Here is a 144179-nt window from a genome sequence, read left to right as displayed (position 1 = left end):
CATCACTTTGCTGACAAAGGTACATATAGTCAAAGCTATGGTTTTTCCAATAGTCATGTACAGATATGAGAGATGAACCATAAGGAAGGCTGAATGCCTAAGAATTGACGTTTTTAAATTGTGGTGCTGGATGAGACTCTTGAGAGTCCTTTGGAGAGCAAGAAGATCTAACCAGTCAATCCTAAAGGAAATAAACCCTGAATATTCATTGGAAAGAATGATGCTGAAGCTGAAGCTGCAATACTTTGGCCACTTGATGCGAAGGGCCAACTTATTGGAAAAGACCCTGATGCTTGGAAAGACTGGGGGCAGAAGGAGAAGAGGGCAACAGAGGGTGGGATGGTTGGATGGCATCATCAACTCAATGGACATGAGTTTGAGCAAACTCCAGGAGATAGTGAAGGAAAGAAAAACCTGGCGTGTTGCAGTCCATGGAGTCGCAAAGAGTCAGACACAACTGAGCAACTGAACAACAACATAAGGCTTATACAGCCCTTGGTTTTAAATTCAAGTTTCAAGTATTACCTGAAAATTAAACCCCCCAGATTGAAATGAATAGAGATGTGCTCAGCAGCACACAGGAAAGGGAGAGAACAAACACGAACTCTTAAACAGGCATTTTAGGTCATTGAGTTTGGAGCAATGATAGATAATCAATTTAAATGTTCTTTCTTTTTCATTTTTTTTTCTTTTCTATTACTTGTCTTCCAAGTATTCTAGATCCTTTTTGAAATTTGTCATAGCCACATAACCTTTTGTAACATATTTTGAAGAAATGAGCATGGAAGATATATTGCTACTTCAGAGCAAAGCATATGGAAATCACTGAAGGAATATGTAGCAAGGTGTTGGGGAGGAGAGAGAGAATTAGAGAAAAGACCTAGAAAAGCTATTCCGAATAAAATGGGCAACGGCAAATAAGATATATTGATACTTTTCACGAAGGGTTTGAAAATTTTGAGAGAGACTAGATATAATTTGCATGAGTATTTAAGCACACATAGTTCTTAGAATAATGTTTGACTCATAGGCAATACCTATGTATGTGTTGACAGTTATCAATATTATTATTGCTATTATTATTTTTACTCCTGCAGTCACATAGAATGGTGAATTTGAGCTTTTGCTTTTTTTTTTTTTTAATATTTAGGAAGAGAGGTATCCCACAAAATCAGAAAACATATAGGTTTCACATATTCTTCACTATCACAGCTTCCCCCTAGCAAGCTACCAAACTCTCTATTTAAACATATTAAAAATATGTATCTCAATTGGAAATACAATTATTTAAGAAAAATCACCAAGGTTAGAGCTGTAATCATAATTTTAACCATCATGAGATCTGTGCCTTATTGAAATAACTTCATAAATAAATAAATCAGTTCTCAAAACCTTGATTTCTGTTTCATAGGCCTATTACAAAAGTTAGATTAAATTCATAAAATCATTTCTATCCATTTATTCATTAAAAAGTAATTATTTTATGGAGGTGTTACTCTAGGTACAGGAGATAAAGTTATGAAAAAGATAGACATTGTCTGCCCCTGTGGAGTTTTCATTCTTATGTTTAGGAGATAGAGAATAAATAACTAAGCATAACATAAATAATGCAATTACAAACTGTAGCAATGCTAAGAAGAAAATAAACAAATATAGTTGATAAAGACTGTCACAGAAGGTGTCTCTGAGGAGGTGCCATTTGAGCTGGGACTTAAATCAGGAGTAAATGCTATCCAGGGAGGTAAATAGAAAGCACAAAGTCTCTGAATGTGGGACACATTCAACATATTGAAAATCAACACAGAAATAAATATGGCTGAAATGAAGTGAGTACCAAAAGAGATTAGATGGGAGATGTAGGTAGAAGTTAGAGCATATATGAGTCTTGTATAGAGTTTGGCATTTATTCTAAGTTTAAAGGGAGCCATTGAGGACTTTCTGTGACAGTGGTAAGTGACATATATTCTTTTCTTTTTAATAATCACTGGTTTCTATGAGGATAATGCATTGTCAAGAAGCACAGAAGCAAGGAACCTGGTTAGGAGTCTAGTACTAACCTATGGTGGGCTAGCATTAGAGACAGAGAAACGTAAAGAGATATTCTGGAAGTAAAACCAGCAGGGATATAAGGGTTGTCTGTGAAAGATGAGAAAAAGGAAATAAACGGGCTCTAATTTTTTTTTTTTTTTAATGTAACAGTCTCAGTGGGTGATGGTGTCATTTACAAAGGTGGATAAACATATGGAAGGAACATGCTTTATTTTATGTAGTTCCTTTTAATGAGGATTTCTGGTTTTGAAGACATAGATTATGCTTGTGATGCTATACTTCAGAGAGAAGATGCCCATGACACCCTGGAAGGTCTCGATAAAGAATCCACCTGCCAATGCAGGAGACACAGGTTGGATCCCTGGGTCTGGAAGATCCCCAGGAGGAAGAAATGTCCACCTACTCTAGAATTCTTGATGAAAAATCCCGAGGATGGAAGACACTACTGAACACACACAGTAAACTGCTAATATCCTAAATATACAATTAGATGAGATTGACTGAGGGATATATAGAAAGCAGTGATTCAAACTGAGCACCAGAACATTCCAAAATTAGGCAAGAACCACAGAAAGGGAGAGGGACAAAGAAATAGAGAAGGAATATCTGGTTTAAAAAAAAAAAAAAAAGAATGATAAATTTGTCTCACATCAAAAACCAGAAAACAAAAGTGTATTTAGAAAGTTAGTACAAGATAAATGAAAAGAAAATGCAATGTAGAGATTAAAAGGACAGACTGCAACCCAAGTTACTGGACTCTAATCCAATCTCCACCAAACAAATTCATGGTCATGAGAAAGTTACCTGTTCTCTTTGTGATACTCAATTTCTTCTTCAGTAAAAGGTGATTACAGTCTCATTATCCTCAAAGTGTTTTGTATTAAATTAACTAATATATTTAGAGCTGTTAGAACATGTTTGGTACATAGGAAGTTCGATATAAGAGTATGTTCCTAAGCGGAGATGGGGGGAATACTATTTTAAATATTCCTGAAAAGTTGAGTAAGAGGTAAATCTATTAAATTGATTATTGTTTTGTCAATAAAGTAGTTGCTGTTGCATAAATGAGGTGATATTAGTTGAATAGTAAGGATGCACATCAGATGGGAGTGGGCTAAAGAGTGATTAAAAAGGAGATCCAACCAGTCCATCCTAAAGAAGATCAGTCCTGGATATTCATTGGAAGGACTGATGAACCTGAAACTAATACTTTGGCAACCTCATACGAAGAGTTGACTCATTGGAAAAGACCCTGATGCTGGGAGGGATTGGGGGCAGGAGGAGAAGGGGACGACAGAGGATGAGATGGCTGGATGGCATCACCGACTCGATGGACATGAGTTTGAGTAAACTCCGGGAGTAGGTGATGGACAGGGAGGCCTGACATGCTAAGGTTCATAGGGTCGTAAAGAGTCAGACATGACTAAGCAGCTGAACTGAACTGAACTGAAAGAGTGATTAAGAGATTATCAATTGAAGAAGCTATACATAGATAATTCTGTTGAAGGTGTGTGAGTATGTATGTGTAGAAATAAACAACTGGAGGGCGGCTGAAAAAGGGTTTAGAGATAGGATTAAGGAGAATTTTTGTTAGGTGGTAGACATGAAAACAAATTGTGAATTCTGGAGTAAAGTCTTGAAGAAGGAAACAAAATGCCCATTATAAATAGCAGACCACTGGTAAAGGAGACCTAGTTTTCTCATCAAAATATTTTATTATCATTAATCACCAAAACATCGTGGACAATGTCAGTATACTTCTCAGTGTGAACACAAGAACTGAATGCATGCCATCTCAAGTTGAATTGGAAGCAATAAACCTGCATCCATAGCTGAATTCTTTGAGTAGGTCTAGTTTGTGTGGATGCATGCTAAGTCACTTCAGTAATGTCTGACTCTTTGCAGTCCTGTGGACTGTAGCCTGCCAGGCTCCTCTGTCCATGCGGATTCTCCAGGCAAGAATACTGGAGTGGGTTGCCATGTCCTCCCCCAGGGATCTTCCTGAACAAGGGACAGAACCTACATGTCTGCATGTCCTCCAATGACAGGCAGGTTCTTTACCACTAGCTCTAGTTTAGGCCTGAATAATAGATCACAGATAATGGTGCCTGACTCCTGTTCCATTGCTCATTTACATAATCTCCAATGGCTAATGTTAAGCTGACCAAGAGTCTAATGCTCCTACTTAGAGAACATGCAGAAAAAAAATAAAATAAAAAACAATAGTTGCCTTTATTAACAGTTCAGGAAGAGACCTTTGCACACTTTTGACTTCCCAGGTATGACCTAAATCAAATCTCTTATAATTATGTAGTGGAAGTGACAAATAGATTTAAGGGACTAGATCTGATAAACAGAATGCCTGATGAACTATGGACAGAGGTTCATGACATTTTACAGGAGACAGGGATCAAGATAACCCCCAAGTAAAACAAATGCAAAAAAGCAAAATGGCTGTCTGAGGAGGTCTTATAAATAGTTGTGAAATGAAGAGAAACAAAAAACAAAGAGAGAAAAAGAAAGATATACCCATTTGAATGCAGAATTCCAAAGAAAAGAAAGGAGAGATAAGAAAGCCTTCCTCAGTGATCAAAGAAAACAATAGAGGAAAACAATAGAATGGGAAAGACTAGAGATCGCTTCAAGAAAATTAGAGATACCAAGGGAACATTTTATGCAAAGATGGGCTCAATAAAGGACAGAAATGGTATGGACCTAACAGAAGCAGAAGATATTAAGAAGAGGTGGCAAGAATACACAGATGAACTGTACAAAAAAAGATCTTCATGACCCAGATAATTATGATGGTGTGATCACTCACCTAGGGCCAGATATCCTGGAATGTGAAGCCAAGTGGGCGTTAGGAAGCATCACTATGAACAAAGCTAGTAGAGGTGATGGAATTCCAGTTCATCTATTTCAAATCCTAAAAGATGATGCTACACTCAATATGTCAGCAAATTTGGAAAGCTCAGCAGTGGCCACAGTTCTGGAAAAGGTCAGTTTTCATTTCAATCCCAAAGAAAGGCAATGCCAAAGAATGCTCATAATCTCACATGCTAGTAAAGTAATGCTCAAAATTTTCCAAGTCAGGCTTCAGCAATACATGAACCGTGAACTTCCAGATGTTCAAGCTGGTTTTAGGAAAGGCAGAGGAACCAGAGATCAAATTGCCAACATCTGCTGGATCGTTGAAAAAGCAAGAGAGTTCCAGGAAAGTGTCTACTTCTGCTTTATTGACTATACTGAAGCCTTTGTGTGGATCACAATAAACTGGAAAATTCTGAAAGAGATGGGAATACCAGACCACCTGACCTGCCTCTTGAGAAATCTGTATGCAGGTCAGGAAGCAACAGTTCAAACTGGACATGGAACAACAGACTGGTTTCAAATATGAAAAGGAGTATGTCAAGGCTGTATATTGTCAGTGTGCTTATTTAACTTATATGCAGAGTACATCATGAGAAATGCTGGGCTGGATGAAGCACAAGCTGGAATCAAGAGTGCTGGGAAAAATATTAATAACTTCAGATATGCAGATGACACCACCCTTATGGCAGAAAGTTAAGAAGAATTAAAGAGTCTCTTGATGAAAGTGAAAGTAGAGAGTGAAAAAGTTGGCTTAAAGCTCAACATTCAGAAAACTAAGATCATGGCATCTAGTCCCATCACTTCATGGCAAATAGATGGGGAAACAGTGGAAACAGTAGCAGACTTTATTTTTTTGGACTCCAAATCTCTGCAGATGGTGATTGCAGCCATGAAATTAAAAGATGCTTGTTCCTTGAAAGGAAAGTTTTGACCAACCTAAAGAGCATATTAAAAAGCAGAGACATTATTTTGCCAACTAAGGTCCATCTAGTCAAGGCTATGGTATTTCCAGTAGTCATGTATGGATGTAAGATTTGGACTATAAAGAAAGCTGAGCACTGAAGAATTGATGTTTTGGAACCATGGTGTTGAAGAAGACTCTTGAGAGTGCCTTGGACTTCAAGGAGATCCAACCAGTCCATCCTAAAGGAGATCAGTCCTAAGTCTTCATTGGAAGGACTGATTTTCAAGCTGAAAGTTCAATGCTTTGGCCAGCTGATGCGAAGAGCTGACTCATTTGAAAAGACCCTGGTGTTGGGAAAGATAGAAGGCAGGAGAAGAAGGGGATGACAGAGGATGAGTTGGCTGGATGGCATCACTGACTTAATGGACATGAGGAGGCCTGGTGTGCTGTGGTCCATGGGGTCACAAAAGAGTCGGACACGACTGAGTGATTGAACTGAACTGAACTGACTGCTAACCTTTTTGGTCCTTTCTTCCAGTGGTTATAGGCCATATCACCATACTATGTATTTATTCTATGCCAGTTATAGTTTACCAGGAATTTTCTCCCTTGACTGCAAATCTTTACACACTTGAATTTTGTTTGTTGTTCTTAAACAGTATTTTTTTCTTTCTTTTATTAATTTCTTTCCTTTTTTTATGCTATCGTGCTTGCTGTTTCAGTCTCCTAATGAGGTTATATTTATTATGCTCTCCTTGAGCATACATTTTCTATGGACTTCCAAGAAGAGGTACCAGATCATGTATTATGGTTTTGTGGTCAAAATCTTCCTGTATCAGAGAAGATGTTTCTCTCCTCTCGATTATGTTTGCATTTGTGCTCTCAAATTTGTGCTCTCATATTCAATTATGCATTGAATATGAAGATCCTGGCTTCTCTGTCAAATGGAAGGAAAATTGCACATCCAGTTTTAAGGGAATCTCTTACAGTAGGAAAAAAAATGTCCTTTAATAATTCTTCCTATTTTTCTCATTTTTATATGTTCTGATGGATATATACACACACACACACACACACACACACACACACACACACACACATATATATGGCTTCCCAAAATAGCGGTAAAGAACTTGCCTGCCAATGCAGGTGATTTAAGAGACATTAGTTTGATACCTGGCTTGGTAGATCCCCTGGAGAAGGGCATGGCAACCCACTCCTGTACTTTTGCCTGGAGAATCCCATGGACAGAGGAGCCTGGTGGGTTAAGGTCTATAGGGTCTCACAGAGTTGGACATGTCTGAAGCGACTTTGCATGCATGCATAGATATAGATATGGATACAGATGATATATATATATAAGGGAATCTGGTGTGCTTTCAAGGCCTGACCAGAAAATGCTTATCATCTTTTTGCTGAGTATGCAATGGATTGTTTTATCTCCTGTCTCTTCTGCCATGTTCTGGTTTATCCTTCTTGTAAGAGGAATAATGGTGACTGGAGATGGACATAGGCTTAACATTAAACTTTAAAATTCCAGTCTCTGCCTAGTGATTCACATCTGTTCCATTGAAAGGTCAAAGCGCAATCACTATAAAATGAAATGCTCCAAAATACACTAAATACATATTTCAAATAGTATACAAATTGTGTGAAAGATACTCAGCCTATTTCTGGGTCATGTTTATACTCTTTCAAAGGCAACTTAAGTCTTATGTTTTTATATTTATAAGTTGTGATCATTTCTGACATGTAATGCAATGATCTTCCCAAGGAACACCTGTCAGAATTATTGAACAGGTCTTTACTGGTTTCTCAGCAAAGGGCTTTTTTAAATATGTAAGGCTGGCTGTGGTACAATCCCAAGACTGGAAGTTTATTCAGGTAATGAAACACAATACCTCAAAAAGCTCCTTAGATACTTAATGAGAGGAAAGGAAAATAGTATTTTAAATCATTTCTCTGGAAGGGAGGGGAGATAGAAATATGAAAAATCACCTGATGATTCCATTTTTCTAAGGATCCTGCCAAAGGTACTTTGTCTTATCTTCTGAATATTCCTGCAAAGCTTCTTCTTATTATTACAAGATAATGATTTACATGGAAAAAAAATCATTCAAGCACATTTGCTCATTACTGCTTCTTCCTGCCCTCTCTTAACTCTTGCTAAAGGAACTGTGAGGTTAGAGGACAGCACACTTTTATTTTAGCTCTCAGGAGTTAACAGAATAAGGACAGGATGATGGGGTAGATCAGCCTCCCAATTCTGAGAACTAGAGTCAATTCTTCCCTGAAAAACTTTAGAGAACATGAGTGCTTCATCAGGAATTCTTCAGACAAGACCTCCCTGTCCCAGACACAAAGCTCTGTCCATGTGACTGAGTCCTTTTGATTGAAGCAAAGCAGTTCTCTTTAGGGGGCTTTTATAATGAATGTCTTATCACTAAGAGACAGATTGGCAACTGGGAGATTTGGGTACACTTTTCTTCAGATCTAAGAGGCACATTACTTATATTTTTCCATATGCAAAAATCCAATGTACCAATATAAAGGGATTTAAGAATACACTAATCTAATAACCTCAGTTAGCTTTGCTATTTTCTTTTATGTGTAAGCATGATCAATCTATATAAATCTGAAACAGCTGATTTTATAACAAAAAAGTAGAAATTCTAAGTGACAATAAAAATTTCTTCTATAGTGTACTTATTGGCCAATTTCTCATTATCATTTGTAATAAAAATAATAAATATCAGGTGTTTTGAATTGTCAAATGTTGACTTTATGAAACAACCACAAAAACAAAAATGTTAACAAAGCAAACCTGTGAGCCTACTGGCAATCTTAGTATGGTCTTGAACTAAGAGGGATGAAGCAGAGACATTACTTTGTCAACAAAGGTCCATCTAGTCAAAGCTATGGTTTTTCCAGTGGTCATGTATGGATGTGAGAGTTGGACTATAAAGAAAGCTGAGTGCAGAAGAATTGATGCTTTTGAACTGTGGTATTGGAGAAGACTCTTGAAAGTCCCTTGGACTGCAAGCAGATCCAACCAGTCCATCCTAAAGGAGATCAGTCCCGGGTGTTCATTGGAAGGACTGATGTTGAAGCTGAAACTCCAATACTTTGGCCACCTGATGTGAAGAACTGACTTATTTGAAAAGACCCTGATGCTGGGAAAGATTGAGGGCAGGAGGAGAAGGGGACGACAGAGGATGAGATGGTTGGATGGCATCACCGAATGGAGATGGGTTTGGGTAGACTCTGGCAGTTGGTGATGGACAGGGAGGCCTGGTGTGCTGCGGTTCATGGGGCTGCAAAGAGTCAGACATGACTGAGCAACTGAACTGAAGAGGGGAGAGGGAGCATGCAATATAGGTTTTAGGGTCTGGTTTTACGTAGAGGTTAGATCAGGCTTGAGAAGATTAGTGGATAAGAGTAAGGAGTAGTGGACAGAATAAGGCAGGATTTGTAAGTGAGTCTTGAAGAGTAAATGGATTTTAATACTAGTTATTGTTCTGGGAAGGGGATATTTACTGTAATAAGAGTAAATTGATTTGTGTGGTGTTCAAATAAATGGATTTTTGAAAAGTTCCTGAAACAAGCAATTCATTTTATTCCCATTAGTAGAACTATCCCATAATTTCTATATAGGTCAGTATTATAACGTGACTGAGTGGTGTCTTCTCAAATTCTACATTTATACTGCTTAAAAAAATGCAAATAAGCAAAAAGTAAATAAATACTTAAATACATGATCAACAGTGATAATATATATTTTATCTTTTCTAGCCTAGCTAAACAATCTCGCTAATGAATAGTCAAAAGTAGAAGGAAAATGCAATTTTTATTACAATTTAGACTTAGCTAATATTGAGGGAAAGAATAAAATCTATATTATATTATTTCCCACACCTCTACAAACCCATATTTTTCATTAGAAAAATGTAGATAATATATTTGCTAATGGTTCAGGCTTTTGAGGTTGTATACATTCCAATTATACTCATTTAGTGATGCTTTGGCTTACAGGACTACAAGATAGTAAGCAAGACTCTGATAATTTCAGAAAATACTTTAATGGCATTGAGAGTTTTATAATTCTTTCCCATTATTGCACTATAAGTGTTGAAGCAGCGTAGATTCTGACACCCTAAATATGCCTCTTTGGCATAAGGTTTATCTTGATCAAATTATTTATAAGAAAGAGCAGACACAGGAGAAGCTTTGAAAATCAAGTAGAAGTTATCCTTTTGTAAGAGAAAATTACATTTATAATGGAAATATCCATTTGCAACGATTTCTCCCTGGTACCAGGAAGAGGAGGATGACTAAATCTCTAGAAACTCTTATTAATGTAGAAAGCAAAAACCTAAATCTGCACAACAACCTTATCCTTTTTACTAAGATTTTCCTGAAAACCTTCCATAATTGGCTTCCTATCATCCAGGATCTTCTTTTGCTTTTAGCTGGTAATGAACTTTAAGTAGATGGCTTGGGCCATTTTGGGGGGCCGTACTCAATTTTCCTGGGTATCCCACATGTTATTAAACTTTTGTTTGTTCTTCTCTTGTTAATCTGTCTTTTTTATTACAGGGGGTTTCTCAGCCACGAACATAGAAAGGTAGAGGGTATTTTGTTTTGTTTTGTTTTTAATTATACAGTATTTGTTTTAATTATATAGTATTGTCAAATATTAACAAGTGTTTACTCTTGGAAATTTATTAAAATTCTGAATCTGGGGCTAAGGATTTAGACATTGAAACAGGAGGGAAGTGGGTAGAGCACAACTTTTAAAAGGGTGACATGGCCATATGACATGACAAAAAATAGTTAGAACCAACTAGGTCCAAGATGGTGGAAGATTCAACTTTCAGTGGACTTGAGCCTCATTATACACTAATTGTAATATATTAGAATGAGTCAAGTGACACACCTACCAGTGCCATGATACCTCTGAGGTTGATCATCAAAGACCAAAAAGTGGGTGGTGGCCCAATTCCTAGAAATCACCACACCTTCCCTGAAATAATTGGAATAATCCTCTTACTCATTAGCCTACGAAATTACCAGCTCATTAATCTAACCATGCCATATCTAGGGGCTCTCTCACATTCCGTCTGTGGACTGTGTTTCTCTTAAAATAAATCTACTTCTTACCTTTCACTTTGTCTCTCACTGAATTCTTTCTGCAATGAGACATCATGGACCCCAAATTCACTAGGAACATTATTTCCTTGATTTCCCCTTCCAAGACATAGTTGAGGACTGCGCACCCATGGAAATCATGTGGTCAGATAACTTTTCATTTGACCCCCAGAACAAACATGCCAATACCTTTAATTTAAAATATGGAGTCTATTAAATATTAAGAATAGCAGCGTGGAATCTCAAGACTTAAAGGCAATGCCAAATATCAACTTCATAATAGGATTGTAGATTCTCCAGGATGAAGGTTGGGGAACTGAGAAGCAGAAAGGAGGCAGATATTGCCTTTTTCAGCATATACACACTAATTGAAAAATTCCTTCACTTAACAGATATTTATTGAGCATCTATTGTATGATAAACATCATTCTATTCAAGAGCTTACAGTAGGCTGCAAAATAAGCTAATTGCCTGTTCTTGGTGCTTATACCATAATTGAGTCATAGAGAAAAATAATCAGATTACTACATAAAATCACAGATGACAATTAATGCTATAGAGCAAAGAAAAATGAAAGAAAGATTGAAGGCAAGAAGATGAATAGAATGAAACCAAAGGAAATGTATTTTATTATTCTGTGTATCTTATTTCTGTATTTCTTCTCCTATAAGTTCTAATTAGATGGATTATTCCTCCTGAATTAACTCACTAGTAGTCTAAGTCTGTGGATCTTATTTTCCTTAGTTGTGTCAGTTCACTTTATGTTTTGGGAAATTTCCTAACCTGTTTTTCCAATTTTCCTTTCATCATTGTTTGTCAGATTTTTAAATAGTAATGACTTCTTTTCAATTTGTGATCACGTCTTTTTCTCTTCAGTCTTCTACTGTTTTAAGACTGTAATATCTTCTCAAATATTTCCTGAGAATGTAAATTATATGCATTAATGACAACATATTTTAAGTTGTGCTTTCTGAATTATTACTGTTTCCATGGCACCAAAGGTTTCATTTGTTTATTTTAATCCTGATATATTTTCTCTTTTGTCCAAAAGAATCATTATTGTTAATTAGTATTTATGGACAAAATACTCAGTTGATTTAAACATTTGGATTTTGAAGTAGGTAGAATAATCGTTTCTGAAAAATGTTCATGTACTAATCCATGGAACCTTGAATAAGTGATATCACATAGCAAAGGGAAACTAGAATAACAAATACAATTAAGATTGCTAATCAACTGAGTTTCTAACAGAGTTAATCCTGTATTATCTGGTTGGTCAAATGTAATTACAAGGGTCCTTTCAAGTAGAAAACGGAGGCTGAAAGGTGTATCAGAGTGTTGCAGTGTGAGAAAAACTCCATTGACCACTGATGACTTTAAAAATGGAAGGCATTCATAAGCCCTGGAATGCAGGTGGCCTCTAAAAGTCAGAAAAACAACAATAATAAAATAAGAATCAAATTCTCCTCTAGAGCCTCCAGAAGAAATGCAGCCTGTTAACATCTTGATTTTAGATCATCAGTACATTTTGGACTTCTGACCTCTAGAATTGTGTTGTGGTTTAGTCGCTAAGTCGTGTCTGACGCTTGTGATCCAGTGGAGAGCAACCTGTCAGGCGCCTCTGTCCATGGGATTCTCAGGGCAAGAATACTGGAGTGGGTTGGCATTTTCTTCTCCAAGGGATATTCGTGACCCAGGGATCCAGGGATCCTGACCCAGGGACCAGAATTATATGATAATAATAAAGTTGTGTTATTGTAATCCACCAAGCAATACAGCACTCCACTGGATTTTCTTTCTGTGTTTTCTCTACTGATCTGTACATCTTTTATTTAAAGAGTATTATATAATTGTCAGTATTAATTTTCAGATCCAAGCAGGAGGAAGGTAGACCAAAATGTGAGTGATTTTATTCTCAGAAGCTTAAATCTTTACTAGAAATTGTTGCCTGATCAAGATAGATCATTCAATTTTTAGAGTATATTGCTTATTTTAAACTGATGGTGAATGCTGCTATTGCAATTACAGAAGTGAAAATAGGGTAGTCAAAGGTCATTTGGTATGAATATTCTGTAGAGGCTGGCTGACAGAAACTTTTGTTTAATCTTTGATATATTTCATCTGTTTGTTGTTTTCAGGAGTCACCAAAATTTCCAATATTCTGATCTCCCAACATCCAATTTATATCTTTAAGTTTTTGTTCCTGTGTTTACAATTTTACTATTATCCAATGGGATTTAAAGTGGAGAAGTCATATCTAAACTCATATGCCTAACCATCCAACTTGAAGTAGAAACCAAATTTAGTTCTTATATGCTTTCCCTAGAAGTCACCATTACTAGAATGAAAACTAATAGTTGGCTGCAAGAGCTCAAAAGTTGTTAGAGCCTTTTGGATCAGATACTATTCAATGCTCAGGAAATAAGATGAAATAGTTCTCTATGTTCATCAGTCTAAAGAAATTTCATTTATTACAGAATGTTAGCTTCAGAGGAACAGTTGTGTCTAAGTAGTTGGCCATAAAATTCAGGGCTGAGAAAGCTGGTTTTGCTTCTCTTTCTCTAGAAACACAGAATGACACAAGGTCTCTAACGTTATAATCTCTCTATATGTGCAGTACCTCTGGACTGCAGATTTCTCTGGGTTGACAACTTTGTAGTCCCAATTCCTTCCATATTCTTGTAGATTTTATAGCATTTATCTCACAACAGGATTTACACATCTTCAAATTACAAACGCCACACCATCAGACTTCCCAATGACCGAACTAGTTTGTCTTCTATTATTCTGTTTTTTGTTATGATACTTAACCCTTCACAAAAAGAAGTGGTAATTCTCTTAAAGCATCACTAGTTAGCTGACTTCATCATACCACCAATAACTAATCAGTAGGTTTGGGGTACATATATATAAACATTCATAAAAATCACCAATAAAACCTTGGCTTCTCCTAATAGAGGAGACTAATCCTTATGCTTGTGAATAATATATTTAAATTTTAATGATGACAGAAAAAGGACATTTCTCTTGAAAGAAGGCCCATTCCTGATTTTGTGTATGCAAACAGAATCTTATTTGGATTTGGTTAATCATTGCACTAACTGACATGCAGATTTAAAACTTTATTTTTCTTGTTTCCACCATTTTTGTGGACTCTGATTAATATATACACTTGCCTTAGGAAAGTATTTTCCAAAGGCAAATTTATCTCCCTGAAGTCCATAAAGTCAAATTATAGAATGAATTCATCCAAGTGCCTTGGGACTTCTGAAATAAATCATTCCCATGAACACATCTACCTGACTTGATCATACTTGACAAAAAGAAAAAAAAATATCTCATATACTCAAATGAGTATAAATAATTATAAGCAGCTAAGATTCACCCTCAAAATTAACCAGCAGCTTGGTCAATTCAAGCATTCAAGGAGCCCAATTCTAGATTTTCAACCATGTAAAAACCTGACAGATGTGTCTGCCTGCCTGTCAGAGATGAACCTGAAATGTCAGAACAATACTTAAGAGATATGCCTTACATGGTGGGAAAGGAGTGCATTGCTATTCAAACCAGTTGATATTAATAAAATAACAGATGTGCTAATTTCTACAGAAAGTGACATTATTAATTAGTCTTTTAAATCAGAACACTTTAAATGCAAAAATGTACGTGCATCTTTCCTACAAAAGTTTTGCTGAATGGAATATCATTATTTAATGACTCTAACATCTGCTGAAGGTATAAACAATATGTTAGAAGCTAATTTTGGAATAGTGAAGAGTGAGCGATCATTGTATACAAAAAAAGAAAAAGTCTAATTTCTAAAGGAATACTAATTGGCTAAGCAGCTAATGAAGGGTACCTGACTGGCAGCAGCAAGGAAGGGTGTCCCTGCTGATCGGACTTAAGTCTAGTAACAGAGTTATCTCTTCCATCAGGAACCTCTAAAACGAAAAAAGGAAAAGAAAAGAAAATCCTCTGATAAGACAGGCCAGTGCCAATTGCTTATTTAGGTGGTTCTACCCATCCTTTGGGCTCAGACTGAGAGCACAGATGCAAGTTGACAAGCAAGAGTTTTTGCAAGTTGGTGTCTGTTAGTTGCTCAGTTGTGTCTGATTCTTTATGGCCCCATGAGCTGTAGTCTGCCAGGCTCCTCGGTCCAGGGAATTCTCCAGACAAGAATACTGGAGTGGATAGCCATTCTCTTCTTCAGGGCATCTTCCTGACCCAGGGATTGAACCTAGGTCTCCTGCATTGGAGGCAGATGCTTTACTATCTGAGCCATGCAGAAAGCCTGAAGAACTACTATTAGTTGGTGTTTTAATGTATCCAGCTACAGTGTTATTGAGACCATTGTTACTGATTTGGAGTAGGTGATTCTAAGAAGCTGGAGATAGAAAACAGAGTGTATGTGTGATATGTAAATAGGATGGAGAGAAAGAGAGAGAGAGAGAATGTTGAATAAAAGAAGATCCTGAAAAATGGTAGGGCCAAGAGAACTTTGAAATATATTCAAGGATATAAAGAAGATTTTCAAGACATGCTGTTTCTTGGAGACAAATCAATCAACTCCATGACATAAGCAAAACACTCTCTGATACAAATCATAGCAGGCTCCTCTATGACCCACCTCCCAGAATAATGGAAATAAAAGTAAAAATAAAGAAATGGGACCTAATTAAACTTAAAAGCTTTTGCATAATGAAGGAAACTATAAGCAAAGTGAAAAGACAGCCTTCAGAGTAGGAGAAAATAATAGCACATGAAATAACTGACAGAGAATTAATCTCAAAAATATACAAGCAACTCCTGCAGCTCAACTCCAAAAAAATAAGCGACCCAATCAAAAAATAGGCCAAAGAACTAAACAGACATTTCTCCAAAGAAGACATACAGAAAAAAGAAGAAGACATACAGATGGTTAACAAACACATGAAAAGATGCTCCACATCACTCATTATCAGAGAAATGCAAAACAAAACCACAATGAGGTACCATTACATGCTGGTCAGAATGACTGCTGTCCAAAAGTCTACAAACAATAAATGTTGGAGAGGGTGAGAAGAAAAAGGAACCCTCTTACACTGTTGGTGGGAATGCAAACTGGTATAGCCACTGTGGAGAACAGTGTGGAGATTCCTTAAAAAACTGGAAGTAGAACTGCCAAACGCCCCAGCAATCCCACTGCCTATGGTTTGCCTATGGGTCTTATGTTAATATACATAAGGAAAGCTTCTCAAAGAAGTTTTCCTATAATAAAAACAAGTGCCCCAAGATGACTTCCTTTTCCCATCTATAAAAGTGGTTCCTAATTTTTTTTCAAATAATGAAATGCTATTATATGTTCAAATTGTATCAAGAACATTAAAATGGAGTCAATATAACCTATCATCATCTCTTTCTTTGCTCCCAAATTTGCTTTAAATAGGTAACTACATACATAATAAAAATTAAGCAAGTAACAGCTTACAAAGTTTTGTAACATGGGTTCCCAGCTCAGTAACCCGTCTTCCTTCTGAACTGATGTGCTAAGTCACTTTAGTTATGTCAAACTTTTTGCAACCATATGGACCATAGCCCATCAGGATTCTCTGTCCATGGGATTCTTCAGACAAGAATACAGAAGTGGGTTTCCATGCTCTCCTCCAAGGGATCTTCCCCACCCAGGGATCAAATGCAAACCTCTTAAGTCTCCTGCACTGGCAGTCGAGTTCTTTACCACTATTGCCATCTGGGAAGCCCTCTGGATTGATATTTGTGCTCTAACATAGGGCTCCAATCAGTCAATTAATCATAATAAACAGGATTTTTAAAAATCACTGAAGATATATGTAAATATCAATAAAATTATGGTTAAGGGTTCTTGCTACAATTTCCTTACCATTAATACTAAAGTTTTATTTTTGAGTAGAGAATGGGCTATACTTGCCATCCTTATAAAGTCATACCCAAGGACATTGCAGTGCCATTCACTATGGCCAAAAAAGTGAAAGCAGTCCAAATGTCAGTCAACAAATAAATGGAAGAAAACAATTTTGGTGTATATATATATATATATATATATATATATATATATATATACACACAATAGAATATTATTTCGCAGTAGCAAAGAATGGAGTATTGTTGTATGCTACAGTGTGAATGAACCTCAATAATGTGATTCTTATTAAAAAGAGTCAAACAGGGAAGGTCATATATTGTATGACTTCTTTCTATTGAGTTGTCCAAAAAGTTAATTCATTTCCATAAGATGCTATGGAAAGCTAACCCAATACATGAACTATCCAGAACAGGTAAATCCATAGACACAGAAAAGAGATTGATAGTTGCAAGGGGCTGGAGAAATGGGAGAATGTGGAGCAACTGTTTCATAACTGTGGGGTTTCATTTTGCAGGGATGGAAAGATTTTTGAACTAAACATAGGTTTTATTTGCAGAACACTGTGAATGCACTAAATGTCACTGAATTGTGTATATTAAAATGCTTAAATTTTTTTATGTGTATTTTGCATCAATTTTAAAAATGAAGACCAAGAAGAAGAAAAAGAAAACATACTCACATAGGATATTTCTTTTTCAAGGTGCCTGATTCTCAAAAACCAGATAACTTAAAACAGCAAGAAAAACTGAGTGTTTTAGGTTTCCTTTTTTTCAACTGGGAGAATTACAAATCTGAGACTCTATTTGGGCCAAGAAGGCTGAGCATATCTTGATCCTCACAGTGGATCCCATAATTAAAAAAAAAAAAACAAACAAAAAAAAAAACTCTATTCTAACAAATCCAGGTGTTTTAAAATTACTTATCAAATGTTCTTCAGTTTCATGTCCTATGGACCATGACCTCCTATGTCTAATTCCATTTCACCCATTATTGTCTAAAAAACTCAAATTGTTATTTTTAAATCAAAATTAATGATCATTTTATATCAATGAATTTATTTACTAGATTTTTAATAAATGTCTTATGAGCTGATTCTGAAATAGTTAACAAAACAGAGTTCACGCTCTCCCAGTTTTCATTTTACACTAGAGGAAACAGAAAATAAACACCATAGAAGTAAATCAGTTATTTTCAGAAAATGATCTGTGTTATGAAGATATTAAAACTTGATAATAGAAGAGAGAATGTGCGGCAGAAAACATTAAATAAGGGGTGTAGCCAAGTTTCTCTGTGGAAATAGTATCTGAACAGTGATGCAGAGAGCTCAAAGAATTCTATATTCAGGCTCAAAGGTCCATGGGAAGAGCACTTCCAAGTGTTGTGATTCAAGAACAAACTTGGCAAGTCTCAGGAATAAAACGGGGCCAGAATGACTTGAAGTTGATGTGAAAAAATACTGTAGAAGACAAGGAGAGTAAAAGAAGCCCAATCTTACAGGACAGAGTTAGAAGAGTTGAACTAAATCTGAAGTGGGGATTGGAAATTCTTTCCATGGAAACTGGGGATAGGGCTGGGAAATAATCACTAAACCTCACTCTTGAGAGTTCCTTGGACTGCAAAGAGATCAAACTAGTCAATTTTAAAGGAAATCAACCCTGAATACTCATTGGAAGGACTGATGCTGAAGCTGAAGCTTTGATACTTTGGCCACCTGATGCAAACAGCCAATTCACTGGAAAAAGTCCTGATACTGGGAAAGACTGAAGGGAGAAAATGAAGAGGGTGACAGAGGATGAGATTGTTGGACGACATCACTGATTCAACTGACATGAACTTGGGCAAACTCTGAGACATGGTGAGGGACAGGGAAGCTTGGCAGGCTACAGTCCATGGGTTCACAAAGATTTGGGCATGACTTGGTGACTAACAACAACAAATGCATAGAAATTAGCAACAAATCCATTTGTTTCATACCAATTGTGTAAAAAGGAACATGATTATCTACAAATAGATACAAATATTTTTATGTGAAAACGTAAAAATGGTCTTGAAGAATACAATCAAACTCATACTAATATCTCCCTCTGAAAATGTAAAGAGGTAAGCTTTGACAAAAAAAATATTAATTTTATTGCACACCATTTTATTTTTTAGTAAAAAATAGGCAAGAAACTAATCTACTAAAATACTATTAATATTGCTTCTTGAGGATGGAATTTGAATAATTTTTATTGTTTGCAATTATCCAAATTTTTATAAAAATGACATTCTATTCAACTTATCAGTTTAGGTTTTGTCAGGAAAATGGAAAACTGAATTTCAGGCAGGAAGAAGTTTAATTCAGGGTTTTGTGGCTTACACTTTCACAGGTTCTTTGGAGATGCTGGGGAGCATACATCTGGTAAAGCCACCAATCTCAGGAAATCTGGCAGTTGCAGAAATCACATGAAATCATTTCTTGTATCACTAAAGTAAGTGAATCATGGGAGAATTTTCCAGAGCCACTGGAAAACCAGGCATCAGCCATTTACAGCATCACCTGCCAGACAATGATAGAGACGCTACAGTGGCTTCTATTTCATCACTATTGTCCAGATCTCACAGGAGACTGTCTCCTTGACAGATTCTACAACTGACCTCTATTAGCAAGAGATTCTGGGAAATGTAGTTTCCAGACTTCTATCCCCCACAAAACAGGAAGAAAAGCAGAGAAGGAACTTTTCATGTTCAAACACAAGTCACCAAGTACAAAAAATAAAAACAAACCAAAACAAACAAATGAAACAGTATCCATCATGACATACCATCCTTTTTTTTTTTTTTTTTTTTTTTTTTTACAGAGAGGAAAGAGTAAAAGCACATATACAGTGCCTTCAGAAAAGAGTTTGAGACCACTTTGAAACATGTGTTTCAGCTGGAATGAACAAAATTCTGATATTATATATTCTGATTCTTTTCATTAAAAAGCAAAATCTTGGGAAAATGTATACATGGATGCTAAGAATAATAGCATCCAAATTTATTGATTATTTATCATGTTGTAGGCATCTGAATGTCACTTTCATTAATCCTCAGGCAACCCTATAAGAGGAATGTTATTACACTCATTTTTTAGATGAGAAATATGAGTTAGAAAATGAATATGATACTTGCTCCAAATAACCTGTCTAGCCACAGTAAATATTGAAATGAGACTTCAATTCAGTCTGATTCTTAATCAAGCTCTCACATCCACTCCACCATACCAAATTGCTACTTGGTTTAAAAGTATTAATTTGCAGTATACCATTAAAATTGAGAACTAAACTGAAAAACCATCTGATGGTCAACAGATGATCAACACCAAAATCAGATTGATTATATTCTTTGCAGCCAAATGTGGAGAAGCTCTATACAGTCAACAAAAACAAGACCGGGAGCTGCCTGTGGCTCAGATCATGAACTTCATATTGCCAAATTCAGACTTAAATTGGAGAAAGTAGGGAAAACCACTAGACCATTCAGGTATGACCTAAATCAAATACTTTATTATTATACAGTGGAAATGACAAATAGATTTAAGGGACTAGATCTGATAGAGTGACTGATGAACTATAATGGAGGTTCATGACATTGTACAGGAGACAGGGACCATCCCCAAGAAAAAGACATGCAAAAAAGCAAATGGCTGTCTGAGGAAGATTTACAAATAGTTTTGAAAAGAAGAGAAGCAAAAAACAAAGGAGAAAAGAAAAGGTATATCCATGTGAATGCAGAGTTCCAAAGAATAGCAAGGAGAGATAAGAAAGCCTTCCTCATCGATCAATGCAAAGAAATAGAGGAAAACAGTAGAATGGGAAAGACTAGAGATCTCTTCAAGAAAATTAGAGATACCAAGGGAATATTTCAGGCAAAGATGGGCTCAATAAAGGACAGAAATGGTATGGACCTAACAGAAGCAGAAGATATTAAGAAGAGGTGGCAAGAAAACACAGAAGAACTGTATAAAAAAGATCTTCACAACCCAGATAATCACGATGGTGCAATGACTCACCTATAGCCAGATATCCTGGAATGTGAAGTCAAGTGGGCCTTAGGAAGCATTGCTGTGAACAAAGCTAGTGGAGGTGATGGAATTCCAGTTGAGCTACTTCAAATCCTAAAATATGATGCTATGAGAGTGCTGCAGTCAATATGCCAGCATATTTGAAAAACTCAGCAGTGGCCACAGGACTGGAAAAGGTCAGTTTTCATTCCAATCCCAAACAAAGGCAATGCCAAAGAATGTTCAAACTGCTGTACAATTGCACTCATCTCACACGCTAGCAAAGTAATATTCAATATTGTCCAAGCTAGGCTTCAACAATACGTGAAAAATCAACTTCCAGATGTTCAAGCTGGTTTTAGAAAAGGCAGAGTAACCAGAGATGAAATTGCCAGCATCTGTTGGATCAAAGAAAAAGCAAGAGAGACCCAGAAAAATATCTACTTCTGCTTTATTGACTATGCTAGAGACTTTGACTGTGTATATCACAATAAACTGGAAAATTGTTCAAGAGATGGGAGTACCAGACCACTTGACTTGCCTCTTGAGAAATCTGTATGCAGGTCAGGAAGGAACTGTTAGAACTGGACATAGAACTGGACTGGTTCCAAATAGGAAAAGGAGTACATCAAAGCTGTATATTGTCATCCTGATTATTTAACTTATATGCAGAGTACTTCATGAGAAATGCTGGGCTTGGATGAAGCATAAGATGGAATCAAGATTGCTGGAAGAAATATCAATAACCTCAGATATGTAGATAACACCATCTTTAGGGCAGAAAGCGAAGAGGAACTAAAGAGGCTCTTGATGAAAGTGAAAGTGGAGAGTCAAAAAGTTGACTTAAAACGTTGCTGCTGCTAAGTTGCTTCAGTCGTGTCCAACTCCGTGTGACCCCATAAACGGCAGCCCACCAGGCTCTGCCATCCCTGGGATTCTCCAGGCAAGAACACTGGAGTGGGTTGCCATTTCCTTCTCCAATGCATGAAAGTGAAAAGTGAAAGTGAAGTCTCTCAGTCATGTCTGACTCTTAGCGACCCCATGGACTGCAGCCCACCAGGCTCCTCCATCCGTGGGACTTTCCAGGCAACAGTACTGGAGTGGGGTGCCACTGCCTTCTCTGGGCTTAAAGCTCTACATTCAGAAAACCAAGATCACGGCATCTGGTCCCATCACTTTATGGCAAATAGATGGGAAAACAGTGGAAATGGGGCAGACTTCATTTTCTGGGGCTCCAAAATCACTGCAGATGGGCACTGCAGCCATGAAATTAAAAGACCCTTGCTCCTTGGAGGAAAATTTATGACCAACTAGACAACATATTAAAAAGCAGAGACATTACTTTGCCAACAAAGTTCCCTCTAGTCAAAGCTATTGTTTTTCCAGTAGTCATGTATGGATGTGAGAGTTGGACTATAAAGAAAGTTGAGCTCTGAAGAATTGATGCATTTGAACTGTGGTGTTGGAGAAGATTCTTGAGAGTCTTTGGACTGCAAGGAGATCCAACCAGTCCATCCTAAAGGAAATCAGTCCTGAATATTCATTGGAAGGAAGCTGAAACCAATACTCTGGACACCTGATGTGAAGAACTGACTCATTTGAAAAGACCCTGATCCTGGGAAAGACTGAAGGTAGGAAGAGAATGGGACGACAGAGGGTGAGATGGTTGGATGACATCATCAACTAGATGGACATGAGTTTGAGCAAGCTCTGAGTGTTGGTGATGGCCAGGGAGGCCAGGCGTGCTGCAGTCCATGGTGTTGCAGAGTTGGACAAGAATGAGTGACTGAACTGAACTGAAACTGAAAAACAAAAACAGCAAAAATCCAAACAAATGAAAGAAAACAACTTAAATTTCCATCAGCAGCTGAATGGATACAGAAGATGTGATACATATATACAATGGAATATCGCCCAGCCATAAAAAGGAATGAATTTGAGTCAGTTTTATTGAGGTGGATGAACCTAGAGCCTCTCATATAGAGTGAAGTAAGTCAGAAAGGGAAAAGCCATGATTATATATTAATACATATGTATATATGTGTATATATATATATATATATGTATATATAGATATGGAATCTAGGTGCTTCTTTCACCCAATGTCTCAGACTGAAAAGAATCTGCAATGTAGGAGACTTGGGTTGGACCACTGGGTCAGGAAGATCCCCTGGAGAAGGGAATTTCTATCCACTCCAGGATTCTTGCCTGGAGAATGCCATGGGCAGAGGAGCCTGAGGTGCTACAGTCACAAAGAGTCACTAACACCTTCACTTCCATGGAATCCAGAAAGTGATGCTGATAAACCTAGTAGAGAACGGGCTTGTGGACACAGCAGGGGAAAGTTGGGGGGGATGAATTGAGAAAGTAGCACTGACGTGTTTACGATATCATGTGTAAAATAGACAGCTAGTGGGAAGTTGCTATGTAACACAGGGACCCCAGTCTGGGACTCTGTGATGACCTGAGTGGTGGGATTGGGGGAGAAAAGGGAAGCTCAAAAGGAATGGGATAAATAGATAAAATTATGACTGATTCACTTTGTTACAGGTAGAAACCAACACAGCATTGTAAAGCAATTTTCCACCAATTAAATTTTTTTTTAAAGCTGCAAAGCAAGCAGTAGCAGACTGATAGATGAAAATAAACTGGATGAAACACAAAAATAAAGCTTTTAGTCACAGTAGTGTAAATAAAACCAGTGAAAAATAATTGGAATTGTTTTTGTATATATGTGCCTGCTCAGTCAAGTAGTTGTGTCTGACTCTTTGTAGCCCACCAGTCTCCTCTGTCCCTGGTATTTCCCAGGCAAGAATACTGGAGCAGGTTGCCATTTCCTACTCCACAGGATCTTCCCAGGCCAGGGACTAACTCACGTCTTTTGTATCTCCTGCATAGGCAGGTGGGTTCTTTACCACTGCACCACCAGGGGAGCCCTTTGTATCTGTGTGTGTGTGTGTGTGTGTGTTAGTCGCTCAGTTGTATCCTGCTCTATGTGATGGCATGGACTGTAGCCCACCAGGCTCCTCTGTCCTTGGGATTCTCCAGGCAAGAATGCTGGAGGGGTTGCCATTCCCTTCTCCAAAGGATCTTCCCAACCCAAGGATTGAATCCGGGTCTCCTGAATGGCAGAAGGTCTCTAGCATTGCAGGCAGGTTCTTTAGCAATTGAGCCATCAGGGAATTATATGTGTCTTGTATGTATATCATTGCTAAAAACTGCTTGTCCAAGAACTCTCCATTGTCTCATTCAATCCTCACAGCAACTCTGTGTATTAGTTTCATAGGGCTGCTATAATAGAGTACTACAATCTGAGTGATTGCAGCAGAATTTTATTTTCACAGCTCTATAGGCTAAGTTATGCCCTCTTGAGGCTATAGAGAAGAGTACACTCTTTGCCTCTTATTGCTCTGGTAGTTGCCCTCATTCCTTGGTTCATGGTCCCATCACTCCAGTCTCTGCCTCGGTATTCGTATTGCCACTTCCTCTTTTATGTGAATCAAATCTCTCTTTTCCACACTCTTATATGGACATTTGTCATTTTACTTAGTGCCAACTCAGTTAATTCAGAATGATCTCATCTCAAGAGTCTTACTTTAATTACATCTGCAGAGACTCTTTTACCAGATAAGGTAATGTTCAAAGGTACTAGAAATTAGATTGTGGACATATATTTTGGAAGATAACCATTTGGCTTTCTGGAAGGGAGGCATCATTTTCACTATTTTATCAAGGATGAAACTCATGCATTTTGTGGCTGCCTTAATAAAAGATTTCACAGCTCTTCTGTGTCAAAATCAGTTTTAAAGTCTACCTTTGTCAAACGTCATGAAATACCCATTATACTGGCTGTTTCTCAAGTACCTTTATTTCAAAGTAGTCAATATTCCAAAGTAGTATATTTTGGGATTATACATTCTAATCCCTAAGCCACAATACAAAATTATTATTTTACTAAACAGAAGAAAGCTTAGGAGGTATTGTTTACTTCATTCACTTGAGTAAATAAGAATTTTAGTATTATTTGTATGTTTCTTCTTTGACTATGTATCCTCTGAAATTTTACAATGCTGAGGGATTCTTTTCTGGTGCAATTCACGTTTAAGTGCTTATTTCCAAAACACTGATATTCAAAGGAGTCATTCTGGAAGAATGATTTTGTCTTTGTTTAAAAGTCTTTCATCAACAATTTTGGCTTAATGGATAGAAAAATATATGAACTGGAAAAAAAAGTAAAAAAGGAGCAGGGGAAGAAAGCCCTGGTTAACAGTGGTCAGAAAATTAATGCTCGTCATGCGATGAGTATGTAAATGCAATCAGCAAAGCCAAACTGGATGATGGGCACAGAAATATTATACTGTGTAATGAACAAAGCAAAGCATTACTCTTGCCACTTTAAAAATACTCCACCTTTCCCCCAGGACTTTAGGATATAAAGAAGCTTCCCAGAGTTGACAGAAACCTACCCTATTCTTGCCCCTACCCTCTCCTTTCCTAGAAACGTGTTTCCATTTACAAATAATATACCAGGTATAATAAACCTTGTGTACATGTGTACAAACATGCATGTGTACAAATACAATTATTTTCCCCTATAATAAACTTTGGAGAAGGAAAATGGCAACCCACCCCAGTAATCTTGCTTGGAGAATTCTACGGACAGAAGAGCCTGGTAGGCATTGCAAAGAGTCAGGCATGGCTGAGCAACTATCACTCACTCATAATAAAGCTTAATTTCTATTTTAAGCCCCGATTCCAGCAGGATTTGAAAATCTAGGTTTGATCAATTCAAACACAATGATTTGGGAGTTGTTCCTCTTGACTCATCCTGACTTTCATTCTAAAGCTTGTTTGGGAGCTATTTGATTGCTAGAGCATTAGACAGGGAGATACTTACTTGGCCCTCAGTCACTGCCACCTCTCCATAATGAAATAAGTACCGTCTCTTTAATAAACATTTGTCCATCCACTGAGACAACCTAAGTTCCATCTGCCCTTTAATCACTGATATACAGCTACATCTTTGACCACAGGCCTCTCAGCTCTGGCTCTCTCTCAAGCACAGCTTTTCTTGACCATTCAGATAACACATCAATGGTTTTCCACCCCACTGGAGTTCGGGGAACGCTGACATGTCACAGGCCCGTTGCCTGTGTATCTAATGTGGCCATCTCTCTTTTCCTGCTCCTATACCGTGCTGAGAATGCAGCGCTCTGTGAGGCTGGTATCTCCCTGGTTCTCCCCAGTGCCCCCTGCTCTTCCAGCCTCCAAACATACATGGGGTTTTTACCATCTCTCTCTTTTTTAAAAATTAATTTATTTATTTTACTTGGAGGCTAATTACTTTACAATGTTGTAGTGGTTTTTGCCAAACATTGACATGAATCAGCCACGGGCACACATGTGTTACCATCTCTCTTAATGTCTTACTCTTATCTTGGTTGGAAGGCAGGGCACAGGGTGCATACTCCCATTCTTCTTACTCCTCCAGTTAGCCTAAAAAATGTTTATTTAACATGGGTCAGACAGTTTTTGATACCTGTTATGAAAGGCAAAAATAAAATGTCCCAAATCCTGTAGGATTTAAGAAAGTGATTCAAATTTGTGCATCTCAAATTATTTTTCTGCTAAAAATGATTGTCCTGCCATTACTTTCAAAATTTTACTTAAAAACTCCCACATCTATGGTGATGGTTCCAAAGATACATACATTTGTCAAAACTCATTGGATGATGCATTTACACTTCAATACAATTAATTTTTAAGAGACAATAAAAACTAAAAATTTAGTTAAAATTAATCTCTATTTATTTGTTATTTTTTCTCAGGCAATTAGTAGAGAATATCCTTACCACTGCCTTATTTCTGGAATGTACTATTTGAGATAAGAGGATGTAAGAGAAGGAAAATATTCAAATAATATCATATGCAATCATATTAATAACAATAATAATAATAATGAGATGAAAACTAACACTCTTAGGTTCCCACTGTGTGTCAGAAAATAGTTTCTATCAAACTTTACTATAAGTCTACCAAATGGCTATATGATTAGTTGGGCTTAGAAGATTAAGAGAAGTATGTAAGATCATTACACTTTTTTGTGCTGAGGAGTGATTTAAAAGCAGACAGACAGGGACTTCTCAGGAGATCCAGTGATTAAGACTTTGACCTCCAATGTAGGGGGTGCTGGTTCGATCCCTGATTGGGGAGATACTATCCTACATGCTCTGTGGCCAAAAAGCCAACACATAAAACAAGCAATATTGTAACAAATTCAATAAAGACTTTAAAATGATTCATGTCAAAAATATTTAAGAGAAAACTAAAGTAGTCTAACTTACGAGTCTTCACTCTCAACCACTACCCTATGCTGTATTTAAAGCTAATTTTTCTGGTCAAAGCTACAATGATAATGCAAATAATAATAACAATGATAAAAAATATGATGATACTGATAATTTTTAATGTTGATGTCCTCATTCTTGGTGTCTAATGTGTATTTTACCCATATATTGCTCACAAAAGTCTTCTGACAATGTGATTGTTATTATTTCAATATTAAAAATGAGAAAATTGAGGCTCAGAGAAGATAAAATAACATGCCAGAAATCATACAGCTGAAGAGTATTATGAGTTAGAAATCTAATTTGTAATCTAAACTCTGATGTTAAGATATGCTTGACATCAGAGTTCACTCAACCACTTTGATTTAATTCTCTCAATAGCTTGTTTTTCTCTATCTTTTTAAAATAAGCACATTATATCCATTGTTACCCTGCTTGAGTCCCCATACTGAGTAATTTGACAATATTCCATTATTGTTATTCATTTTCCATCATTAACTAAATAATAAATGTCACTGCTTTTTCCAGAAAAGTACATGCTGTCATCTTGTAAAAAGATGGGAACCGAGAAAATGGGGGAAAAAATAGAACTCACCTCTTTTTGAACTCTGGTTTGTATCAATGTATTCAACGCCATGTGCATGTTCAGCTATCCATCTCTTTTATTCCTATCTCTCACTATCAATAGAGCTGTTCAACGTATGTATTACTGAGTGTGTTGTATTAAGATGATACGTGAAGATAGGAGAAGTAAGTAGAGAAAAGTGATCACTTTTATAGCTCCCTTTTGTTCCTTCTTACTATCAGTTGAAGAGTAATGCTTTATAACTATTCCCTGAATCCACAAATGCACATAAACTCACAAGCATTTGTTTACAAATCTCCCATGGGTTCTTAGTACTTAGTGTGAAAATACACTGCTCTACAAATTCATGAGTCTTAAGGAAAAAGGGAAGTGTGAAGCTTATGGAAAAACTGCAATCATGCTATTCAAACCTTTGCAGGGAATCCATGCTGACAGCAAAGAAGTGTTGGTCAGTAATTGAGGGTCATAAAGATGTCAGGTGAGCAGGAATCAACAACTGGATCTTTAGGTTGACATATATATCTGGGACTAAAATTAAGAAGCCCTTGAAAGTAGAATAAACAAAAAAAAGGAAAGCTTGAGAAGCCCAAGTTGAGCCTGAGTGATCTTCAGGCAGGCATGAAACTAGAGGCAATGGCAAACCCTCATTTAAAAGTTTTATTTTCCGAGTTATTTTCTTCAATACTGCTTAACACTGTAATTTTAGTAGCCACTGGACTGAGACAAAGATGATTTCAGCAGCTCAGTGTAAACTGAACATGTTTTAGCAACTCCCATGAAAAGTCACTGCATTCTAAATGACATGTTGCCACATACGGCATCAGAGAAAAAAATAGTTATGCTTTAGGAAGAGAAACATGCTCACCCAAGAATATTTAGTATTTACATATTATTGGAAAGATCTTTATAGCCTCAAGGTTAAGCTCATTTTATCCTTCCAATAGTTTTCTAAAAATTTGTAACCCTGAAAACGTTTCAACAATTTAACTTTGCTTCAAAATGTGAAAGCCTACAGGGATAAGTGTTTTTTCCAGGTGTTGCTATTAGTATAAAAATATATCAAGTATGTAAAGGACATATGTTCACATGTTTAAATTATTTATTTTATGAAAGTTTTATATATGAAAAGCAAATTCTATTCCAGAATGCAAGTTTTATATATGAAAAGCAAATTCTATTCCAGGACCCAAGTGAAGCAGTGGTTTGAAAAGGTGAATTAATTGATAAACTCAAATTAAAGGCTTATTAGAGTTGACAAACTTTTTTTTTTACTTTATCAGGCTGTAGCATTTGTAATAAAACTATTAAGATACAGTAGCTTTAAGAGTAACCAGGAGAAGTGGTTAGAGGAGTCTGAGAAATAGTGAGAAGTGGATACTTCCTATTTCCATGAAGAAGCCAACCTTTGACTATCCAGTAGGCCCATGGAGCAGCTAGGATATATGGTTAGAAATTTAGGTGAAACTGTATAAGTGCAGTATTTTTGCAATTACCCCCCCAAACCATCAGATTCACCAGGGCATACTATACGCCATTGCACAGGTGTATGTCAGCGATAAAAAAATACAGATAACATGACTCACCTAGGTTATGGAACATTAAACTTATGGATCCCTAGAGGCCATGGAGACAACTTTATTGCTCTCTTGTAAGATTTTCTTTACTTATACTTTTGTTTCAGAATGGGAAAAAATAGTGAAAGTGGACAGTCAAACACAATGGTGTCAGGTCTGTGGAATTCCCATATCTCTTTTAAGCCTTTATAAATAACAAAATAATATGGATAGTTCTCAAATAAAAATAGCACTTCAGTAATATGCAAGGGAGGGAATAGAAATATATGACCCTATCAAATTACTATCTGAAATTTAAGAGGCATTGTCTTCTCCATGGAATCACCTTAAGTCATCTAATGAAGAAACTATAGCAAATGGCATCTGGTTACCACAGCAACATATTTTATCTTACATAGAGTTAGACAATTGCTTTTTCCTTTCTTTTCCATTTCCTTTGCTTTGCTTTAATAGGATAAGAGCCTCTCTAATAAGTGCAGTTTTGCAATTTCATTCTCCCGGTTTATCATTTTGCTTCATTATAATGAATAAATTTGAAATAGGATATATATACCAATAATGGAATATGTTCATACTTAATTACTTGGTGGCATTATGTTTGAAGACATAATGCTGCTGACAAATATAGTGGTTTCCTGTTTCATGAGGTAATTAATAGTGTTGATTATTGTTCTATAAGTTTTCTCCTTTCTCAGACATAATTCCTTAAGTAAATTAGATGTTAAAATGCATTTGGACTTAACAGATACCCAATAATAAAGCATTATCAAGGATTTAATGATACAAAAATAGCTCTGGGAAAAAATAGTACTCTGATGCAAACAGTTGCTATGGTGATAACTTGAAATTACTGTGATTTTTCAAAAAATATATTTGAAGAACATGTGAATTTACTAACATTAAAAAAAAATCTAGACCACACTAGATTAAAAAAACAAACAGATTTATTTTTCCAAATTTTCATGTTTGTGTTTCATATCAACCATTTGGATTTTGACTTCTGGAAAAGTTTACTTACACATATGAAAACCATATCAAAGATACAAATGATTCATATATTGCTTGGGGGACTGGACTAAATTAACTTCATATTATGACTGAAACCAAGGCTCTATGATATATAAACATATAATTGTATTGATGTAATTACATAATTTAATAAATCACAAGCAGGAAAGTTACAGTGTCAAAATCAGGATTAATCATTAGAGAAATTATAAAACATAGTTAAAAATCTAATCAAAAGACTTAATGTCAAAAATACAGTAGAAATTCAAATTAGTTACATGAGAAATGCTCTAATCATGCCATTTACTAATCCTCATTCCATAATATATTTTGAATCCCTGCAATATGTAAGTTTTTAGTAATATTTCTCTTCACTGTGTAACATTTAAAACAGTAGATGATTTATTATCTAAACCTAATGGATTAGTTATACCTGAGGGGATACAAATCCTAGTGTTAAGAAGCAAGCATTACTTGTAAAGAATAATAATAGACAACGGATGACTTTCAAAATGCAAGGCAATGCTTCCTAAATCAAACAGAACCTGTTGGAAAAGGTCATCTAAGAATACTGCTTTAAATAGAGGAATGATTCATTGACTATGTCAAATGGGTTAAGTTAAAATAAGGCCATGGATGTGTTCTCATATTCTGGCACTTAAAAGGTTCTGTTTATTAGCAATTTTAAAGACTCAACAGATGAAAGAAGACTCTACTGCTACACTCTTTGACATTTATTTATACACTAGCCTGTTTCCATTTTCACTAACAGATTGAGCTCAAATAATCTTGAATTACTAGTGACTGGTTCATGTACAGACACACAGACATGTAGTTTAGCTAATCTTTTAACTAATAAAGTTATTTGGTTAACATTTTCTTACTCTTTAACACTTACCTATCACATTCTTGTTGACTAATTCATTTGATATTTATTGCAATTCTGTAAAGTATCCTAATTTCAATTTTACAGATTGAGGCAAAGAGGCAAAGCAGTTAAGTGTCTGAACCAAGGTAACCAAGGACTCAAACTCAAGTGTGTTTTTTTTTTCTTTATTTTTATTAATTGGAGGCTAATTACTTTACAATATTGTAGCAGTTTTTGCCATACACTGACATGAATCACGGAGAAGGCAATGGCACCCCACTCCAGTATTCTTGCCTGGAAAATCCCGTGGGCAGAGGAGCCTGGTGGGCTGCAGTCCATGGAGTTGCTAAGAGTCAGACACGACTGAGTGACTTCACTTTCATTTTTCACTTTCATGCACTGGAGAAGGAAATGGCAACCCACTCCAGTATTCTTGCGTGGAGAATCTCAGGGACGGGGGAGCCTGGTGGGCTGCCATCTATGGGGTCGCACAGAGTTGGACACGACTGAAGTGACTTAGCAGCAGCAGACATGAATCAGTCATGGATTTACCTGTGGTTCAGGATGGGGAACACATGTGAAACACATGTAAAACTTAAGTCTTTTGATTAGAGACTACACACACTTTTTTTTTTCTTCATGTCACATAGTTTCATATACTATAGTTTACAATTTGAACTCTAAAATGGGGAGGAGGTTTGCTTTAAATTTACATGTAAAATCCATTGACTACATAAAATGATCTGAAAGAATTGGTGAAACAGGTCTTGAAGGAACCTGGGCAGATACATTTTCCCAGTAAAAGAACTAACAAATGGAAAACCCTGGGAAGCCAAGGGAAATACAGCCCTATGAAATAAGCTACTCCTGAGTATTCGGAGAGTGAAACAGACAGGTAATTGTGGGGGAGGCAGGTTTTGGAGAAGCTTAGAGGCCATGTATTTAAGTTTAATCTAAGTGACGTTAAAAGACAACAGGGTATTTTGAGCAGAAGTCATCTGGCACATTTTAAAAGATTCACTCTGGCTGCTGTGTTCAAGAAATTAAACAAATGATTCAATTGAGTGATGTAGAGGAATGAACCTTGGTGCTAGTGGTGGAGGTTGTGAAAAGGATCTGGAATCTAAATGTGTCATAAAAGAGACGACAACATTTTTTGATTCATAAAATGTAAGATACATGAGTAAAAGAAGCATCAGGAAAAAGTCCAAGATATCTGGCCTGCGAAAATATAAACACATATTGGCTATTTACTGAGACAAAAAACAGGTCAGGAGAAGCAGATTGTGATGGAAACGAGGGCTTAGTTTTAAACATGTTAAGTGTGAAACACAGATTATATATCAAAGTGGACAGTTGAGCAGACAGCCAGATATATGGATCTGAAGCTCAGCAAACGAGTAAGAATTGGAAAAATAAATTTGGATTTGTCAGCATATTGATGGCATATAAAACTATGAGACTAGATGAAATCACCAAGGAAATAAGTTTGATTAAAAAATGAGAAAAAAGAGTTCAAGAATTCACCCTTATAGAGATTTGGGAGATGATAATGTACAAGCAGAGGGCGGAGGAGTCTGAAGTGTTACAATCCATGGGGTCGCAAAGAGCCAGACATGACTTAGTGGCTGAATAATAACAACAGAGTGCAAGAAAAGGTTAGTGATGGGGAGATGCCATTCACAGAGAATCTTGGGTAATGTATTGCCTTGGAAATATAGTGAAAACTGTTTCATGTGAGGAATGACTGACTACATCAAACATTAGTGATAGATTAAGGAGGGGAAGAATTGACAACTGATCATTGGACTGACCTTCAAAGCCATCACTGGAGACCTAGAAAACAGCAGTTTGGTTGGAGAGTGGGGATTGAAATCTGACTGAGTGGCTTCAAAAAAGTTTTCTCCATTGTATATTCCTTGCCTTCTTTGTCAAAGATAAGGTGTCCATAGGTGTGTGGATTTACCTCTGAGCTTTCTATTTTGTTCCATTCATCTATTTCTGTCTTGGTGTCAGTACCATACTGTCTTGATGACTGTAGCTTTGTAGTATAGTCTGAAGTCAAGCAGGTTGATTCTTCTAGTTCCATTCTTCTTTCTCAAGATTGCTTTGGCTATTCGAGATTTTTTGTATTTCCATACAAATTGTGAAATTATTTGTTCTAGTTCTCTGAAAAATACCATTGGTAGCTTGATAGGGATTGCATTGAATCTATAGATTGCTTCAGGTAGTATACTCATTTTCACTATATTGATTCTTCTGATCCATGAGCACAGTATATTTCTCCATCTATTTGTGTCCTCTTTGATTTCTTTCACCAGTGTTTTATAGTTTTCTATATATAGGTCTTTTGCTTCTTTAGCTAGATTTATTCCTAAGTATTTTATTCTTTTCGTTGCAATGGCAAATGGAATTGTTTCCTTAATTTCTCTTTCTGTTTTCTCATTGTTAGTGTATAGGAATGCAAGGGATTTCTGTGTTAATTTTATGTCCTGCAACTTTACTATATTCATTGAATAACTCTAGTAATTTTCTGGTGGAGTCTTTAGGGTTTTCTATGTAGAGGATCATGTCATCTGCAAACAGTGAAAGTTTTACTTCTTCTTTTCCAATCTGGATTCCTTTTATTTCTTTTCCTGCTATGATTGCTGTGGCCAAAACTTCCAAAACTATATTGAATAGTAGTGGTGAGAGTGGGCACCCTTGTCTTGTTCCTGACCTTAGGGAAAATGCTTTCAATTTTTCACCATTGAGGATAATGTTTGCTGAGGGTTTGTCATATATAGCTTTTATTATGTTGAGGTATGGTCCTTCTATTCCTGCTTTTTGGATGGTTTTTATCATAAATGGATGTTGAATTTTGTCAAAGACTTTCTCTGCATCTATTGAGATAATCTTATGGTTTTTATTTTTCAATCTGTTAATGTGGTGTATTACATTGATTGATTTGCAGATATTGAAGAATCCTTGCATCTCTGGGATAAAGCCCACTTAATCATGATGTATGATCTTTTTAATATGTTATTGGATTCTGTTTGCTAGAGAAAAGACAATCTCTTTAACAAGTGGTGCTGGGAAAACTGGTCAACTACTTTTAAAAGAATGAAACTAGAACACTTTCTAACACTATACACAAAAATAAACTCAAAATGGATTAAAAATCTAAACATAAGACCAGAAACTATAAAACTCCTAGAGGAAAACATAGCCAAAACACTCTTTGACATAAACCACAGCAGGATCCTCTATGACCCACCTCCCAGAATATTGGAAATAAAGCAAAAATAAACAAATTGGACCTAATGAAACTTAAAAGCTTCTGCACAACAAAGGAAACTATAAGCAAAGTGAAAAGACGGCCTTCAGAATGGGAGAAAATAATAGCAATTGAAGTAACAGACAAAAAAATTAATCTCAAAAATATACAGGCAACTTCTGCAGCTCAATTCTGGAAAAATAGAAGACCCAATCCAAACGTGGGCCAGAGAACTAAACAGACATTTCTCGAAAGAAGACATAAGGATGGCTAACAAACACATGAAAAGATGCCCAACATCACTCATTATCAGAGAAATGCAAATCAAAACCACAATGAGGTACCATTACACACCAGTCAGAATGGCTGCTTTCCAAAAGTCTACAAGCAATAAATGCTGGAGAGGGTGTGGAGAAAAGGGAACCCTCTTACACTGTTGGTGGGAATGCAAACTAGTACAGCCACTATGGAGAACAGTGTGGAGATTCCTTAAAAAACTGGAAATAGAACTGCCATATGACCCAGCAATCCCGCTGCTGGGCATACACACTGAGGAAACCAGAATTGAAAGAGACACATGTACCCCAATGTTCATCGCAGCACTGTTTATAATAGCCAGGACATGGAAGCAACCTAGATGCCCATCAGCAGACGAATGGATAAGAAAGCTGTGGTACATATACAGAATGGAATATTACTCATCCATTAAAAATAATACATTTGAATCAGTTCTAATGAGGTGGATGAAATTGGAGCCTATTATACAGAGTGAAGTAAGGCAAAAAGAAAAATACCGATACAGTATACTAATGCATATATATGGAATTTAGAAAGATGGTAATGATAACCCTGTATGTGAGACAGCAAGAGAGACACAGATGTAAAGAACATACTTTTGGACTCTGTGGGTGAGGGCGAGGGTGGAATGATATGGGAGAATGGCATTGAAACATGTATATTATTATATATGAAATAGATCACCAGTCCAGGCTGTATGCATGATACAGAATGCTCAGCGCTGGTGCACTGGGATGACCCAGAGGGATGGGATGGGGAGGGAGATGGGAGGGGCGTTCAGGATGTGGAACACATGTACATCCATGGTGGATTCAAGCCAATGTATGGCAACACCAATACAATGTTATAAAGTAAAATAAATAAATAAATTTAAAAATAAATAAATAAAGAGTGAGAGTACAGAAATTTTGAGACAACATATGTAGACAATGTTTTTGAGTTTTGCTCTAAAACAAAGGGGTTAAAGGGGATTGATGGTGATGATACAAGTAAAAAAGAAAAAATCAAGAGGATTTATAGACATTATAATCCAGTTGACTGTATTTGTATGACCATCAGAAAGATTGCATTGAGTAAGAAAATTGATGATGCAGAACAGAGAGAGGAATTAGTAATGCAACACTTTCTACCATAAGGGTTTCACTATGATACAACCTTACCAAATTACTACACATAGTTTCCAAATATACAGCTTTTTTCACATTTTAATATTTCTTTCTCTCAAGGCATTTTTCCCATTTTATTCTTGCTCACCTGGTAAACACATATCCATCTTTCAAGACTTCTACTAATAAGCATACTCTTCCTTTTGTGAGTCAAGGGTATCTTCAACATGTTCAATAATTTTCTGTGTATACCTGTCAATAGTACTTAAACACTTTACTGCATTGTTTCAGTACTTGTCTCCCTCTCTGAGACATATAAGCTCTCTCGAGAGAATCTTCTCCATCTGAGTTTTCTCCCTGATCCAGCAACTAAGATTAAGCATAATAGTTACATAATAAATATACTTTGATTAGATGAATTGAGATAGGAAACTATGCATTGATTATTAGATAAAATTCTTAAACCTCATAAAACATATAATCATGATAAATAAATATTTACCCACTAAATTGTTACAAGATTGAGACATATTTTTTATATAATAGGGGTAAATTTTTAGTTGCATATTTTTAAGCAAGACATAGAAATTTAGTGTGTGCATGATTTTATTAGTACATAGATACCAGATAAATTTGTACTATTTACTGGTATTTCAAGTCCAATTTTACCTTATCTTGCCATTTATGCCTTTATTAACTTATATGCAGAGTACATCATGAGAAACACTGGACTGGATGAAGCACAAGCTGGAATCAAGATTGCCAGGGGAAATATCAATAACCTCAGATATGCAGATAACACCACCCTTATGGTAGAAAGCAAGCAGGAACTAAAAAGACTCTTGATGAAAGTGAAAGAGTGAAAAAGTTGGCTTAAAGCTTAACATTCAGAAAACTAAGATCATAGCATCTGGTCCCATCACCTCATGGGAAATAAATGGGGAGACAGTGGAAACAGTGCCAGACTTTATTTTGGCGGGCTCCAAAATGACTGCAGATGGTGACTTCAGCCATGAAATTAGAAGACACTTACTCCTTGGAAGGAAAGTTATGACAAACCTGGATAGTATATGAAAAAGCAGAGAGATTACTTTGCCAACAAAGCTCTGTCTGGTCAAGACTATGGTTTTTCCAGTGGTCATGTATGAATGTGAGAGTTGGACTGTGAAGAAAGCAGAGTGCCAAAAAATTGATGCTTTTGAACTGTGGTGTTAGAGAAGACTCTTGAGAGTCCCTTGGACTGCAAGGAGACCCAACCAGTCCATCCTAAAGGAGATCAGTCCTGGGTATTCATTGGAAGGACTGATACTAAAGCTGAAGCTCCAATACTTTGGCCACCTCATGCAAAGAGTTGACTCATTGGAAAAGACCCTGATGCTGGGAAGGATTGGGGGCAGGAGGAGAAGGGGACGACAGAGGATGAGATGGTTGGATGGCATCACCAACTCAATGGGCATGGGTTTGGGTAGACTCCGGGAGTTGGTGATGGACAGGGAGGCCTGGCATGCTGTGGTTCATGGGGTCGCAAAGAGTCGGACACGACTGAGCTACTGAACTGAACTGAACTGAAACCATCCTTAGACTACAGTGATTTTTTTCTCCTCCAAACTTGGCAAGTACTTATTGTCTGTATTACTCACTTGACAATTAATCATGTACTGCCTTGTGATCTTTCTTATAATGTTATATTAAATAAATTGAATTAGTTGTTTCATTTAGCATTTTGCATGGTTGTTCTATGTACCCTAAACCAATTATGGTATCATAGAGAATTTAAGTTTGCAAATCCTGTTAGCATATGCTTATTGAATGCCTAGGCTGTGCCAAGAATCCCTCCAGGTATTGAGATAAATGTTATAAAAACAAACAAACAAACAAGCTTTTCCAAGACTTACATCCAACAGGGGAAATTAATGTAATAATTCATTAATATACATAGCAAATACTAAGAAAATCCAGAGAACTCATCCAAGGAAATCTCACAGAAAAGGTAGGATATGATTTTTATCTTAAAGGGCAAAATTTTTTTTTTTTCAGTTGAAGAATGGAAAGAGGACCATTCTTGGCCAAGAGAACAGAACATACAATATTTGTGGATGTTTGAGTAACTAAAAATATATCAATATTACTACAGCAATGTAACATTAAGCTGATTTTAACTCTCCCATTTAAATTAGGTTCAATTTATCAATCCTTCACCACCACCACGCCCCTACTTTCACCGTGATACACACACAAAACAGAAAAATGCAGAGTTCATTAAACTAGTTTGAAAGAAATGCTTTACCTGTTACATAATTCCTGAAAGACTTTCTCTCACTCAGCTAAAATCATCATACTAGCATATTAAAAATCTGATATTAAAGGATTTAACTTATAGAGGTCTCCTTAGTCTTGAGAAAAGAACACCTATTCTTAGCTGTAGTAAAGAAGAAATAATATATGAAATAGAGTAAAAGAATCAGAAAACCCCCACTCCATTTTCAGACCTAAGGCAACTGATTGAGAAGAAACAGAGTAAGTAGAAGTTGTCAAAATTTAACTATTCATTTCTTCTCTCTGAGCATTTATTTGGAGGATATGGATAATTACACTGGCTAGTTAAGAACTTTCAGGCAAGACAGGGTAGAAGTTAGGGTTTGAGGATAGAGGTGGTTAGCTTCTGTGACTTAGGAATGAATTATGAGACCATCAGACTGCATAGCTAACTTGGCCAGGATCTGGAAGCCTGTAGACCCTCAATGGTCCAGATGACATAGGAAGAGAGAGCTAGGAAGACCTAACTAGACAAGAGAAATTAGATGACAAGTCAGCCCAGCCAATAGGGCAAGGAACGCACAGGTGGACATGGAATCAAGCCTCAGAGAGCCCCAGGATATGAAGGCATTATGCCAAGAATGCTGACTCTTCAATGATTGAGAAAAAATATAAGCCTTTTTCTTCATGCACTTCACAGACGTACCCTATAATTGGGGAAGGGAATGGATGGGTGACTTTGAGTGAGGCTGAGAATGTGTATCACAAAGACTGGAGACTCCTGAATTCAGACAAAGGTTTAAATAGGATTAGGTGTGAGGTTGGATTCTGTAGCTGTTTTTCTTGCTAATCAAACTGTTGAAACTTGGGGGAAAAATAAAATTAATATTAATATATGTACACACACACATATCTGTTTAACTTACAGTGGAAATTAATGTATCCTCTTACTCTAACTGGAATCTGCACTTTTAGATCATTTAAATTCAAGGGTTGAATAGAGTCTGAGAAAGTAAAGTAGCAACTGCAGAGCAACACCTTATTAAATTATGAAAAGGAAGAAATAGGGTAACGTAAAGGGGAAAGAAGACAAAGGACACGTTAGTTGTCTGCTCATTCGATTGTTTATTTGGGAGGCTGAGAATATCTGTAGATTTAAAGGACAAGAGTCAGGACCTAGATGGAAGCAACCTAGATGCCCATCAGCAGACGAATGGATAAGGAAGCTGTGGTACATATACACCATGGAATATTACTCAGCCATTAAAAAGAATTCATTTGAATAAGTTCTAATAAGATGGATGAAACCGGAGCTCATTATACAGAGTGAAGTAAGCCAGAAAGATAAAGACCAATACAGTATACTAATGCATATATATGGAATTTAGAAAGATGGTAACGATAACCCTATATGCAAAACAGAAAAAGAGACACAGATGTACAGAACAGAATTTTGGACTCTGTGAGAGAAGACGAGGGTGGGATGTTTTGAAAGAACAGCATCGAAACATGTATATTATCTAGGGTGAAACAGATCACCAGCCCAGGCTGGATGCATGAGACAAGTGCTCGGGCCTGGTGCACTGGGAAGACCCAGAGAAATTGGGTGGAGAGGGAGGTGGGAGGGGGGATTGGGATGGGGAATACATGTTAATCCATGGCTGATTCATGTCAATGTATGACAAAAACCACTACAATATTGTGAAGTAATTAGCCTCCAACTAATAAAAATAAATGAAGAAAAAAAATAAAAAAAAATAAAGGACAAGAGTCAGTGAAGAGAGACTGGCAATAGAAGAGAATCACTTGAAAATTTTACAGAACATAGTAGCTAATACCTAACATTTGTTGAGTGGTTACTAAATGTCAGCAAGTGAAGAGTTTATGTACAGTAACTCATGTAACCTTTACATCAGAGGTTGAGGTAGCACCCGCAATATCTACATTTTACAGAATAGAAAACAACTGAAGTACAAAGAGAAAAAGAATGGAAAGATTGGATATTTCTGACATATTTTTTATTATCACTCATACAACATAGCCAGTTCTGGCACTATATATATATATATATATATCCCTACTATATTACCAATTGATAGTTCCATATGTCACGGGCACATGGGAACAACACTGACCAACAGAGGTTGACTCCTGATGGCAGTTTCCCAGCTGTTCTATGACATCATTAGTGTGGATATAATACTGGGCTTTAATGTATTAAGGAATTTTATGTTATTACATTAAATGGCATTGTTGTGAGTTGAGTTCTCTCGGAGATAAGAATGTAGGATGTTTATTAGGTTGTGTCCTTAGGATGGTCTTGTAGAGGAGAGGAAAAGGAAGAGATAAAAGTCAAGCTGTGATGTAAATGTAATGACAGCATTGGCTCAATGGACAGGAATGTTAGAATGACCTTTCCGAGTTGCCCCAATTGGGTCAAGAGGGGTAAGACTTTATACTCCTGCATCATTCAGTCCCTGGATCCAGATACTGTGTGAACCTGTGTAAGAGGCTAACAGTCAAGTGCTTACAGCATGCGCTGCAACAGGGGCAACCAACCCTTCACTGAAGGCTCAACTGGGCAGCACTTTACAGTGCCCACCACAGGCATTCGGGGCTTCCCTGGTGGCTCAGATGGTAAGGAATCTGCTGGGATACAGGAGACTCAGGCTCAACCCTGCGTCGGGAAGGTCCCCAGAGAAGGGAATGTCTACCCACTCCAGTGTTCTTGCCTGGAGAATTCCATGGACAGAGGAGCCTGGCGAGCTACAGTCCATGGGGTCACAAACAGTTGGCTATAACCAAGCAACTAGCACACAGGCATTTATGGGACTGAATCATAAGAATTTACCTTTTCTGTATATCAAAAGATACCAGAATATTGGCAACTTCATATCACTCAGATTAACATATTTCATTTCTGTCAATTTTGTGTTATGGTAAAAATAGAAAGGTATTCTGTAGTTATTTGTAGTATGAAAAGTGTATTTGAGTAGATTAAGTATATTTTTAAATGGTCACATAAAGATTCTCAGTGAGAGGCTAACTGCCTATTAAAAATATCAAACTAGTACAGACTCTACAGAAGAGAGAATTTTATATTAATACATTAAATGTTATTACTGCAGGTAGGCTTGTTCATATTTATTAATATGTTAATATGTTCCTTTTTCACATTTGTTCTTGTCCAGCACCTAGTCCTGGAAATTCACAGAGCAAGGGCTCCATACATATTAATTTACAAACTCATCACCTCAATTTTTGTTTATGTTTTATTCTCTCAGAAAATTTCAATTATACAGTACAACATTATCAGCTGTAGCTACCATGTTTTTCATTAGAGTCTCAGACCTTATTCATCTTAAAGTTGAAAGTTTGTACCATTTAATCAACCTGTTCCTGCTTCTCCCACCCTCAGTCCCTGAAAGCTCTTTTCTACTCTGTTTTTATGAGATTTTCTTGTGTTCTTTCTTTTTTAAGATTCCACGTATAAGTTATACCATGCAATATTTGCCTTACTCTGACTTCTTTCACTTAGCATAATGCCCTCAAGGGCCATCCATTTTGTTGAAAATGGCAGGATCTCCTTCTATCTCTTGGCTGGAAATGTTTTATAATATACCAATGACATGAACTGTTGAGGAATACATGTCTGGAAACAAAAAAGCCTTATCACTTTTCATGGAAGTGTTTTTCTGTCTGTCAGTTTGCTAACACGAGCAGAATTACTAGTTTTTGCTGTTTTAATATGTTTTTATTAACTGTTCTTTGTCATTCTGGTGGTCATTTCATCTTCCACATGGTTTGTTCCACAAGGATGGTTCTTGAAGTTGAATTGTACCTGGTATTTTTTTGTATGGAGCATAATGTTAATTTTCCCTTCAAATGGAAAAGAAAAAAAAAAAAAAAAACCCTTTGACTGAAAAAAAAAAATTGTTGCACCTGAAAAAGCAGTGAAATATTTTCATTCATGTCTTACTCAGTTTAGAGTGCTATACCAAAAAATACCATAGACCAGGGGAGCTTAAAAAACAAAAATTAATTCTCACAGCTCTAGAGGTCAGAAAGTCCAAAATCAAGGCACTGGCAAATTTGTGTCTGGTGAAGACCAGATTCCTGGCCCACTGATGGCCATCTCACTGTGCCCCCACATGAAGGAAACAGTGAGAGAATTCTTTAAGGTCTCTTTATAATGAGTGTTAACCTCTTTAGTGAGGGCTGCCCTCTTGACCCAATCCTGTCCCAAGAGTTTCACTTCTGAATACCATCACACTGAGGAATAGGTTTTAATACATGAATTTTAAGGTACACAAACATTTGATATATGGTAATTTTTAAACAGATATGCTGAAAAAACATCTTATTAGCATGGCCCTCAGAATAAACACTCACCTATTCCCCTGTTGTACTCCAATGCTGTAGTATGTGGGCTTTTCCAGAAATAAGAAGTGCACTTTTGACTTGACCAAAAAATTAAAAGTATCTTAACAAAAGCATTCATTTTTTGAAATAATTTGCACAACCTACTTCTTGCCACTCATTATTCTTACCAACTGATTTTTTGTTGTTGTTGTTATTCCTTTGGGTTAACAGAAATCTTCTCATAGCATTTGCTTTAAAACAGAATTACAGTAAGTCAAAATATATACATGCCATATTCAGGCACAAAATACGAAATATGCTATATCCTCTGTAATCTAAAATATCAGGTAAAAATTAATAAATATAAATGCATTTGTGATTGTTATTGTAGCTGTCATTTTCAGTTGTCAGATGCAACTGAGTTCTGCAATGGTATAATACCCTATCCCGACATCCCAGCATAAGATGTATACTACACCAAGAAATTGATGCTCATTGGAATGAGGGAGAAATAAATATAATGGTAAGATCCAAGCTGGATGATGAATACACTTAAACAATTTTGCTTTGTTTGAATTTAATTGGTTTTAATTATACTCTGCTTTGCTTTATTGATCAGTGGTTCTTTGAAGTCATACTTGAAAAGAGAATTCTGAATTATTCTTTCAAGAGTATTCTGATGCATGTATCAACCTCAGTGAATTTAAACTCTTCTCTCTCTTAGAATAATAAATGTCCCACTACATTGGAAATTCCATTAAATTACATATTAAATGTATACTATAACTAACTGAATTCATCATGGTGTCTGAGTTTTGTGGGTATCAAATAGCAAAATGAATCAAAGGTTATTGAACAAAAGTGATATTTTTCAAAGTCTTTCCAGATACTTTCTGATTTCTTTTTGTGCCCAATTCTCACTTCAAGTTCTGATATAAGCACTTTATAGTTAGTCGCCTTGTTGAAAGTTTTTTGTCTTGGGACCTATTGTTCTTAAGTTCATACTTTGTTTTTAAAGATACACAATTTTATACTGTCAGTAGCCAGAGAGTTAGAGCCTTTGCGATGACTTTGGACTAAGACAGTGTAAGCCTTGTAATCTCTGACAAGGTGCCTCCATTGTCTAAGCCTCCAGAGTGAAGGAAGCCGTCTCTTAGTCGTTCATTCCAAGAGCTATTACATGACAGTCCATTTAATGAAAGATCACATTCCCTTCTGCAGCCTAATTAGGTCACAGGTATTAAAGCTGTACAGAGTAACATATGAAAAACTAAATTACCCTTTTAGTTGGTCCATTGATAGTGTCTTAATCATTGTTATATAATATACATTTTGTAAGTTTGGGAAGGACACAAAAAACATGTTCATGACAGAATATTTAGGAAATACAGAAAACTAAAATTGAAATTTTTCTTTATTAAATATAAGTCACCTTTTAGTGATAACATCTATAAATTATTTGCATAGGTCTTATTTATTAATAAGCAAAGTTAAACAAAAATATCAATTATAATCATATATTTTGATTCTTTTATTTTTACCTAGTACATAAAGAATATTTTCCTATGTCATTGAACAGTCTCATACAACATAATATTTAATAGCTACACAGTATTAAATGACATGGTTTTATGATAACTTTTTAAATCTTCTATAGGCATACATTACTTTGTTCCAAATTTTTCAATATTTTAAAATTTCTGTAGTCAAATTCCTATGGAGAAATCTTTCTATCTTTGTAATTATTTCTTTAGAATGAATTCCAAACAGATGTTTTCCTGAGATAATGTATAGTGAATTCTTTTAAAAAGTCCAATGCATTTTACTAAACTGTCTTTTAAAAGTGTATTTCTCCCAATATATACTCTCATTAGAAAAAAATTGAGGGTACCAAGTACTCAAAACCTTCACAGTGCTATCTGAAATTTTAAAATTCACAAATTCTTAATAGAAAATGTTATCTGGACTTTTAAGGGCTGTTTCTGACAGAGGAAGTACTGGAAACTCCTATATCATCACCTTGCTGATGTCACTTGGCAGAGAATTCTTAAGTGTTTCAACCATTTTAGGTTCAGGAAACTTATAGTTAGATTCCAGATTGTAGTAGTCCAAGTAACATTGTATAAGAAAAAATGACTTAGCTGTTTAATTTGCAGATTATATGTATTTGGTTATTATTATTGTTATAATTATCATTTTACTTCTCTAAAATGATATACCTGCCACAGGGTGATTGAGGTGTTTTCTTAATGTGTACTTGTTGATATAATGCTCTGTGCATAGCAGAATGCCTAGGGAAACATTGTATTTTATTGGTTGACTCAACTACATCGGTGCAGAAAATAAATCTTTCACAATAAGGGATGTTTATTTGTCCCATCTACAGAGAGTAGAACCAAAAGGATAAACATTAGAATCACTTTCATGGACATCCTAGAAAAGTGGGCAATACATTGAGTAAGTCCTTATAAAAGCTTTTTGAAATTCATTCCTTTATGATAAATATGTTTTCAAACTATGTACTACATCTGATAGATATATCTCTACTGTATCTGATAGTACTATATCAGTACTCTATCTGATATATACATAGTACTGCATCTGATAGCCAATCACAAAGGAAATCAGTCCCGAATATTTATTGGAAGGACTGATGCTGAAGCTCCAATACTTTGGCCACTTGGTGTGAAGAACTGACTCCTTGGAAAAGACCCTGATGCTGGGAAAGATTGAAGGCAGGAGGAGAAGGGGACGACAGAGAATGAGATGGTTTGAAGGCATCACCAATTCAAAGGACATGAGTTTGAATAAGCTCTGGGAGCTGGTGATGGACAGGGAAGCCTGGAATGCTACAGTTCATGGGTCACAAAGAGTCAGACATGACTGACTAACTGAACTGAACTGATATCGATAAAACTATATCCTAATAGACGATAGTATTAAATTAGAATAATACCCAGACTTATTTACTAGATGAGATATGATTTGTTAAAAATATCTAGAATGCCTAAATGTATAATTCACTTTGTCAAATCTCTATGAATTTCTGAATAGTAAACTCTCTAAATCAAATATGTAGATAAATAATATATATTGATACAAATTATTTCTATTATTAATTTATTTATTTATAGTAATGGAATTGCATTGGTCAAAAGTAGACAGCAAAGATGGGATATTATTAGTTAGGACAATAAAAATGAATAAAACATATTTTATGTAGAACCATAATGTGGTCATATGAAGAATGCTGAAAGCATCTTCAGCACGGTAATTCATAAAATCATTATGATGTATGCACAGATTTATGAGGACAAAAAACAATGATGGAAAGGATATAAAGATGATTTGTGACATTCAAAGAGAAAACACAAAGAAACAACAATAACAAAACCTTAAAAATTAATCAAATAGAGTCATGGAGAGAGGCAAGAACTAAAGAAAGGAGATAAAAAGAAATTTAAAAAAGAGAGAAACAAAAAAGCTGGATCTTTCTCTGTTTAGAATGATAATGACAGATACGTGATGACAGAGATTTCAAAGACCATGAAAATCTTATCAAGGGTGAAAATGACATCGCACCTAATCTTATAATAAAACTAGAATCCATGACGTGTTTAAGTCCAATAAAATATTTCCTGACATAGTTAATAAAATATTCATAAAGATATTTATTCTAAAAGAAATCCAGACATTGAAATGAGAATGCTAGACATCTCTTCAATACCTCTTCAATATATCAGCAAAGTTCAGATTAAAACCACTGCATGGGTTGCTATGAGAAATGAATAGGTTTTGATAACATTCTAATCCATGATATTGTTGGATATGTATTTTTCCATGTGTCATTTTGTGTTTTTGTCAGAGAAGAACACAGAAGTGAATTTTGTGTCCAACCCAGAACTCAGGATGTTCTCACAGAAGCAAATCATTCATTTGTTGTCACTTGATTGCTACTTTGACCAAAATTATGAATAAAAAATAGATAAGACTAAGTATTTTTTTCTGTGCAAATTAAATTACCTCTTTAGCAAGACTGTGAAAAGAAATAAGGTTTATTAAATTTTAATAAAAAAGTCTAACCCAGGTATTTTCAAAACCTGTATGTGTGTGTGTATGTGAGAGAGAGAGAGAGAGAGAGAGAGAATTAGGATTATACAGAACAGAAAATATACTCTTGCTCTTAGACTTGTTCATTCATTCCAGACTTTGCATTACAAAAATTAACCTCTATCAGTCAGGGTTCAATCAAAGAAAGAGAACTACTATAATTATTATGGAATGAGAGATTTATTGTAGGACTATTAAGATCCATAATTGTTGAAGAAACTTCAATAATAGGAGGCTAGAAGCTGGGGGGATCAGAGAAAAGTCTTTAAATATCCTTCCTTAAGCACTGCTACAAGCAGGCAAGCGTGTCTCAGCAACAGTTGGTAATCAGTTGCCATAGAGGGCCTCAGGAGAGAGCTGGTGGAGATGTCTTTGGACCATTTTCCCTCTTTGCCTGATAGTGATCCTGTGGTTGCAGATGTCCAGAAGAATACTAGTTGGCCATACCCTAGCCATAGAGTAAAGAGGAGTGAGAATAAGCTGGAATTAGCCTAACTTCTTCATCAATTTCCCATTCATTGTAGTAATCTGATATGCCTGATGGCTCTGCTGCTCTTCTACTTTGGACAAATATCCCAACAATTTCTCATTTGGACAACTCTATGTGAAACCATTCAGAACAGATGGTTCTAGAAAACTTATTTCCAGCTCACCCAAGTAGACACAATGCAAAACTGTCATAGAACATCATATGATAATTTGCTTTCTCATTTGCTCACTAGTTTTCTTTTCTTTTTCTTTTCACTTTTCCTTAAAAATTAAAAAAAAAACACAACTACTTATTCATAAATTTCTAAATATGTCCCTATGCTGGGTTCCTGAGCTTCTCTGGTGGCTCAGAGAGTAAAGAATCTGCCTGTAATGCAGGAGACCTGGGCTCATTCCCTGGGTTGGGAAGATCCTGTGGAGGATGGAACGGCTACCCACTCCAGCATTCTTGCCAGGAGAATTCCATGGACAGAGGACCCTGGCAGGCTACAGTCCGTGCGGTCACAAAGTCAGACATGACTTAGTGACTTTCACTTTCACGCTGAGTGCTAAGGTACAATGAATTGTAAGTCTTATATAAAGATAGTCTCTGACACTGTATAACAGTGTATGATTTCATAGTTCACTTATTTGTGTCAAATCACCAGAATGGTTTGCACCGCGTGTAACAAGCCTACTAAAAGAATGGAATCAAGGGTCACCTGTTTAAATACCTCCAGGGCCCAAGAGTATAACAAAAAATGAGTCTTGGCCTAATGTGCAAAGGAGTAGAAGGGTTTGTAGGAACTCAAGAGTCTCCCTAAGCCTTCCAAGTATAAAACGTCACTTCTAAAATCTGCAAAGGTATAGAATGAATTGTTTGTGTTTGTGTGTGTGTGTGCGCGCTAAAGAAAAAGAGGCAAAGATCAGCAAATAAGACATGCTTCCTTGGACAGCATGGCTAAATTTATCCATGGAAGGAATTAAAAAGTGCTGCAAAGTACACATTGTCTTGCTAGGACCATCATGACTACGAACCCATCAGGAGGGTATTTCTACAGTGCTGTAGGAAACCCTCCTTATGTACTTTTAAAATATTTGATCGTAAGTTAAATCAAATTAGCAAACTTAGGCTGGGAAAGTACAACACACTTAATTATCCTGACTTGACTGAAAAAAATCATTAACTTTGCCCATTGCCAAAAGTGGTATTTCCTCTGCCATATGTTGACACATCAAACTGGAATACAGATCTCTGTTTTTTTCTTGTACATTTACTTTCTTTCTGCTGAGTGATCAGGCCCTCCCCAGTCTAAACAAAGAGCAATACCATAGCTTCTAAATATGCAGAACAGTTGATGGAAACAAAAATAATTTCAAAATCTGCGACCCTCAGAAAAATAACCAAGGAGAAAGAAAAAAGATTCTAGTTTTTTTGTTTACTATGAAAGGTTACTGAGTTAGGAAAAACTATTGGGATCCAAATAGGGAAGTCTGGTGCCTCTTACTTATTCCACAGGGCCTTGACAAGATCTGATTCATATTCTATTGAATTGGCCTTTTGAGGCCTACTGAAAAACCATGAAAGCAAGAATGACTGCATCACAAATGGTCTTTCACTTATTCCCATCTCTGTTCTCCCCTGAGACTGTCTTCATTATGAGAATGTCAAATGCACCAGCCTCAGGTTCTTGCTTCTTCTTTATTTCACGGTATTCACTTTGACTACTTCATTCCCTCTACCTGGAGTCTCAAAGAGCATTTTCTACACAACAGTCTGTTCCTTTTCTCACATTGAAATGACTTAAGAAATTTATTGGTTTCATCAAGTGCTTGTGAAGGAAATCTTGATACTGATGTCATTTGTCCATCAGAATCCAAAACCATCTTCCAACAACTTAAATAGACACATACAAAGATAACATATATAGATAGGTAGGTAGATAGATAGATACAGATAATATCAGGATGACGGTTTCTGAAGTGCTGTGGTCAATTAATATTTACAAGTGAAATTAAGTTTGGACTCCTAACTGAATTATCGCCCTGTTTTGAAAAAAATATTCTTAAAAGTTAACTTGATTTGAGATAAATGCTATTTTTATAATTTTAGGGGGTAATGAATTTTGTTACTGTTAACAAATTATGTATACCCATTAAAAAATCAAATTACGCATGTAAACACAAAAATGAAAATTTACAAAATCCCGTCATTAATAACCGTTATTGACATTTGGTGAACAATGTCCCAAACACTTGTCTATGCCTGTGTACATGTACACAAACAGTACAGTGAGGTATTTATATTTTTAAAAATTAGCACCCATAATTAGTTTTACTTAAATTTAACCAAATGCAAAAAACCACATGGAACAGAAGATATATGCCTTACTGAATCCAGAAAAAAATCTTTCTTCACAATGCACATGGTTTTTTAGAAAGCTCTCCAAAAGATAAGGAAAAATATCTTGACTTCTTCAGGAGGTTGGATACCTTACAGTATAACTTTATGGTGTATATTGACTATGTACTATTGAAATATGATACCCATATTGTTCCTATTGATTTATTATATTTTATTATGTCATTTTGTATTGACTATATCATTATTACAGTTCATTAGACCAACATTGTTTGAGAATTTGTTTAACTTGTTGCATAAATCACTTGTGTCTTTCTCTGGCTTTTTACCACAATTTCCATTTTCTAATCTCATCATGTTTAATACATTTTCATCATTGGCTATATTAATCATGTTTAATACATTTTCATCATTGGCTATATTCCATCACCAGGTAATTTTTCAGAAGAAAAACACATGGATGTGTTAGTCCCCAAGATATTACAAACTTTATATTTCTATTGCACTTAAAGTTTAAGACCCCAAATTGCCTGTACACAAGCCCATTGAATCACACTCTCTTTAGAATTTCCATCTTTTATTTTATCTTCTGGCCTCAGAGAAACTTGAGGAACATCCAAATCCATGCTATCCATCCAAAACAATTCATAAGTTTTTTTTTTTCTGCATGCACTGTTAAATAATGTTTTCCTTCAAATTTTATTAGTTTTACCAGTATATATCTTGATATGATTGTTTTCACAAATTTCTCCTAGAATACAATTGCTGCTTTTAACTTAACATATAAGTTTTTATGTTAGAAAAGTCTTATTTTATATTTAACAGTTTCTCTCTTTCTCATTTTGGTATTATTTTCTCTTTCTTAGTTACAATGTTTATGTGAATGGAAAATCTCCTTTGTCCCCAAGTAGCATCCTCCTGATCTTATCAGTTGTATATTACTGTTCTTTTCAATTTTATGTAATATATTGTTTTTACGCTGCATATATCATACACATATCTATACATATTCAACTGTTTCTGAGTTTGCTTTTTCACCTCTCATCTCCTTTCATTGGCTTCTAGTCTCTTCCCAAATTTTTATAAATGTTTAGCTCTTTTGGAACACAGCTCATGCTGTCTATAATTTTTGAGACTATGGATAACATTAGGGGATGTGTGCTTCTCACTCATTTTTTGCTCATGCTTTTCTCACTTAACTGATACTCCAGATTTTATTTGTACAGATTTATATTTTACTCATGGGATTCACACTGGTTCCTTTATATTTGCTAATATTCTTATAAAGGACCAGCTGCCTCCTAAGGAATAATATAGGGAGTGGTAAGCATCAGTACAAAGTCTTTACTACTTGGATTTATTGTCTCAAACACCCTCTTATCCAATATATTATTTTCTTCACCCCAGGGAAAAGAGCTTATTTCCCTTAGCTTTTCCTGTTCAAGATTTCAGTTCCATTATTGCAAAGCCTTTCATGTTTCCGAATCTATGGATTTTGATGTGGTACTTACAGCCTTCTCTTCCTTTGCACTTCACTTCAGCTTCTATAGTAACCCTCAGCCAAGACACTTGGCCATCTACAACAGAAATATCTTGTTTATATGTCTTCTCTCTCATCTTACACCTGACATTCTGTGGTATTGAACAGTGTCTCTACGGGGACAATTTCCTACTTTCATAGTGGCTTCTCCACACTGTTAGGTCACCTGCTTTAAATCAAAGCATCATTAACTATGCTTTTCAGGATGGTGACACTTACTTTGCAGGAAATCCGTACGCTGCCGGCCATCCGAGGTGGCATGTGTAAGCTCTCAGCATGCCCCCTTGTTACAGGCATCACAGTATTTGACATTTCAAGGTTACTGGCTTAGGGCTATGGCATTTCCCTTGCTTTGTCAATTTCTCTCTGTCTCTCAATCTTTTTCTTATTTATTATTTATTGTGGCAATCAAAGACACCAGGGGAGTTAAGAAGTCCCTCCATGATCATTAACGGAAAATTACCCTAAATATTTTCAAATAGAAGACTGTAACTTAATACATAAAAACTTACAAAACAAAAACTTCTAATTCAATTTAATTCAGTCCATCTTTACTGGAACCCCTGTGTTTCAGCCACCAGAGAGAGAAAGCTACATTAAGGAATGAAATAAAAGGAAGGGCAGGTTTTACTAGTGACAGGGACAGTGGCCTGGAAAAAGCAGAAAAGTTACAGAAAAGATATTAATATTATAGCACATAGTGGCAAAACCAGTAGTGTCTACTTTTTGCTATATTAAAGGATTTATTGCCATGTATATCTCCAGGGAACACTTTGCTTGATAGGACCCAGCTAACATAAGGCGTTGTTATGAGGTAAGAGGAAAACAGCCTGGGCAGAGTGAAAAAGAGAGATGATAACCTTCTGTCCGAGACTGCCATATAGGATAATTACCAGCTATTTCCAAACTTGGAGGCTCATTATGAACAATTCCTCCTCATAAGTACGAAGCCATATATACATCATCACAGAACGGAGTAAGTCATAAAGGGTTGCAAGTAATAAAAACTAATCAATGCTGATCAAGTACTTTTAATATATAAGGCTCCGTTCAAAGAACTTAATTTATGTAATTCTCACACCAGCCTCGTGAGAGGGCAACACTTCTGTGGTCATGATTTTACAAATGAGGGAATCGAGACAGAGAATACAATCGACTGCAAAAGGACATTGAGTGAAAAAACAGCAAAGCGGAGATTTAAACCCAATGCTGACTAACCCCAAAGCCTTTCAATTCAGTAACCATGTTAGGCAATTTCATCACAGTTTTCCATGGTTTAGAGAAACTATCCCTTAAGTCCAGCTAGCTCCCTTTGTAGTAGGCACAATTACTTTGCAGGAAATGTAAAGTACTAAGTAAATAACTTCCATTCTTAACTATACCCTAAAAATTACAGTCATGTCTGATTCTTTGTGACCCTCTGGACTGTAGCTCTTCTGTCTATGGATTCTCCAGGCAAGAATACTGGAGTGGGTTGCCATGCCCTCCTCCAGGGGATCTTCCCAACCCAGGGGTCAAACCAGCATCTCTTAATGTCTCCTGCATTGGCAGGTGGGTTCTTAACCCCTAGTGCCACATGGGAAGCCGAAAATGTCAATGCAAAGAGTTTAAAAAAGTAGAAGTTCAAACACTTTATGAAGAGGAAGTGAATATTCAATTAGTCAGCAGAACTATATGTGCATCAAACCAGTACTGATGATAGTATTTGAGTTTTATATGTAGGAGAAACACAAGAATAACAAGAGGTGAAAGCTCTGTTTTCTAAACTGAGGATGGTTGGCAGGATCATATCCCCTCTGTGTTTCCTTTGAATGTTATTCTTGTCTTTCCAATAAGACTTCGAACATATCTCAGTATTACTTTTTTAGATCAGCTTGGGTTGGAGATTGTGTCGTCTTCTAGTATCTAACACAATGTCCTGAATATAATAGAAAGTCAATGAATATTGTTGAAAAATAGTGAGTGAATAAATGAATGAATGAAATAAATGCTTCCTGATAGAAATATTTAAAAAAATCAAACTTCTATGGCAGATTGTGTTTATCAATAAAGCAACTGTAGTGCAGTCTCACAAGTTCTTCTATAACCATGTCATGCCTTTCACAAGACACAGCGTTTGGGTAACTTCCCCTTGGACAAGGGCAGGTCTTTATGACTGTGTTGACAAAGAGATTATGGTGAACATAATAAATGTGACTTCTGAAGTTATTTCATAAAAGGAGTTACAGTGTCTACCTTTCTCATGGCATGCTCATCTTTGAAATCTAGCCACCATACTGTAAGGAAGTTTAGGCTACTTGAAAAGATTATACGTAAATATTCAACACCTGCTTAGGTCCCAAAGAACAATCACCATTAGCTGCCAGACATTAGAATAAGAAGCCTTCAAGAGAACACCAACAATAGATGTTTTTTGACAGACACTGCATAAGAGATCCTGAGAGAAAACTACTTAATTGAAAGCAAATCCCTCAATTCTTAAGAAATAATGAGTTAAGGACGCTGATATAATCACATCACCTGATGGATTTTTTCCTTTTTTGCATACAACCCTTACCTCTACATTAGGGATTTGAATAACTCTTCCTATTATTTTATTTTATGAGTGTCTAGGTTGTGTCTTATTCTTCAATGAAGCCAATATGACATCTGTATCATAGCAGAAGTTAATAAATATTGATGAATATAAGTAAGGAATGAATATATGAATTAATAAAAATGAAAGCTTCTTTAAGAGAAAAAAGTGTTTGGCAGGTTATATTTTCTAAAAATTTACTGTAGCAATTTTGGGATAGTTAGGCAGAAATAAGTAATTGGTGCATCCTCTTATTAGTCTCAATTTGTAATAGACCTTAAATTCTTTTGTAAGAATCTTTTTTTTTTTTTTTTTTTTGGTTTTACCAAAGGGTTTATTAAGAAAAAACAAACAGAAATCAACAGCAAGGTAACAGAATTTACTTCTCAACTTGTCACTTCTTAGTTATGAAAATTTGGAATTTACTTTACCTCTAAAGACAATAATTTCATGACTTAGAAAACTTAAAAAATTACCTGAATTACTGTTTACCCTCAAATATTTCTGTGTACTCCAGGTCAAGTTTATTAGATAGATAGATAGATGATACAGAGATATATAATTACTTGCCAACATTTAAATTTAGATTTCACACAGATACCTAGTTGCCTGGTTTCATTTTTAGTAAATGAGAAGAATTTTTTCCTGTGGCACACATCTGCTATTTCTTAAAGGTTCTTATAACCAGCCCCTTAAATTTATACCTCCCTGTCTATGTGGGCATATGAGTTTATGACCATGGTTCTACATCATTAAAGCCATATTAGACATATTTTTATTCTACTGGGAAAGTTCTCCTCCACAGCTGCTATAAGAAAACCTTACTTTTCTTTAAGTTGTTGTCCTCAGATTTGATTAAAATTACCAAATGTGGCTTTCAGTTAATTCAGTTATTCATTTAGTAAAAACTTTTAAAAATATTACATTACGTAGTCTACAGAGTATTAGGACATCACCCTGCAAATATTAGTTTGCTCCCCAAATGCAAAGTCATTTTTTGGTAATTCAAATAGGACAAAACTCTCACACACAAGACTGTTGTTTCTTCTTGCTTAGGACTGATAAAGATAGAAATGAGAATCGAGCGATGTCCAATAGAATGCTCAGTAATGATGGAAATAGGCTATATTTGTGTAATTCAATATGGCAACTTTCAACCACATGTGGCTACTGCAATTAAGGGCATAAATTTTAACTTAAGTTCAATTAAGTTCAATTTAATTTCTTAGAGTCACATGTGGCCAGAGGCCCTAAAGTTGCACAACACATCTACACTTTATTGACTTTTCTATGAACTTACATTAAAAAAAAAGCAAATCCACAATGATGCCATTGCCAGTCTCAGGGTTCTTTTAGGGTCTGAACAAAGTGTCATAGACAGAACATTGATTAAAAGAGATAATACAATCATAGACAAAAAAGTATTGGGCACTGGATGATCATCCAGCGGAAAACAGGATAACAAAATCAACAATTCATTGAGTAAAACAGTCTTTCCTGCCTCATAGAGAGAATGAGAGAATGTTAAAAGACATTCATAAAGAAAGGACTCACTGCCTGATGTATATAGAATCCAATAGTAAAGCAGAGGCTTTTGGAAAAGAAAGAGCTTGTTAGCAAGGTCCACTACCAAGGAGTCAGGGGTCAGGGCTCAAATCTGTCTCTTTGATTTAGGATTGGGTCAAATTTGTCTGAATTAGAGGAATACAAGTTGGTATGTGGAAGTCCTGGCAGGACAGACTTGAATTGGAAGGACTTAAAACCAGGCCACTTATGGTAAGGTATGAAAAAGGGTGTTAACACTGGATATTTCTGGATAATGTACCCCTCACTTCAACAGAAGTTTTGAGTTCCAGTCATGTCTTTGGTTTTGCTGTGGGACAGACAATTTGATTCTGGCATTAGTTCAAGTCAAAGTTTCCTCTTCTGTGGATGCTCCAGTTAACCGCCTTGCAGTTCTTGCTCACTGCCCCTGCAAGGTAACTTGGACATCTGTTGTTAATAAGATAGGACCAGTCTGAGCTAGTCTATGATGGAACTAGTCTAAGCCTGTCTTGATCTCATCTCCTTTAGTCTTATTTTCTAGGTGAGAAAACTGAGCCCTGGCAGACATGGTTTGACCAAGATTACAACATTAAAGCTAAACTTTATCTATTTATTAATGCATTCCAACTGTGTACATAGCACTTTTAAGTTGATATTTTGGGTATCATAATCATTTGGGCTACTTCACAAAAATTAAAAAAAAAATATGGGTGTCTGATCCTTAATAAGCAATGCTATCCTATACATCCTTTTTTATTAGAAAAATAATCTAAGAGATTTAGAGATATGGACAACTCTGTCAAAGGCTAACTTCTCAGGTAAAGGCAGCTTTCAAAACACACTTAAACAGAATCCCAGTGATGCTGTTACCGTGGAGACAGCAAGCACTGGGAGAAGGCTTTAAGAGGAGGGTGCAGAAGAGACACTCAGAGCCCTGTTTTACATGCAGAACCATCATTTGATTCTATTTTATGCAGCACTGCTGCAATTTCTGATCATACAAGTGCAAAATGGTAACAGTCTCGACAACAGCTCTGTACAAAAAGGTCAGGGAGCTTTTGACTATGCTTCTTTCCTTTTTCTTTTTCTCAATCAGAGGCTACAGAAGAGTAGGAAAGGTTTCCCCTTGGGTAGCCACAGAAAATACTTTCAGCACAAAGGTGTGTTGATTTTAATCAGTTCTGATACAGGTAGTTCCAGTGTTAACCCCAAGACCCTATTACAATCGTGACTGGCATAATAAAACTATGGACATGTTTTTATATTTGTTAATTTAATCAAATCAAAGAAATTGGGAAAGAAGGAACACTGATAACAGATACTTCGGTGTTTGTAATGAACATTATCTGTAAACACAATTCACTCAATAAATATTTGTTAAGAACTTTTTAAAAATAGAGGCAGAACACTGTTAGAGGAACTACGGAAGATATAAAGACATTTCCCACTTTGCTCTGAATTTTTTTCTGACAATATCAATTTATGCACAGTCTGACTACTCCAGACTGTGAGTCCTATTTGGAAATGATGACACTGATGACTTCATCTTTGTAAGCAAGGGCCTGGCACAACATCTGACACGGGGGAATCACTCAGCAAGCGTTTCTCAAATGGAAGATCACTGAGATACCTATTTTCAAGGTATTTACTATCTTGGCAAGTAATCTCTAACTGCGATTTTATCACACTTGATGATTTTTAAGTGAGCTGCCTTTGAAAAACGTATGAGTGAATGAATGAGCAAAATCATCATTCAACTTATTCATGGATCCATTCATTTATTTACTGCCTAAACTTGAAAGCTGTGTGTTCAAAAAACTCATTTTGGTTTCCTTGATGTTCAACCAAAGTTGGCAACGTAAAACCTCTCTTGTAAAGAAAATGCAAATAAATGGTAGCTCTAACAGAAGAAGTGAGACAAAGCCTAGGTTTTGAAATGCACAGCACCAAGAAAATGGCACTTGACTCATTTTTTTATTTCTTGCCCTGGGAAAGAATAGGAAGCTTAAATTTAGGTCTCCCAGGGCAACCAGGATATGAATTAACTCAGTACCACCTACTCAAGCTAATCTCTGCCATCAGAATCACGATGGCTTCTATGTAAGGATAGTGCAATAAAAAGAAGATGGCTCTGAGGCACGGTTATAATCTGCTTTATAATTTGAAAACCTCATTTTAAAAAGTAAATTTAACTCCTGACTTGACTATTGCAGAAACTGACATCTTCTGGGGATAAGAAAAAAAAAAAAAAAAAAACCCTCATCCTCACATAGTAGTACTTCTTCATCTTGATTCTAAAAGAAACACACCTGCAAAGGAGACACTGGTATATTTTGGTTACAAAAGATCTTTAAACTTCTAATCTGATTTGTTGGTACACATCAAGTATTTGAAAAATAACTGCATTTTGAGACCCTGTAGATAATCTCCTTTCAAACTCTTTCAAAAGTTTCTATCATGCAGTGTGAATTTGGTTATGAAAAATGCTGTTTTGAATCAAACAAAATACATTTCTATATAATTGTAGCTCATTATGGTACTTCAATTAAAATGCCAATGCTGGAAATATTTATTGATTTATGTGTGTTTGTTTGTAATAAATTTTATTTGTTCATTTTTTAATTATAACTCTGAAGAATTTCATTAGACATTGGTGTTTAAATTTATTTTTTAGAAAGACCAGAAGACATTTTCCTTTGAGTGATTGAAGTATAAACTCTGACTGTTTTTTTTTTTTTTTTTTTTGTTTTCTTTTTTTTGTAAAACAAGTGTCTGACTTCAGCTTTGATTGCAGAGGCATCCTTTTCAAAGAGATATCCCCTTCAAAGACTGCTATCTGGGATAAACAGGTAGCAGCTTCCCTGGTGGCTCAGATGGTAAAGAACCTGCCTGCTAACGCTGGAGACACAAGAGATGCAGGTTTGATCCTGCTAGTGCGAGAGATGGAAGAGAGGCAGGTTTGATCCCTGGGTGGGGAAGATCCCCTGGAAAAGGAAATAGCAACTCACTCCAATATTCTTGCCTGGAAAATTCCATGCACAGATGAGCAACGAAGACAAATAAGGAGCCAGGCCACCTCCCCCTAATGAGGTGCCTTTGTTTTAGAGATCTAGTTTGATTGGTTGGTTCCAATAAGTGATCATTTGGGCTACTTATTTTCTTTTTTCCCCCTCTTCCTCTGCTTAAATTCCTGCTCTTCTGTTTTCAATTCACCAATAAAGAGTGAGCTCCCAAAACCCTAGCCACCCAATAAAAGCAAGAACCCCGGGTCCTGGTTCTCTTGCTTCCTCTACCTGTGACCTTGGTGTGTTTTCTCAGAGTGCTGAGTCATTTCCAGGTCTCTTAAACAATATGACATTTTGTTTTTTTCAGTTTCCTGATGTTTATTGTGACAGTGTCCTGCAATCATAATAAAATAATAAAACCAGCCACAAGGGCTGATTCAACCACAACATTGGTTATTGAGATTCTGAGACCAGCATGAAAAAGTGAAACATTATGAAGGAAGCTAGAGTTTCAATTTCCCATGATCCACTTTCCTTTTCTTCTCTGCCTCCCTGCTTCCCCTTGGATGTGAAATGAGGTTGATAGATAGGTATTTAAGTAAAAATGAAGGATTCATGTTGTTGTTGTTTAGTAGCCAAGTCGGGTCCAACTCTTTGCGATCCCATGGACTGTAGCCCTCCAGGCTCTTCTGTCCATGGCATTTTCCAGGCAAGAGTACTGGAGTGGGTTGCCATTTCCTTCTCCAGGGGATCTTCCCGAGACAGGGATGGAACCCCGGTCTCCTGCATTGCAGGCAGACTCTTTACTGTATAAGACACTAGGAAGCCCTTCTGCCAATATTGATTTAAAAAAAAGGCTATTATTATTATTTTTCTAATTTTGGTTAAAATGTCAGGCATTATTTTGTAAATTATCTTGAATATTCCTGCCTATAGTTTTTACCCATTTTTTAAATAATAGTTTTCAATTTTTTTCTACTTAATGGCAAGTGTTCTTTATATAGTCTGGATATAATTTTGTTACCAATTATATATGTTGTAAAAAGTTTCTTGTGTGATATTGTCTGATTTAACTTTGTTTATAATGGCTTTTGTTATATTTAGAAGTCTGATGTTAATTTTATGAGATATTTAATAGCTTTAATTTTTGTGATTTTTTAAAATGTCTTATTTAATCAAAGTGATACAATGAGCCTGATATTTTTATCTAATAATTAAGAAGAGTTGTTTTGGTTTACATATTTGTGTTTCATTCAACTGGAATTAATGTTCTTGTTAGTGTGGAGTAAGGAAATTAATTTAATTTTTCCATGTGATTAACCATTTGTCCTAACATCATATCATTAAACACTTCATCTTTTCCTAGTTGATTGGAAATGTCCACACCTACTCTTTATTTTTCTTAGATTTTCCTGAAAAACAATAGAGGGTCCTTCCATCTTTTTCTATTGCCCAGTTTAGCAATCCCTCAGGTTTCAACATGAACTGTATCTCTTTCAGGAAAACTTCCTTAAATATCCACCAAACTGCTCTTTTCCATCTTTAAACTGTTTTAGAGTTTGACCCAATATTGATTACTTCAATATTATAATCAATATCGATTATTGATTTTCCATCCTATGTGAATATAAACACAAAGCATTTAACATAGAGGAGGATGTGTAGTAAGTCTTCTTGAAGAAGGTATCTTTGAGGTGAAAATACAAGGACATGTAAAACATGTTTCAGGCTAAAGGAATAGCATCTTCTGACACTATGTTTATATATTTAACAATATGAAAAAGTTCTTGAGTGAACGGGAAAACATTTAAAATTTCAAATACCTCCGTCACATTATCCTTAACAACTATTTAATGGATGCTTGCTAACTGATGTTCTAAATAAAGCAGTCATTTCACATAACATTGTTCAGTTCAGTTCAGTTCAGTCGATCAGTGTGTCCAACTCTTTGCGACCCCATGAACTGCAGCATACCAGGCCTCCCTGTCCATCACCAACTCCCAGAGTCCACCCCAAATCCATGTCCATTGAGTTGGTGATGCCATCCAACCATCTCATTCTCTGTTGTCCCCTTCTCCTCCTGCCCTCAGTCTTTCCCAGCATCAGGGTCTTTTCCAATCAGTCAGCTCTTCGCATCAGGTGGCCAAAGCATTGGAGTTTCAGCTTCAACATCAGTCTTTCCAGTGAACACCCAGGACTGATCTCCTTTAGGATGGACTGGCTGGATCTCCTTGCAGTCTAAGGGACTCTCAAGAGTCTTCTCCAACACCACAGTTCAACAGCATCAATTCTTCGGCACTCAGCTTTCTTTATAGTCCAACTCTCACATCCATACACAACCACTGGAAAAACAACGGCCTTGACTAGACAGACCTTTGTTGACAAAGTAATGTCTCTGCTTTTTAATATGTTGTCTAGGTTGGTCATAACTTTCCTTCCAAGGAGTAAGCATCTTTTAATTTCATGGCTGCAATCACCATTTCCAGCGATTTTGGAGCCCAGAAAAATAAAGTCAGCCACTGTTTCCACTGTTTCCCCATCTATTTGCCATGAAGTGATGGAACCAGATGCCATGATCTTAGTTTTCTGAATACTGAGCTTGAAGCCAAATTTTTCACTCTCTTCTTTCACTTTCATCAAGAGACTCTTTAGTTCTTCTTTGCTTTCTGCCCTAAGGGTGGTGTCATCTGCATATCTGAGGTTATTGATATTTCTCCCAGTAATCTTGATTCCAGCTTGTGCTTCTTCCAGGCCAGTGTTTCTCATGATGTACTCTGCATATAAGTTAAATAAGCAGGGTAACAATATACAGCCTTGATGTGCTACTTTACCTATGTGGAACCAGTCTGTTTTTAAGGTCACAGTTCATCAAAGTACAACATCCTATATATATATATATATATATATATATATATATATATAATATTTATTATATGAATTAATTTATTATAATAGTGTTATAACTTTATTATAATATTATATATATTATACAATAAATAAATAAATTTTGTGTATATATAATACATAAATACAAAATAAATTTTGTATATTTATATACACAAAATTTGTGTATATATATATATATATATATATATATATATATACATACACATACATATATATACTTAAATCCCTTTATATCAACTGGGTAATTGGACTTTGGCTAAACAGAAATCAGAACTTACTTTATTAAGCAAAAAATAAGTATTTTGTATGTTTGTTAATCGAAAGGCTTTTAATCAGCTGCATCCTCAGATTTAAAGCAGTATACACATATCTCTACTACATGGCAGTTGATATTTACTAAGCTTTCTTTCCTTTCAACTCACAAAAGTACTAGTTAAAGTCATCTTCTCAGGAAACATCACAATTCAGGATGCTGCAGAAGTAAAACAGTTTAAATCATTTACATCTCATGTTCTTTACCCAGTGTACCAGTTTTGACAAGAGATGCCAAATAGACATTTCAGTAAACCTTACCTGTTTCAACTGCAGAATGCATTTATATGAAAGTTCCACCAGTAACTGGATAGGAAGAAAGTAAGACAGTGTCTGGTGAGAGAAACAGAAAAAAAATTAAATGGAGAATTCAAAAGTAGAACTATTTAAATTTAAGCTTCTAATTGAAGACATAGCTACTGTAAAATTTGGAAATAACAATAACTAATAAATAATGTTCTTTTATTGAGTCTCTAAGAAAGAAATGTTACTTTTTTCTTATTATTTAATGTTTCAAAAAGTATATTTAACTGGGAAAACAGCATGATTAACTTAAATGATAAAACTGTGCTCCATTACCAAAAAGAAAGAACATATATCCTCCCAACCAATATAATTCATTCATCAGCCAGGTGAATGGGTGTGCAGGAACCTACAGTCTACCTTATGTCTGCTTTACCTAAACAGACACTGGGACAAAATCACATTCCTTACTCTAGAAATATTAGAAGTCTGATTTTCAGACACAATTTTTTTCCTTAAAAAAAAAACTATAGATATTTAAATCTAGATGTGTTCTCAAGACATGTACCATTTTGGACCTCAAAATTTTGAATCCATTGCAAAGATATAACAAAACACTATTTGTCATTTTAAAGATACATAAATGTGTCTGTGATTATGGGTGTTTTCATGGTGGTTATTACAATGGTCGTTATTTCTTAAAATTTGTCCTTGGGTAACAACCTCCAGAAATGCAACATCTCATTTTCATAAGGGAATGAAGGGACAGAGAGCACATAGCTACTTTTACTGCAAACCATCACCATTAGAACAAAGGAGCATGGACTAACACCATAAATCAAAAAACAGTAATGGAACAGGAATGCACAGCCTGGAAGGTTAAAAGCAATTAGTAAATAACAAAGGTGGCTTTGAGGCTATGAAGCTCACTTTTTGGCTCAGCTGGGTAATATCTGTCACAGCGCCCTAGTCACGCTTTCAGCTAGAGATATTTATAGGCTGTAACACTGGCTGTAATGCTGAGAATTCTCTTTGTGGTGCACTTGCATGTGCACTGATTAAAGAAAAGAAACATCTCCAAACAAAGACAAACCATAATCATTGCTATCTTTCAGTAATTCAAGAGCAAAAACTGCCTTATACATGGATATATTCTCCATGTCTATTGTAATATCTGGATAGAGTATATCCTCAAACACTATCTGCTAAATTAATAGACCAGTGAGATAAGAGCAAGCAAGTGAACAAATAACCACGTAGTACTCCACAGTCATTAGTCAAAATTGTATAACAGTCCCTCAACAACTTTAGATCTGCTCATTGGTTTATCTCATCACTCTCCATTTATCTCCTCGAGTAACTGAGTAGCAGTTCCTTAAGTACCTCAGCTCAGTTCAGTTCAGTCGCTCAGTCGTGTCCGACTCTTTGCGACCCCATGGACTGCAGCACGCCAGGCTTCCCTGTCCATCACCCTGTTTCTATTCTGTATATAAGTTTATTTGCATCTTATTTTTAGATTCCACATATAAATGATATCACATGATATTTATCTTTCTCTGTCTGACCACACTTAGTATGATAATCTCTATGTCTATCTACATTACTACAAATGGAATTACATCATTCTTTTTATTGAGGAATACACTTTGTGTTGAGTAACATACTTTTGTTGAACAATATTCCATTGTGGAGTGTATCATATATATATATGTATATATATATACATATATACTTTTTTTCCCTCACATCTTATTTATCCATTCATCTGCTGATGGGCATTCAGGTTTTCTCCATGTTTTGGCTATGGTAAATAAAGCTGTTATAAATATAAGGGTACATGTATCTTTTCCAATTGTAATTTTGTGTGGATGTGTGCCCAGAAATAGGATCACTGGATAGTATGATATATCTATTTTTAATTTTTTATGGAACCTGCATACTGTTCTCCATAGTGACTGCACCAATTTACATCCCCACCAAGTGTAGGAAGTTTCCCTTTTCTTCACGCTCTCCAGCATTTGTTACTTTTATTTTTCTAGAAGTGAAGTCAAGTGGGCCTTAGGAAGCATCACTAGGAACAAAGCTAGTGGAGGTGATGGAATTCCAGTTGAGCTATTTCAAATCCTTAAAGATGATGTTGTTAAAGTGCTGTACTCAACATGCCAGCAAATTTGGAAAACTCAACAGTGGTCACAGGACTGGAAAAGAGTAGTTTTCATTCCAATCCCAAAGAAAGACAATGCCAAAGAATGCTCAAACTACTGCACAATTGCACTCATCTCACATGCTAGCAAAGTAATGCTCAAAATTCTCAAAGGCAGGCTTCAACAATATGTGAACTGTGAACTTCCAGATGTTCAAGCTGGTTTTAGAAAAGGCAGAGGAACTAGAGATCAAATTGCCAACATCTGTTGGATCATCAAAAAAGCAAGTTCAGTTCAGTTCAGTTCAGTTCAGTTGTTCAGTCGTGTCTGACTCTTTGCGACCCCATGAATCGCAGCACGCCAAGCCACCCTGTCCATCACCAACTCCCGGAGTTTACTCAAACCAATGTCCATTGAGTCAGTGATGCCATCCAACCATCTCATCCTCTGTTGTCCCCTTCTCCTCCTGCCCTCAATCTTTCCCAGCATCAGGGTCTTTTCCATGAGTCAACTCTTTGCATGAGATGGCCAAAGTATTGGAGTTTCAGCTTCAACATCAGTCCTTCCAATGAACACCCAGGACTGATCCCCTTTAGGATGGACTGGGTGGATTTCCCTGCAGTCCAAGGGACTCTCAAGAGTCTTCTCCAACACCACAGTTCAAAAGCATCAATTCTTCAGTGCTCAGCTTGCTTTATAGTCCAACTCTCATACCCATACATGACCACTGGAAAAACCATAGCCTTGACTAGATGGACCTTTGTTGGCAAAGTAATGTCTCTGCTTTTTAATATGCTATCTAGGTTGGTCATAACTTTCCTTCCAAGGAGTAAGCGTCTTTTAATTTCATGGCTGCAATCACCACCTGCACTGATTTTGGAGCCCAGAAAGATAAACTCAGCCACTCTTTCCCCATCTATTTGCCATGAAGTGATGGGACCAGATGCCATGATCTTAGTTTTCTGAATGTTGAGCTTTAAGCAAACTTTTTCACTCTCCTCTTTCATTTTCATCAAGAGGTTCTTTAGTTCTTCTTCACTTTCTGCCATAAGGGTGGTGTCATCTGCCATCATCCGCTGGATCATCAAAAAAGCAAGAGAGTTCCAGAAAAACATCTATTTCTGCTTTACTGACTATGCCAAAGCCTTTGACTGTGTGGATCACAGTAAACTGTGGAAAATTCTGAAAGAGATGGGAATACCAGACCACCTGACCTGCCTCTTGAGAAACCTGTATGCAGGTCAGGAAGCAATAGTTACAACTGGACATGGAACAACAGACTGATTCCAAATAGGAAAAGGAGTACGTCAAGGCTGTATATTGTCACCATGCTCATTTAACTTACATGCAGAGTACATCATGAGAAACGCTGGGCTGGAGGAAGCACAAGCTGGAATCAAGATTACTGGGAGAAATATCAATATCCTCAGATATACAGATGACACCACCCTTATGGCAGAAAGTGAAGAAGAACTAAAGAGTCTCTTGATGAAAATGAAAGAGGAGAGTCAAAAAGTTGGCTTAAAACAACACTCAGAAAACTAAGATCATAGCATCCGGTCCCATCATTTCTTGGAAAATAAATGGGGAAAGAGTGACAGATTTTATCTTTTGGGGCTCCAAAATCATTGCACCTGCTAGTCCCGAACTCCTAATCCAACCCTTCCCTGTCACCTTCCCCTTGGCAACCACAAGTCTGTTCTTTATGTCTGTGAGTCCATTTCTGTTTCATAGATAAGTTCATTTGTATCTTATTTTAGAGTCCATATATAAGTGTTATCATATTCTATTTGTGTTTCTCTTTCTGGCTTACTTCACTTAGTATGATAATCTCTAGGTTGGTCCATCTAGCTACAAATGGAATTGTTTAATTCCTTTTTATGTCTGTCATATTCCATAAGTGTTACAGAAAAAACTGAATGAAATTTTTGCCCATCTGTGTGTGTGTGTGTGTGTGTGTGTACACACACATATATACTACACACACATATATACATATATATATATATATATATTTCACATCTTTATACATTCATCTGACAATGGACATTTAGGTTTACTCCTATCTTGGCTATCATGAATTGTGCTGCTTTGAACACAGGATGCATGTATCTTTTTGAATTATAGCTTTTGCATATACATGCCCAGGAGTGGAATTACTAGATTATATAACAACTCTATTTTTAGTTTTTTGAGGTACCTCTAAACTGTTCTCCATAGTGGCTGTACCAATTTACATTCCTACCAATAGTGTAGGAGGGTTCCCTTTTCTCCATAGCCCTTCAGCATTTGTTATTTATAGACTTTTTAAAGAAGGCTACTCTGGCCAGTGTGAGGTGGTACCTCACTGTATCTTTGATTTGCATTTCTCTAATAATTAACTGGTAGTTCAGTGGTAAAGGATCTGCCTGCCAATGTAGGCGATGAGACTTCAGTCCCTGGGTCAGGAAGACCCCTTAGAGAAGGAAATGGCTACCAACTCCAGTATTCTTGCCTGGAAAACCCATAGACAGAGGAGTCTGGCAGGCTACGGCCCAGGGGATTGTAAAATAATTAGACACGACTTAATGACTGAACAACAACAATAGTAATTAAAGACATTGAGCATCTTTTCACGTGTCTGTTGGTTATCTTATGTCTTTCTTGGAGAAATACCTGTTTAGATCTTCTACCCATTTTTTGATTGGGTTGTTTTTTGTTATTGAGTTGCTTTTAAAAATAAATACATTTGGGGCTTTAAAAGTAACATACAAGTTTACGAAAACATTCTTACCAGACACACACTTGTTTAAGACTATATTTCTACTGTCCAGTTAATTAATCAAAATACATCTGTGAAGTACAATTTTATTTTCTTTGCTCTTTCAGATGCATGACTTTCAGGGAGTTACATGAGAACCAAGAAAAACACTAAATAAATAAATGAAGAGTAAAACCATGGTCACAATGACATTTAGTAAGTAAATAAATGTGAAATTCGAAATTCATTAGCACCCATACAGCATAATAGGAACTCCCTTTTGTCTCCCCTGGTAAAGAACCTGTCTGCCAATGCAGGAGATTCGGGTTCAATCTGTGGGTCAGGAAGATCCCCTGGAGAAGGGAATGGCAACCCACTCCAGTATTCTTGCCTAGAAAATTCCATGGACAGAGAAACCTGGTGGGCTACAGTCAATGGGGTTGCAAAGAGTCAGACACGACTGGGTGACTAACACTTTCACTGACCTAATATCCTATACATCAGGAACTAAAAATTGCCCTTAGGAAAAAAAGTTGATTAAATGCATTTATTCTTAACATATTAAAAACAACAACAACAAAAACAAACACCACCAAATACAGTTCAAAGCATTATTCTGTCAAGAGATATTTGAATTGTCATAAACACAAAATATTCATTCAAACAGAGTATTTCTAGCAGGGGTTGGAGGCAATCGGTAAAGAGAACTTGGGTGGTAAGATGGGATCTGACTCATTTCAATTCATCTGCAGGTTGTTTTGTTTTCCAGGAAAGTCAGCCATGAGCCAGTCCTGTGGCCAACACTGCCTCCACTCACCATTTAAAGCCCAATGCTTTCTCCAAAGAACCTACCTTAACCTCCTAGAGACAATGTGTGCTATTGGACTGATTTATGTCTGTCAAAAAGATACATTTAAGTCCTACTCCCCACCCAGAAACTCAGAATGTGACCTTATCTTGAAATAATATCATTACAAATAAGAGTTAAGCTTAGCTAAGTACATACTAGAGTAAGGTAGTTCCTTATTTCAATGTGATTGCTGTCTTTATATGAAGACAGATGATGTTGTAAAGGCAGATACACCAGGAGAATGCCTTGTGAAGACAGAGTTTGGAATGAAGCATCTATAAAGCCAGGGAACATCTGGGACTCCCAGAAGCTGGCAGAGGCAGAGGAAGCATCCTCTCTGGAGGGAACCCGATGCTGCCAAAACCTTGGTTTCAGATGACTAGCTTCCAGAATTCTACAAAAATAAATTTCTGTTGTTTTAAATCACCGAGTTTGTGGTCTTTGTTATGGTAGAAATCACAACTAGTGATTTCTTTTTGCTTTCCCTCTGTATTTTTTTATTTCTCTTCTTTTCTTTTTCTCTATTTATTTATTTATTTGTATATTTAGCCAGCATCTACATAGGCTGCTCACAAGGACAAGGAGAGGAACCATGCGAAAACAGTCTCTTTTTCTTTTTACATTAAAATATCGAGAAAACTGTTCCAAGTCATATCCCCTCATCGGTCTTCAACTACATGCTAGATTTTTAGAAACATTTACAGGGTTGTAGCTTTAAAATTCTTTGAAGGAGTATACAGTTCTCTAGTCAAATGAATTATTACATGGCTTCTCAAAATGTGCAAGAGATCTTAAAACTGCATTTGTCATTTTAATTCAAGTGTGTGTGTGTGTGTGTGTGTGTGTGTGTGTGTGTGTATGTGCACATGTGGTCACTCATGTCCAGCTCTTTGTGACCCCATGGACTGTAGCCCACAAAGCTCCTCTATGCATGGGGTTATCTGGTCAAGAATACTGCAGTGGGTTGCCATTTCCTTCTCCAGGGGATCTTCACAATCCCAGGAATCAAACTTGCTTCCCTTGCATCTCCTGCATTGGCAGGCAGATGCTTTACCATATGTAGGAAGGGGCCCCGAGCCATTTAGTGCAGCCTCTCATTATGATCAATCCCTACCCTAGATGGCACCCATGTAACACCACTGTCACAAGTATTTTTTTAGAATAATATTTTTAATAATCAATCAATATGGAGGTAAGAATATCTTAAGAAAATTTTAGTAAGGAAGAGAAAAATCAAAATAATACAGTTGTTATTACTAGTCAGTGAATATATCTACAGATCAAAACATTAAGAATAACATGGCTGTTCCAACTTGTATAACTTGACAAGGAGGAAAAAAAATTCTCAGCCTTAAGTATTTAGCCATCTGGTATAACAGTTAATCTTTCTGCTGTGTAGACAGGGCAAGTCTAAGTCATAGATTTATGACTAAACAGAGAGGCTGATATTTGTGGCGTGCTAAAAATATCAGCAGACCACAGGTTCAAACTCAGTCCTTCAGCAGTAACACACTATTCTTCCATTTTGCTGAATAAATCACTGAGGCTGTGACTCATAATATGTAACATGACCACAATCAATAGTGAGATACCAAGATTTAGAGCTGAGTTGGAAGTACACACATTGCCAGGAGCTGAACTCTAACCACGCGTGAAGAATAGGAATCTTTGTCTTGCATTATTTGCTTCCATGTCTCCTTTAATCAGCATTTTGTCAGGGTTGAATCTCTCTTAACCGTGCTGGGTATGATGGACCCAGAGAAGAGAGGAACAATGGCTCCTTGGAGCCATCAACAGGAAACACTTATTGGGTGTAGATGTAAATGTCGCAACAGGTGGTGGACACAATATGTGTGTGGCCAGAGCACCTGAACAACTGACCAACTGTATGTTCTCCTCATAGCACAGAGCTTCGTTTCACCTTTAATCTCTGAGGACGGGCATCATGTTCAGAGTGTTTCACCTCTGTGATGCTATAGCAGCCAGCACTTCCTCCTCTCGCCCCGTACTTTCACATTCTATATAAAGTTATGCTCACATGGCACTGAAATAGACATTTTTATGTTCTACAAAAATACCACTGCAAAATGGCAAAAATGCTATAACTTGAAATAGATTATCTTCTAAGATTAACTCTGCCTAAAGAACAGATTTTCCCCACATATCCATTCTGAAATCTTTGAGTCCTAGAAAAACTGCCACTAATTCCCCACTCTTCTGTGATCTTTGCTGTACCCTCAATTATCCTCTTTAGGAAAGATGTTGACCACAAGAATGCAAAGAAAATCACTTCCTACCTCCGTGAACTTGGGCTATTGACCTAACCTCTCTAAATTGTGATTCCTTACACTTAAAATAGGAAAAACATTCTTTAAAGTTATTTTCACATTTATTTTGCTTTCTAAGTTTCTCCCTCTAAGATAAATTTCATGACAACAGGAACTTTAAAAATGACAATGGAATCATCTTGTACATACTATTATGTCAGTTGATTTTACATACACACAGAGCTTTTCAAGTCAGGGAAATTGATCTATCAATAACAAAAAAATTTTAACACATTTCTGTCTGATTTTCTTTTGGTGCATTCCATAACTTTTAGTATGCTGTTTATATTTTCATCCTTCCCAAATTATTTGCTAATTTCCCTGTGATTCTTCTCACTCATTTACTACTTATGAATGTGTTGCTTGATTTCCACATATTTGAATATCTCACTGTATATTTTTTCTGTATTGATTTCTAATTTCATGCCATTGTGGTTAGACAGCATAATACAGAAAGCAAAATCTACCAGAACTAACTGGAGAAACAGACAATTCCATAATAATCATTGAACCTCAGTGCTTCACTTTCAATCAAAAATAGAACAATTAGACAGAAGATCAGCAAGAAAATAGAAAATTTGAACAATATTATAAAAGAACTACATTTTTTTTTACTGAAGTATAGTTTATTTATGATGTTATGTTAGTTTCAGATATATAGCAAAGTGGTTCAGTTATATATATATATATATATATATATTCCTTTTCAGTTTCATTTCCACTATGGGTTATTACAAAATATTGAGTATAGTTCCCTGTGTTATATACTAAGTCCTTCTTGGTTATCTATTTTATATATAGTAGTGTGTATAAACAAAGTAGTCTTAACAGATAGCTGTAGACTATTCCATCCCAGAAGAGTACACAGTAGAATATACATATTTCTCAGTGTACAGAAAACTTTCTACAGATTACACTATAAGTGAGACCATAAAACAAGTCATTTGAAATAACTGAAATCAAGTGAAAGAATAATTCTTAAGGGGCAAGGTCACTGGAAGAGTGAAGTGCTTTTTTTTTTTTTTGCTCTTCTTTCTGAGGTGTTTTTTTTTTTTTTTTTCATTTATTTTTATTAGTTGGAGGCTAATTACTTTACATCATTGCAGTAGTTTTTGTCATACATTGAAATGAATTAGCCATGGATTTACATGTATTCCCCATCCCAGTCCCCCCTCCCACCTCCCTCTCCACCCGATCCCTCTGGGTCTTCCCAGTGCACGCTACTTAAAGTTAACATTAACTGAACATTTACTATACATTATCACTGCATGAGACACTGGAAAAAAGATGATTAAGACATCTGCAAACCAAAGGGACCTAACATCCTAGTGGGGAGGATCAACAGAGAAACAATGAACTGTAACACCTCCTGCTAGTTCTATGAAAAACATCACTGCTCTGGAAGCTGATAGCCAAAATTGGCAAACTACTAGGTAGGGCAGACCAAACTGGCAAGGAGAGAGATGAAAAGGATCAGACATGATTGACAGAGAAAGTGAAAGTTGTGGAGCTGTGAATATCTCAAGAAGAATGTGTTTTCTAACAGGAGAAAAGAGAAAGGGACACAGAAAATAAAATCTCAAAGAGTTTTGGGGGATGGGGGTGAATGAACCTGTGAAGTAGTTTGAAAGGTCTTTTATAGCATTCTCCAGATTCCAGCCTTGATTTATTCATAAAGGTTTCTAATAAAGAAAAAAAATCATCAGGCTTAAACTAGTGGAAAAGGCAAAACATGCTTACACATTTATTAATCTGATGTTGTTAGGGTCTGACACTCACCAGGAACACTGAGCAGCTTGAATTCCAGGGCATATATCATGTATTCAATTTGATTGAGCATGGTGTAATTCTGTCATGAATAATTAAACTATGTCCTCAGCCTATGGAAATGAGTAACAGTGAGCATTTCAAGGGGATTCTTTGCCATTTTCAGCGACTAAAGATACACTGATGATGATTATCAAGTGAGTTGTCACATTTCAAAATTACTCATGGACATGTTCCTAATTACCTGTCTTAGTGTGCGGCAAACAACAGCTTTACTAAATTAGTAATGCTCAGCATGATTTAACAACTAGTCTTGACATCTAATTCCCTTATAACATGTGGATGAGATTTTTTTTTTTATCTTAAAACCAATGGCAGTCCACAACCCAAGCACTTAATTCACCAGCAACAGTCTTCTACATGAGCCTGTTGGCGATAAAGTGATAAAGTTGACTCCCTTATGAAAAAGTCTATTCTAAAATGTCTTGGGAAAAATGTGGCATGCCATTTTTTTCTGTAATTCTGAATAGAGGCTTCAGCTGTGTAAATGTTAGAAAAAGAGATGTCCCTTTCACTCAGTGAAGAATTGCAATTACTATCTTTATATTAGCTGACAAATCACCTTCCCAAACGCTCAATTTTCAGATAAAAAGTAAAATCACAAAGTAAAAAACAGTTTCCTTTAGTAGGAAGGAAAAACTAGGAGGCCTTAGAGGAAAAAAAAAAAATTCCTAGTTTGGGTTAGTTTTCTGGACAAAATGGGCTATAATAGAAAAGGACTGACTTTCTGGTCTTCTGAGCAAGCATGGTCTCCTCTTTAGAATTTAGCCTCTGACCCCAGCCCTATAATGTGCCTTTCATATTCTAGATTCTTCATCTTTAAAACAGGGGATGATATTATATAAGTAACCATTTTACTGTCAGAATTAAATAATATTATATGAAAAGGTTGTAAATGTTCAAGTGCTCTAATAGTAATATTTTGGTAATTAGGTTAACAACTCAGAAATATCAAATAAGACTATTTTCAAAGATTCAATGTGTATGGAATGTTTCTGAGTAAAAGCAGTCTTGGTTCCACAAAATCAAGCACTACACAGTATAATATAAAATACAACATAGACAAGATATAGATAAATAGATAATAGATAAGTTACATTATGAGGTTATTCTAAGATTAAACATGGCTTTATAAATGTGTCTCATGTCTGTTTATCACTTTTTCTACTATATATCAATATATACATATTTACTTGACTATATTGAATATTTAGCTCTAGCTCTGGTTCTATTATTAATTATCTTACGCCAGAGGAAAAACACACATATGTGCACATAAACACACACACAAATTATGTTCTCCAAACCTCACTGTTACATTTACAAAATATGAGATTTTTGACTAAATGTTCTCTAAGACTTTTGGACACAGTAGCTTTCTTTGATTTTATTTTCATCACCATCTCTTACCCTACCTCTTTTCAAAACCTCTGTTCAAATACCTAAGTGAAAGTGAAAGTGAAAGTGAAGCAGCTCAGTCCTGTCTGACTCTTTGCTACTCTGTAGGCTATAGCCCACCAGGCTCCTCCCTCCATGGGATTCTCCAGGCAAGAATACTGGAGTGGATTGCCATTTCCTCCTCCAGGGGATCTTCCCAACCCAGGGATCGAAACTCAGGTCCTTAAAGAACATTATATTTGTTAGAGTTCAAGTACTTATGGGACATTACTTACAAATGAACTCAGTAACTACAGTAAAATTTTCTGAAAAACATTAAAATTAATAGGAGAATTAAGATTGTAAAGGTAGTATATATCAACATTTTATGGATGTATTTTCTATTTTCAAAATCCCCAGTTATTTAAACTCTGCAAACTCAAATATAGGAGCTGTCTTGAAATGAGGCATTGCAATGAATAAAGCTGAAAACACAGAGTTTTAAAATTTTCTGGAAGATACCTTTTCTGGCAAAGCAGATCCTGCTTATGACTCTTCTGGCAGTGTTTATCATGATATTTGTCAGTGGGGCTACACTGGAGCTACTACGAACAGAGATGCAGCAAAGCACTGTGTTTTTGCCAATCTTAAATTTTAAATAGCGCCAAGTGTAAGACAGTGGTGCTATGATGGAGAGACTCCAAATCAGTATCACTCTATGGATGATGCTGAGCTCAGGAAGTGAATGACACATGATGAACATGTCTCAGCATTTATTCTGCTATGATGTGGGTCGTTCAGGCAGTCTGTTATGTGCAAGGGCAGGTATCACCTATTTTATCATCAGAATTAGCTTCTTTCTTTACTCTCTCAACACAGATATTGAGCACAAGAATACTGATGAATTTCATATGCCCCTCATAATGTGAGGGGAAGAGAAACATTAAGTTGGTGTAATTTCTTCTTTCTCCTCTTCAAGGCTGTAATGCAGGGAAAGAAAAGATACCTAGAGTAGCTGTTCTCAGTAGGATACAGGAAGTTCTGGATGGTGTTCAGGACCTATCATAGTTTGAGGGAAAATATTAAATATATGTAAAGTCTTACTTTATTTTGAATATTTTAATAATATATTAGTATGTAATATATTTATGTAAGTATTGAAATAGACATCAAATATATAAAAAGGTACTTGGCATCACTAATCATCAGGCAATGCAAATTGAAACCATAATAAAATATCACCTCACACTTGTTAGAATGGCTTTCAACAAAAAGACAAACGCAAGCGTTTGTGAGGATGTAGAAAAGGGAACTTTCATGTACTGCTGGAATGTACATTAGTACAATCACAATGGAAAACAATATGGAAAACTGTATGGAATTTCCTCAGAAAAATAAAAAGTGTATAATGCCAGAGACTGGGAGGTAAGGTAAATGGGCAGATGTTGGTCAAAGAGCCCAAACTTCCAATTATGAGATGAATCGAGTTTTGGCAATTTAATGTACAACATGGTGACTATAATTAATAATACTATATCACATACTTGAAAATTGCTAACAGAGTACATCACATGTGTTCTCATTACATAAACACATATATAAAAGATAACTGTGAGGTTACAGATGTGTTCATTTGACTGTTAAAATCATACAATATGTATTAATACATATATCAAATCATCATGTTGTACCCTTTAGATACATAAAATTTTATTTGTCAATTACACTTCAATAAAGTTGGGGGAAAATAAAATATTCTTAAACATATATGACATAAGGTTAAAATACTTGTTTTACAATGATACTTATATTGGATTGGCCAAAAAGCTTGTTTGAATTTTTCTGTAAGACATTATGGAAAACCCAAATGAAGTTTTTGCCCAACACAACATATCAGCAATAAATTTATTATATCAGTTATATAAACTGTGACTATACCTTAATAGAAATTTATCAAAAAGAATAAACAGTTTGTACAGAAATGCAATTGATTAGCTTATTTAGTAAAATTTGATCACCCTCATTAATCAAATATTATAAATATAAACAAAAATGTGATGTCCTCTCACATATAGCAAAGATTATATTACTAATGCTCTATATTAGCAATGCTGTTGGGCTACAGTCACCCACACAACTTGTTGTCAGCAGTGTTAACTCTGCCCACTTTTTACATTGTACGTCTTACTATAATACATAAATGTGCAAGCCCATTAATCATAAAATTCCACTCACAGAAATTTATTTTGAAGGAATAAATATATGAGTCTGCAACAATGCCCATAAAATAATAGCAATAACTAACATTTTTGTGTATCACATATGAATTATCTAATTTAATCATCATAAAACTCTATGAATACTTTTTTTTATCTATTACTATCCCAGTTTTATAGCTGAAAGATCTCAAGATAATAGAAGTTAAATAACTTGGTCAATGTCACAATAGTTGTGACTTTGAAATAGGGCTGTCTATCTCCTAAGCAGATCTTCACAACCAGGTAATTTTAGCAAATAAAGTAATAAAGCAGATTTAGTAAATAAAGTAGATTTAGTAAATAATATTAGTAAATAAAGTAGATTTAGTAAATAAAGTAGAACTTCAGCCTCCATTCCACCATTTTTCTGAGGCTTCTTTTACTGAAGAATTAGAAAACTAACACACACATTTCACAGACATAATTGAAACTAAGGTTCCTAATGTGTGTTAGGTTCATTTATGCAAGTGCACTCCCACGAGTCCCATCACTTCATGGCAAGCAGATGAGGAAAAAATGGAAACAGTGAGAGACTTTATTTTTTGGCTCTAAGATCACTGCAGATGGTGACTGCAGCCATGAAATTAAAAGACACTTGCTCCTTAGAAGAAAAGCTATGACCAACCTAGGCAGCGTATTAAAAAGCAGAGACATTACTTTGCTGACAAAGGTCCATCTAGTCAAAGCTATGGTTTTTCCAGTAGTCATTTATGGACATGAGAGTTGGACCATAAAGAAAGCTGAGCACCAAGGAATTGATGCTTTTAAACTGTGGTGTTGGAGAAGACTCTTGAGAGTCCCTTGGATAGCAAGGAGATCCAACAAGTCAATCCTAAAGAAAATCAGTCCTGAATATTCATTAGAAGGACTGATGCTGAAGTTGAAGCTCCAATACTTTGGCCACCTGATGCAAAGAACTGACTCATCAGAAAAGACCCTGATGCTGGGAAAGACTGAAGGCAGGAAGAGAAGGGGACAACAGAGGATGAGATGGTTGGATGGCATCACCGATTTGAAGACATGAGTTTGATCAAGATCCAGGTGTTAGGGATGGACAGGGAAGAATGACGTGCTGCAGTCCATGGGGTTGCAAAGAGTCAGACACGACTGAGCAACTAAACTGAAACTGACTCCCATGACATTTGGCAGATAGGATTAATTTAGAGGTCATTTAGCAGTTCTTTCCATTTTCTACTGGCAATACAATGTGGGAGAATGGGGGTTTTTTGTGGCAGCAGCTGAGAACCAATCACTAGATTCACTGATGTCAAATCCCATAACATCCTCTTTGCCAGAACAATTCTTCCAGTGTGGCCAAGCTCTGGGTCCATGTATCCTGTGCCAGAGCTTCCTGATACCTGCATCATAACTCAGCAGAATTTTCCTGGGACCAGCAGTTGAGATGGCAGCAGTCTCATTTTGACTCTGGAGACAATAGCTTTTGTTCTAGTCCTCAGATCAAAAGTTTCATGCTCTGTGCATCATAAGTAAGGCAGTACGCTCTTGGGGTTAAGAGTTCCAAGGACTGCTTCCTGATGGCCCACCTTCCAGATAGTGGGAAAAAATAGCCATTCTCCTGATGGCCCTGTTCCACGGAATTGTTATGGAAATCATTCCTATAAGCCCAGTCTAGAACTCACTCTTCCAGTCATATTACCAATTTTGATAAAAGCTCAGTTCAGTTCAGTTCAGTTCAGTCACTCAGTCGTGTCCGACTCTTTGTCACCCCATGAATCACAGCACGCCAGGCCTCCCTGTCCATCACCAACTCCCGGAGTTTACTCAAACTCATGTCCATCGAGTCGGTGATGCCATCCAGCCATCTCATCCTCTGTCATCCCCTTCTCCTCCTGCCCCCAGTCCCTCCCAGCATCAGGGTCTTTTCCAGTGAGTCAACTCTTCTCATGAGGTGGCCAAAGTACTAGAGTTTCAGCTTCAGTATCAGTCCTTCCAATGAACGCCCAGGACTGATCTCCTTTAGGATGGACTGGTTGGATCTCCTTGCAGTCCAAGGGACTCTCAAGAGTCTTCTCCAAGACCACAGTTCAAAAGCATCAATTTTTCAGTGCTCAGCTTTCTTCACAGTCCAACTCTCACATCCATACATGACCACTGGAAAAAACATAGCCTTGACCAGAAAAAAAACAAAAACAGCCTTGACCTTTGTTGGCAAAATAATGTCTCTGCTTTTTAATATGCTATCAAGGTTGGTCATAACTTTCCTTCCAAGGAGTAAGCATTTTTAATTTCATGGCTGCAATCACCATCCGCAGTGATGTTGGAGCCCAAAAAAATGAAGTCTGACACTGTTTCCACTGTCTCCCTATCTATTTCCCATGAGGTGATGGGACCAGATGCCATGATCTTAGTTTTCTGAATGTTAAGTTTTAAGCCAATTTCTTCACTCTCCTCTTTCACTTCCATCAAGAGGCTTTTTAGTTCCTCTTCACTCTCTGCCATAAAAGCTCAGTTTTCTTATTTCTGCAATTTAACACTGATTATACGGATACTCTAGGATATATACTGGGTTTGATTTTATATTTAATAATTGAAACAATTTAAAACAATGCAACAGAGAATTGGATATATGACTATATGATATATCTACACAATGAAAAACAATGCATAATTAAAACTAAAATCTACATCTATATTTATTTACTGACATGAAGCATATTATTTGTAACACAGTATTGAGTAAAAAAGAAAAGGCTATACAATAACATGCCCTGTGTGTATTTGTCTGTTTATAAAATCATGTCTGGATATTAAACAAAATGTGAGTAAGAATTTTAATATTATTCAGTGCTTGATAATCTTTTAGCATTAAAATTTTGGGTAATTCTCTCTTTCTTAGAGCATTTTATATTGCAGGGAATTTTAAAGATTACCAATATAAGGCCAGTATTGCTATGAATGACATATATCTGGCAAACACACACACACACACACATCTGGCCTTCCTAGGTGGTAAAGAATTCTTCCCAGGTGATAAAGAATCCATCTGCCAGTGCAAGAGATGCAAGAGATGTGGGTTCGATCCCTGAATCCAGGGAAGATCCCCTGGTGGAGGATGGCATGGGAACCCACTGCAGTCTGGAGAATCCCACAGACAGAGGAGTCTGGTGGGCTACAGTCGATAGAGTCCCAAAGAATCAGACACAACTGAGTGACTGAGTGCACACACAAACACACACACACACACACAGCCTGCACAGGGGGAGTCTACTAAATCTAAGCCAAAAAAGATATGAAATTTTAAAAAATATACCTTTTTGTCTTCTCCCTCTTTCTTCTTATTTTTGACCTAAAATACAGTCTAGATAGCAATAGTCCAGCAGTTATTTTATCCCTAAGATGACCTTCTACAAGAACAGGACACACAAGGTATTCTGGAGCAGAATGACAGACAGAAACTCTGTCTGTTGAGCGTCACAGAAGCGCCAGCAGTATTTGTGAGTGAAAACAAAGCCTAAGGATTATGATTTGAATAAACCCAATTTTATTTTTGTTCAGGGCTATGGTCTCAGTTCCAATCAAATGCAGATACTAGAGAGTTCTGATAGTTTTTAAATTGACAGTTTCAATTTCTCTTTATCTCTCCTTATTGATGACCAAACATAGGGCTTCCCTATGGCTCAGTGGTAAGATGTCTGTCTGCCACTGCGGAAGACACGAGTTCAATTCTTGATCCGGGAATATCCCACATGCTGTGGACCTATTGAGCCCATGTGCCACAACTATTGAGCCCATGCTCTAGAACCCAGGAATTGCAACTACTGAATCCACATATGCTGCAACTACTGAAGCTCTCACATCCCAGAGTCCAGGTTCCTCGACAAGAGAAGCCCATGAGCTGCAACTAGAGAGTAAGCAACCCCTGCTCGCCACAGCTAGAGAAAAGTCCATGCAGCAACAAAGACCTGACACAGCCAAAAAATAAAATAAGCAAATGAGTAAATAAATAAAATGTTTTTTAAAAAAGAAAGTTAAACATAGCTAGTACTGATCATCTGGATTTTAAAGCCAAGACACATTTGAATACAATTAAAATTTTCATATTTTCTCATTTTATTCTTATACTTCATCTATTTGATTTTTTTTTCTCCCATGACCCAACTTTGTGATTCTCTTTTGTAATCATCACTGAGCCTTCCAAACTTCTCCAATATATTTGTAATGTTAATGGTAACATGCCAAACTACTCTGATGAAATAAAAAGTGTGCTTATTATCCACTGCCATTTACTTAAAGTTTGTCTTACAGTGAAAAGGTGATCTGTATAATAGAAGACAGGATTCTTTCCCTTTAACTTTGTCTTTTTTGCTTTTGCATAAAACAGACATTTTATTCCTGTAGAGATATTCCTGCAAAGGACCAGAAAACAGTACAAATGTTAATTAAGACAACATTGAAAACTTCAACTCACCAATTCACTAATCGATGCATGGAATTGTTAAAGGATTTGCCCAAGGTTCTAAAAGAGCCTCAACTCTCAGCTCTATGCTAATACACAGGCACCAGCCAGGCTCACAATTTCACATTCTGTCTGAACACTAAAAGCTTTGTTTCCACCAGTCACTTCCATGCTAGTTTTTAACTCATCACTTTGAAAACTACTTTGATAAGCAGATATGTTGAGCACTGAGGGAACCACCAAAAAAAAAAAAAAAAAAAAAAGGCCTAAATTTCTGTTTCAGCTTTTTAAAATTCCATTACAGAACAGTTACTAAAATGGAAAACCTACCAACCGCTTATACTGGAATTTTCTTAAGAGAAATAGGAGAATAAAACTGTATTTTTCATTTAGATTACGCAGACAAATACATGGTTATCTGTTTTCCTCTTTGGGAAAGTCAGAAAGCAAAGTAGTATTGTGGCTATCTGAGAATTCATTGCTCCTTAATTCCTTATTAAGTGCCCAATATAAATCTCAGTAAGAGATTATGTACATGTCAGATCCATTTATATAACAGCTGAGTCGATTTGGAGACATAAGGCTAAAATAAGAACATCACAGGAAGCTGTCTGTATATATTCACAGGAAATGCACATTCTCTTTAAGCACAACAGGTCACACGACGACACAAGGGTCTATCAAAGAGATGCGGCTATTTTTTCCTAGTTAAACCCTTACTACTTAAAATTATCTCAGTCTTTATCTCTCTGCCCCCAGTTTTTCAGTCACTCTGCTATATTCACAGCGTAGAAATAAAAGAATCTCCATCTTCTTCCATGTGTGGTCAGTTAGCAAACAAACCTGGTTGGCTCATTAATGAAGAAACCAAAAACAAAGCTTATGACTTTCTCTGAGCTCCTGTGGCATTGTGGCAGAAGCGTGTGGGTTAAGACAAATAGCTTGAAACTCTTATCCCTTGATTTTGTTTTTGCTGTATAGTCGCTAAGTCATGTCTGACTCTCCCCACTCCAAGGACTCTAGCCTGCCAGGTTCCTCTGCTCATGCGGTTTCCCAGGCAAGAATACTGGAGTGGCTTGCCATTTTCTTCTCCATGGGATCTGCCCGACCCAGGGATCAAACCTGTGCCTCCGGCATTAGCAGGTGGATTCTTTACCACTGAGCCACCAGGGAAACCCACCTCTTGATTTCACTTAAGCCCAAATATCATTTCTTCTCTTTTCTAAATGTCTACATCATAATCATGAATATCAAGGATTCTCTAGTTGTGATCATGGATGGGAAGATGGTCTTTTATTAAGCTGGTGTCACAACATTGCCTGTACTGTTTATTTCAATGATGTGGATACAGTATTATAAGATTTTCAGGATTCCCTGGTGGTTCAGATGGTTGAGTCTGCCTGTGATGAAGGAGACCGAGGTTCAATCCCTGGGTGGGGAAGATCCCTTGGAGAAGGAAATGGCTACCCACTCCAATTATTCTTGCCTGGAAAATCCCAGGGATGGAGGAGCCTGGCAGGCTACAATCCATGGGGGTCACAAAAAGTTGGACACGAATGAGCGACTAATATTTTCACTTTCATTACAAGATTCAATCTCTTCAAAATACTTATTTGGAGAAGGGGAAAACAATTTACTACTTAGCAGTAGTTGATATTACCAGTTCTTGACATTGTCCCTAATAGCATCAATCCATCTGTTCGTTCTTTCAGCAGGTGAATTTTGAAGATCTCTTATTTCCCAGATACCATTCAAAGCTCTGAAGATATCAACATGCAAAATATGTTCTCTAAGTTCAACATTTTAGGGAACTTCTCCTAGCTTAAAAATTTTTACTGCCACAATTATTCTAACCTCAAGTATTGGTCATGGAACTTACATTAGAAGAAGTTCATTTCTTTCTAAAACAGTCAGATGTCAGAAGGTTTCAAATGTACAGAAAAATTGCCAGGAGTATAAAAGGAATGCCCACATATTCTTTATCCAGGTACACTAGCTAACAATATTTCCCCCCACTTTACTTTGTTTCTGTATATATGGTGGCTCAGATAGTAAAAAATCTGCTTACAATGCCAGAGATTCAGATTAGATCCCCTGGTCAGGAAGATCTCCTGGAGGAGGGCATGGCAACCCATTCCAGTATTTTTGCCTGGAGAATTCCATGGACAGAGGAGCCTGGTGGTCTATAGACCATGGGGTCACAAAGAGTCAGACACAACTGAAGTGACTTAGCATGCATATTCATATAATACTTTCTCTGAAGCTTTTGAAATTGATATGTATATATAATGTGCCTTTGTCTCTAAATACTTCAGTGTGTATTTCTTAGAATAGGCTATTTTCTTCCGTAAATAGAACATAGTTGTCATCTTATTAAATTTAAACATGACACAATCTATTTTCCTTGTCTATCATCCATATTTCAATTTTGTCAATTGAACCACTAATACCTTTCTAGAACTGCTTTCCTTCCCATACAGAATCCAGTCTAAGAGCCCATATTGCATTTCATTGCTATGCCTTTTAGTCTCCTTTGATCTGGAAATTAAACCAGAATTTCTTTGTCTTTTATGAAACTGACAGTTTTGAATCTGTCAGACGGCTCTGAATAATGCACTATGTTTTGCTTTAATAAATGGCCCTGAGTTTTGTGTTTGTCTGCTGTGTCTTTCTGGCTAGTTCAGGATAGGCATTCCCAGCCAGAGTGGTACGTAAGTGATACAGTGGCCTTCTCAGACTGTCACCTCTGAAGACTCACAGTGACTTTGCTCTCTTTCTCCTCCATTCCTAATAAATTTTAAGTTGAAATAATTCTAGATGAACAGAAAGGTTTCAAGGAGAGTACAGAGAGTTCCCATATACTTTTCTCCTAGGACTAAGAAATTAACGTTGGTTTTTAACTGTTAGATAGACCACAGATTTCTTTTGGATTTCACCAGGTTTTCCACAAATTTCTTTTCTGTTTCAGGAGCTCATCATGGACAAGGCATTTAGCTGTCGTGTCACCTTAACCTACACTGATGTGTTTCAGTCTTTCCTGGACTTTTATGACTTGGACTGTTTAGAAGAACGGCCATCAAGTATGTTTCAAAACATATCTCATTTGAGTTTTCCTCATGGGGTTTGTCTTTTATGTTCATTTTAATCACTCAAAGTTTCTAATGTTCCCACTATATTGTTACTATTTTCTCTTTCTTCTTACCAAAAGTTTATAGGGAAACATTTCAAAACTTTGCAAATATTCTGCTTATCAAACACCTTCTCTCCTAAACTGATGATTCTTGACTGAAACAACCTTTACATGATGGTTGGAAATGAAATCTGCTATCCTCTCCAAATTTACCAGCTCACAGCTGGCATTTTTCTGTAAGCAACAGCCCTCCTTCCTCCTCCTTTTTTTCTTTCTTTATTATTGCTATGAACCAGTGGATTCACATTTTATGATGATTTCTAATACATTATTGTCCTTAATTATTCTGAAGCTCAAAGAATTTAAGATTTGTCTGAAAGAAACCTTTTCATGCTACCTCCAGGATCTTGCAGTCCACTCCCATTTACTTTAAGGATACTTCCTAATTATATGGCATAACAAAACAATTCAGGCTCCTTTTATCCCATTCCTGTCCCAGCCCTAAAGTCAGTCACTCTCCAAGGAAAAGTCATTTCCTAAATCTTTCTCATATCTAACAAAGTCATGCTTCATTGTAGAAGCTAATTTAGTGATGTCAAAGACATTTTAGTGGTAATTCTTCTGTTAAGCTTAAGTTGGCCTACTAAATATGAACTACTAATTACATGAACATTTCAAATTCAGACAGCAGTCAGGATCTTCACTTATTTCCACTGCATTAAAACAACTTTCTGCACAATGAACATTTAGACCCAGGTTCAATCCCCAGGTCAGGAAGATCTCCTGGAGAAGGGACAGCAACCCATTCCAGTGTTCTTGCCTGGAGAATGCCACGGACAAAGGAGCCTGTTGGGCTACAGTCCAAGGGGTTGCAAAGAGTCAGATAAGACTGAATGAAATTTTCTACTACTTTCCTTCCAACATTTAAAAACTTGAGAATAATTATGCATATTCCTATATTCTTTCAACACGAAAATCAACTGAATTTATAGATCTCCCAGGTCAACTGTGTTCTTTCTTTTACAATCATTCCTGTAAGTTCTCCATTCCACTACCTTGTCCTTATTATTCACTCAGACCCTGCCCCAAACCTTTAGCTTATTATGTCTAATCATTCTTTAATTCTTCATAGCATGTCTGGCATCCAGCTACCTTAACAGAAACAATTTCTTTTTCTTTCTAGTTTACTCCAATTCCCCAACAACTTTCTTCAAATAAGGAGCATAGTAATATCATTACTCTCCATTTCCACATTCTAACATGAATTATTCTCCTTTAAGACCAATCTGAATCCATTTTTTATATCATATTGCCATTATCTCCTATTATTTACTGGTGAATGTGAATTCACATTCATTGAGTTACTTTAACACCTAAATTTTGTTTTTCTTTCATTCCTAATTCAGTCACTCTTACAGGATTTAGTGTCCATTAGGAATCATTCCAAGTTCAAAGTGTAGTATTGCTTGTATACTCAAGTACAATTATCAATTCTGCTTCAATATGCAAATTCTTAAAACATAAACCTCTGATCTTTCCATATTTATATTGTTTCACCTATGAAATAAAATCATGCATTTTTTTACTACTATTTATCCTTCCAGACTCTTCACTCATCTCTCTTCCTCTCTCTACTTTCCCTGCCTTCCCTTTTAAACTGTTTTTCATTATTTGACTCTTCTTTTTGCTTTCTCTCCCTTAGTACTCTACCATCTTGCTTCTTCATCCATTAGCACTATTTTTATTTTATCTGTTCATCTATCAGATTTGATCTGAACTTCTATCATCTCATTACTTTCTTACCAACACGATGTCACTGCATGCTATTGCCTTTTCACCATACTTTTATTGAACATTTCAAACTCTGGCTAAACTCAACCACCTTCATCATCATTTCTAGTGTACAGATGCATTAAAATGGAAAAATTATGTAGATTTATGCCACAAGTACACTACTAATACCAGATGTGACTCAGTCACACCTGGTTGCCACTTTCACATGTTTGCATTCTACTCCTTCTCCTAGTCCTTTCAAGACCTATCCCAAATTTAACTTTGTAAACTATTTTGGAGCATATAAATTGCCCTCACAACTCACAGTGGAAATAAACATTGTGAACCATTAATATAATTAACTTTCCCTTAAACCTACAAATTTATCTACATCTTCATAAATTCTTGTCCATTTGTTCTATATTAGAGAAGGTCTTCATCTTCTTATTTCATGCCCTTCCTTTTCTTGTGCTTTTGGTCATTCCCAGGAACCATATCTCATCTCTCTTCTGTCTGTATTTTCAGTTTATTTCACTTGGTTGGTTCCAATCTTTCAGCCCCTAGGTAGGGAAGATCTCCTGGAGAAGGATCGAACCCATGTCTCTTATGTCTCCTGCATTGGCAGGTGGGTTCTTTATCACTGGCGCCACCTGGGAGGCCCCCATCTGTAGCAGATGTTGCCTAATCAATAAATGCATGTTTGATGTTTTTGAATAACACAATACAACCAGTCAAGATATATGCTAGGAAGAGCATATTTTGGCTAGAGTGGAACATACAGAGGCTAGAAGAAAACAAAGTGAAACTGATACATTTCCTCTTTAATTTTCTATCAGCATTTAGCACAATGTAGTATTTAACCACAGATAGATTTATCATTTCATTTGTTTAATTTGACTTCATACAGCTTGAAAACTTAACTCATTCAATAGCTCCTCATTACTGATTGAAAAAATCCCAAACCCCTTGGCAGCCACCGTTGCCTCCATGTTTTCAATGTTACATGATCTTCCAAACCCAATTTCTTCAGCTCTCCTGCACATACCCAGAAAATGTTATTGGGGCTCCACACTTCTCTTGACAAATGTAATATTTCATGCCATATCAGTAAACAAAGGATGTCACAGTCAGAGTTTGGAGCCACTGCCCCTGATGTTCCGATGAGCCCTGAGGGGACTCAGGAAATAAAGAATACCTGCCATCTAGCAGGTATCAGACTGAGGCCCTTCCCTACTATGAGCCCTGAGGAAATTCAGGATGTAAAAACAGGACACTGACCCCAGATAGCTGAGGTGCATATCAAAGGAAAGATTTCAGTAAGCCCAGACTCTTGCATCTGCCCATACCTAGGAAAGTACTACATTTTTAAATTGACATATCTGATTTCTTTAATTAATAGCAATCTTTTGCTGTTCCCTACTACCTACACTTTGTTGCATAACTCATATATTCTAGCTTCCCCCCATCACCTCCTCAGAGCAGTTTTTGAGCACTATCTGAAATGCTATGTCCTGAGCTGCAGTCTTCATTTTGCTCCCAGTTAAAACTTAATTCATAACTCATGACCTGCATTTTGTCTAAATCAACACAAGCCTTAGTACAACTGCTGACTCTTTCTAAAAAGACATGTGGCTGAGGAGTTTGCCCTCTTTAGTCTTAGAAGCAGTTCAGTGCAGTGGGATGAGGGTGGAGAAACTGGTTTAAAGAGAGATTCTTAAGTTAAAACTCTGGCTTTTTATCCAATCAGCTATGAACTTCAGCAAATTTCTTCTTTGTTTTTGTTTCCTTATCAAGAAAATTAGGATAATGCCTAACCATGATAATATCAAATATTGGATTAGAAAAAAAATTATTGTATTAGAAATACAACTGTATTAGAAATAATTTATGCAAAGCATCTGTCACCTAGAAGATACTCAATGACTAGTAGTTTCTAAATAGCATCATATTGCTGAAGTGTTCTTTACTTTTAAAAGCTGTGGTCTTCCCATATTGATCATTTCCTACTTTTAGTACCTACAGTCATTTTCCCACTTATCTCCAATTAATTACTGTAATATCTTATTAAACTTTTATTTGCTCTTTTATATTGATGGAAGACACTTGCCTTATTCAACATGGCATTTCCTAAGTTTACCAGAAACTCAATAAACATCTGTTAAAATGAGGGAAATTTTTCCTATAAAACTATTCAACTCCAAACTACAGGGAAGAAAAATGAGGAAAAAAATAACAAAATGCAAGTCATGTGTAGTGTACCAAAAATGTAAACATAATTTACCATGATTTAATTTATCAATATTTCATCATATAAAGGTAAATGAATATTTAAAATATCTGAGAAGCCCATAGGATTATAGTGTTGGTGATAATAGTTAACTCTCATTCAGGTCAATACCACTCTCACATTCAAGAAAATGTTCTTCTGAATCAGGTAAAACTGCTAATGGAAAAGACATTACTTCCAGACCATTCTCTCAGCACAAGGCTGAAATCAGAAGCTCACTTGGATCAATTATGTTCTAATTGCTCATTGCCCTTTGAATGCATGAACAATAATTTGTTTTCAGTGACAATCACATAGGCTTAATTAAACAGAAAGAGGGCCAACATACAGAGGCACAAACAGTATATACTGGGATTCAGTAGAAAATATATTTATCTATTCACAAAATTCAGTGTATTTCCTAGCAAATGAAATATTCTACATTAAAAAAAGTTACTGTTGAATCAAAATCTAAGGGTCTGAAATTGAATAGAATACATACGCTTAATTATTTGGCAATAGCTTTAGTGGTAAGAACAAGGGCAGATTTGTGAAACATTTTCACAGTATTCATAATTTTTGTTCCTATTTTTTCATTTCATTTCCACTTTTCAATAATACTAAAGCCCTTTATCTTACATTAGGCTTTCTACTCAACACTGAAGCAGTACATTTAAGAATAAAACTTTTTTCCCCTTCCAAAATGAGAATATTATTGATTGGCTTCAGTCATGCTTGCTTTTACAAATTCATAAAAAATGAAAAAAATGTGGCCATTTACATAACAGTTCATTAAAGTGATAATTAATCTTTCCAGCAAGGAATAAAAATTGTTAACATATTTTTCTACAAAATTGCCTTTTTTAGCATCTTCACATGTCAGTACATTTTTCCAAGCCAAGACATATGCTCTATTTAATACAACTCAATAGTTGCATCCATTTTTATGGATATACTAACACTCATATCCATTTACGTTTATTTGGCTTTTTACTCTTTCATTTGTTCTAAAATTACACTATGATAAATAATCCTATTGCTACAATGATATACTTTGCATACCTCACTCCTTGCTTCCATAAATTTGTAGAACTAGAGTTGTTTAAACAGATCATTCTGCAGAAAATTTGTGTCTTGCATCTATATTATACTGTTTAAGACAATGCCTATGTGTCTACAGGGCTTTCCCAGCAGTTCAATAGTAAGGAATCTGCCTGCAATTCAGGAGACAGAGAGACGTGAGTTCAACACCTGGATCTGGAAGACACCATGGAGCAGGGCATGGCAACCCACTCCAGTACTCTTGCCTGGAGAAGGCCCTGGACAGAGGAGCCTGGTGGGCTACAGTCCATAGAGTCACAAAGAGTCGGACACGACTGAAGCGACCAAGCACAGCACATGTGTCTATAACATTTTAAACAATGAGTATTTTCAATTATTTTAGCTGTAATCACTAATCTGAGAGATGAAATTATCATATTTTAATATTAACTAATATGACCATATTTTTACATCTAGAGATTAATTTAATATTTATTCATATATCTGTCCACTTTGGTTTGATAAATTAATACTTCTTTTAGAAATTTTTACTCAATTATTTGCTAAACTGTACTTATTTTTTCTGTCAGCTTTTTATGTTTTGTGCTATTCAGGCTTAGAAAGATCATTCAAACTGATCACTATGATTATAAAACTGTTCTTCTTAACTTTTTCCATATTTATTTGTATAACTTTCTCTCTGACTCATAATTCAAATTAATAATGCATCCTTCATTAGAAGAAATATGCATTTCACCTGGATTTTCAAATTTATTAGTATGCATGGAATTTAGGTAGAAATACATATATATATATATATAATATATATTATATATATATATATATATATATTATATATATATATATATAATATATATATATTGGAATATTAAACTATATTTCTGTTTGTTTCCAGAATAGTGTAATATTCCAGGAGAAATTCAGAAATTCTTTGAGAAATAGACCATTGATATTGGGCACATTGAGATTTTGAATTACTCTTCATTGATATGTGACCCACTGAGACTTTGGGTTAATTTCCATGACAGAATAACCTAGCCTATACTGTCATACATAAGTTGGTACTAGAGATGAGAAGCTGTTAAAAAAAAAAAAAAAAAAAAAACACCAAAAATAGATGGTACCAACTTAAGGGGCAGATAAAAAACACTGAGGAAATAGCTATTGGAGACTGAAAGGATGATTCTCCAGGTTACCTAATGGATAGTATTAAGACATGATTTGCGATAACTTGAAAGGAAGCAATTACAAACTACTGCCCATAGGTAAAATGGTGGGAAAGAGAACTTTGATAACTTGGTGATGACTACTGGTACTGCAGTTTTATTGCTATGGTTCATCCAACTTACTGTGACTCCATGAACTGCAGTATGTCAGGCTTCCTTGTCCCTCACCATCTTCTAGCGTTTGCTCAAACTCACATCCATTGAGACGGTGATGCCATCCAACCATCTCATCCTCTGTCGTCTCCTTCTCCTCCTGCCTTCAATCTCAGCATGAGGGTCTTTTCCAATGAGCTGGCTCTTCATATTAGGTGGTTGAAGTATTGGCGCTTCAGCATCAGCACTTCCAATGAATATTCAGGATTGATATCCTTTAGATTGACTGGTTTGATCTCCTTAATGTCCTAGAGACTCTCAAGTGTATTATCCACCACCACAATTTGAAAACATCAATTCTTTGGCATTCAGGATTCTTTATAGTTCAACTCTCACATTGATCAGAAAAGGCAATGGCAACCCACTCCAGTACTCTTGCCTGGAAAATCCCATGGACAGAGGAGCCTGGTAGGCTGCAGACCATGGGGTCACAAAGAGTGGAACATGACTGAACGACTTCACTTTCATTTTTCACTTTCATGCATTGGAGAAGGAAATGGCAACCCACTCCTGTGTTCTTGCCTGGAGAATCCCAGGGACAGGGGAGCCTGGTGGGCTGCTGTCTATGGGGTCCCACAGAGTTGGACATGACTGAAGCTACTTAGAAGCAGCAGTGGCTCACTTTCATACATGACTACTGGAAAAACCGTAGCTTTGACTAGACAGACTTTTGTCAGCAAAGTGATGTCTCTGCTCTTTAAAATGTTGTCTAGGTTGATCAAAGTTTTTCATTCAAGGAGCAAGCCCGTTTTAGTTTCATGGCTGCAGCCACTATCCACAGTGATTTTGGAGCCCAAGAAAATAACATCTGTCACTGCTTTCATTTTTTTCCCATCTATTTGCCATGAAGCGATAGGACTGGATGCCATGATCTCAGTTTTTTGAATGCTGAGTTTCAAGCCAGCTTTTTCACTCTTATTATTATTTATTCCTCTTTCACCCTTATTAAGAGGCCTCTTTAGTTCCTCTTCACTTTCTTCCATTAAAGTGGTATCATCTGGATATCTGAGGTTATTGATATTTCTCCTGGAAATATTAATTCCAGCTTGTGAGTCAACCAGTCTGGCTTTTCACTTGATGTACTCTGCATAAGACTTAAATAAGCAGGGTGACAATATACAGCCTTGAAATACTCCCTTCCCAATTTTGAACCAATCCATTGTTTCATGTCTGGTTATAATTGTTGCTTCTTGCCCTGCAAATAGGTTTCTCAGGAGACAGATAAGGTGGTCTGGTATTCCCATCTCTTTAAGAATTTTCCACACTTTGTTGTTTCACACACTCAAAGGTTTTCATGTAGTCAATAATGCAGAAGTAGATGTTCTTTTGGAATTACCTTGCTCTTTCTATCCTCCAGCTAATGTTATCCATATGATCTCAGGTTCCTCTGCCTTTTCTAAATTCAGCCTGAACATCTGGAAGTTCTCAGTTCATGTACTGTTGAAGCCTAGCTTGAAGGAATTTGAGCATTACCATGTGAAATGAGTGTGACTGTATGGTATTTTGAACATTCTGTGGCATTCCCTTTTTTGGGGGGTTTGGAATGAAAACTGCATTCTCTTGTCCTGTGGTCACTGCTGAGTCTTCCAAATTTGTTGACATAATGGGTGTAGCAATTTAATAGCATCTCATTTAGGATTTTAAATAGCTCAGCTGGAATCCCAACATCTCCACAAGCTTTATTCATAGTGATGGTTCCTGAGGCCCACTTGACTTAACACTCCAGGATGTTGGTAAATTATTAAATGAATGAGATGAACTCAGAAAAGTATGGGTCAATTTGCAAAAAAGAGATAGAAGAGAGAAAATTCAAGCACCAAGGAACTTTAGAGAGTTGAAGAAGTAGTTTCTGAATTCCAAATGACAAAAGCTGATAAAAATACAACTTTGATCAAAAGGATCCAATCTAGGACACAGACTTCACACAAGTGCTATAACTACTGACTGAATTAAAATTCTTCACCTGGATAATACAGCTCAAGAAAAAGGAACTAAGAATGGCTCTTTCACTGAACCCAAAAGAACTATTAATAAATTGGGAAAGAAAGAAAAAAAATATAGGTACAAAATTCTTCACTGAGCACATACACACTCAAGAGTCTAAAATATTTGTCCCTAAAAGAACTGTTGGCATGACTATAGACACATGGAGACAACTAACCTCTGCTGAGAGATTTATGCTGCTAAAAGCCTTGACAACCTGGATTAAAAGATAGAGTAACTGTCTGAGAATTACAACTACAGATTGGTCAACATTCGTGGCAGAGGTGAGCTAAGGAATTGCTTAACCCTCAAAGAGGTCATCTTCTCTGATGCTGTCTAGATGCAGGTTATAGAAAATAGAAACAGGGAAAGAGAAGAAATTCTCTAAGACAGGATGGAGCCAAAGGCCACAGAGAATGGATGAGTGAACCTCTTCCAGGGAAGAATTCGACCCAAATAAATTATACTCTACACTAGGATACATCTGGAAACATCTGCCCAGGATTTAAGACCTAATATAGATCAATGAGTGCTATGTCACCCTATATTCTTCTTTATAAATGCTAGGTGTTATCACTTCCATAGTATATTTTGGCTGTATGAGTTTCAATTAACTTTCCTTTTTAGCCTACAAATTTCTGCAACAAGATGATTCACACATAAAAGTATCACACATCATCCTCTATTATTGTGATGACTGTGCACTATCAAGGGATACTGAATTAATTGATTCTAACACTGGATGGGATTTTATTTTGCCTCCCTTGGCAAGTAGGAGGGTGTATTTAATGAGATGAAGACCAATCCAAGACTTTGATTTTTAGAATGGTGAATTCTGGTAGCCATGAACTGTGCTCAACAAATATTTTCCATTTTCCTCCTTCCAAGTCATCTTGGAAATTAAGTGGGGTCCTCTGCTTTGCTTTCTTTAATGCAACATGGACAGCAATAATATGTAGCACTGTTGGGTGAAACCTGTAAGAATCAATACAAATATCTATCTTGTTTATTGCTTTGGTGATTGAGAAAGTATATATTCAGGTGAAGCTTCTATATCCTGGTTCCCTTTGAGACAATGATAGGCAAATTCTTCCTACCACCTTCCATTGACCCAAATTAGATATGTATCATGAGCAAGAAAATGATCTCTTTCATTACTTTAATCCACTGAGATGTTGGTGTTTGGGTTTTTTGTTGTTATTATTGTTTTTCTTTGCTACAACATAAATTTATACTCTAAGTGGGACTGCATATGATACACAGCATTTTAAGAAAATATTTTAATGTCCTCTTACCCTGTGGTTACTTCTAACTATTGGGGTATTCAAAAATTTCACCCAATTATTCACATTTCTATATGTGAATGTCCCAGAACAGTGTCTGGAAAAAAATAATATATTGTATGTAGATTGATTTAAATTGGGAAAGAAATCATAATGAATCCTTCCATAAAATATACCCCTATCATTAAGACCCTTAGTTCATACATCTTTCTTTCCTCTGACTATATCTTAGAGAAATTACAAACTTACTAACAAGACAGAAACATTTTCTTAATTACTCTAATAAACATGAGGCAATATATATTTATACTGGCCTTGTTTTTTATATATTGCACCATAAATTTTTGCCATGACCCAAATAATATGCTTTGGTAGCCTGCATTCAAGTCTACAGAAAATAATTAAATTTATATATTTGTTTGTATCAATATCTCTATCATCCCATCCCACAATGATTCTTGCTGCCACTCTTCTCTTCATTTTATATTAATTTCCTTTTTAGTTTTACTACTTTCTTTTTCAATTAACTTTTTTTTTAATTTTTAATTTTTTTTCCATTTATTTTTATAAGTTGGAGGCTAATTACTTTACATCATTACAGTAGTTTTTGTCATACATTGAAATGAATTAGCCATGGATTTACATGTATTCCCCATCCCGGTCCCCCCTCCCACCTCCCTCTCCACCCGATCCCTCTGGGTCTTCCCAGTGCACCAGGCCCGAGCACTTTTCTCATGCACCCAACCTGGGTTGGTGATCTGTTTCACCCTATATAATATACATGTTTCAATGCTGTTCTCTTGAAACATCCCACCCTCGCCTTCTCCCAGAGTCCACAAGTCAGTTCTATACATCTGAGTCTCTTTTTCTGTTTTGCATATAGGGTTATTGTTACCATCTTTCTAAATTCCATATATATGTGTTAATATACTGTAATGGTCTTTATCTTTCTGGCTTACTTTGCTCTGTATAATGGGCTCCAGTTTCATCCATCTCATTAGAACTGATTCAATTAACTTTTAAATTTCCCAATGCTTTTTAGTTGAATTATTTCCAAGTTTATCAATTCAATAACTGATTAGTATTTTATGTTATTCAAGAAACTGACATAATATTATCAAGAGGTTTAAACATATGATTGTCTTAAACAATATAAAATATCCCTCGCTGAGGATAGAAAATATAATAAAAAACTGGGCCAGTGTGACTGTGACATAATATTCTATTACCAGTCAGGAGCAAGATAAACTTGAAAAAAGATGGTGTATTTTGCTGTTCCTAAATTTTAAATTATTTTCACATATCTATGAAATGAACCAGGATTTTTCAACCAACAAAATATATTACATTACCATATGTTTTAAGTGTCAAAATGTATTACCATTCATACTCAATTTGAATCAATTGAGGTTATCAAGATCAGGGTGTTTTAACTTACAAGTAACCAAAACCCAATTCATACTGGCTTTAGCTGAAAAGATATTTTTTTACTCATATCACTGAGAAGAGTCAAGGGTCCAAAATACGCTGACAGGAATCAGTCTCTATGTCTTGCTATGCATTACTCTGGCTTGGCATCATTTGCAGGTAAGCTTTTTAGATATGGTGACGAAAATAGCTATCAACAACTCTAAGCTTACATTCTAACTGCTCAGCAGACACTACAGAAGACAACATTCCAACAGCTGCCAGGTGTGGTCCTCATGGGCCCAACTTGGCTTATGTTCATATTCCAGAACAGTATAAGTCACTCTGTTGTGTCTGACTCTTTGCAACCCCATGGACTGTAACCTGCCAGACTCCTCTGTACCTAGGATTCTCTAGGCAAGAGTATTGGAGTGGGTTGTCATTACCTTCTCCATGGGATCTTCCAAATGCAGGAATCAAACCTGGGTCTCCTGCATTGCAGGCAGGTTCTTTACCACGTGAGCTACCAGGGAAGCCCTTGTATTCCAAAACCAAAACCAGCCATCAAAACCAAGGTGGTCTCCAGAACATGCTAATAAACTGAACTTCACTAGGAGACCCTCTACTGGGGTTTTACAGTACCATATATAAAACAAAGCCAGTGAGAATTTGCTATATGACTCAGGAAATTCAAACCAGGGCTCAGTAACAACATAGAGGGGTGGGATGGAGAAGAAGGTGGGAGGGATATTCAAGAGGGAGGGGACATGGGTAAACCTATGGCTGATTCATGTTGATGTTTGGTAGAAAGCAACACAATACTGTAAAGCAATTACCATTCGATTAAAAACTAAATAAATTAAAAAGAACTAGAGTCATCAATGCAAAAACGAGGCGAAGGATTATGGGAAAGTAAAGTTTGCTGCTTTCTGCAGATACTCAGAGAATAAGTTAACCACCACAAATTCACAGAGTTCTTTATTTTAATAGTAGAGCAAAGATAAATGTGACCTCTGACACAAAGAATCTTCTCTTTAGGACACAATGATAACCTACTTTGCATTTCTTTTATGAATTCCTCAACTCCTCATGACTGTCACTGTTGTTATAGATTTTAAGTGTTTTCAGTCATTCTGTTTTGGTATAAACTGATACACAGGTAAATATATGGTGGCAGTTTAGTCATTAAGCTGTGTCTGACATTTCCAGTCCCATGGACTGTAGCCCACTAGGCTGGTCTGTCCATGGCATTCTCCAGGCAAGACTACTGGAGTGGGCTGCCATTTCATATTCCAGGGGCTCTTCCCAACCAGGGACCAAAGCCGCATCTCTCATGTCTTCCGCATTGGCAGGGGGGTTCTTTGCCACTAGTGCCACTGCATATGTAGGTATATATTTCCCCCAACTCCTGCACAAACTTTTTTTCAAGAAATGCTTTCATGTTGTGGAGTAGATATAGGTTGCTTTATGGTGATAATTGCATATAAACATTTTTTTAAAAAATATCCTTCTAAATGATTGGTGAGTATTGATAGCACAAAAAGAAAGCATGATGATTATCATGTTATAGGTTGATAATGAAATGGAGGGACTTTGATTAGGTTAGGATAAAATGTAACACTAACTGTTGTCACTGAAATAAGATATCTCAGGGCTACTGTATGAGCAGTCCGGCTTTAGCATCAAGGGAACTGAAGGAAATCAGGAGCAATGGATCAAAAAGAAGACCTTGTTTCTTTCACATTAATTACAAAAACAAGGTATATAATATGTAAAATGACTCTTTCTACATGATCCATTGTTAAATTCCTCCCTGTATTCCAGAGAAAACACACAGCTTAATATATTGAAACATTAAAACCATCCTATGTCTTAGTAAAGCTTGGGCTGCAAGTTAAAAACTCAAGGTCAATAAAAAGGACACAGTTGAATAAAGTCAAGGGTAATGCTGGAGCTAGAAGAATGAATGATTGCTAACTATGAAGGATTAATACATAAGAAACCAAACTAACCCTGTTAACATACTCTTGAAAACTTTATTCTCTGGGATTAAAAAAGAGAATTTCTAACCAATGTTTAATATTACACCTAAATGTTTTAAGAAAAAAAATTTTTTTTTCTATTTCAAAGTTACCTAGAGTGAATATAGTTATATGTCTTTTGTCCATGGCTATGAAAATCAGATGTGTGGAATTCATACGCTATTTCTCACCTGCAACAATATATTCTAATAGTCAATGAGGTATCTAGAAAATAAAAATGATATAGTTTAACTTCACCACACAGTGGACAGTAAATATTAGAGAAACCCTGATCCTATTGTTGGTACTCACTTTGTAACAATATAGATTTATTGCCAATCAAATGGACTACTAAGTGCATTTTGTACAAGGTAGTACAAGATAGTACTAGGTGCTTTAGGAGAAAATACAAAATAAATAAATAAAAGCCAGCATGCCCTGTTCTTTGTGAATTTCCAATCTGTTAGATAAGATAAACTTTACAGAGAAAGGATTCTCAAAGCAACGTTCTGCAAAGAAAGAAAAGAATGCAACCTTTCTAGCGTCAGATATCGGTAATTACTCCTTGGTGGGAAAAGCTGAGCTTTTCAGTTTTCCTTTTCCTCAATTTGTTTTGCCAGGTGAGTAGGAGAAGGAAGGGAGGTTTGTTTTTGTACTTGTTTACCGTGAGCCTGTGCTCCTGCTCCTCTTTGTTTCACTACCTTGTTGTGTCCGACCCTTTGCGACCCCATGGATAGAAGCATGCCAAGCTTTTCTGTCCTTCACTGTCTCCTGGAGTTTGCTCATACTCTTTATCCATTGAGTTGGTGATGTCATCCAACCATCTCACTCTCTGTCACCCCCTTTTCCGCTTGCCTTCAATCTTTCCCAGCATCAGGGTCTTTTCTAATGAGTGATTTGTGATTTTTTTTTTCTTTCTCTACTTAAGCTTTCCTAAACTCAATCTTGTAGCTAATCTAACTTCATTGTCCCTGGACAACTACATGTAAAACAAATGAAATCAGATCATTCCTTAACTCCATACACAGAAACAAACTCAAAATGGATTAAAGACCTAAATGTGAGACAAAACACTATAAAACTCCTAGAGAAAAACACTCTCTGACATAAATTGCAACAACATCTTTTTCAATCTGTTTCCCAGAATAACAGAAATAAAAGCAAAAATAAACAAATGGGATCTCCTTAAAATCAAAAGCATTTGCACAGCAATAGAAACAATAAACAAAACAAAAAGACAACCTACAGACTGGGAGAAAATATTTGCAAGTCCCCTTTGGAGACAAGGGATTAGTTTCCAAAATTTACAAAGAATTCATGATGCTTAACAGGACCACGATGAACAACTCAATCAGCAAATGGCCAGAAGACCTAAACAGACATTTCTCCAAAGAAGACATACAGATGGCCAAGAGGCACATGAAAAGATGTTCAACATCACTAATTACAAAAGAAATACAAATCAAAACTACAATGAGATATCACCTCACACCAGCCAGAATGGCTATCATAGAGACTTCCACAAACAATAAATGCTGGAAAGGATGAGGAGAAGGGAACCCTTCTACACAGTGGTAATATAAATTGCTACAGCCACTATGGGGAACAGTATGGGGGCTCCTTAAAAAACTAAAAATAGAGCTACCACTGTTGTTTTGTTGTTGTTGTTCAGTCACCCAGTCATGTCTGATTCTTCGACCCCATGGACAGAAGCACGCCAGACCTCCCTGTCCCTCACCATCTCCCACAGTTTGCCCAAGTTCATGTACATTGCGTCAGTGATGCCATCCAGCCAACTAATTCTCTGATGCCCTCTTCTCCTTCTGCGTTCAATCTTTCCCAGCATCAGGAACTTTTCCAATGAGTCAGCTCTTCACATCAGATCGCCAAAATACTGGAGCTTCAGCTTCAGCATCAGTCCTTCTTTGTGAATTATTTAGGGTTGATCTTCCTTAAGATCGACTGATTTGATCTCCTTGCTGTGCAAAGGACTTTCAAGAATCTTCTTCAGCACCACAGTTTGAAGGCATCAATTCTTTGGCTTCTGCCTTCTTTATAGTCCAGCTATCGCAACCATACATGAACACTGGGAAGACCATAGCCTTGACTATATGGACCTTTGTTGACAGAGTACTATCCCTGCTTTTCAACACACTGTCTAGGTTTGTCATCACTTTCCTGCCAAGAAGCAATCATCTCCTGATTTTGTGGGTTCAGTCACCATCCACAGTGATTCTGAAGCCCAAGAAGAGGAAATCTGTCACTACTTCCACATTTTCCCTTCTATTTTTGATGCAGAAATGGGACCAGGTGCCATGATCTTAGTTTTTTAATATTTAGTTTTAAGCTGACTCTTTCACTTCACCCTCATTGACAGGTTCATTTGTTTCTCTTTGGTTTCTGCTGTTAAAGTGTTACCCACATAGCTGAGGCTGTTGATGTTTCTCCTGCCTCTCTTGATTCCAGCTTGTAACTCATCCAGTCTGGCGTTTCTCATGATGTGCTCAGCACATAGGTTAAACAAACAGGGTGACACCAGACAACACTATCATACTCCTTTCTCGATCTCGAACCAATCAGTTGTTCCATACAGGGTTCTAATTGTTTCTTCATGACCTGCACACAGGTTTTGTAGGAGACAGGTAAGATGGTTTGATATTCCCATCCTTCTAAGAGCTCTTCACAGTTTGTCATGATCCACACAGTCAAAGGCTTTAGCAAAGTTGATGAAACAGAGGTAGAAGTTTTACTGAAATTCCCTTGCTTCTCTATAATCCAGCAAATGCTGGCAATTTGATCTCTAGTTCCTCTTCCTTTTTGAAACCTAGCTTGGCTATCTGGAAGTTCTTGGTTTACATAGTGTTGAAACTTAGCATGCAAGATTTTAAGCATGGCCTTACTAGCATGGGAGATGAGTGCAACTGTCTGATGGTTAGCACACCCTTCGGTACTATTTCTTCTTGCGAGTTGGGATTAGGATTGACCTTTTTCAGTCCTGTGGCCTCTGCTCGGTCTTCCAGATTTGCTGGCCTGATGAATGTAATACCTTGATGGCATCATCCTTTAGGGATCTGAATAGTTCTACTGGAATTTCATCACATCCACATTAACAGCAGTGCTTGTTAAAGCCCACTTGACTTCGCACTCCAGAATGTCTGGCTCTGGGTGACTAAACCACACCATCATAATAATCCAGTTCATTAAGGTCTTTTTTATACAGTTCTTCCATGTATTCTTTCCATCTCTTCTTGATCCCTTCAGAGTCTAATTGGTATCTACCATTTGTATCCTTTATTGTGCTAATCTTGAGGCAAAAATGCTCACTTGATGTTTTCAATTTTCCTAAACAGATCTCTAGTATTTCTTCTTTTGTTGTTTGCTTCTATTATTAAGCACTGATCATTGAAGACGGCCTTCTTGTCTCTCCTAGCTATCCTTTGGCACTCTGCATTTAGTTAGATGTACCTTTCCCTCTCTCCCTTGCTTTTTTTTCCACTTCTTTTCACTCTTAGGCTATTTGTAAAGCCTCCTCAGATGCCATTTCAACTTCTTGCTGTTATTTTTGGGGGTATGGTTTTCTTGACGGCCTCCTGTACAACATTATGGACTTCTGTCCACGGCTCTTCAGGCACACTGCTACTAGGTCTAGTCTCATGAATCTATTTGTCACCTCTACTGTAACTCATATCCTTGATTTAAGCCATATCTGGCTAGTCTAGTCTTTTTCCTGGTTTTCTTTAGTTTAAGACTGAATTTTGCTGAGAACCTTATGATCTGAGCCACAATCAGCACCAACTCTTGTTTTCTGCTGACTGTATATAGCTTCTCCATCTTTAGCTACAAAGAATGTAATCAATTTTATTTCAATATTGACCATTTGATGATGTCCATGTGTAAAGTCGTCTCTTGTATTGTTGAAAAAGGGTGTTCGCTATGACTAGTGCATTCTCTTGGCAGAATTCAGTTAGCCTGTGCCCTGCTTCATTTTGTTGTCCAAGGCCAAACTTGCCTGTTGCTCCAGGTATATCTTGACTTCCTACTTTTGCATTCCAATCCCCAATGATGAAAAGAACATCTTTTTTTTAGGTGTTAGTTGTAGGAGGTTTTCTAGGTCTACATAGAACTGATCAAATTCAGCTTCTTTGGCATCAGTAGTAGGGGCACAGACTTGGATTACTGTGATGCTGAATGGCTTGCCTTGGAAATGAACTGAGATCATTCTGTCATTTTTGAGGTTGTACCCAAGTACTGTATTTCAGACTCTTTTGTTGATTATGAGCGCTGTTCCATTTCTTCCATGGGATTCTTGCCCACAGTAGTAAATACAACGGTCATTTTAATTAAATTCACCCATTTCCATCCATTTTAGTTCGCCGATTCCTAGGATGTTGATGTTTATTCTTACCATCTCCTGCTTGACCACATCCAATTTTCCTTGATCCATGGACCTAACATTCCAAATTCCTATACAATACTGTTCTTTGCAGCATCAGATTTTACTTTTGACACCAGAAACATCGACAACTTAGCATCATATCCACTTTGGCCAAGTTGCTTCATTCATTCTGGGACTACTGGTAATTCTTGTCCACTCTGCCCCAGTAGTATACTGGGTACCTTCAATCCTGGAGGACTCATCTTTTGGTGTCATATATTTTGGCCTTTTATACAGTTCATGAGGTTCTCGTGGCACATATACTGGTGTGGCCTGTCATTCCCTCCTCCAGTGTATCACATTTTGTCAAAGCTCCCTGTTATGACCTGTCCACCCTGAGTGGTCCTGTATGGCATGGCTCATAGCTTCATTGAGTTATACAAGCCCCTTCGCCATGACAGGGCAGTGATCCATGAAGGGTAGAACTACCATATGAACCTGAAAATTATAGTCCTAGGCATATATCCAAAGAAAAGTATGATCTGAAAGGAAACATGCACCCCAATGTTGGCTGAAGCATTGTTTATAATAGCAACCTAAATGTCCATTGACAGGCGAATGGATAAGGAAGATGTGGTACATACATACCATTAAGTATTACTCAACCATTAGAAAGAATGAAATAATGCCATTTGCAGCAACATGGATGGACCGAGATAGTGTCATACTGAGTGAAGTAAGTCAGATATAAAAGAAGAAATATCGGTATGACATTTCTTATATGTGGAATCTAAAGAAGTGATACAAATGAACTTATTTCCAAAGTAGAAAGAGACTCAGACTTACGGAACAGAATTATAGTTGCCAGTGGAGGGATGTGGAGAAGGAAGAGTTAGGGAGTTTGGAATGGACATGTATACACTGCTATATTTAAAATGAATAATTAAAAAGGATCTACTGTATAGCACAGGGAACTCTGCCAATTATGCGGCAGCTTGGATAGGAAGGGAATTTGGGGGAGAAGAGATACATGCATATGAATAGCTGAGTCTTTTTGTTGTCTACCTGAAACTATCACAACATTATTAATCAGCTGTAACCCAATACAAAATAAAAAGTTTAAAAAACAAAACAACTTAATGGAGGGACAACTGCTTCTACCCCTTTATGGTAAACTTCCCACAGGCATCATCCTTGGTATCCAGGAAAGGAAGACAGCATTTCAACTTCTGCCCAGAGTTAATTAAGCTGCACCATTTTCTGTCTCCCTAAATGGTGGAAATATATATATATATATATTTTTCCCCCAAGCTAAAGTATAGTGGATTGCAAATCAAGACCCACAGTCCTTTCTGCGCGATCTTGAGAAACAAACTTCCTTTGTCATGTGTGGTTTGCTCAATTTTAAATAAAAAAAAAAAAAATCAATGATTAACTTTAAGAGTTTTTCTTTCCTATTTGTGTTCATTCATCTATTTATTCAGTGAATGCTTATTGATTACCAGCTAAGGGCTGTCAGCAGTGTTCCAGATTCTGGGAATATAAAACTAGCAAGGGTCTGAATGACCATGCTCATGTTATTCATAAGTCTTGTGCCAACAGAATAAAGAAATACGATGTTCAGTGCTATGATGAGAAGAAATGCCATAATGAGTGCCTAAACTGGGGTCGGGGGGTGTACTTTCTCTAGGATATTCAGAGAAAGTCTCTCTGAGGAATTATCTTCTGGGTTGAAACCTGAATAGAAATAAAAGATCCAGCTGTGCATTAGATTATTATTCAAGAAGCTTCATATTTCATCTGCAAGTATTCAAATTTATTTCCCACGCCCCTGACCCTTTCATCCAGATGAAGTCACTCAACTTACCAGTGAGAACAGACAGTTTTTCTCCTTGTAGTTTTTCCATTATTATTCTTCACACACAGAGTTATATTTGCAACTCATTGTCTATTGGACAGACTTTATACTGCAGGAAGAACAATAAAATTATGACTTGGTGACAGATCTACTTTACTGCCAAGGTATCTTGTAGCTCTCCATTAATTTCATTGTTTCTCTTCTTTCTGTCTGTCATTTTTCAGGAAGCAAACAAAACTGATGCTTTCAATGACAAGCAGACACAATGAAAAGATACCAATTTAAAAACAAAAACACAACAGCTTCTCAAAGATCCTTCAGATGCTGGCAGTTCAAATTTCTAAAGTGCTTAAAAACTTACCACTCATTATCAAATGAAGGATGGGAGAATATTAATAATGATTTCCCTTGCTTTGGAAATCTAAAATCTGTCCCTCTGGTCTTTTTCTTATAGCATACACCCTAATAACAGACAGATTGTGTCATCTCTGAATGAATAAATGAAAAAATTGTGCATGAAGAAAAACAAATATAGTTTTTGTTTGTGATATCTGTATGGAACATTTGAAGGACATGGGATAAACTAATTCCATTGTGTTGGTTATTAAATAGCTTTAACAAGACAAAATTTTTGCTCCTACACAGTATGCATTACACCTTATAATGAGCAACCTGATATCCTCTTGAGATGTCCTAAACACAGAAGGAAAAAAGAAAAGCTCAAACTAATTTTTAAAAAAAGAAATAATTACAAGAAGAAAAACAGAAATGAGAGAAGTTATAGCATACTGAAAAAGCTGAAAGAAAAGACATGTTTGAAAATCTGAAGCATCTAAAATATCCAGAAGAGCAATAAAATAATCAAAACCAAGAATGAAAAGAAATATGGGATATTTGAAGTCTGTGCAATCAAAATGGGAATTAAGATTCATTGTATGTATATGCACCATGCTGACTGAAACTTTTATTAATAAATACTACATGCCACGTGAGATGCTAAGAACACCCAAAGGCATATTTTATAATCCTTACAAATCTTTCATATATGAATTACAAGTGTGTCTCAGAATTTAGGTGACTTTCTCAAGAACTCAACGGTGTGTCCATGTGCGTGTGTGCTCAGTCATGTCCAACCTTCTGTGGCCCCATGGCTGTAGCCTGCCAGGCTCCTTTATCCATGGAATTTTCCAGGCAAGGATACTGGTGTGGGTTGCCATTTCCTTCTCCAAGGGATTTTCCCAACCCAGGGATTGAACCTGTGTCCCTTGTGTCTCCTGCATTGGAAGGGGAGTTCTTTACCAGCTGAGCCACCAGGTAACCCCAACTCATAGTGGCAAGGGGTAAAAGAAAATTGTGAGAGCATGGTCCTTCTCTTTAGAATTCTAACTTTTTCTTGTTATACAATGTTATCTGTCAGTGAAAAATATCTCATGTCTAAGACATGCCTAGAACAACCGAACCCCTTTTAATCCTACCACTATTTTAGAGTTAGTCAATCACTAAGCTTCTTCTGACAGACCTCGTGACCTCCAGGAAAGCAGTGACTGTACAGTCAGTAACCCTCCTAGAGCTTGTACCTAGCAGATTCACCTAGAGGTCCTATCACATTCCATTTTCAAACAAAATGTCAGAGCAGGAATGAATACACAAAGTAAGTAAAGAATTCATTCAACTCAACATCAAAAAAAGCTGACAACCCAATGGAAAAGTGTCAGAGTAGGCATTTTTCCAAAGAAAATATACTGCTGGCTAACAGGCAATAGAGAAATGCAAACTAAAGCACAATGAAATACTACCAATTTACACCAATGATGGTAATGATGATCCTACATGCAGAGCAGCACAAGAGACACACATTTAAAGAACAGACTTGGATTCTGTGGGAGAAGGAGCGGGCTGACTTGAGAGAATTGCATTGAAACATGTATATTGCACATGTAAAATAGATGACCATGAAGCATGGCACCCAAAGAAAGTGCTCTGGGACAACCCAGAGGGATAAGTGGGGAGGGAGGTGGGAGGGGGATCAGGATGGGGGTATACATGAAGACCATAGCTGATTCATGTCGATGTATGGCAAAAACCATCACAGTATTGTAAAGTAATTATCCCCCAATTAAAATAAAATAATTTAGTACTAAAAAAAAAAAAGAAATGCAACGGTTCACCTGGATGTGGAAAAAGGGAACCCTGATGCAATAAATAGACATGGGTTCTATCCCTGTGTTGGGAAGATTCCCTGGAGAAGGAAATGGCAACCCACTCAGTATTTTTGCCTGGGAAACCCCATGGACAGAGGAGCCTGGTGGGCTACAGTTCATGGGGTTGCCAAGAGTTGGACACAACTGAGCAGACACACACTCCTGAACTGTTGATGGAGATATAAACTGGTACAGTCACTATGGTAAACAGTATGGAGAGTCCTCAAAAAATAAAAATAGAACTACCATATTATCCAGCAATTCCACTCCTAGGTGTTTATCCAAAGAAGGTTAAAAAACTTATTCAAAAAGATATATGTACTCAAACAGTTATAGCAGCATTATTTATGATGGCTAAGATTCAGTTCAGTTCAGTTCAGTTCAGTCGCTCAGTCGTGTCTGACTCTTTGCGAGCCCATGAACCGCAGCATGCCAGACTTCCCTGTCCACCACCAACTCCCAGAGTCTACTCAAACTCATGTCCATTGAGTCAGTGATGCCATCCAACTATCTCATCCTCTGTCATCCTCTTCTCCTGCCTTCAACCTTTCTAAACATCAGGGGCTTTTCAAATGAGTCAGCTTTTGGCATCAGGTGGCCAAAATACTGGAGTTTCAGTTTCAGCATCAGTCCTTCCAATGAACACCCAGGACTAAGATTAGGTGCTTCCTAATCTAAGTGTCCATCAACAGACGACTAGATAAAAAATATATATGGGATATTATTCAGGCACAAAAGAATAAAATTTTGCCATTTATGGCAACATGGATAGACCTGAAGGGTATAAAGCTTAGTGAAATAAGTTAGAGACAGACAAATACTGTATGTTTTCATTTATATGTGGAATCTGGATAATAAAACAAATAAATGAATATAACAAAAACAGAAAGATTCACAGATGCAGAGAACAAGCTAGTGGTTTCCAGAGGGGAGAAGGGTGAGGGAAGGGGTAAAACAGTTAAAGAGAATTAAGATGCACAAATTACTAGGTATAAAATATATGTCACAAAGATATAATATACAGCACAAGGATTATAGTCAATATTTTGTAACTTTGTATGAAGCATAATCTACAAAAATATCAAATTGCTATGTTGTATACCTGGAACTAAAATAATGTTAAGTCATCTATATTTCAATAAAAATTTTAAAATAGCTATTCAGATCAAGATTGTGTATGTGTGAACATGTGTGTATGGCAATAGCAAAGGTACTTGTAATCAGGCCTGTAAATAAGCACAGAATCATCATTTAATTACTATCACTTTAAAAAGAATCATTTTTCTTTAAATTTCTTTAAATTCAATTCTCATTTTGTTAAGTCCAAAGAAATCTGCTCTCATTTACTTTTTTATAGTATATTCCATTTAAGTATTTTCACATGGAAGATGTTATTTAAGGAAGAAAATGTAGCAGTATCTAAAGATCTTTTGCATATCATTGCTAATGATGTGTGATAAATATTAATGCCTAATAACTACAGTAGTTGGAAAAATATTAAAATATAGTACTTTCAGACATGATAGGAGTGAAAATAAAACCTTCACAGCATAATAGTATTTCCTGATAATTATACTATAAACAATTAGACTAAATTCTTGGAGAGAGCAATAAAATAGGTTAATCATTCAATTTGGGTTACATAATCCTAGCATGTAGTTATTTAGGCTTATTACATAGTCAAATGAAACAGTCAATTGATTCATTATTCAATTTCCCAGGGAACTTCATCTTTATTTAGTTATTTATTTAGCTTGACAATAAAGGAATTTTTTTTTTTTTTTTTAATTAAAGCTCCTGGGGTAAAATCATTATGTTCGAGGCAATAGAGAATTTTAAAAATCTACATATTCTCATCCTACTGGAAATAAAAATGAGTTTCTTACTCATTTATGAACTCGATTGCAAGGTGAACTTCTGATCGGAAGACAATAATTGAAAAAACATTGAGGTTTGTGAGAATCCTGGCCACAGACTGATGCCTACACTTAGGTCTGCATTGAATTTGCATGTTAGTCAAAGTGAAGTTTCTGCTTCACAGGGCTACAAACACACTGTTAATTTTACCACAAACTGTAAATGGTGGCCAAATGGTGTGTTAAATAAAGGAAATGTTATTGAAAACAGCAAGAAAACTTTGGGATATAGTTCATTTTATTTCACAACAAAAGTCTGAATTAAATATATTTATTCTTCAAGAGCTGAGTGGTTAAATCTGGCTATAAATCTGATTGTCTAATTACCTTTCCAGACATCTCCAGTTGCTTGAACAATGATATTCTTGTTGGATAAAAGTAGAGAATGTAAATTTTAATTTGCATCTCTATGTTGTTTGTTTAAGGGAGATAGAGTTACAAAATGTTTTGTGGGCTGAAATAAGCATTTGTGAAATTTTTGAATATATATATATATATATATATATATATATATATATATATAATGTTCTATCTGGGAAATACATGATCTTCAAACTCAGGAAGGAGCCAGATACTTCTCTCAATATTCTCACTTTGTCTTAGATCCTGAGGAGGATAATGACAATGTCCTATAGACCTTGGGTGTAGAAAACAATTTATCAGTACATGCTCAGAAATGCACTGAGACATAAAACCTTGCATAATCATAGAAAAGAAACTTGTGGTAACCAAAGGGGAGAGGAAGTGGGGGAGGGACAAATTAGGTATATGGCATTAACAGATACATACTCTGACATGCAAAATAGATAAGCAACAAGGATTTACTATATAGCACAGGGAATTATTAGAGACAGAAATGGCAACCCACTCCAGTTTGCCTGGAGAATCCCATGGACAGGGGGACCTGGTGGGTTCTACATGCTTAATAATATTTATTACCCCCTTACACACCCAGACTCAGCACTGTGTATAAGATGCAAATAATTGTTTATAAAACTGAATTTATTTTGTACACTGGTGTATTTTTATTAAAAAGATTTGAGATATTGTAGATTATCACACAACAGTGTTTTTCAACAGAGTAGGTGTTTTAAAAATATATATGTGCAATAAATGAATATAAAGAAAAAATTAAATGCCTAAAAGACTTATGTCATTTTCCTAACAGTCTTATCCTTCTCTAACACTGGCTATCAGTCTCCTTTCAGTGGTTAGTTTTGCCAATTTGGGTGCATTTAGCTGCAAGGAACACAGGGCCCAAATAATAATGAGCTAATTAATGAAAACATAGGCTTCATGTAACACTCAAACATATATTTAAATATCTGCAATCTTTCTTTACTCTCTGCCATTATCAATCTATTAGCAGGTATTGTTGTTTATACACTTGTCACTGCTTAATTAGAATATAACTGCAGAAGCGCCATCCATTGTTAAACTTACTGAATCATACTGAAAAGAGCAAGAAGAGCATTGAGTGTTTTCAATTTTTAACATCTCGATTTAAAATTCAGGCCAGAAGTTTGCGTCTCCCACTGGATGCCAAAGCTTCACCTACCTATCACTTGACTAAAAGTGGACTGCATATGTACTCTAAGCTATATACTAGCTAAGGGGGTTGAAATCACTATTCAAGTTAAGACCAGCTATTGTTATACTATGACTGGTGGAAGAGATTATTTTCCCTGAAATTTTTTCCTGCCAGAACAAAAGTAGGGCAGAAAGGATGAATGACTTTTGATGGTTAGTCATTGCTGTTCATTTCACTCAAAGTCAACTTGCCGGTTACATTTTCATCACTTTTTTTTTTTTTTTTTTTAAGAGGAGTCACTATTCTGTTAAGCTCATTCAGGTAGTACCCACTTTTAATTCCTTTTAAGAATTCACATTTTATAGGAGAGCTCCCGACTAAAACTATGTTGGTCACACTACATTCACTCATCTGCTCTTAACATAATTTGTGTGTATGTGTGTGTGCCTGTGTGTGTGTGTTCAGTTGAGTCTGACTCTTTATGACCCCATGGACTGTAACCTACCAGGCTCTTCTGTCTATGGGATTTCCCAGGCAAAATACTGGAGTGGGTTGCCATTTCCTTCTCCAGAGGATCTTTTTGGCCAACAGGGACTGAACCTGCAACTCCTGAGTCTCCTGCATTGGCAGACAGATTCTTTACCACTGTTCTACCTGGAAAGTCCAACATAATTTACAGAAACTATTTAAAAAAGAAAAGTTAAATTGTAGATAAGGCATCTACACTGAATGAAATAACAAAAAATAACTCGTTAAGGAAAATAGACATCCATTAGCATGAATGTTCTAGATGTGTTTTCTATACACTATCCTTACTCCACAAGGCAGTTGGTAAGAAAAAAAAATTATTACCTAAAATTTCTACTTGAGAAGCTTTAGAAAGTTTAGCTAAGTAAAGATCACTTAACTGGTTAGGGTTCATCAGTTATTCCATTTACACTCCAACTGAATCTAAAGCCCACCCTTCCACTCAGCTTGCACAGGGAACATCACTCACATAGCTAGCCACCACAGACAGCTACACTGGAGTCTCCTTTTTAGCAAACTTTCTAATTGCACCTGCTTCTGAAATAGTTATGACAAAAGTTGGCTTATCCATGGTGCAGTAGGAGATGCCAAAGATTTCCCAACTTCTTCCCAAGACAGGGGTGGAGTAGGATGAATGACAGGGTGTGGAGAATTAATCATGTTCATCAGCACAAGAATGAGGTGCTTAAGTGTTGGCCACATGAAACAACTGTATTTCCATGGACAGACTTCCGAGCAGCAGCATCCAAACAGTTTCTTATCACAGCAGTTTCTCAAAGTATTCAACTATGTTTATTTTTCCCGTAGGCTTGCATGCAATCTTTTTGCTAGGCTGTTCTTTACTCACCCTTTGTAATCTCTGAGGGAGAAGAGGAAGAATCATTTAAGAGGCTACACTCAAACTAAGCTGGACAAAATCATTCCATTTGGGTACTTGGTGAAGAACTGATTCATCAGGAGGTCATTCCCTTTAATCAAAAACTTCATATTATACTCGCATCCTAATTTTGTAATCCTTATTAAAAATGTTGATATTTTCTATGATTTAGGCAACACAATTGCTGATTCACTTTTATAAATCTCTTCCACTAAAACTATATAGAAGGCAATGAGGGACAATAAATGCACATATAAACAAGGTGAGATTAATCATTCTCACACAAGAAAGAACTTTAGAATTCTTATCTGATTTTCCCTATTCTGAGTTCCTCTTGGGTCAGAGGAAGAAAAAATGGGTCAATGGACAAAACTCATCATTGAAACTGACTCAAAGTGGCACTCTTTCCTTTTTTAGAGGTCACTTTGGAAAAGTATACTGATGACAAAATGTGATGTTTAAGGTGTTCTCATGTTCTCCCTGCCATAAAGGCTGTTGTACTAATGACTATATGCAGCTTCAAAATAAAGGACAAATTCTTGAAAAAGACACACACACAAAGACACAAAAATCTCTTGGTGATCAAGATTCTGCTTCATATATGTTCAACGTAGTCACCATGTGTTTTAACCAGACTAAAAAAGAAGCAGAAGTTATATGGTCCCAAGTTTCTGTATATGCCCTTTCCAATGAGTCCCATCTGTATATGCCCTTTCCAATGAGTCCCATTCTATAATTAACTCTATTTCACATGGTAACTCTGCTCAAAGATAATCCCAGCCAGAAAACTTTCCTAAATGCCTTTCAGTGGTGAGTGGACATACCACAGTGTATAGCACCCACTATATGGTGCTATTTAAAATATGAACTTATATTCTACTATCATGCTTTTTTTTTTACAATGTGTGTTTATCTTCTTCACCAGATTTCTGATTATTTTAAAAATAAAAAGTATTCATTGTTTTTTGTGTGTACTCATAGTTTTTAAGGGTCTAGAAGAATGCAGGGCCCAAATTTTGTCAGACAGACACTTGCATTCCTTTATGTGAGAGAAGCAATTTGGGGAAGAAACGCTTATTCCCATCAATGTCCATTTTTCTGTTCTTCTTGCAAAGAAGTCCCTGTATGATACAATTTGGTGGAGCCATTAGACTAAGTTCAAGCAACAGAACTTTCAGGCTGACCTATATAAACTCTCGCATGATTCTTCTGCTCTCTCTATACTCATCAGCCAATGGAGGCAATGATCCAGAATCAGAAGATGACATCAACACAATAGAAGGGTCCTGGTTCCCAGAGTGAGTCAGAGGAAAAAGTCTGGATCCCTAAGTGAATTCATAGAAGGAGCCTGTGTTTCTTAACAACCCAGTGGAATAGATCCCCACTGATCTGGGTTATGATATGATGAAAACAAATGTTCATTGTGCTAAGCTATTAAAACTTGAGGGTTGTTTCAGAAATTCAACCAGCCTAATAAATTAAAAGATACTGGGGACACTGAAAAGGAGAGGTAAATAAATTTTATACTAGACAGAAAATAATATTTTTTGCACTTCAACTTTATCTACGTTACTTTCCTTGATCATTTATTCTCACTCTAAATTTTTATCTCAGGCTCATTTGTTAAACCAATGACCTGTATGTGAAAAGTCTGGCATATTGAATGAAAGGAACTCCGTTGAGCAGCTCAGATACATTATTCTGTTTTAACATTCTTTAACCTCACATATACTTTCAAGTGGGCCAGGGAGGCAGTAACGGGGGCTTGTAGATCACTATTTATTGGCAGGGTCAGTTTTTTTCCACGCTGGTGTAGAGGACGCACTAGATCGAAGGAGAAACATTTGGGGCTCCCCTGGTGGTCCAATGGTTAGGAATCTGCCTGCCAATGCAGGGGACATGGTTTTAATCCCTTGAGAGGATCCCACGTGTTATGGAGCAACTAAGCCCATGAACCACAACTACTGAGCCCATGTGCCTAGAGCCTGTGCTCCACAACAAGAAAGGCCAACACAACGAGAAAACCACATACTGCAACTAGAGAAAGCTCGCGCATACCAACAGAGACCCAGCGCAGTGAAAAATAAATGCATTTTTCTAAGAAAAGGAAGATGAGCAAATCTGATATTCTTGTTTCATGTCAGTGGTTCAGTTGTGTCCGACTCTTTGAGACCCCAGAGACTGTAGCCCGCCAGGCTCCTCTGTCCATGGGCTCTCCAGGCTAGAACACTGGAGTGGGTTGCCATTTCTTTCTCCAGAGATCTTCCCAACTCAGGAATGGAACCCGCATTGTCTGTGTCTGCTGCATTGGCAGGCAGCTTCTTCACTGTCTGAGCCTGTAAAATATCCATTTGCAGTACTGCATCAGAATCACACTGTCCTCCAATTGGCTGTTATTCCCCAAGTTTTCTGTTTACATAGTCCTTAAGTGCTTTTCTTCCATTATGCAGGAGGCACAAGGACAAGCCTACTTTTTGAACACTCAGCAACCTAATCGTGTGAGTTCCTTTCAGACACCTCTGCTCCCTACCTTACAGAGACATATGTACACTTAGTTTAAAAAAAAAAAAAATCTGAGTAATGATAGATTAACACTCTCTATATAACCTTATCCTCATCCTGGCAGAGTAGGATATATCACTCTATAAATGGAGCTCTCTCCTCAAACCTCATCATTACCCACTCACCTCATCTTTCTCACAATAGGTGAGAATGACTTGAAGAGATGCTACTATTAGGACTGTGTGGCTGAAAAAAAAAAACAGCATCAAGGTAATAAACACTGAGGATGAATCTATTAGCCAGGGATGTTTCAACACCATATGTGAGTGGGAAGGGATTTCGGTGGGTCACCCAATCAATCCAGTGCCCTACAAATACTGTTAATGGAGACTTGCTTACTCAATCTACGGTGTTGCCTTATTTCAGACTAAAATACAAGCTCTCCTAGAAATAGATGTTAAGAAGCTACTTGGCTAAGCAGTCTGTATCCAAAGTAGGTAGTAAAATCTATTTTAAAAGTCCAGATTGCTAAACTAGAATGAGTTGCTAAGGGAAACAACAAAATGGTATTTAGACAGATGATATTTGATTGATAGATAGATACATAGGAGAGAGAGAAGAAAGAGAAGGAAAGAAGGGAGGGAGTGAGGGAGGAGGGAGGAAGAAAAAAAGATGATGAGAGGAGAACTTCTGCATTTAAATGAAGTACATCAAGTTAGACAATTACAAGCGGCTTAATATAAACTCTTAGAGTTAATTTTGATTTTATTTTCTTCACAGATCAGTTCTAATCTATGCAAAGCCCTGAGAGCATTGTTTTTAGAATACCAGTTCAGTTCAGTTCAGTCACTCACTATTGTCCAACTCTTTGTGACCCCAGGGACTACAGCACACCAGGCTTCTCTGTTCAACAGCAACTCCCAGAAATTACTTAAACTCATGTTCATTCAGTCGGTGATGCCATCCAACCATCTCATCCTCTGTGGTCCCCTTCTCCTCCCACCTTCAATCTTTCCCAGCTTCAGGGTCTTTTCCAGTGAGTCAGTTCTCCACATCAGGTGGCCAAAGTATTGGAGTTTCAGCTTCAGCATCAGTCCTTCCAAAGAACACCCAAGACTGATTTCCTTTAAGATGGACTGGTTGAATCTTCTTGCAGTCCATGGGACTCTCAAGAGTCTTCTACAACACCACAGTTCAAAAGCATCAATTCTTTGGTGCTCAGCTTTCTTAATAGTCCAACTCTTACATCCATACATGACCACTGGAAAAATCATAGCTTGACTAGAAGGAAATTTGTTGCCGAAGTAATGTCTCTGTTTTTTAATATGCTGTCTCGGTTGGTCATAACTTTTCTTCCAAGTATTAAGCATCTTATAGTTTCATGGCTGCAGTCACCATCTGCAGTAATTTTGGAGCCCAAGAAAATAAAGTCTGCCACTGTTTCTACTGTTTCCCCATCTATTTGCCATGAAGTGATGGGACCAGACGCCATGATCTTAGTTTTCTGAATGTTGAGCTTTAAGACAACTTTTTCACTCTCCTCTTTCACTTTCATCAAGAGGCTCTTTAGTTCTTATTCACTTTCTGCCATAAGTGTGGTGTCATCTGCATATCTCAGGTTACTGATATTTCTCCCTGAATCTTGATTCCAGCTTGTGCTTCATTCAGGCCAGCGTTTCTCATGATGTACTCTGCATAAAAGTTAAATAAGCAGGGTGACAATATACAGCCTTGACGTACTCTGTTCCCAATTTGGAATCAATCTGTTGTTCCATGTCCAGTTCTAACTGTTGCTTCGTAACCTACATACAGGTTTCTCAAGAGGCAGGTCAGGTGGTCTGGTATTCCCATCTCTGAAAATTTTCCACAGTTTATTGTCATCCACACAGTCGAAGGCTTTGGCATAGTCAATAAAGCAGAAATAGATGTTTTTCTGGAACTCTCTTGCTTTTTCAATGATCCAGTGGATGTTGGCAATTTGATCTCTGATTCCTTTGCCTTTTCTAAATCCAGCTTGAACATCTGGAAGTTCAGGGTTCACATATTGTTGAAGCCTGGCTTGGAGAATTTTGAGCATTACTTTACTAGCGTGTGAGATGAATGCAATTGTGCAGCAGTTTGAGCATTCTTCGGCATTGCCTTTCTTTGGGATTGGAATGAAAACTGACCTCTTCCAGTCCTGGGGCCACTGCTGAGTTTTCCAAATTTGCTGGCATATTGAGTACAATACTTTCACAGCATCAGCTTTTAGGTTTTGAGATAGTTCAACTGGAATCCCATCACCTTCAATAGCTTTGTTCATAGTGATGCTTCCTAAGGCCCACTTGACTTCACATTCCAGGATGTATGGCTCTGGGTGAGTGATCACACCATCATGATTTTCTGGGTCAGGAAGATCCTCTTTGTACAGGTCTTCTGTGTATTCTTGCCACCTTTTCCTAATGTCTTCTGCTTCTGTTAGGTCCATACCATTTCTTTCCTTTATCGAGCTCATCTTTGCATGAAATGTTCCCTTGGCACCTCTAATTTTTTTGAAGAGATCTCTAGTCTTTCCCATTCTATTGTTTTCCTCTATTTCTTTGCACTGATCACTGAGGAAGGCTTTCTTATCTCTCCTTGCTATCCTTTGGAACTCTTCATTCAAATGGGTATATCTTTCCTTTTCTCCTTTGCTTTTCACTTCTCTTCTTTTCACAGCTATTTGTAAGGCCTCTTCAGACAGCCATTTTACTTTTTTGCATTACTTTTTCTTGGGGATGGTCTTGATCCCTGTCTCCTGTAGTGTCATGATCCTCTGTTCATAGTTCATCAGGCACTGTCTATCAGATCTGATCCCTTGAATCTGTTTATCACTTCCACTGTATAATCATAAGTGATTTGATTTAGGTCATACCTGAATGGTCTTGTGGTTTTCCCTTCTTTCTTCAATTTAAGTCTGGATTTGGCAATAAGGAGTTCATGATCTGAGCCACAGTCAGCTCCCGGTCTTGTTTTTGCTAACCTCATCTTTGGCTGCAAAGAATATAATCAATCTGATTTCGGTGTTGAACATCTGGTGATGTCCATGCCTTTAGAATATAGCGACTTCCAAATAAAGCCCCCAACCATCTCTGCCATCTTGCCTTCACCTAATGCACCCTGTATCTACCTTCTATTGTCAAAATAATTCCTAATGTGGTTTATCTACCTCTACACTAGCCTTATGCATTCTATTTCTATTTAGTAACCAGAGTGTTCTTGTTAAAATGTATGTTAATCACATAATTCCTCTGTGCAAAACTCTCCAATGAACCCCCTGTATCAGTTTCTTATTGCTGCTTTAACAAATCACCACAAACATAATGACTCAAAGCAATACAAATTTATCTTACAGTTCTGGGTGTCAGAAGACTGCCGAGTTTCACAGAGGCTAAAATCAACATGTCCACTGCATTCCTGCTGGAGGCTCCAGAGAGAATCAATTTCTTTGCCTTTTCCAGTTTGTAGAAGTTGCCTACATTCCTTAGTTCATGTTCCCTTCTTTCATGTTCACATCAGGTAACATCTGCTTCCTTAGTCAAATCTTCTTTTACTGACTTTGACTCTCTTGCTCCCTTATTATAGCTCTTGTAAATATATTAGGATAATTACATCTGGATAACCTGGGATAATCTCCCCATCCCCAAATACTTAACTATCACATGTACACACTTTCTTTTGTCTTATAAGGTGATATATTCACAGGTTCCAGGGATTGGGTGTGGTAATCTTTGGGGACCATTATTCTATTTATGGTATCTCCCTATCTCATTCAGATTAAAAAACTGAAATCCTTACTCTACCTAAGTGGATTGAGCACACAATAGTCCTGACCTATGTATGAGTTGAAATATAGCTTAGGTGACATTGTAAAATAAAAAAGGTTAAACTACCCAATGCATGGTGCTAGGTAAAATATAAAATTAGCACTATCTCATGTCAGTCAAAGACATCAATTTCAAAAAATAATTAAACTATCTTGGGAATTTCTTGGCAGCCAGTGGTTATGACTCTGCACTTCCAGAGCAGAGGGCACAGATTCAATCCCTGGTCAGGGAACTAAGAGCCAACGTGGTATGACACGTGGCCAAAAATTTGAAAACAAACAAAAGGTTCTCTTTATAATCTTAGGAGAAGAAAGAATTTATTTTAAAGACACATGAGTAATAACTGCAATAGGAAATAAGGATAAATACAACCATTTCAAATTTAAAAAGTTGTGATGTGTTTCTTTCAAAGCACACAAAGGAAAATGAGGACAAACCACAGGCTAAAAAAAGATATCTGCAACACACACATCTGATAATTTCTGAATGTTGAGCTTTAAGCCAACTTTATTTTTTTTCCAGAGGCTCCAAAATCACTGCAGATGGTGACTGCAGCCATGATATAAAAAGATGCTTACTCCTTGGAAAAAATGTTATGACCAACCTAGACAGCATATTAAAAAGCAGAGACATTACTTTGCCAACAAAGGTCCATCTAGTCAAGGCTATGGTTTTTTCACTAGTCATGTATGGAGTGAGAGTTGTACTATAAAGAAAGTTGAACACCGAAGAATTGATGCTTTTGAACTGTGGTGTTGGAGAAGGCTCTTGAGAATCCCTTGGACTGCAAGGAGATCCAACCAATCCATCTTAAAGGAGATCAGTCCTGGGTGTTCATTGGAATGACTGATGCTGAAGCTGAAACTCCAATACTTTGGCCACCTGATGTGAAGAGCTGACTCGTTTGAAAAGACCCTGATGCTGAGAAAGATTGAAGGCAGGAGGAGAAGGGGGCGACAGAAAATGATATGGTTGGATGGCCTCCCAGGCTCAATGGACGTGAGTTTGAGTAAGTAATGGGAGTTGGTGATGGACAGGGAGACCCGGCGTGCTGCAGTCCATGGGGTTGCACAGAGTCGGACACGCCTGAGAGACAACTGAACTAACTGGTCATTGCTTCTGTGGTGGCTCAGACAGTAAAGAATCTGCCTACAGTGCAGGAGACCCGAGTTCAATCCTGGGTCAGAAAGATCCTCTGTAGAAGGAAATGGCAACCCACTCCAGTACCCTTGCCTAAGAGAATCTGAGATGTAGGGATTCTGTGTTGGTCATCTTTCTTTGGGCTTCCCTGGTGTCTCAGGCATTAAAGGATTTGCCTGTGATGCAGGAGGCCAGGGTTCAATCCCTGGGTGAGGAAGATGCTCTGGAGAGGGAAACGGCAACCAACTCCAGCATTCTTGTCTGGGAAATCCAGACAGACGAGCCTGGCAGCCTAAAGTTCACGGTGTGGCAAGGAGTTGGACACAACTTAGTGACTAAACCACCACCAAATGATAATTACTATCTAGAATAAATAGAATTTCCCTATAAAACAATAGGAAAATGGGCAAAAGACATGAACAGGCATCTCAGGGAGAAAAATATCTGTGTGGAGACATTTGCCATAGATTCATAGATTTCAGGTGAAGTATTTACCATGAACTGTTCCATATGGAGAAGGCACAATCCATTGAAATAATTCCACAGATAAGGACTCTCCTGGCAAATACTGTTCCTGTGTTTTCCAGGACATCTGCCATTATTATCTGTACTAACAACACATTTTTTTTTCTTTCTAGGAGTATTATTGGAGTATTATTGTTTTACAAAGTTGCATTAGTATCTGCCATACAACAACTTGAATCAGCTGTGTATACATATATTCCCTCCCTCTTGCGCCCCTCTCACACCCCAGTTCCACCCCCTCTAGGTCATCACAGAGCACTGAGCTGAGCTTCCTGTGCTATACAACAGCCTCCCACTAGCTGTCTATTTTATACATGGTAGTTTAGTTTATATATATATATATGTACATATACACATATATACATAGAATATATATATATATATATATATATATATATATATATATATATGTCAGGGCATATTTCTCTCTCAATTCATCCCACCCTCTCTTGCAACTGTGTCCACGGGTTTATTCTCTACATCTGCACCTCTGCTCCTGCCCTGCAAACAGGTTCAGCAGTACCAACCGAATTGTGTTTTAACCATTTCCTTCCCAATCCACCCTCTGACCTTGCTCAGTCCCTCTGCTGTGCTGTGCTTAGTCGTTCAGTCATGTCCAGATCTTTGCAACCCCAGGGACTGTAGCCCACCCAGCTTGGGTCCTCTGTCCATGGGGATTCTCCAGGCGAGAATACTGGAGTGGGTTGCCATGCCCTTCTCCAGGGGTATCCTCCCAACCCAGGGATCGAACTCAGGTCTCCCCCATTGCAGGTGATTCTTTACCATCTGAGCCACCAGGGAAGCCGGAGAATACTGGAGTGGGCAGCCTGTGCCTTCTCCAGGGGAACTTCCCAACCCAGGAATTGAACCAGGGTCTCCTGCATTGTAGACAGATTCTTGCAGCTGAGCTACCAGGGAAGCCCTGGTCAATTCCTACTTGCCACGTATTTGTCTCATGTCTTCTCATTGTTCAACACTATATTATGCAAAAGACAAAAGTTCCCTAACACCCTAACTGACCAGAATTTGGATCATTCAAATGGGATTAGGGATTCATTTTTATAAAATTTTAAGTAGAAACACATTTTTTCACAAGGTTTTGTTGGTTTTGCTTTTGTTTTTTTATTATTCTCTTACTAGACCAGTTAGGTATTTTCTTCTCTATTATCCACATGTACATGAATTTTTTAATACTTGAATCTTTCTATATGTGTTGATGGAGGAATCCTTCTGTGTCATTTTCCTAAAGCCAAACTCACTTCTTATTTTGCCCGTCTGATTTCCATAGGTATTATTTTAATTGCAAGCAAGGATATCAGACTCTCACAATCTTTTCTAACCTGAAGGTGGACATGTACCAACTTGCTTCTATAGTGCATAATTGAAGCAATGTTTGCAGTACCTTCCTAACAAGAAAGGCTTTTCCCCATGGATCACACATTCTGTGTTACTGGGTCATGATGAGAAAATGTTTGCATATGAAATTCTATGTTCAGTAGCAAAAGTTACAGGTACAGCTTCCAGATCTTACATAGCACCACTTTTTTGCACCTTAGAGCAATAATAAGGTATTGCTCTCTTTCCCTCCCCTGTGAAAGTGCAAGCAGTTGTACCACTGGGAAAGCAATTTCCCTTTTTATCTGTATCACCAGGTCTTTAGAGAACAGGGACAAAGCCACACAGCTCAGTGATCCTGCCACAACCAGGCTTTGCATTATGCTCCCTCTGAGCACCCAAAACCCTTGCTTTTTAGATTACAGTGATTAGAATACCTAATAGTCCTCCCTCAAAGAGATTACAAGCTTTCTTCCAGGTCATTGATGAGTGTGACATTATTATGTTTATTATTTGATGAGTCCTTTCACCTGTAAATTGCATTTGAATGATAGCTGAATTCATCTATATGCCTAACATTTGTTTTCCTCCAAAGTATCCAGATAAAGTTTCTATGTATAGTTTAGAAGTCAGTGGGACCTCAGTTTCCTTTGTCCAGAACAAACAAGTTTGAAGATTTATCCCAGCATTAACTGTTATTCAATGCTAGATCTGAGAGGTATAATTCAGAGTATTATGATATTAAAGAACAGACTTGTGGTTGCCAAGAGGGAGGGGCCAGGGAAGGGATGGATTGGGGGTTTGGGATTAGGATATGCAAACTATTACATATAAAATGAATAAGCAACAGGATCCTATTTTATAGAATGGGGAACTCTATTCAATATCCTGTGATAAACCAGAATGGAAAATAACATGAAAAATGAAAGTGTTAGTCACTTAGTCATGTGTGACTCTGTGATCCCACGGACTATAGCCTGCCAGGCTCCTCTGTCCATGGAATTCTCCAAGCAAGAACACTGGAGTGGGTTGCCATTCCCTTCTCCAGGGGATCTTCTTGACCCAGGAATTGAAACAGAGTCTCCTGCATTACAGGCAGACTCTTTACCATCTGAACCACTAGGGAAGCCCTCTGTGTATATATACACATCAACTATACTTCAATAAAATAATTTTTTTTTTATAAAGAGTGTGATTACCTTACTCCGCGGTGTTTCTTCTGAACCTAGTATAGCTCTATTTCTCATTGGGATCATGACCCCTCTATGAGTATTCCTTCTATTTACTATGATACCTTCCTCTTTCAATCTATTTTTGGTTTGGACCCAAACCACCCTCCAGACTGACAGTAACAGCAAGTGTGCTAAAACATCTCAGTTCCAGCCCTAGGCTGATGTTCTAGAATTTTATAAAGCTGAGTGAGTTGCTTGTGACACAGCCTTTGGTAAATCCTATATTAATTATTTTTTGCTCAGAGTCCCATTTCAATTAAAGCTTCTTTTTTGGAGATTATGAAGGGGACTCAATAGGATTCTTTGGTTAGAAATATGATTATTGCCAAAACTCAAATAGCCCTCTCTTGTTTCTGAGTTTCTTGTCTGTGAGCAGGTTCTGCAAGAGATTTTTAACTTATTTTTCACAGTGATGAGTAGGGTATTTTGGTTGTTACAGATCCTGTAAATCTCAGGAATTTTTTAAACTGGCTAGCTCTAAAACTTTAGCCAGATATATCACCTATTCTCCATTAGTCATATAGGTAACTATAGGCCTTGAGATTCTTGGAAAAGATGATAATCATGACTGCATCAATATAAACCATGAACTTGCACTCAATAAGTAGCAGGTCCAAATCCCAACCCACTGTGCTGTTACGTGCTAAGTCGCTTCAGATGTGTCCGACTCTTTATGACTTTGGACAGTAGCCTGCCAGGCTCCTCTGTCCATGGGATTCGCCAGACAAGAGTGGAGTTCGCAAGACTGGAGTGGGTTGCCATGCCCTCCTCCAGGGGATCTTCATGACCCAGGGATCAAACCTGGGTCTCTTCCCCTGAATTGGCAGGAGGCTTCTTTACCAGTAGTGCTACCTGGGAAGCCCCCCAACTCATTCAACAAGGCAATTTTCTTGACAAAGTAGCACCCTGGTAAACTGATATATGTCTACTATGTTCTGTCCCTTAGGAATATAAACTCTGCCTAGTCAAAATTCAAATTGAACAGAAGGCATCCATTAGCCTACCGCCTGGGAGCTCAGACAGTGAAGAATCCACGTGCAATGCAGGAGACCAGGGTTCGATCCCTGGGTTGCGAATATCCCCTGAAGAAGGGAATGGCTACCCACTTTAGTATGCTTGTCTGGAGAATTCCATGGACATAGGAGCCTGGCAGGCTACAGTCTATGGGGGTCACAAAGAGTCAGACACGACTGAGCAACTTTCACTTTGTTTTTCCACCTCCTTGGTCTGTTGTACTTTGTGTATTCTCCAGCATACCAGATGCAGCTAAGATATTTAGAGGAACCACATAGCCTAGTCCTTGATCATCCCTTACTGACTCCATAAAACATCTGCCTTATGCATTAGCTAGACAGGACTATTTAATAAGGGAGTCAATGAGATTCAAAACTCCTGACTCAACCATTTTCCTGACCAGAGTAATGACCTAATCATCCTAAGGGCTCCACCTACTAAGTACCATCAGACAGGGCATTAGGATTTCAACATTCAGATCATAGCAGGAGCCATCTATTTCACAAGATTTTCTTTTCATCCTCAGTTATACTGCTTAAGGAACATTGTCATATCTCATGAATTCAGATCCCTAATCTATTCCCCCAACGGCTCAGTGGTAAAGAATTTGGTTGAAATGCAGGAGATGAAGGAGACATGAATTTGATCCCTGGGTCAAGAAGATCCCCTGGAGGAGCAAATGACAACCCACTCCAGTGTTCTTGGCTAGAGAATCCCATGGACAGAGGATCCTAGCAGCCTAAATCCATGGAATAGCAAAGAGTCAGACACAACTGAGCAACTAAGCATGCATTTATTTCCTGTTAGCAAAGCTAGACAGAGCAGGTGCATCCTGTGAAAGTATCCCAAGAACAGGATATTTCAGGTATCAATTACCATTAAGTATGTCTGCCAGCAGTTCTGTCCCTAGTCTATTTACAAGGATATTTGTTGGGTCACCTACTATATAATCATTTCCTTACAAAGGAGTCCCCAATGTCATTCATCTTGTGAGAGTCAGGGCCTCAAAATGTTATTTCTCTTTAATAACAACAGCATACCAATAAAATAACAAATGATGCCTAAAATATCAACCTAGGTGTGATTAATGAAAGCTATTTTCAAACCATTTACTTACCAGCAGTTATCCCTGCCCATTACTCCTGTGATCACTATATATCTAGTCTCCATAGAGACATATGGACTATTGGACTTCAGGTTACTATCTTCTGTGGAGAGCAAGCCGAGATGGTTTCAGAGCTCATGAATGACGAGACTTGTAGGTAGCCAATGAAAACAGGTGCTAGTGAAGGAGACTCAGCTTCACCTTCCCTTAAGGATGTTTGCCTAACATGGCACCAAAGATGTCTAGGAGTTCCAAGAACAGTGTCCCTATATTGACAAAGTTCATGTGTCTTCATGGAATGGAGGTGCTTGGCTTGTCAGCATAAACATAACACAAGGTTGGGTTAGAGACAGAACTCCAGATAAAATAAACAGGATCTATAGGAAGTCCAGGTAAACCATCTGATTAATTCTCCTTCTAGACTTAGTGGTTTGGACTGTGTGGACTGGATACTTAACTATATCTTACTTGATTATTTAATCATATCTTACTGCTCTGTAAAATATATTGTATTTAAAGACAGTCGTAAAAGGATTTTGGAGAAGGAAATGACAACTCACTCTAGCATTCTTGCTGGAAAGTCCCATGGACAGGGAAGCCTGGCAGGCCATGAGAGCTGGACACAATCTTGTGACTAAACCACCACCGCCACCACCATAGAGTGATTTAGGAGCATATTCTAGCATGAGATCAGAGTACTGTATCACACATGTAAAATCCAAATGTTTGCACATCAGCATGGTTACTATTCTCTTTTATCACATTATGAACAGGTTTGAAATTCCTTTTTGGTGTCTTGTTAGGACACAAACTTAATATTTACTAGAAAAGGGAATATTTTAATTGGGAAATGATGGTTTTATACTTTATGGTGACATCATAAGTAAATAAATATTAATGAAACCTGTCTCTGGGATCATAATCCAGCTTGGACATTTTAAGTTTCACTTATTTTCCACTTTCTGTATGCATTCTCTGGAGGATTAAATGACATTTGGACAAGTAAATGTCTAATTTATTTGGAATTATTAGTGGTTGGTGGAGAACTTCTACCTTTTTAATGAAGGTATATTTATTTTGTATTTAAAATGCATTATTGAGAACTTAAGTTTTGTGAGGACTAAGTCTACCCCATTCACTGTTATCCTCAGAACAGTGGTTGGCACATAGTATCTAAAAATTGCTCTGTATGAAGGAAAGTCATGACCAACCTAGACAGCATATTAAGAAACAGAGACATTACTTTGCCGTCTAGAGACATTACATGGTCCATCTAGTCAAAGCTATGGTTTTTCCAGTGGTCATGTATGGATGAGAGTTGGACTATAAAGAAAGCGGAGTGCCGAAGAATTGATGCTTTGGAACTGTGGTGTTGGAAAAGACTCTTGAGAATCCCTTGGGCTGTAAGGAGACCAAACCAGTCCATCCTAAAGGAGATCAGTCCTTGGTGTTCACTGGAAGGACTAATGTTGAAGCTCAAACTGCAGTACTTTGGTCACCTGATGTGAAGATCTGACTCATTTGAAAAGAACCTGATGCTGGGAAAGATTGAAGTCAGGAGGGGAAGGGGACAACAGAGGATGAGATGGTTGGATGACATCATCGACTCAATGGACATGGATTTGGGTGGACTCTGGGAGTTGGTGATGGACAGGGAGGCCTGGCATGCTGCGGTTCATGGGGTCGCAAAGAGTCAGACACGACTGAGCAACTGAACTGAACTGAATGAATGAATAACATGATAAAATCAGGAGAATGTTGTTCCTAAGACATTAGGGAATATTCATAGGATATATGATCAATTTTTTTTTAAATTATGCCAAGATACATTGTGTAGTCAGAGTGAGAGAGAAATTGTGTAGTGCTGATTCAGTGATATTATTTATCACTCTCTGTATGAATTACATTAGCAAGCATGAGAGAGTGATGTCCCAAGGTGACAGATTGATCTTTTTTTAAATGTTTGATCTATTAGCATCAGAGTTGGCCTGCTTTCATGCAAACACAGTTGGCCTTATACACTCACCAAACATTCCAGTCATGTGTAAAGACATACAACCAGATAGAGACAAATGTCTACCTTTCTCTTGAAATTTGGTGAAAAAGAATTTGTTGTTCCTGATTAGCACAGTGTTATTTGAAGCATTCACAGAGATGTGACATAGACTTCAGAGACCATACAATCCAATGCCTTTGTTTTTCAGATAAAACAGATGCCACAAGACAGCTGATTGATTGTGAAAATGACAAAATCTCTGTATGAAAGAATTGGGAGAAAAACAAACTGACCTAAAAAAATGCCACTGTCTTAGATCTCCAGAATTTTTTTATCCTAAAAATTTTCTACTAATTTAATCCTGAACAACCTTTAAAAATGTAGATTTAAATGAAATTCCATCTTAGAAATTATTTGTAAACCTCAGTGTAATTTCAGGTGATGGATTCTTTGGATTAATGATGGTAAGTGAAATAAGTACACTTTCCTGATAGTGACAAATGGAAATGCACCCAAAAACATTTCTGCTGCTACTTAGAACAAAGTGACTTGCTTATTTACTTACTTACTAATTTGTTTATTTTTACTTTATTCATTTTAGGGGTGTTTCTTTGGGTAATCTCTAAGAATAAGTTAAAAATGATGCTTCTTTGGTCCAGCAAGTAGTATGAGTTGTGAATTTTGCAGAGATGTTACTTTTTTGATAAAGGTCTGTGCAGTCAAAGCTATGGTTTTTCCAGTAGTCATATATGGATGTGAGTTGGACCATAAAGAAGGCTGAGTACCAAAAAATTAGTCCTTTTGAACTTTGAGGTTAGAGAAGACTCTCTAGAGTCCCTTAGACTGCAAGGAGATCAAACCAGTCAACGCTAAAGGAAATGAATCCTGAATATTCATTGGAGGGACTGATGCTGAAGCTGAAACTCCAATACTTTGGCCACCTGATGTGAAGAGCCGACTCACTGGAAAAGACCCTGATGCTGGGAAAGATTGAGGGCAAGAAGAGAAGGGGATGACAGAGGGCAAGATGGTTTGATGGCATCATCAACTCAATGGACATGAGTGTGAGCAAGCTCTGGAAAATGGTGAAGGACAGAGAAGCCTGGTGTGCTGTGGTCCATGGGGTAACAAAGAGTTGGACAGACCGAGCAATTGAACAATAACAACACTTTATTCCATTTCTGCTACTACCACTAAATCCATGTTGCCAACATGTTTGACTGACATATTTTTAATCTTCTAATTCACTCCCCATTGCCATTATTCTACCTTACAATTTTTTTTCTCCAAATAGTAAGCATGATTTAGGAAAAAGCAAATTTGAAGCTATGATATATCCTTACTTAAAATTCCACAGTGGCTTTCTTTTGCTTTCTTAATTAAGATAGTAATAATAATAACAACAATTCCACTCATCATATGAGATCCTACTAATTTAACTCTTATTTACAGTTGCAACCTTGCCCATGACACTCTTGGTACCACTTATGTTCCAATCACGCAGACCTTCTCTGAGTAGCCACATACTTTCCTATCTCTGGGTTTGCTGTCTATGCTGTTCCTTCCTTTTGGAAAGCATTCCCTTTGTACCTGTACATGTGGGCAGCTCCTATTCACCCATTTTGCTTCATTTATTCATTTGTTGTGTTGTTCAGTCGCTAAGTCATGTCTGACTCTTTGCGACCCCATGGACTGCAGCATGCCAGGTTTCCCTGTCCTTCATCATCTCCAGGAGTTTGCTCAAACTCATGTCCACTGAGTTGATGATGCCATCCAACTATCTCATCTTCTGCTGTCCCCTTCTCTTCCTGCCTTCAATCTTTCCCATTGAGGTTCTTTTCCAATGAGTTGGTTCTTTGTGTGATTTATTTATATGTCATATTCCATCTGAAGTATGCAAACTGGTTCTCCTTAAAAATCTACGTCTTTAATTCAGCCCCACATTTGTTTCCTTCATAACACTTATAATATACTGTGATTAGTGTAGCTCTTCCTGTCTCTGATCGTGATTATTTATAGTTCTCTGTAGCCACAGACTACTTGAAGGCAAGGTTCATGTCTGTCCATATTCATGGTTGAATAACAAGTGTCTGGCCATAATAGGTAGTTACTAAATGTGTGATGAATGAATAATTAAATGTTTCATTATCATGATGTAGCTATTCAGAGAGAAAAATGAATCGACTCCTAAGTAGACATTTCTCATGCTGTAGTTCAATAAATATATGGCTTGAAGTTGAAGATCCCCTTAGATATTTTAGCTAGCCTTTCAAAATAACCTTTAGAGCTGTGTTGCCAAATATGGTAGCTGCAATCTACACACATGTAGCCTATTCAATTTCAATTAGTTAAAATCCAATAAAGCTGATAATTAAATTCCTTGGTTGCACTAGCTACATTTTAAACACTCAATAGCTAGGCTAACTAATGGCTATCTAACATAAGTCTAATGGCTGCTGTATTGTACCATATAAATGATCTATCATCCAAGAAAACTCTATTGTAAAGTTACGTTTAAAGACCCATCCTCATAATAGTGCTTGAGTGCACTCATTTAAAATGAGAAATAAAATTATCAAGGATCTTAGGCACTGTAGTATCAGCATCAAATCCTGAGTTCAACACCTCTTAACTGAAGTCCAGCTGGCATTTCTTGTTCTCTATCTTGATATGAACATAAACAGATGCTCTGGAGGAGAAATAAAATTCTCAACATGAATGTGCTCTTAACTTGGAGTTGATAAGTATGCAAAATGATCTATTTTGCTACTATTTATCTGTTTTGTTATTTTACGGTCAAAGCATCAATATGCTATTTTAAGATCTCCCCTATCCATTCAATATAAAGTTCTGGTAAATCAAAAAAAAAATATTGAAACCATTAGAATGTGATAAAAAGAGTAATAAATTCTGATATAAAAGAATAAGTATGGCATTTGCAGAGTGGGATAAAATACTCTGATCTCATTGCAGAGTATACTCCTAAAATCACTCTAGGCTGACAGTCTTAAATATTACAGATTCTAAAGTATAAATAAGATATAAGTCCAATAGGATATATTAAATAACTGACATTTGTGTGCCTGTGTGCTAAGTCACTTCAGTCGTGTCAGAGTCTTTGTGATCCTATGGACAGAAGCCTGCCAGGCTCCTCTGTTCATGGGATTTTCCAGGCAAGAATACTGGAGTGGGTTGCCATGTCCTCCTCCAGGGGATCTTCCAGACCCAGGGATTGAACATGCATCTTTTATGTCTCCTGAATTGGCAGGCAGGTTCTTTACCACTAGCACCACCCAGGTAGCCCAACTGATGCTTAGATGTTTCAAAATCTTGGCTCTAAACAAAACATTTTCAGACATTTTACTGAATTCTGTTTACTTTATCTGCAGTGTCATCTCTAACTTGATCGCTCTTTAAACTGATGCCTACAAACTAACTCCATCCCCTAAAGACATGAGAGTTGTCAACATGAGGGTACCGCTCTGGGAGCATCTGTAAATCCTGGTGACATATTACACAGGTGGCCTTAACAGCAGGTGAAGCGCAGTCTGTTTCACTAGCATCTGCTTTTGTTGGCCGCCCACAGGTGGCTCCTCATTCATGTGCTCTCAAATGATCTCAGTTTTCTCCCCAGAGAAGAATCTAACTTTGAGTTGAACAGTCCAAATTTCTCTATGGCTGTTGGCTGGGTGAGGGGTTGGGGGGGGGGGGCAGGATCAGAGGAGCAAGCAAGGACACAGGTATTTGTTAGTCAGCAAGAGATTTATTATCTCATTATAACCTTTTGAACATCCCACCAAGGTGTGCTTGCTTGCCTTCATTTTTCAGATGAAAATAACGAAACTCAGAGTTTACATTTGATGCACAAGGTCAATGGGCAATAACAACTAGCCCAGTGAGTTGTTCTAAGAATTATAATGTGTTACCAAATGTATAACTATGAACTGCAGTACCTTGTATATTTAATATCTTTTTCTGAAAAAACTACAAAGACTGCCAGCTGTCTATAGCTACCTTATTGTGTGTGTGTGTGTGTGTGTGTGCATGTGCATGCACACTCAGCCATGTCTGACTCTCTGTGTCCCCATGGACAGGCCAGATTTCTCTGTCCATAGGATTTTCCAGGCAAGAATACTGGAGTGGGTTGCCATTTCCTTCTTCAGGGGATCTTCCCAACCAGGGATCAAACCTGGGTCTCCCACATTGCAGGCAGATTCTTTACCATCTGAGCCACCAGTTGCCATTTTCTCCTCCAGGAGATCTTCCTGGCCCAGAGATTGAATCCAAGTCTCCTGGGTCTCCTGCATTGGCAGGTAGATTCTTTACCACTGAGCCACTTTGGAAGCCCCACCTTATTAAACTTCACTGAAAACTGAAATATCTTCAACACTCTATCTTTCAAATTTACTTATCAACCTGAAAATATGATGGCTCACCCACACATAAAGATAGCAGTGATAAACATGAAAAACAAGTACAATTGTAAATATAATCATTTATCTTGGAAGAATAAATGGTGACTATCTTTTTGATTTCTGCATTCCTACTGAATTTTGCATATTGATAACATCATTTTTAAAGAACTGCATAGAAACTTATTATCAAGTCAAAAAAAAAAAAGAGAGAGAGAGATTTATGTTTGAATATTTCAATCATTTTCAGCCCAGGTATAAGACAAGGTTCTTTCGGTCAATATGGTTGGAGAGAAAACAATTTAACCCATGTTTAAAATGAGCTGTATTAATACTTCTGGGCTGTCAGAAAATTCTGTACTTGAAATTTCTCTTTATGCTCATACTTCCTTGCAGCAGCACTTCTAATATTTTCACAGTGATGATATGAAGGAAAAATCAACAGAAGGTGTCTTTTCTTTAATTAGGACCATTTAATATAGGGCAAAAGCCAGTCTTGAAAATCACAGATTATACTTGGAAGGTACCTATTTTGGGTTCTTATTCACCCCATAGGGCTTGCATGTGGAAGGTCCATGAACAGTCTTCAAAGAGTTCATGACTCCCTGAAACTTTATAAAAATATATATGCATATTTCTCAGTGTGGGTTTATAGCTTTCATTAGATTCCAGCATGACTGGAAAATAACCAGGCACTTGCTTTCCCCAGCACCTGTGCTAATTTAAAACCTCAATTAGCATTTGTAATATGCTAAATCCAAGATGCAATATCCAAATGTTAGTGCCATAAATGGATATAGCAGAGATAATGGTTGGAAGAAATCCATCTACAACAAAGAAACTCAGAATTCAAAGAAATCTTAAGAATAATCTACTATTCTCTTATAGTCTTCTTTTTAATTTATTGTTTAACCTGAATCTCCTTTACTCATCACCAATAGATATTTAAACATTTTTTTCTCTATTTATAGAAAGTCTACACTGTGTAAATGTTGGTTGCTTCAAATAGCTATTCATTAAAAAGTTACTAATCTTAACGTGGTGACTCAATGTTAAAGAATCTGCCTGCCATTGTAGGAGACACGAGTTTAAGCCATGGGTTGGGAAGATCCCTGGAGAAGGAAATGGCAACCCACTCCTAAATTCTTGCCTGGGAAATCCCATGGACAGAGAACTCTGGCAGGCCACAGTCCATGGGGTAACAAAAGAGTCAGATACAATTTATCAAATAAGCAATAACAACAACAAAAAGTTACTATAAGTAATGAACACCACTTAGAGTAACAGCCCAAGAAAGAGCAGCCCCAAGAAATGACTTCTCTGGTCTTTCAAAGGAGGTTTATTTCATCAGGAGAGTAAATTACTGACCAACTTCACCATCCTCTCCTGTCACAAGAAATTAGTTATTATCATCCAATAAAGCCCCTCACTTTAGAATGAAGAAAATCAGTACTATCCCTTTTGAATGCCTCAATCTTTCAACTGAAGCCAGAATTTGCAGACAAAACCTCCAATTCCCAGTCATTTGGTGTTTTTATTGTGCTAAAAGTCTTTAACAACTAACCCTAATTTGTAACTTCTATATGTAAAACCCTTCAATATCTTCCTGGTCCACTTCAAATAAAATAATCATAATACATATTTTAAAAACCCTATACTTAGAAATTACCCTGGTGGTCCAGTGGTTAAAATTTCACCTTCCAATGCAGGGGTTGTGGATTTTATCCCTGATCAAGAAACTGAGATCCCACATGGTTCATGGCCAAAAATCTAAAACATAAAAGCAATATCGTAACAAATTCAATAAAGACTTTAAAAGTGGTATACATTAAAAGAAAAAAAAAGAAAAAAAAAAAACCCTACATTGCCTAGAAGGCACTGTAGAATTGTTAAGTAGTTAGAATAGGAAAAAGGAGTCCAAAATGGCAGTGGCTGAAAGAAAAAGAAGGGAAAAGCCAGCAAAAATAGAACAAAGGAAGGTCTAAGGACCTGAGTGAGGACCTCAGGTAAAACAAACAGCTCTCCTGGCAAGTCCTAATCACATAGGGCAGGCCCAGGGGGAGGAGACAAATGCATAAAAGGAGGAAGCCTAGAAGGATTGAGGCCTCTCCTCTCTGCCTTTTGGGTTGGCCCACCCTCACTCCTCAAGGTTACACTATACTGTGTTTTTCCTAATAAAACTGAGCTATAACACTGGTCTTTATGGGTGTTAGTTCTAAAAAGTCCTGTAGGTCTTCATAGAACCGTTCAACTTCAGCTTCTTCAGTGTTACTAGTTGGGGCACAGACTTGGATTACCATGATATTGAATGGTTTGCCTTGGAAGCAAACAGGGATCATTCTGTCGTTTTTGAGATTTCATCCCAGTACTGCATTTCAGACTCTTCTGTTGACTATGATGGCTACTCCATTTCTTCTAAGGGATTCCTGCCCACAGTAGTAGATATAATGGTCATCTGAGTTAAATTCACCCATTCCTGTCCATTTTAATTTGCTGATTCCTAGAATGTTGACATTCATTCTTGCCATCTCCTGTTTGACCACTTCCAATTTGCCTTGATTCATGGACCTAACATTCCAGGTTCCTATGCAACATTGCTCTTTACAGCATCAGACCTTGCTTCTATCACCAGTCCCATCCACAACTGGGTATTGTTTTTGCTTTGGCTCCATTCCTTCATTCTTTCTGGAGTTATTTCTCCACTGATCTCCAGTAGCATATTGGGCACCTACTGACCCGGGGAGCTCCTCTTTCAGTATCCTATCATTTTGCCTTTTCATACTGTTCATGGGGTTCTCAAGACAAGAATACTGAAGTGGTTTGCCATTCCCTTCTCCAGTGGACCACATTCTGTCAGACCTCTCCACCATGACCTGACCGTCTTGGGTGGCCCCACACGGCATGTCTTAGTTTCATTGAGTTAGACAAGGCTGTGGTCCTGGGATCAGATTGGCTAGTTTTCTGTGATTGTGGTTTTAATGTGTCTGCCCTCCGATGGCCTCTCGTAATGCCTACCATCTTACTTGGGTTTCTCTTATCTCGGATGTGGGGTATCTCTTCACGGCTGCTCCAGCAAAGCGAAGCCGCTGCTCCTTACCTTGGAGGAGGGGTATCTTCTCAGGGCCGCCCCTCCTGACCTTGAACGTGGAGTAGCTCCTCTTACCCTCCTGCGCCTGACAGCAGCCATTCCTTGGAGGTGGGGTTGCTCTTCTCAGCCACCGCCCCTGCCCTCGGGGGTGTGGTAGCTCCTCTAGGCCGCCACCCCTGACCTCAGAGGTGGGGTAGCTCCTCTTGGCTGCTGCTCCTGCGCTGTCGCAGCCTGGTGCTCTCGGTCACTGCCACTGACCTTGGGCAAGGGGTAGCTCCTCACGGCCATGCTTCTGTGCCATCCGCCACAGCCGGCGCGCTTCTTTCCAAAAGTAGGAAGTCAAGAAACACCTGAAGTGACAGGCAAATTTGGCCTTGGAGTACGGAATGAAGCAGGGCAAAGGCTAATAGAGTTTTGCCAAGAGAACACACTGGTCATAGCAAACACCCTCTTCCAACAACACAAGAGAAGACTCTACACATGGACATCACCAGATGTTCAACACAGAAATCAGATTGATTATATTCTTTGCAGCCAAAGATGGAGAAACTCTATACAGTCAGCAAAAACAAGACCGGGAGCTGACTGTGGCTCAGATCATGAACTCCTTATTGCCAAATTCAGACTTAAACTGAAGAAAGTAGGGAAAACCACTAGACCATTCAGGTATGACCTAAATCAAATCCCTTATGATTATACAGTGGAAGTGAGAAATAGATTTAAGGAACTAGATCTGATAGACAGAGTGCCTGATGAACTATGGACGGAGGTTTGTGACATTGTACAGGAGACAGGGATCAAGACCATCCCCATGGAAAAGAAATGCAAAAAGGCAAAATGGTTGTCTGAGGAAGCCTTACAAATAGCTGTGAAAAGAAGAGAAGCAAAAAGCAAAGGAGTAAAGGAAAGATATTCTCATTTGAATGCAGAGTTCCAAAGAATAGCCAGGAGAGATAAGAAAGCCTTCCTCAGCGATCAATGCAAAGAAATAGAGGAAAACAACAGAATGGGAAAGACTAGCAATATCTTCAAGAAAATTAGAGATCTCAAGGGAACATTTCAGGCAACGATGGGTTCGATAAAGGACAGAAATGGTATGGACCTAACAGAAGCAGAATATATTAAGAAGAGGTGGCAAGAATACACAGAAGAACTATACAAAAAAGATCTTCATGAGCCCGATAATCACAATGGTGTGATCACTCACCTAGAGCCAGACATCCTGGAATGTGAAGTCAAGTGGGCCTTAGAAAGCATCACTACGAACAAAGCTAGTGGATGTGATGAAATTCCAGTTGAGCTATTTCAAATCCTGAAAGATGATGCTTTGAAAGTGCTGCACTCAATATGCCAGCAAATTTGAAAATTCAGCAGTGGCCACATGACTGGAAAAGATCAGTTTTCATTCCAATCCCTAAGAAAGGCAATCCTACGGAATGCTCAAACTACCGCACAATTGCGCTCATCTCACACGCTAGTAAAGTAATGCTCAAAATTCTCCAAGCCAGGCTTCAGCAATATGTGAACCAAGAACTTCCAGATGTTCAAGCTGGTTTTAGAAAAGGCAGAGGAAGCAGAGATCAAATTGTCAATAACAGCTGGATCATCAAAAAAGCAAAAGAGTTCCAGAAAAACATCTATTTCTGCTTTATTGATTAATGCCAAAGCCTTTGACTGTGTGGATCACAATAAATTGTGGAAAATTCTGAAAGAGATGGGAATACCAGACCACCTGACCTGCCTCTTGAGAAACCTGTATGCAGGTCAGGAAGCAACAGTTAGAACTGGGCATGGACCAAAAGACTGGTTCCAAATAGGAAAAGGAGTATGTCAAGGCTATATATTGTCACCCTGCTTATTTAACTTATATGCAGAGTACATCATGAGAAACGCTGGGCTGGAAGAAGCACAAGCTGGAATCAAGATTGCCGGGAGAAATATCAATAACCTCAGATATGCAGATAACACCACCCTTATGGCAGAAAGTGAAGAGGAACTGAAAAGCCTCTTGATGAATGTGAAAGAGGAGAGTGAAAAAGTTGGCTTAAAGCTCAACATTCAGAAAATTAAGATCATGGCATCTGGTCCCATCACCTCATGGGAAATAGATGGGGAGACAGTAGAAACAGTGTCAGACTTCATTTTTTGGGGCTCGAAAATCACTGCAGATGGTGACTGCAGCCATGAAATTAAAAGACACTTACTCCTTGGAAGGAAGTTTATGACCAACCTAGATAGCATATTAAAAAGCAGAGACATTACTTTGTCAACAAAGGTCCATCTGGTCAAGGCTATGGTTTTCCAGTGGTCATGTATGGATGTGAGAGTTGGACTCTGAAGAAAGCTGAGCACTGAAAAATTGATGCTTTTGAACTGTGGTGTTGGAGAAGACTCTTGAGAGTCCCTTGGACTGCAAGGAGATCCAACCAGTACATCCTAAAGGAGATCAGTCCTGGGTGTTCATTGGAAGGACTGATGCTGAAGCTGAAACCCCAATACTTTGGCCACCTCATGTGATGAACTGACTCATTGGAAAAGACCCTGATGCTGGGAAAGATTGGGGGCAGGAGGAGAAGGGGATGACAGAGGATGAGATGGCTGGATGGCATCACCGACTCGATGGGCATGAGTTTGAGTAAACTCTGGGAGTTGGTGATGGCGTGCTGCGATTCATGGGGTTGCAAAGAGTCAGACACAACTGAGCGACTGAACTGAACTGATAACACTCGTCCATCCATAGCTTCAAATTTTTGCTGCGGCAAGAAAGAACTGAGGAAATTATACACTCCCCCACATCTAAATTGAGCTAGCCAGGAGTACTGTTTGTTTTACCTGAGGTCCTTACTCCAGTCCTCGGACGTGTCTTTGTTATATTTTCAAGCACTTCTCCCCCTTTGTCTTTTAGCCACCACCATTTTAGACTCCTTTTTCCTATTCTAACTTCCTAACAGAATCAGATTTTTTTTTTTTTTTTTTTTGCCTTCTCTATGCTTATTACATGCCTCTCTACCCTACTGGTGCCTACTCCAACTACATTAGCCTTTTTTAGTTCCTCAAATACAAAATTCTTTTTTTTTTTTCTTTGAATATATGGTTCTTTTTCCTGGAATATGTTTCTCCTTGTTGTCTCAATGCTGGTTCCCTTTCATCATTCCAGTCATAATTTGAAAGTTACCTCTTCAGAGGAACCATCTCAGACTATGAAACCTCAATGAATCCTTACAACAGCCCCTGTCCCCTGCCTCCATTTTATTCTACTATTTTATTTCTTTTGTATTTTTCACCATCTTCATCACAATTTTAACACATATTAAAACAGAATAAATGTAATATTTCCACCTTGCCCATCCATCCTCTATGAAAACAGATTCTACAATGAGCAGAGTGGTTGGTAAAGATTTAGCCATCAGAGAATCTTTCTTCTTAGTGGATCCATGCTGAAGTTGAGGCTCCAATACTTTGGCCACCTGATGTGAAGAGCCGACTCACTGTAAAGACCCTGATGCTGGGAAAGACTGAGGGAAGGAGAAGAAGGGGCAGACAGAGGATGAGATGGTTGGATGGCATCACTGACTCAATTGACATGAGTTTGAGAAAACTCTGGGAGATGGTAGACAGGGAAGCCTTGCATGCTGCAGTTCATGGGGTTGAAGATAGGAGGACACAACTTAGTGTCTGAACACCAACAGGTTATTATCTATCTATGAGAAAATTATTCTCAGATAACCTCAAATGAAAATCAAAATCAGAAACATCAGTTTTAATATTTTTTAGCTTTGGTTGCATCATTAGGAGCCAGCATAATTATGAGCAAGAAATGATTAAACAAGAATACTGTAAGCTACCATAGCGATAAGGAATGTTTAACAATATAACCACAAATAATACCCAGGGCTCTGGTGGCTAATGACTGTAAGGCACATTTCAAATTCAGTTCACAGTGAAAAACAAATGAATAGTAAATCCATCATTGTTTCCATTATGTGGAAAATTCTGAAAGAGATGGGAATACCAGACCACCTAACCTGCCTCTTGAGACATCTGTACACAGGTCAGAAAGCAACAGTTAGAACTGGACATGAACAATAGACTGATTCCAAATAGGAAACGGAGTATGTCGAGACTGTATATTGTCACTGTGTGTATTTAACTTATATGCAGAGTACATCACAAGACATGTTGGGCTGAATGAAGCACAAGCTGGAATCAAGATTGCTGGGAGATATATCAACAACCTCAGATATTCAGATGATACCACCCTTATGGCAGAAAGTGAAGAAGAACTAAAGAGCCTCTTGGTGAATGTCAAAGAGGAGAGTGAAAAAGTTGGCTTAAAGGTCAACATTAAGAAAACTAAGATCATGGCATCCAGTCCCATCACTTCACAGCAAATAGATGGGGAAACAGTGCAAACAGTGGAAACATAAATAAAGACATTATTTTTATTTTTTATTTTTATGGGCTCCATAAAAATATTTTTTGGGATCCAAAATCACTGCAGATGGTGATTGCAGCCATGAAATAAAAAGATGCTTACTCCTTGGAAGAAAAGTTATGACCAACCTAAACAGCATATTAAAAAGTAGAGATATTACTTTATCAACAAAGGTCCATCTATTCAAACTATGGTTTTTCCACAAGTCATGTATGAATGTGAGAGCTGGACTATAAAAAAAGCTGAGCGTCAAAGAATTGATGCTTTTGAAGTATGATGTTGGAGAAGACTCTTGAGAGTCCCTGGCACTGCAAGGAGATCAAACCAGCCCATCCTAAAGGAAATCAGTCCTGAATGTTCATTGGAAGGACTGATGTTGAAGCTGAAACTCCAATACTCTGGCCACCTGATGTGAAGTGCTGACTCATTTGAAAAGACCCTGATGCTGGGAAAGATTGAAGGCAAGAGAAGAAGGGGATGACAGAGCATGAGATGGTTCAATGGCATCACTGACTCAATGCACATGAGTTTGAGTAAACTCTGGGAGTTGCTGATGGACAGGGAGGCCTGATGAGCTGCAGTCCATGGGGCTGCAAAGAGTCAGACACGACTGAGCAACTGAACAGAACTGAACTGAAGTCCATTATTATTTGCATTGTAAATAATTAATTGGGATTTGATTTATAATCTTTAGCAAACACTTCTAAATCTTTATCCCTTTTTTCCCAATTCTCTTGGGACCATCTCATAAACCAAACTCCTAAAATTCCCTTCCACAATAACCCTTGAGGTTTTTGGTGTTCTTTCTCTAGCTTCTTCTCTATGCACAACCTTAACATCTCCATAAAATTTTTTCTCCCTTCACTAGTGCTTTCTTCTCATTCTTTATCCAGTTCACAATTTTATCACCACACTTCTCCTAAACCTATATTTAAACATCACAAATGTTCAGTAATAGCTTGAAAATGGACTCAAAAGGGACCATTCTCCTTAGAGAGATGGGGATCAAGATAGAGGAGGATAAATATGATTGGGAGAGTACTGATAATAAAGGCCTTCTTCAGGTGCTTTATTTTATCCTGCACAGAACTCACACTCAAACATTATAATGACATTTGTTTGTCTAAAAAGGATCTTCATTTTTATTCCATTGCCAATCAGATATGCCTTCTTTTTAAAGCATTATTATAGACTGTTACTATATTATTATCCCTTATAGGCAGCTAGGGAAAACCATAACCAATTTTGAAAACAAAATATGCATAATTATTCAAGAAAGTAAAGAGAAAATAAAAGAAATTTTGGAGGTAAAAAGTATAATCATTAGAATTAAAAAATGAGATAGCATAAAAACTGCACAGATTGATATTAATGAGAAATATAGTGAAATTACATGTAGTGTCAATTTACTCAGGATGCACTACGGAGAAAAAAATTTCAAAAATACAGAAGAGGATTAGACATCAATGGAAGATAGACTAATACCACCACGTATATGGATTTAAAAAACGGATAAAATTTTGTAAAGAAATCTTGAAGATACATCATCCAAGAATTGTTCATGAATCTCGAGATTGAAAGTGAACACTGAATAATGAACATGAAAATTATTAACATTCAGATGTCTCATGGGCAGATTTCAGAACATCAGTGATTAAATAAAACTTTAAGTGACCTGCCACTAGGGTATTTTTAAAGCAACAATATATTTCAGAAGTTACTAGAGTATATCTTTCAAGTGCCTATAAACATTTCTGAATCTAGAATTCGATACCAAGTGAAATTATCATACAGGAGTGACAACAGAAGGAAGACATTTTCAGATACACAAAGACACTTAGCTCACAATTCACTTACTAAATAACGGGAACCTCATCCTCAAAAAGACACTTCACAGGGTAACAGCTTTCATTTGTGGTCCCACCCCAGAGCTCTGTGCCATTGTTGACGACACGGTCTCCTCTTTCACCTCAGAAACGGGGTCAGTTTAATGCCGAAGGCACGGGCCCCAACGGCAGCAACAACTCCTCTTTCTCATGCCCCAAAGACCCCAAACTCGAATACCTGAGTGGGACGCGCACAGCTAGGCCGTCGGTAACAGCCAGGAAGCTGAAGATGGAGTTCTGTTTGAGCACCAACGCGAAGGCGTGGAAGAGGGAGCCGTGAAGTCTGTGCGGAAGCCCAGACTTACGGTGCTGATGAAGGAGCCGGCAAACAGCGGAGCAGCCACAAGGTTACCTTGGCCGCTGCCAGGGACACCGGAAGTAGTTAGGAAGCGTCTGAAGCGTGCCTAAGGGGCCCGCCTCCGGCGGCATCCCCGCCCGGTCCGGGCATCAGGCTCCGTCCTGCCGTGCTGCCCTCAACAACCCTGGACAAGTCTCTGCTAGCTCATTTTAAACAGTGGATAGTTTTCTAACCTAAGAATGTACCCCAATTTATTTTCTTATTTTTCTCTTCATGAATATAGCAAGTGTTTCTTTCTTGTGCGTGTGTCTCCTTTTGTATCACCGGCAGGACTTCCTAGGTTTTCTAGAGAATGCCAAATTGCTTTCAAAAGTAAGTTTAAACTGATTAAGAACAGATACTACACTTGATCTTAGCCAAAAGGCCGAGAAGCGGATGGGGAATACATGTAAATCCATGGGAAAAAAAGAAAAAGAAAAAGAAAAAGAAACTAGCAATAAAACTGTTGTTGTTCCTCAAACAAAAACATTAAGACCTGAACAATAGTTTAGATCTGCTCCCCCTAAACCAAATATACCTATTGCCCTGCCTTCTCCATCAGATACCTCAGGGACACAGTCTATTCTAGGTGGGTGTCACTATGCCCAGGTGCAGGATGAAGGCCAAGATGGCCTGCAAGTGAGGGCCACTAGAGGCAACTGACGTCCTTGTGTTGAGCTTACTATTCGCTGGTTCTCCAGAAATAAAGATAAGGTTAAAGCTTTAAGTGATATTGGGACTAAATTTTCTCTAGTACATGATAACCCTCAGAAGTTTTCTGGCCACCTCAGTACCATCAATGAGTATGGAAGGCAAGTGGTTATAATGTAAAATGTACCTTTGACACTGCAAATTGGATATTTTCCTCCATGAGGATACAAGGCTTTTATCATTTCAATACTAAAGAGCATATATTAATATAGTAGGTATTGACATGTCAAATTTTGCAAACCTATATCTAAGAATTCTGCATCGGGTTCAGAGGCAAAGTCCAGTGCTGAGGGTAAATACCCACTGGGAGTCAGTAAGTCTACCACTCCCTTGAAGACTGCTGTCAACTGAAAATATAGTCACAACTTCAAAGTAGAGAGTTATTTTATTTGGTGGGAATGTTTAGGACTCTGAGCTCAGGAGATAGTATTTCAGTAGCTCTGAGAAAACTGCTCCAAGGAGGAAGAAGGGTAAGTCAGGCTATGTACAAATCTGCAACAAAAGAAGCAGGCGTTCTGAACACCAAAGATCAGATATAAATTAAGGAATTTACCATTCTGTGCATGGGAAGAAGCAAGCCTCTGGGCTCACTAAAATTCATTCCTTTCACATGCACCTCAGCTATTGTGGCCAATCCTGTTTCCTTGTTCACCTTGCTTCCTGCATTCCACCAGCTCCTCAGCAATCACCTTACAGGGGTCGGCAGCATTTGCTGAATCACAGTTTGGGGAGCCCTCAGCCACATTTGGAGGCCAGAATTGCTAATGGCTGTGACATTTCTTGTTTATCAATGTGGTAGGTGATATTTTCATTTCGAGCTGGTAATGAAGTTGGCTGCAGCTTCTGTATCCTCATACCTGAAAGGTAGAGTTTTAGGTAAAGTAAAAAAGAATAGCTTTGTCATTTTGCTCCGCAAAGGGGACCATAATGGGACAATGCCCTCAAAGCTGTGTGTCCCAACCTGGAGAGGGTAGTGAGAAGTTGTATAGTAACAGTTTGAAGCAAGTATGATCAGCTCATGGACATTCTTCTGATTGGTTAGTGGTGAGCTAAGTAGGAGTCAGCATCATAAACTTTCTGGTTCCAACAGGTCTTGGGTCTACATGCTTATGAGCAGCATACATTCTTTAACCTTTAACTTCTCCACATGGTGTTTCAATATCTAAAAAACAGCTCAGAGATGATATTGTGTGTATCCCTTGATGGGGAACCAGAACCTCGCCCCAAGGGCTATCTTTTAGTTTAATATCCAGAAATCTGTGTATACAGACACATCATGTACAAAAACCGTGTTCTCTATCTCAAATAATTTCTAGAAACAAACACAATCCTTTTGAAAAGCTGCTAGATTATTTAGAAATTTACTGATAATAACAGCATTGATGTCAAAGAAATATGTGCACATTTGAATAAAATTATTTTCATTAGGGTGACTAAGAATAAGTTATCTCTAAATTAAATACATTTTAAATAATAGCATATTAATAAATACATATGAATAATCTGATACAATAATATATTTGTTTTATCTCTTCTATTGATACTTTATTAAGCATCCAAATTTACCAGTTAGTAAAAATAGGAAGTCTCTTATTTGCAACTTTCTTTTTGAGAAATGTGGATCCACTTGATATTTCAGTTCATTTGTATTGATGCATTTAAGATATTTTTTACAATTTGTCTTTATTATAAATTAGACCACTTAAGGGAAAGTTACTTCACCTTGTTTTTAACTTTTATCTTTTTGATCACTGGTGATTTTGTTCCTGACCTTAAAGACTGAAAGTGACTGATGGGAACGGGAAAAGCTTTCCTTAATAATTTGATGGTGTCATCAAATTCACCAAAGTCTCTACTTCTCAGTGAACTACAAAGGTTGAGAGAAATAGATGGATCTTAGTGAAAAGATTTTCATACATATTTTCAAGGATTTATTGTCTTTATTGACTATGCCAAAGCCTTTGTGTGGATCACAATAAACTGTGGAAAATTCTGAAAGAGATGGGAATACCAGACCACCTGACCTGCCTCTTGAGAAACTTATATGCAGGTCAGGAAGCAACAGCTAGAACTGGACATGGAACAACAGACTGGTTCCAAATATGAAAAGGAGTATGTCAAGGCTGTATATTGTCACCCTGCTTATTTAACTTATATGCAGAGTACATCATGAGAACCTCTGGGTTGGAGAAAGCAAAAGCTGGAATCAAGATTGCCGGGAGAAATATCAGTAACCTCAGATATGCAGATGACACCACCCTTATGGCAGAAAGTGAAGAGGAGCTAAAAAGCCACTTGATGAACGTGAAAGAGGAGAGTGAAAAAGTTGTCTTAAAGCTCAACATTCAGAAAACTAAGATCATGGCATCTGGTCCCATTACTGCTTGAGAAATAGATGGGGAAACAGTGTCAGACTTTACTTTTTGGGCTCCGAAATGACTGCAGATGGTGACTGAAGCCATGAAATTAAAAGATGTTTACTCCTTGGAAGGAAAGTTATGACCAACCTAGACAGCATATTAAAAAGCAGAGACATTACTTTGCCAACAAAGGTTCATCTAGTCAAGGCTATGGTTTTTCCAGTGGTCATGTATGGATGTGAGCGTTGGACTATAAACAAAGCTGAGTGCTGAAGAATTGATGCTTTTGAACTGTGGTGTTGGAGAAGACTCTTGAGAGTCCCTTGGACTGCAAGGACATCCAACCAGTCCATCCTAAAGGAGATCAGTCCTGGGTGTCCATTGGAAGGGCTAATATTGAAGCTGAAACTCCAATACTTTGGCGACCTCATGCGAAGAGTTGACTCATTGGAAAAGACCCTGATGCTGGGAGGGATTAGGGGCAGGAGGACAAGGGGACTACAGAGGATGAGATGGCTGGATGGCATCACTGACTCGATGGGCATGAGTTTGAGTAAACTCCAGCGGTTGGTGATGGACAGGGAACCCTGGCTTGCTGCGGTTCACGGGGTCTCAGAGTCAGACACGACTGAGTGACTGAACTGAACTGAACTGAATTTCACTGTAAAGTAAATGCCTCAATTATGAATCCAAGTGTATCAGTTAGCATTCTCTCTCTCCTGTGTGCTCCAGAATAGCTGTTTTAAACATGGTTGTCTTACAGAAATTCGGGTACATATATAAGAAATGAATTCACAATGTGACTAGTATTCTTTATTAGTCATTGTCTTTATTGCATTTTCTTCCATTGAGAAAAAAAGTCATTATAGTAGGATTGCTAGAATTGTCTAGTAAAAATAAAGGACAGTTAATTTGAATTTCAGGTAAAGGATGAGTGAAACATACTTATATTAAATATATAGTTGTTATTTTTTCTGAAATATAAACTTAAATGGGTGTGTTTTATTTTATCTGGCTGACTGAAGTATAAAGTCTTGCCGACTTAAGCATACCTCTTTTCTCAAGAAATCTACTCACATGGTCATTATATTTTTTCAGGTAGATATGCCATTAGTCTCATGAAAACACACACACACACACACACACACACACACACACACACTTGTACACAAAAACTAATAAAACAAATCCTGTTAAGATTTGAGAGTGATGCAAGCTCTAAATGATTTGGAAATAAATAAACAGTAAGGATTGTACATAACTACATTTACTGATAGAACCAATACTGAAGAATGTGACTTAGTTGAACAATAATAATAATATAGCATTTCTAGCAGTGAACCCTAATATTACCAAAAAAACAATTATAAGCAGCCTTGATCAATCCTTCTTTTTCACATGGAGATCACAAGGCTTATGTTTAAAAAAAAAAAAATGTTTTTGTTCAGTACTACATCCATCAGGTTAAAATTATTTTGTAGCTGTTTAAGATGGTGTAAGCAACCTGACTCAGGAAATGCATAAAAGATGATGAACCTTAATAAATATCCAGTTAGTATACCCCTTCTATGTGAGACTAAGTAAGATTCTCAGAGGCTTGGAGTATTTGGAGTAAATACCACTTTGGGAGGACTAGCAGAGTAGGAAGGAAGAATCCTCCTCAAAAAATGATAATGTGGCGACACTGGTGGGTAAGAACCTACCTGCCAGTGCAGGAGACGTAAGAGAGGTGGGTTCAGTCTCTGGGTCGGGAAGATCTCCTGGAGGAGGGCACGGCCACCCACTTCAGCATTCTTGCCTGGAGCATCCCATGGACAGAGGAGCCTGTGGGCTACAGTCCATGGGGCAGCAAAGAGTCAGACACAGCTGAAGTGACTTAGCATGGATGCATGCTTACTGTCTTGACCTGACAGAAGCACACTGCCAGATAGTTCTCCAGCAAAGATTGGTTTATTAAAAATCAGCAGAGTTCCAGTTTGGGGTCTGCAACCATGGCAAGCCAAATGCAAGTCCCCATTCAAGGGGAGGAGAACACTTTTATAGAGGGGAGAAAGGAAGCTGGGGGGCCATAGTAAACAGAGTCCATCGCTTTGCATTGGCTGAGTCCTCACCAGGAAAGAGGAGCACTCTGTTTTCTTCTGTTGGGCTCTGCTATCTTTGCAGGGTATGAGAGCTCCTCCTCCTTCTGGTCTCTCAACTCTATTAATTGAGATTTCTGTTCATTAAATTTTTACCATTGCAATGTATTTATCTAGAAAATCTATTTTTTTTGCAACAGGAATATATTTATCTAGAAAATGAACATGCTATATTTCCCACATTCCCTTCTCAATCTAAGATTTAATGACTCTATCATTCTGTCTCACTTTACCAAGTAACCCCTGTCATCATCAATGTCAACTTGTCATGTATTTCAATAGGGTGAAACATATCAAACGTGCAAAGCCTATTTGTATGTGTGAACTATAGTTTAAAGTTCTCTCTAAAAATATATGAAGTAAAAATTTGATTTATGTTATAAAAAATAGCCTCTAGTATTAATTCATTTTTCATCTTTATGTCCTCTACTAGGTAAAAGTCCAACAGATGTTTGCTGACTGCATGAAACAACAATTAAGATAGAATAAAGCATTGGGTTTTAACTGTCATATGATATTGAAAAAAAAGATCCTAGGGTAAATGCACCAAACTTGAAAATCCATAAAAATGAAGAGCTGAAAATATAATGTAATCACTGTATTCCAACATATTATCTCTAAAGATTCCTCTGCAAATCATCATAATTTGAGTTATGCTCATTCCTTTAAGTGGTAAGCCAATACAATGTGGAAAAAGCAAAATAGAATAAAACCAGACATCTACCAAGTCACCGTAAGGATGTGTTGTTAAATATTTCTTATCTTTACGTTGTTCCCATTTTGGTGATTAAAAAACTACTGTGCAGATTTCAACTTAGATATAAAGACAAAGTTGACAATTAACAACTATATTTCTGAGTGTGGAGATCAAAGTTAAAGGTATTTTTTTTTCCTTTGAATTGATTTTGATCGCTTCTCGGCCTTTTGGCTAAGATCAAGTGAATTGATTATGAGTCTATAAGTGACATATTTTTACCAGTGTTA

The 144179-nt window shown here is 37.2% G+C and overlaps 1 long non-coding RNA gene and 1 pseudogene across 2 annotated transcripts; both read right to left on the bottom strand.

Annotated features, from left to right (window-relative positions):
- Positions 1-46780: 46780 nt before the first annotated feature.
- Positions 46781-138026, bottom strand: LOC110123936 (uncharacterized). Of its 2 annotated transcripts, XR_011489788.1 has the most exons (5): positions 137621-138026; positions 102091-102190; positions 87776-87927; positions 61623-61694; positions 46781-47095 (listed from the first exon to the last, which is right to left on the bottom strand). It is a non-coding gene; the product is annotated as an uncharacterized lncRNA (long non-coding RNA). The 2 variants fall into 2 exon arrangements; XR_011489787.1 differs by lacking the exon at positions 87776-87927.
- Positions 138027-138294: 268 nt separating this feature from the next.
- LOC139037269 (U2 spliceosomal RNA) lies at positions 138295-138383 on the bottom strand (annotated as a pseudogene).
- Between the last annotated feature and the right edge of the window lie 5796 nt (positions 138384-144179).

The sequence above is a fragment of the Odocoileus virginianus genome, chromosome 10 (genome assembly GCF_023699985.2).
Source record: "Odocoileus virginianus isolate 20LAN1187 ecotype Illinois chromosome 10, Ovbor_1.2, whole genome shotgun sequence".
NCBI lineage: Eukaryota > Metazoa > Chordata > Mammalia > Artiodactyla > Cervidae > Odocoileus > Odocoileus virginianus.
Note: the sequence above shows the minus strand (reverse complement) of the source record. Positions and strands in the feature narration are given on the sequence as shown.